The 109,694-nt window shown below is 49.2% G+C and overlaps 13 protein-coding genes and 1 pseudogene across 27 annotated transcripts; 7 read left to right on the forward strand and 7 right to left on the reverse strand.

Annotated features, from left to right (window-relative positions):
• The first annotated feature begins 1,365 nt into the window (after positions 1-1,365).
• LOC112895126 lies at positions 1,366-3,247 on the forward strand. Its single transcript, XM_025963010.1, has 3 exons — positions 1,366-1,987; positions 2,083-2,288; positions 2,392-3,247. Exons 1-3 carry the CDS (start codon positions 1,874-1,876, stop codon positions 2,699-2,701), a joined length of 630 nt encoding a protein of 209 aa, XP_025818795.1. The 5' UTR covers positions 1,366-1,873; the 3' UTR covers positions 2,702-3,247.
• A 13,301-nt stretch (positions 3,248-16,548) lies between these two features.
• On the forward strand, positions 16,549-19,224 carry LOC112901462 (abscisic acid 8'-hydroxylase 1). Its single transcript, XM_025970391.1, has 5 exons — positions 16,549-17,076; positions 17,167-17,550; positions 17,644-17,812; positions 18,009-18,115; positions 18,233-19,224. The coding sequence occupies exons 1-5, from the start codon at positions 16,549-16,551 to the stop codon at positions 18,443-18,445; spliced, it is 1,401 nt and encodes a 466-aa protein (XP_025826176.1). The 3' UTR covers positions 18,446-19,224.
• Positions 19,225-32,531: 13,307 nt separating this feature from the next.
• On the forward strand, positions 32,532-35,322 carry LOC112875289 (annotated as a pseudogene).
• A 554-nt stretch (positions 35,323-35,876) lies between these two features.
• LOC112884212 (WAT1-related protein At5g45370-like) lies at positions 35,877-38,785 on the forward strand. Its single transcript, XM_025949576.1, has 6 exons — positions 35,877-36,230; positions 36,320-36,436; positions 36,517-36,808; positions 37,389-37,544; positions 37,857-38,008; positions 38,236-38,785. The coding sequence occupies exons 1-6, from the start codon at positions 35,959-35,961 to the stop codon at positions 38,426-38,428; spliced, it is 1,182 nt and encodes a 393-aa protein (XP_025805361.1). The 5' UTR covers positions 35,877-35,958; the 3' UTR covers positions 38,429-38,785.
• Positions 38,786-39,044: 259 nt separating this feature from the next.
• Positions 39,045-41,287, reverse strand: LOC112884202 (9-cis-epoxycarotenoid dioxygenase NCED1, chloroplastic). Its single transcript, XM_025949567.1, has one exon. The coding sequence runs from the start codon at positions 41,155-41,157 to the stop codon at positions 39,244-39,246; it is 1,914 nt and encodes a 637-aa protein (XP_025805352.1). The 5' UTR covers positions 41,158-41,287; the 3' UTR covers positions 39,045-39,243.
• A 3,886-nt stretch (positions 41,288-45,173) lies between these two features.
• Positions 45,174-52,599, reverse strand: LOC112881162 (DNA-binding protein SMUBP-2-like). Of its 3 annotated transcripts, none has more exons than XR_003226448.1 (7): positions 51,394-52,599; positions 50,993-51,276; positions 49,420-50,544; positions 47,907-48,075; positions 47,546-47,703; positions 46,626-47,377; positions 45,174-45,698 (listed from the first exon to the last, which is right to left on the reverse strand). XR_003226448.1 is itself a non-coding variant. In XM_025945858.1 (6 exons), exons 1-6 carry the CDS (start codon positions 52,433-52,435, stop codon positions 47,129-47,131), a joined length of 3,027 nt encoding a protein of 1,008 aa, XP_025801643.1. In that variant the 5' UTR covers positions 52,436-52,599; the 3' UTR covers positions 46,453-47,128. The 3 variants fall into 3 exon arrangements, 1 of the variants encoding a protein (XP_025801643.1); XR_003226447.1 differs by having other exon boundaries at positions 45,174-45,883; XM_025945858.1 differs by lacking the exon at positions 45,174-45,698 and having other exon boundaries at positions 46,453-47,377.
• Positions 52,600-56,458: 3,859 nt separating this feature from the next.
• On the forward strand, positions 56,459-58,651 carry LOC112902930 (lipid phosphate phosphatase epsilon 2, chloroplastic-like). The gene is made up of 4 exons (XM_025972129.1): positions 56,459-56,937; positions 57,620-57,842; positions 58,140-58,213; positions 58,329-58,651. Exons 1-4 carry the CDS (start codon positions 56,509-56,511, stop codon positions 58,551-58,553), a joined length of 951 nt encoding a protein of 316 aa, XP_025827914.1. The 5' UTR covers positions 56,459-56,508; the 3' UTR covers positions 58,554-58,651.
• Positions 58,652-59,842: 1,191 nt separating this feature from the next.
• LOC112881772 (lipid phosphate phosphatase epsilon 1, chloroplastic-like) lies at positions 59,843-62,573 on the forward strand. 2 transcript variants are annotated; one of them, XM_025946641.1, is made up of 5 exons: positions 59,843-60,430; positions 61,010-61,235; positions 61,639-61,712; positions 61,891-61,976; positions 62,135-62,573. In XM_025946641.1, exons 1-5 carry the CDS (start codon positions 60,134-60,136, stop codon positions 62,151-62,153), a joined length of 702 nt encoding a protein of 233 aa, XP_025802426.1. In that variant the 5' UTR covers positions 59,843-60,133; the 3' UTR covers positions 62,154-62,573. The 2 variants fall into 2 exon arrangements, with proteins under 2 accessions (XP_025802426.1, XP_025802420.1); XM_025946635.1 differs by having other exon boundaries at positions 59,844-60,430; positions 61,891-62,548.
• Positions 62,574-63,001: 428 nt separating this feature from the next.
• On the reverse strand, positions 63,002-66,797 carry LOC112881761. Of its 2 annotated transcripts, none has more exons than XM_025946618.1 (4): positions 66,490-66,797; positions 65,132-65,949; positions 63,919-64,347; positions 63,002-63,455 (listed from the first exon to the last, which is right to left on the reverse strand). In XM_025946618.1, exons 2-4 carry the CDS (start codon positions 65,883-65,885, stop codon positions 63,292-63,294), a joined length of 1,347 nt encoding a protein of 448 aa, XP_025802403.1. In that variant the 5' UTR covers positions 65,886-65,949; positions 66,490-66,797; the 3' UTR covers positions 63,002-63,291. The 2 variants fall into 2 exon arrangements, with proteins under 2 accessions (XP_025802403.1, XP_025802410.1); XM_025946625.1 differs by lacking the exon at positions 66,490-66,797 and adding an exon at positions 66,038-66,446.
• A 6,674-nt stretch (positions 66,798-73,471) lies between these two features.
• On the forward strand, positions 73,472-76,842 carry LOC112878969 (ornithine carbamoyltransferase, chloroplastic). Its single transcript, XM_025943253.1, has 5 exons — positions 73,472-73,804; positions 74,564-74,898; positions 75,510-75,641; positions 75,746-76,021; positions 76,399-76,842. The coding sequence occupies exons 1-5, from the start codon at positions 73,606-73,608 to the stop codon at positions 76,579-76,581; spliced, it is 1,125 nt and encodes a 374-aa protein (XP_025799038.1). The 5' UTR covers positions 73,472-73,605; the 3' UTR covers positions 76,582-76,842.
• A 407-nt stretch (positions 76,843-77,249) lies between these two features.
• LOC112878971 (soluble inorganic pyrophosphatase) lies at positions 77,250-81,554 on the reverse strand. 9 transcript variants are annotated; one of them, XM_025943257.1, is made up of 9 exons: positions 81,398-81,554; positions 79,685-79,777; positions 79,456-79,484; positions 78,800-78,865; positions 78,368-78,475; positions 78,227-78,292; positions 77,887-78,007; positions 77,694-77,775; positions 77,250-77,551 (listed from the first exon to the last, which is right to left on the reverse strand). In XM_025943257.1, the coding sequence occupies exons 2-9, from the start codon at positions 79,773-79,775 to the stop codon at positions 77,509-77,511; spliced, it is 606 nt and encodes a 201-aa protein (XP_025799042.1). In that variant the 5' UTR covers positions 79,776-79,777; positions 81,398-81,554; the 3' UTR covers positions 77,250-77,508. The 9 variants fall into 9 exon arrangements, with proteins under 9 accessions (XP_025799042.1, XP_025799043.1, XP_025799049.1 ...); XM_025943258.1 differs by having other exon boundaries at positions 81,391-81,539; XM_025943264.1 differs by lacking the exon at positions 81,398-81,554 and adding an exon at positions 81,227-81,247.
• Positions 81,555-82,244: 690 nt separating this feature from the next.
• LOC112878966 (replication factor C subunit 3-like) lies at positions 82,245-88,045 on the reverse strand. 3 transcript variants are annotated; one of them, XM_025943250.1, is made up of 12 exons: positions 87,686-88,045; positions 85,495-86,751; positions 85,099-85,209; positions 84,979-85,011; positions 84,551-84,719; positions 84,278-84,459; positions 83,594-83,730; positions 83,384-83,479; positions 83,108-83,177; positions 82,926-83,000; positions 82,796-82,841; positions 82,245-82,527 (listed from the first exon to the last, which is right to left on the reverse strand). In XM_025943250.1, exons 2-12 carry the CDS (start codon positions 86,728-86,730, stop codon positions 82,469-82,471), a joined length of 2,214 nt encoding a protein of 737 aa, XP_025799035.1. In that variant the 5' UTR covers positions 86,731-86,751; positions 87,686-88,045; the 3' UTR covers positions 82,245-82,468. The 3 variants fall into 3 exon arrangements, with proteins under 3 accessions (XP_025799035.1, XP_025799034.1, XP_025799036.1); XM_025943249.1 differs by lacking the exon at positions 87,686-88,045 and having other exon boundaries at positions 85,495-86,912; XM_025943251.1 differs by lacking the exons at positions 85,495-86,751; positions 87,686-88,045 and having other exon boundaries at positions 85,116-85,209.
• Positions 88,046-88,252: 207 nt separating this feature from the next.
• Positions 88,253-90,582, reverse strand: LOC112878970 (probable pinoresinol-lariciresinol reductase 3). Its single transcript, XM_025943254.1, has 5 exons — positions 90,260-90,582; positions 90,043-90,177; positions 89,211-89,448; positions 88,893-89,096; positions 88,253-88,501 (listed from the first exon to the last, which is right to left on the reverse strand). The coding sequence occupies exons 1-5, from the start codon at positions 90,452-90,454 to the stop codon at positions 88,341-88,343; spliced, it is 933 nt and encodes a 310-aa protein (XP_025799039.1). The 5' UTR covers positions 90,455-90,582; the 3' UTR covers positions 88,253-88,340.
• Positions 90,583-90,937: 355 nt separating this feature from the next.
• On the reverse strand, positions 90,938-92,686 carry LOC112878967 (pheophytinase, chloroplastic). The gene is made up of 6 exons (XM_025943252.1): positions 92,525-92,686; positions 92,312-92,425; positions 92,081-92,219; positions 91,774-91,944; positions 91,422-91,677; positions 90,938-91,318 (listed from the first exon to the last, which is right to left on the reverse strand). The coding sequence occupies exons 1-6, from the start codon at positions 92,610-92,612 to the stop codon at positions 90,938-90,940; spliced, it is 1,149 nt and encodes a 382-aa protein (XP_025799037.1). The 5' UTR covers positions 92,613-92,686.
• Positions 92,687-109,694: the final 17,008 nt, after the last annotated feature.

Raw genomic sequence — 109,694 nt, forward strand, 5'->3', positions numbered from 1 at the left:
CGATAAGCAGCTCGAGGAGTGAGATTGGTTGGGAAGAACACCGAGATGCTGGTGTGGCGAGCCCACCTTGGATGACACGGCAGCAATTAGATTTTTTGGGAATAACTTTTTGGAAGCTATTGGCTTGGGTGGTTTTTTTCCCTCCCAATAATTTTTGGCAAGGTTCCAATGCTATTATTTTAGGACTCTATTTTTTAGACATTTTTGGAGATGCTCGTGCAAGGCAGCCCGCGCGATCAGACACTCAACAATGAATGGCATGTCTTCACGAGCAGCATCGCCTGCAGGGCCCGCGCGGCGGGGTTCGTCTCCCGACATGACCGATCGGTCACCGTCGATGGAGATAATCAGATGGCATCGTCCGTTCGTGGTGCGAGTGCGCGCAATCATCCCGCACCGAATGCGACCCTGGTGCCCCGCCGCCCGCCACTAAGGATCGGTCAAGTCGACGGCACGGCGGAGGGAGGAGGTCGTCGCCACGGAAGGTCGTCGCCACGGAAGGAAGGCGTTGCGCGAGTTCCTTTCGCCGCGCGGCCGGGCCCCCCAAACACGGCCAGGTTCCGACGGATCCTCCGCTCCTAACTTGCCGCTGGGCCACGCGCGCACTTCCGTAATCCGCACAAGGCCAAGTCCAACGAGGAGGCTGGCGGCGTCGGGGCGGGGGATGATGGGAGTGGGAGGGACCGGGAGAGAGGCCCCACCTCGTAGACGGCCGACGGGCAGAGGCTGGAGGACCATGCATGCATCGGCGCCCCCCAAGCCTGCCGGGGGGCCCAGACCGAGCCCAACCGCCGAAAATGGCCGGGAAGAAAAGGCGGCCCCGGCGCGCTGCCTCCCCGCGGACGCAAAGACAGCGGCAAAGAGAGGGTTGAAAGGCGCAAAGGGGGATCGCGCGCCTATTCCTCGCAATCCTGCTTGCTCTCCCGCCCCTGTCGCCCTCCCGGTCTCTCTCAAGTTTCCCTCCGGCTTTCGCCACTCGCTCATGTGTCTCCCGGCCCTTCCGGGCGGCTCGATCGTGACACCACAGGAGTGGCAAAGCGACGCCCGCACAAGGGCAACAACGCCAGGATGACAAACAATTGCCGAATCTGACATCTCGGCAGTTATGGTGTGGTCATTTTGTTCTACTCGTTAACTGCCCGGATGGTTTCTTTCTGGGCGACTCGATCGGTCGTGGCACGTCACGAGTGGCTCGAAGCGACGCTAAACAATTGCATCAGCAAACGCTCGTGGCGCGCAGACGATCGCAGCATCGCTATTAGCGGCTGGTGGCGGGCGGGCGATTAGGATTTAGGATTAGGGAGCCACGAGCCCACGCTGATGCATGATGATTCTTTCCTTGCAGGCTTTTCCTAGCTCTCACCTTCCCCGAACGGGGCCGGACCAAGCTAGCCCGCCAAGCCTACCGGTCCACTCGTCCGTCCACTCAATCAGCGAGCGGGGATCCGAACTCGGAGCCCCTCCTTTTACCAATTCCCTCTTCGTCTTCCTGCTCCGGTCCTCCCCTTCCATTACGCCACCACGAAATAGCTAGACAATTCTCCAAATGGACTCGCCCATGTGATTGTTTAGCAGCGTCCGGGTCCTACCTCCCCTGTCTCTCTCTCTCTCCCTTTCCTGTTCCAATACCTTCCGCAACCCACCAACCCTGCTCGATTCAACGCGCCGCTCCTGTACCCGCCGCCGTCTCGCGGCGACCTGTTCGTCGAAAATTCGGCCGTTTATATATAGAAGAGGCGGACGCGGATGACGCGAACGATTGTCCGCGCTCGTGCTTCCAAGGACAGCGAGGCAGGCTGCCAAGAGCGGAATTGCTGGTCGGCTTAAGTGCGCGAGGACGGAGCGATCCAGCTCGGGGTGAGCGCGCGGCGCGATGGGAAAGGGGAGCAGGGGCGTGTCCTGCCGTTCCGCCATCTGCGGCATCGTCGCGCTCCTCAGCGCCACCGCTTTCGCCTGCTCCGTCGCCGCCGAATTCCGCAAAGTCAAGGTACGCGATGCTCCTCCCTCCTCGCCCTGCGATCCGACGAGACGCCGCGGTTGTCCCGGATCTGACGACGCCCTCGTCTGTCGGTGTGCGCGCAGGACAAGGACGTGAAGCTGGACGGCAGCCTCTGCTCGCTGCCCAGGAGCTCCGCCTTCGAGCTGGGCGTGGCCGCCATCGCGTTCCTCTTCGTGGCGCAGCTCGTGGGCACCAGCGCCGCCGTGACCACCGCGTACGCCGCCAAGCCCAGGAAGAGGGCAGCCGCCAGGGGCCGCGCCGCGTTCGTCGCCCTCCTGGCCCTCTCGTGGTACGTACAACTAATACGACCGTGGCGACGGCACGTGCGCACGAATGCGTAATTCCGGCAACAGGAGTCTGAATCGCGACTGTGATGTTGCGCGCGGATGCAGGCTGAGCTTCGCGGTGGCCGTGATCCTGCTGGCGACCGCGGCGAGCATGAACCACGGGCAGCGGTACGGGCGCGGGTGGATGGACGGCGACTGCTACGCGGCCAGGAACGGTGTGTTCGGCGCCGCCGCGGCGCTGGTCGTCGTCACGGCGCTCACCACCCTCGGCCTCACCTTCGCCACTGAACCGACCGCGGCCATGGCGCCCGCGCCCGCGTCACCCGCCGCGGCACCGGACGCGTGCGCGAGCAGGACGCATCCCGAAGCGGCTGCAGCGGACGCCGAACAACCGGGCGGGCGATCCAAGCAATGACCAGTGAGGCAGGCAGGCTGGCTGGACGGGGGCGGACCAACCGCAGGCGGCGGCTGGTGAGCGGCAACGTTGGCGGCGCAAACGGCCGCGCCGCGTGGGGCAGCGTTGATGGGCTGGCGGGCGGGGCATCGGCAAAGTGGGAGGCCGCCGCCGGACCGGACGGGTGGGGCCACGGGAGCGCATGCATATACGCTGCCGCCGGTTGGTTGGATATTTAGCAGCCGCCAGCCGGGACAGAGGTACATAATTACTGTCCCCATAACTGACACGATTACTGACACGGCAGTGTGCAGCATCTAAATGATGGTAGCAACAACAAGTCGTTTCAAAATGCAAAGACAAATCGTACAGAAATTTCGAGTTTGTTTTTGTTTTTGTGTGTTTATTTCGTGTTTCTGTGCACCAAGCCACCAACTTGGTGCTGGTGGGCATGTTCAGCTAATCAGCTCGGTGCCTCTCTGGCTGAATCTGGACGTTGTACAATGTGTAGACAAACTGGTCACAATAATGTATACATTCGGACGAACATTATCTGATCGAGCTCAACAGCTTCTGAAATGTTCGCTAGGGCAGTGATATTTGGGGGGAAAAAAAGAATTCTTCCATTCTTTACCTGAATCTCAGCAATAATGTTTTTAGGGATGAACTGACAGTAACCGGAGAAGAAAAGAAGAGGAAAAAAGGACAAACGATGATGGCATGACTGACAGTGGGAAAAAAGGAAACGCGCACGCTCGCCTAGACGGATCGTTGAGTGGACAGTCAAATTCTTCTCAGAAAGCTGCATTTTTTTTTCCAAGATGACCGTATGCTCCATTGAAAGGCGACACCGCGACAGTTTTGGAAGCGATACGGCGATCTCCAAGTCAGGATCGGGCGTGCCCGGCGTCCCAGGTCCAAGAAAGCGGGCGACCTATGCGATGCAGAGGGGTCCAAGATGAAACTACCTGTGCGCTTTCGTCCGGTCGTAAAAGCTGCATGCGATGCAACCTTGAAATGGTGACCTGGTAGTGGTTGGCGAAACCGAAGCGATTGCATCTGCAGCATGCAGGGCGTAGCAGAGGTATGGGGCGACTAGTTCAAATGAACAGAACATTCCACGTGATTCTCCGCCTCCGCTGGAGACAGAGTGGATAAACGTGGCGTGTGTCGAGCACATGCGCGTTCGTTGTTCCAGCCATCCAGATTGGCCGCGTCAGGCGTCAGCAGCAGTGTCAAGGTTTGCCAGGCCACGACTCTGCAAATTTTGAGCAGAAGATGCCCGCAGAACGGCAACAGTAGCAGTAGGCCTGAGAATTCAGATAGCCCGAAGCAAGGCAACTCGTTACACCGTGGGCCGCGTGGCCCGTCGCAGAGGCCCGCTCCAATTTCGTGTCCCGGGACGAGAGACCTCCACATGGGCCGCATCAAGTTCTGTCGGCCGCTCGCTAGCGGCCTGCTCCGTGGTTCTCCGATTCGCTATGCATTTCGCGGATTTCACCTGGGGGAAATGCGTGTGGGTCGAAGTCGAACAGAGCGCGAGCAAAAGCAGTGTTCTTATTCCGAACGAAGTACCAAGGGCTGTGCGCCTGTGCCATGTGCCGGAACCTTACAATGATGAACAGGCTGGCACTGCATGCCACGACATGGTATTGGAGCGATTGTTTGAAATGAGCAAAAACGCAGACATAGTTTTGCAGCTCCACTGAAAAAGAAGGATTATGTTTAGTTCCAATCTTCCAGTTTGGTGTCGGGGTGCTAGGAGTCGCAACCGCGACCGGGAGATGAGGCGTCGCAGAAGACCCACGGCGGCCCATGGCGAGATCGCCCCCGCGTTGCGCTGCCTTCATCGTCTCTGGCGGCTCCCACCGCGGGATTTGGATTCCTCCAACCCGCCGCCGCCACCACCGCCCGCCACACCCCATCCAGATCTTAGGCTACTGGTTGTCTCGCTATCACCCCGACCGGCGGCGTCCACGCCTCCGCCGCCAGGCTTCCGTGCCAACCCCTCCCTCCCCTTTCTAGGCCCGAAGGCCATAGGAAATCCGGCAGCCCCTCCCCCGAACTCCGACGGCAGCTGCCGTAGGGTGGAAGATGAACACTGCTAGGGGGCCCACCTGCAGTGACTCCGGATCTCTTTCTGTGATGTGCTGACTCGCGATCACGCGCGCGACCGTGAGTATTTGCGGTCATCACCTGCCAAGGCTGTCACTTGTCAGCAGCAGTCAATGTTTGATGGGTCGTAAGCCTATAGATCCACATTTTTGAGAAAAGACGGAAGAAAAAAAAAGAGCAACACTGGGCCTCAAATTTAAAAGGCTGAAGCACAAGGCAGCAGAGGTTACTGTGTGGGCCGCTATGCATGTCCTCATCTCAGGCCGTGTGCAAGACAAGAGACTACTGGGCTCACCACTCTCCGTCCGCGTGCGTCCTGCAGTGTCCGTCCGTCCAGCAGCAAAGCAAGCCGAAATCTATGGGCTGTGGTCTTGCGCAGGCAGAAGCCGTGCATAGTTCTATATAAAAGGGCACCCAAAGCCGCCTCAGTCCTCACATACGAGCCCCAAATCTAGGCAGAGGCATAGCCGCATAGGGTTCGGGATTCGAACATTTTAACGATCGGGCAGTAGGGAGGCACCATGACCATTGGAGGCCCCGCGTATTGAGCACGCGATGGCGGAGGGCCATTGATGTTGGTCAGCATCCATCGACGACCATGATACCGATATTCTCCTCAGACGATGGCTAATACGCTACCAGCCTACCATACATCAGAAAGATGATGACTGATCTCCTCTCCAGGAGAACAGAAGCTGATGGGTTCTGATATTCCATCCCCTCACAGCTGCGACGGTCAAGACTCATCGAAGAAATGAAAGAGCATCTCAGATTCTCCACGCACCAGAATATTTTCATCACACAGATAAAAAAAAAGCAGTATTTTTTTTTGAAAAATGAGTTGAAAAAGAGTTAAGTCCCCTCAAAAATGTACTACCACCCTCCGCAGGAAGAAGGGAAAAGAGATGCCCTGCCCCGCTACAGATCTGATAGGCCCGCGCAAATACGGGCTCCTTTTCCAGGTGGCCCTATCAGGGCGACGTGATCTCGCACGAATCGCATGTCGAGATCTCCTGACGCTCTTGCGCACCGACCACCCCTGAACTACCAGCTGAAAAGCTGCAGGCCTCTCTCAATCATCGCCCGCTCCGTGATCTGTAAAACGATCTCACTTCCTCCTCCCGCTGCTGCAGCTGCCGGCCGCTGCTCCTGTGCCCGTCGGACAGGCGCGCACCGGGGATGCGCTGTAAAGCAGAACGCGCCACGTACGCCCGGCCTGGATCGGCCCATGATCGTCGCCGATCCATGATCGTCGCTAGTGGAGCGGAACACACTGAAAAGGCACGGTGAGTCCGTCGTGACTGTGATCTCAAAATCTCTCGCGGAGAGGAGGTGCCACCGCCTTTTTTTTTTCCTTTGGTTCCCGAAAGGTACGCGCAGCCAGCTGCGAGGCCGCAACGTCGCGCGGCCCGGCCCGGCCCGGCTCCTTTTCGCCTTTCGAGCGAAAGCAAAAGGCGCGGCAGCAGGCGATCGGCAGGAGAGGCGGTGCGATCATGCGAGTGCGTGAAATGCATTAACAAGTAGGCTGGGAAAATCCCTCCATTCCCCTGCTCCAACCAGCTGACAGAATCGGCACATATCTGTCGCCCCCTGTACTATGTTTCTGACGTGTGGCGACCGCGCCCTGGTAGTGGCCTCTGACGGGGGGAGGCATCAGGATTCAGAAAAATGGAGCAGTGGATGGTGATGGTGGCGCATGGATGGAAGTCCGCCCAACACCTAACTGGATCGGACCAGCACAGCAGCGGCAGCGGCAACCTCTGCTTTCCGATCCTGCTAGATTTAATGAAAGACCCGACTGCTTTACAAGGCGGAGGGTGCTTTTGGGAGACGGGAAACGAAAGGGGATCAGAACAAGGATGATCTGTCACGAGAGTCGCGTCACTGCGTCAGCATCCCGGCGTTTTTTTTTTCTGTTAAAAGCAAAGGGGGCTTGAGACCGGCAGCTGTACCCCAATCTCCCCGGATCGCCCTTCCTTTCGGATGCCATCGAGGAGGAGGGGGGGGTTAGTATATTGCACTAGTACGTGAGGATGATGATGGCCGTGGCGATGGGCGGAGTACGTGCAGATGCGGCCAGAAAGGTGTCTGGCCGGGCGCGGTCGGTCGTCAAGGTCAGGGGGGATCGATCGCTCCGATGCGGCCGGCCGGCGGACAGGGGAGTACAACTGGAGGTTCAGTGCACGGCGACGCGAGTCCACCCGGGCGACAGGGGAGCAACGCCCGAAAAGGCGAGGCAAAACGGGTGGGCCTCGCCGAGGAAAACAAACGGGGGCCGGGTGAGGGCGGAAAGCGAAAGCGACGGAACGGGGGAGGGGGGGCAGCGTCAGATTAGTGGTATTTGGACAGCCGACCAGGTAAACCAACAAGGCGACGCAACGCAACCACCCAGCCAAAACCGCTCCCCGTGCCCGCTCTCGCCTCTCAGGTTTGCGGTTTCTCCCTCCGGCCGGGCGTGGCGAATCAATCCCTCGCTCGCATCACATCTGTCCAAGTCCAGAATCCGCCACCCGGGGCAAGGGGGCTAGGTGCATGCACGCGCGCGCTCACGCGCCGCGCTGGTGGGTTAACGTAACCGGAGCTAGGCGGCAGATCGGGGAGGCCAGGCCTCCCCGTAGTCCAGCGCGGTTGGGGCGCGCGTCGCTGTCCGCCGCAGCAGCCTCGCCGTTGTGCTGCCTTGGCGCATCGCGACGCGTGAAAAGTCAGCCGTCGCGGTCGGTCTCGCGCAGCATGCGCCGCGCGGGGGACGGCGATCGGCGGCGCGCTACCCCGGGGGCAAAAGCGCGTGCGCGTCGTCGACCGGCTCGCCACCGGGGCTCAGAGAAAGAGAGGGAGGACCGAGCCGGCGCGTGCCGCCTCCGTTCGCTGGGCTGGTCTCTTCTGGCGGATCGGCCGGGGAGCGGATGGCGCGCCGTGTGGGCGGCGTCACTTTCGTTCCTCTCGCGATGGTGCCTGCTTGCGGCAGCTGAAAAGGAAAAGAAAAGAAAGGGAAAAAAATAAACCGGCGGATTGGACGTTTGGACCGGATGATGACGGATGGAACCTTCTTGCTTGGTTGCCCATGCCATGCCCGCGCGCTTTACAGCCAGCGGGCGACTATTGGCAGCTTTTTACGTGTGCGTGCGTTGTCCAGGCGCGCGACGGGGCTGGGGAATTGTTAATGCCAAAAACGCGAAGCTGTGCGTTGGCGCGAGAGACCCTCCTAGTGCTAGTGCGTGGTTCCTCGTGATCTCTAGTATTTTTACACGTTCCTCCGTTTCAAACTGTTAGGCCTGCTCTCCATGTGACAACATTTTCTGGTGAACCCAGGATAAGACAGTTTTCACTTTGAGCTTCGACTTTGTAACTCTGGAAATAATTAGATTTGGTTATGCAGGTATACGCAGTACACACCGGCCAGTGGTGAGGTAGTCGGCACGGTGTCTGTACGTGGTGAAGCGAAACCGAGTCGGCTGCGTGCGTGCGGACTACCGGAGAACGCATCGGCACAGTTAGTCAGAAGCGGAGTCGAGTACGACCAAATGGCGGCCATTGTTACGTCGGGAACAGGCCTTTGCACATTATTGGCACATCGACGGGAACACCTGTACACGAGGAGGAGATGGAGATGGAACTCTCTTGAGCGAGGCAGCCAAACAAACGAGGCGAAAATTAAGCGCTAGCTCTCGTCAAGTTTATTCTAGCGGGTCCCGTGCTTGCAGTAGTAGTCGGCTGGTGTGTCGGGGGCCGCGCGCGGCTTGCCGGGTCAACCGCGACCTTGACGTGCACGCGCGAGTCGCGACCTGGCCTCGGCCGGCGACCCGACGACGCTGATTGGAGCGAGCCGGGTCACGCGTGTGGCGCCCGGAGGCCGGAGCAGCCACATGTACCTGTCGCCGCCGTATGTAGTCGGCATTGACCCCGCGCCGCTAGCTAGCTACTACCTCCGTCGCGATCGGTAGGGTAGGGACGACGACGACGAGATGGATCCGGCGCGGTCGTACGTACGGCGCCTGGATGGACGCCTGGCCACCATCTGCATGCAGGGTGCGCGCGCTGCTAACCGGCCGGCGCGATCGGGTCCGCGCCCTGCCGATCTCGACACGTACGGCTCGATCCATCCGATCTGCTGCTGCCGCTGGCTGGCTGCCTTGTACGTACGGCGGCCAATAATGCACGGGTGTGTCAGTGCGCGGTAGATGGCCCATGCTGATGCTAGTGTACGCACGCGTGCCGCCATGTGCGTGAGTGAGTGGTCTGCGCTCTGCAGGCGGCCGGCGTCAGATCGCGCGCGCATAATATCAATCTATCATGCACCGGCCCGCCAGGGGCCAGGCATCTGAAATACGTGGTGACCCGCCACCCGCGTGTGTCCTGCCTGATAGGAGAAGCCGCGAGCGAGCGGGGCAAGGGCAGCGGCATGTATTTCGATCAGATGCGCCGGCGGCCGGCCGGCCCCATACCGCGGATGGGCGCGCGCAGCATGTGTGGCGGGACGCCATGCCGGGTGTCCGCCGGCTGGCGAGCACGGGGAGACGGCCGGACGTGATGAGGGACCAACCGCCGCCCCACCCGGCCACCGTCCCCAATGCAACCAAGGCCCGCCGGCCGGCCGGGGCTCCACATCCATCTGTTCGATTCCATCAGTGCGCGCGCGCGCGCGCGCTTCAGCGCTTGTCCTGTTGCTGCCAACTTATTGCTCCTTGCTACTGCAAGGAGATCGAAGCGGAGATCCTGCGCCTGGGCGCGGCGCGTCCGTACGCGGAGCGTACGCCGCGGTACTGCTGTGCAGGCGCTCACGGGACTGAGCTCCGCGACGACTCGATCTGGCGGCGATCTGTTCTCCGGGCCCGCTCTGTGTCCTACAGCGTGACCGGTGACCTGATGCGTTTGGTTTGGACATCATGCATGTGTCCTGTACCAACAACCTAACCGTATGGGACGTTAGGGCAGGTGCAGAGATGCGGTGCATGAGTGTAGTGTGTGTGGGTGTAGGCCTGCAGCTGGAGCAACCCAGGTCCCCAGGGTACCAGAGCATGGAGTTTGTGGAACAAGTGCAACAAGCTAGCTGCATTACCCTCACAAAAGTGACTTGACCCCAGGACACGCTCGGTCATGCTGCATTGAACTAGCCAGGGTGATAACAAGGAACAGCAAGGCATCCAGAAGCAAGGCTGACTAGCCCCATGCCGACTGCCCAGGACTCCAGGAGTTCCCTGGCTACCTAGAGCTATCTGCGCTGAATATAGCAGCAGGAAAAGTAGACGCGGATACGCTCATACGCATGCATGCATGCATGGAAAAAGTCGTTGCAGTACACAGTATCAATCGAACAAAGATCATGGAAGTCGACGTTTCCATCGTCTCATGCAGAGAAATGCTGCGGCACGAACGGTCACGCGCAACGACTTGATCGAGCATCTGCATGCCTCAACCATCAACGAGCTGAGGGTAGCTTTCCGTGGTATAGATGTTGAGTGCAGAGCTGTCGAAGATTCGGTAGCCGGTGGCTGTGGGCTCACCTGAATGCGGAGTCTAGTGCCGACATTGCAAGTGTGCGTGAACTTTACCAGCACAGTTGCTTGGTCAAAACTCGAAAGAGCTCACCGCTTATCTGAATCTGCTTTCCGATCTCTGATGACCATAGTAAATACTAACACAAACAATAAATATGGTTAAAGGAAACGGGTGGACTTTCATATAAGATTTTTTAATAGGATTTATGTTTTTATTATAAACACGATATGGGCATATTTCCGCGCAAAAGGTTCTCATGATACATGTACATGTGCAAATTGCTATCATGTTTGGGACAAATCGTAATAAATTAAGCTCCTTCAAAAGTTGAAAACTCTTTTAGTTCTGAAGTATATTTAGATAGAATTTCAAAGCTGATCGAATTGCTTTTATTTGATTTCATGTTTGTTACATAGCATAATTTTAATTAGCTTGCGTTGGGAGATCTCTATATACTACCTTCCTGTGGTGACTGAGATCAATTTATGTGGTTTGAAGGGACAATGGATTGGCTAAAGAAAGAAAGTCGAGATAAACCAAACAACATGTAGGGCAGTATAAGGAAATAACGATGCACGCGCAATTTTTGGTAAAATCTTTAAAACATGTTTTTCCACTTGCAAATCTTCAAGTTCCATATTTTAATTCATCAGCATAGAATTTTCATGTTAGCTTATGATAAATAAAGAAACAAACAAACTACTTTTGTGGTGTGGGCGGGAGATGGGGTTGGACTGGGCAGGCTATAGACTTTACCAAGAGGTAATGGAGTAACTTTCAGGGATGGATTGGGTTAAATCTTGTAGTTTTGGAGTATAATATTGTCGTCAAATTTGTTGGTTTTTCTGCCTAATTAAGGCGGACCTGCTAAGACATTGCTCAATTGCAGCATTTGAATTGCTACATTTCTTGGGTGCCACTATATATTCCAAATAAAGTCAATCTCTGGAGTCCGGAACATGAACCACGAGAGCACATACCAACATGCCACGTGTTGCGACCTGCCAATGTTACACCCCTTGCATCTTGCTCTCTGGTTTGACCTGTATCCTGGTTTTCTTCCTCCTACGTGGCTACGTCCCCTCCCTATCTTTCATTCTCCTCTAGCACTAGCTATGAACTAACCTGCAGCTCTCTCCAACTCCTCCACTAATAGGAACATGAGGGAGGGGGCATTGATTGGAGATGAGTGATGTTCGTGGCTCAACGAGAGGATCCTTATGCAGTCACATACCATGTGTCATGCGTGGAGTGATGACCATTGCATTTGTTCACGGAGGTTAGCCACAAAGTAAAGTTTTAGTGTTCTTTTTTTTTTTGCTTAGATATAGACCTATGTTTAGACCCGAGCAAATCCAGCTCAACCAAGGTTGGACAGAGGTAACCGGGACTAGAAAAAATCAGCCCAGGTCGAATTAATCGTTTTCATTATTTTTGAACTAAAAAATGGGTAGGTGGCCCGAGCCCAGCTTGAAAAGGTAGGCTCCATGCTCAATTATGTGCGGGCTTGGGTGCAAAATTTAGGCTCGACACAAATCAAGCTTCCTGCTGTTCCAAAATGGTTCGAAAAATGCTTAGGTCTATGCGAAGCATTGTATTGTTGTGTCCATCTGGCCGGGTCGGGCTTGGACCATTGATGAGTCTACGAACATGTTATTATATGCACGTTCAAGCCCAGTGAACCCATTAGAGTTATTGGGCTAGGGCTATGGGTGAAATATGGGCATTTCTGACCTTTCACTGTTTTCTCCCTACTAATCTTGGACACGCGTGGCAAAGCAGTGCGTTCTCAACTGGCTCTTGAGTGATGTACTTCGTGTCCAGAGGAACTCAAGTGTCGTCGGATATGTCTTCTCAGCAAGCTAAGGGAAGAAAACCATCTTGAATAATGCTCTGTGTATCCGTCACGACTCACAACCCCAGGTGTTGCGTCGTGCTGGAATCCGTAATGATCAGATATCCCACATTCCCGCACAAGCTAAGGTTGGCCCGGCCGCCGCTGCGCGCTGGCTCGCCGGCCACGTCGCGGGCGCCGAGTCGCCGGGCTGATCGGACGGAAAGACGCCATGGCCCATGGCGGCATCACCTCCGCCGCCGGGGTAACCTCGGCGCTGCCACGCACGGCGATCCTCCCTGATTGATCGGGCTAGTTTATTATTCGGCGGCTGGACACGCGCGGCGTCGCGACGGGCTGCCTCCGCGCGCGATCTTTTGGTGCTCCTTCCATGATTACTTTCCCGAACTGGCAACGAGCAAATCCGTTTGATGAGCCCTCGAGCTGCAACGTGCCGAATTGAAGCGGCGAAGGCCAAAATGGACAGCATCACGGCACGGCTCATGCTCTGGCGGCGTGCAATGTATTGGCCCGGCCGGCCGGCCGGGCGTGGACGGCGACCGGAACGAAACTCGCCCGAAGCGTCGGCGCTGGTAGCTGCCGTGCGCCGGCCATTCAAGCGCGAACGCTCATGTGCGCGCGCGAGCAGCGGCTTGCGGCGCGGCCGGCAGACTGGTCAAGGCGCACGTTTGCTCGTCGTAGACATGTGAGGGGGCGGGGCGGGCGTTTCGTCATAAACCTCGCAATCATTCATGACACGTATGGCCTGCGGCCGCTGTAAACGTGGCCGGCCCGCTCGTCCCGGCGCCGCAACGCCTCCCCCGCGGCGGCCGGCCGGTGGGGGTGGGCTACCACCGGGGGGGGGGGGGGGGGGAGGGACGACCGACGCGCGGAGCAATGGCCACGCGGCAGGTGTACAGCTCCGGGGACCGGTGCCTCCGCGCCGATCCAAACTCGACCGTCAGTCGCTCGAGATGGCGGGCAAGGGGCAAGTACCATGCACGAGGGCGCGCATGATGGACTGACTACCCGTAGCTAGCTAGCTCGTCAAAGACAAACGCGCGCCGCAGCGCATGCAGCGCCATCTTTCTCGTATAGCATTCCGCGTCAGAGACAAACGCGGTACACAGGTGTTCGTACGTGGTGGCGAGGAGCCGGCGGGAGGCCGCATTGACCAGTCCGCGGCGGGCCGGCCGGTCATGGCCGGGTGCGGCCGGCAGGCTCGCGGACAGCCGCCGGCGGGTCCATAAGCGAGTGGCGCGGCGTTGATTGGTTTCCCGGGGCGGCTCCTCCGCAGGGCGGGAGGCGACCGCGCGCGCGCGCGCAGCAAGGTCTGGGCTTGACGCCAGATTTCAGATCGCACGTCGCCGCGGGCGCGCGGGGGCGCGCCAGCTCGCGCCACCGGCCGGCGCACGCATGTGGTGTCTTCAGGGGCTTGGGGCTACGTGCAGCCGCCCCTGCACGCGTGCCCCGGCCGGCGGCGTGCCAACGCCTCCGTGAGCTCGGCATGGCGCGCTGCTGCTGCTGCTGTGGTTCGGCCCACAACCCTGCCAGCCTTCTAGCTCCATCTCTTCCGTGCATATCCTCGACTGCAAAATCCAAATGCATCTGCAACTAGGATACCACCATACACGCCTCCCGGGCAGCAGAATCTATCCGAATCAAACTTTCCGTCTTTCCGGCCGATCGGAAATACGGCTGCTGCTGCTGCGTGCTCCCACAACCGTGGGACCTGACTATCTAGCTCCCAGGACACACATATTCCTGACACATATTACTTTTTTTAGGCATGATGATCGAACTAGGATCTCGCAACGAATGATCGAGAGAACACATGCGCGGATTGCTATCTTTTTGCTGCGCAAGAAATATCCTTACCGGATCTCTCGTCAGGACAAAAGAAATGCACACCAAATCAAACTCTGATTACAACAGGCAGTACGCAGTCGTCGTAGCAGATATGGCCTTTCACTGCAATATAAAAACACTATAATAAAAGGCTAGGTCAAGCTTCAGTACTTGTTCTCTTACGTGAAGCTAGCATGCAAGATCATTCCGGTCCCTGCTCTGATATTTTTCGAGGTTGTTCATGCTTGTATCCTGCTGGTAGCTTATGCAGGCCAACCGATCATCATACTACTGTGTCGTCATAATTCTAACAGACATCTTCTTTCTGCGTACCATAAAAAGGATGGTGCTGGTGCATGCATGCATGCATGCAGCATCTGGATTCTAGAAGGTCATGGCCTCATCAGCAATGTCAAAGAAAAACGGAGTTGAGTTTGAGTATACGTTTGGAACGCACGAACGTTACTAGGGAACGAGTGAACGACGATCCATAATACATTAATACCTGTCGCAAAGTCCTCGTGTGTTCCCCGCGAGAAATGATAAAGAAGGCGCGCGCGCGCTCGCTGGCCGCCACTTGTCCCTCGCTCGCATGGGGGCGAGGAAAAGATTAGGGGGCAGGGATGGATCAGCGGGGCACACGTGGCGCGAGCCCGGGGCGCGGAGCGATATTTCAGCTCGTTCCCACTCCCCACACAGTGAGCTTCCTCAGAAACATTCAGAGTATCGCTCAGGAAATCATGGCGGGGGAAAACGATGGCCTAACCATGCCGCGCAGCACAGGCTCTCGCTCGCGGCGCCCTCACAGCTGTCGCCCCCCGCGCGGGCGCGAGGTCAACTCCTCTGACTGGCACATGGTTCGTTCTTGAATCTCCTTTTTTGATCGGGATGGTAACCTACTATCACCCCACTTTCGTTTCTGGGAGCATTCCGAGAGAGAGAAGAAAATGGAGAGAAGGGAGCTAGTTTTGCGTTCAAAAGAACCGAGGAAGGCGAAGGGGCGTGCGTACGACCATTTCCCGCGACGGACGAGCTGCCTCTTCAACACGTGTGTGCTAGTAGTTCAATTCCGTTCAAAATTCAGAGTTCAGCGTTCCTAGTACTCGCATGCTCCGGCGGCTTTTTACCCTTTTTACCGGTCAGGGAGACTGCCAAAGCTGTCGTATTCCCTCCGTCACTGCTATATCATTCACCCTGAGTTATGGGTGATGCAGCTATGCAGTCACCTATTTGGTTATTTTTGTTCTCCGTGGATACAAGTGGTTTGGTGGCTATCAATAAATGACTCTACATGTAAGTAAGATTTATTTTACTCACATACACCTACCAATTGGATCCGAAAGGTTACTCCAACAAGGAGAGGCGAACAATTCACCTGTACTTCAATACTTTTTTCATCCTTATTTGAATTAAATGGTGGAGATCCTACTTTTTTTTTGAAAAAAAATGCAAATATCATTCGTGACGCATATCCCTCGTTAATCTTTCACTTTTCTCATCCCACTACTGCAAATACTGCCGGACATTCTTCTCCATCCACAACCAACATCACTCTATCTCAATGCTGTCAATTTCAAGACTATGGCCGCTTACTTTGTTACTCCCAAACACTTGCTGAAACGCCGAAACCCCGCTATAATGCTAGTGGTAACAATTTCCTTTTATTTGCCTAGCTTCTCATTGTTACGTCAGTTGTCATGTTTTCTTTTTGCGAAGCATAGTACAAATATATGCGCTCACATACATATATGCACACTTACCTATGACCACCTCAGAACGAATGCTCGGCATATTTTAAAATTAACTAAGTCTCTATAGGTGTCTCGCCATCGACGACATGACCTGAAAGGATAAAACCGTTAAGAATCTCTAGAATAAATTTAGAAATATATGAAACACACGTGCCGAGTTAAAACTTGAATCCAGGCGGGCGAATTGAAGTGCACAGCTTAATTTATTTTGTATTCTTTGATGAAAAAACATATACTTCACAAAATCGGACAGCACAATGAGTAGATATGTTTGGGACCGAAGGAATTAATTTGAAAAGGTTTGCCACCAACTAAGCCGAGAGCTACCACTACTAGCAGCCAGGCAACCAGGCGGTGCCTCCTGGCCGCAGCCGGGCACGTTACACGCAGCGGCAGCACGAGAGCGAGCGCGGGGACAGGGGCGGAAAGGGAGAGGTGAGCTGGAGCGAGCGACTCCCCCCCGGCGGGCACTGGTTATTTCCATCAATTGATTAGCTGATCGCTCCACTCTTGTATTTTCTTTTCGAATTAATCGCGCAATAATTCTCTCTCGCCGTCTCGCGCAGCCGCACGGCTCCTGCTGGAGAGCGCGTAGTGGTGGTAGATTTTTGGGGGAGGAGAAAGCCTCACCACCAATCTATAAATAGCTGCCACCTCCCTCGCCTTTCCCTCCACCCAACAGCATCCTCGCCCATCTCCTCCCCTCTTCCTCCTCCTCCTCCGCCTTCCTTCACCCGTGGCAGACTCGCAGTCTCCTTCCTCCTCCGCCCTTTCCTAGCTCCCTCCACCGCGGCTAGCGGAGCAGGAGAAGAAGCAAAAAGGCCATGGGCGCCCTCCTGCTCTTCCTCTGCCTCCTGGCGCCGTTCGTGCTCGCCTGCGCTGCCCGCGGCAGGAGGCGGCGGGCCGCCGCGCCGGCGTGCGGCAAGGCGCTGCCGCTGCCGCCGGGGTCCATGGGGTGGCCGTACGTGGGCGAGACGTTCCAGCTCTACTCCTCCAAGAACCCCAACGTGTTCTTCGCCCGGAAGCAGAACCGGTACGGGCCCATCTTCAAGACGCACATCCTGGGGTGCCCCTGCGTGATGGTGTCCAGCCCGGAGGCGGCGCGCTTCGTGCTCGTCACGCAGGCGCACCTCTTCAAGCCCACCTTCCCGGCCAGCAAGGAGCGCATGCTGGGCCCGCAGGCCATCTTCTTCCAGCAGGGCGACTACCACGCCCACCTCCGCCGCCTCGTCTCCCGGGCCTTTTCCCCGGAGGCCATCCGCGCCTCCGTGCCGGCCATCGAGGCCATCGCGCTGCGCTCGCTCCGCTCCTGGGACGGACAGCTCGTCAACACCTTCCAGGAGATGAAGCTGGTGAGCCTCCTCTGCTCTGCGCCGTGCTCTGTTCCAAAATCGAAATCGAAATCAAATGCTCCGTGCTGACTTGACTGATTGTGTCTGCAGTACGCGCTGAATGTGGCATTGCTGTCCATCTTCGGCGAGGAGGAGATGCGCTACATCGAGGAGCTGAAGCAGTGCTACCTGACCCTGGAGAAGGGGTACAACTCGATGCCGGTGAACCTGCCGGGCACCCTGTTCCACAAGGCCATGAAGGCCCGCAAGCGCCTGGGCGACATCGTGGCCCACATCATCTCGGCGCGGCGCGAGCGGCAGCGCGGGAGCGACCTCCTGGCCTCCTTCCTGGACGACCGCGAGGCGCTCACCGACGCCCAGATCGCCGACAACGTCATCGGCGTCATCTTCGCCGCCCGCGACACCACCGCCAGCGTCCTCACCTGGATGGTCAAGTTCCTCGGCGACCACCCCTCGGTGCTCAAGGCCGTCATCGTAAGTGTCCATCTCCCCGCCGTCCATCCATCCATCCCATCGTTCGAAACCAGCCGTCTGATGCTGAATGAATCCCGAAACCAACCATCGCAGGACGAGCAGGAGGAGATCGCGCGGTCCAAGCGCTCCCCCGACGCGCCCCTGACGTGGGCGGACACCCGGCGGATGCGCATGACGAGCCGTGTGATCCAGGAGACGATGCGGGTGGCGTCCATCCTGTCCTTCACCTTCCGGGAGGCCGTGGAGGACGTGGAGTACCAAGGTGAGGATGCGCCACTCGCTCACTCGTATCCCTCGCTGTCGATCGAGCTCCGAGCAGTTATTAGTCGGCTCGGCTCCCCGTTTCCTCATGTCCCTGTCCCCGTCGTGCGCTGCTGCGGATGAACTGGACGGACGGGACGGCTTCCTAACCGAAATGAATAGACTAACTCACCAGTGCGCTGGCTCTGCCTCTTCAGGGTACCTGATCCCCAAGGGCTGGAAGGTGCTGCCCCTGTTCCGGAACATCCACCACAGCCCCGACCACTTCCCCTGCCCGGAGAAGTTCGACCCCTCCCGATTCGAGGTCAGTATCGCAGTTGGTTACCTTCCCTCTCCTGTGCATCTAGCTGGTATCTGAACTGTGGACGAGCTAGCGAGCATGTCATCTGACGGGAGCACCCTTGTGACTGGATGGATGCAGGTGGCGCCCAAGCCCAATACGTTCATGCCCTTCGGCAACGGGACCCACTCGTGCCCGGGCAACGAGCTTGCCAAGCTGGAGATGCTCGTGCTCTTCCACCACCTCGCCACCAAGTACAGGTGGTCCACCTCCAAGTCCGAGAGCGGCGTGCAGTTCGGCCCCTTCGCGCTGCCGCTCAACGGCCTGCCCATGACCTTCACCCGCAAGGACTGAGCCGGCCGACGCACGCACGGGGCCAGGCCAAAACCGACGGAGATCCGAAAGCGGATGGTGGTATTGGTATTGGTATATACTTCCACTAGCACTAAGCAATACCTAGGCACGGCACGCGGAAACCGCTGCCGGAGCTGGGCGTCGGCCGCGGGCGGCGGTCGCCATCGGACGGGACGGGCGGGCATCGGATCAGGCATGGGATCGGAGAAAGATCACGCAAGATAGCCCGTGTACAGATTCTTCTTCAGCTCTCTCAGCTGGTAGGACCGGACCCCCAACAAGCCGGAAGAGGAGACCAAACACAAAGATTAGGCGTAGCCGTGTAGGTGTCAGTCAGTCAGTCAGTCAGTGTTAAGCTAAGCTAAGCTAAGCTACTCCAGTAGGCATCAGACGCCACAAAGAAGTGGCGCTGAATTGTAAAACCAAACCCATTTTGCTCTTCTTCTTATTTTTCCCCCCCTTAGATTTTTTTTTTAAAAGCCAGCCAGACAACACCCTATATAGGAGAAGAACAAGAAAACAAAAAAGAAGGGAGAAGAGAGGAGGCCCCTGATTGGGATTGTAAGCAAAGCTAGGTTGTCCGCCTGAAAGCAGGCTGGCATCTAGGCCGAATAATCCATGGACGGATGGATGGATGGACGCATCGCCGGAGTCAAAAGGGAACCACGTCGTCGTCCCGCAGCTAAGGCCCGGGACGGAGACACAACCTCTTGTATTGTTTCGTCCAACGCAAGAGACAGTGACCGCTTTCGGAACAGCTACTGCTGGTACTAATTTAATTGCGAAGTGCGTGCGCATGGCGTCGGCTCTGCCGCATCTTCTCTGGCGACTAAGTTGTTAAGCAATATCATCTCTCGATCGCCTCATGTGCTCTGTCCGTGCATGCTTTCAAGGAACAAAGTCTGCACTGCACTGCACCTCTGAAAAACAAAATATTGGTTGGACTTTGGGGGTGTAGTACGGCTCTCCCCGGGTCAAACTGAAGAAACCATAATCCATATTGTGGCTCTGATGGTCTTCAGACCGTTCCTTCTGATTCTTACTCTCGTTTTAGGATGGTTAAATATCTTCTACAAAATTTTCCATACAACTTGTATGTTTTTTTACTCCTCTGCACTGTTATGAAAGAGGAAAACAAATAATTTTTGAGCGGCAATCAGCGGAGCCAACCATGCCCCCCTGAGGCTGATTTCCCTTCTCCTCCTCTCCCTCCCTTTCTTCCTCCTCTCTCCTAGAAAATGGAGGGAGACTCAAGGGAAGCTCTACTATTTTTTTTGGTTTGTGTTTTGTGTGCGCGTGTGACCGTATAGAGCCATTGCGACTCTAGCAATCGGTTTTTCCCTCTACCGTGTGACCGTATAGAGCCATTGCGACTCTAGCTATCGGTTTTTTCCTCTACCACTATTCACGTTCTAGAATGTTTGTCGTATTTTTTTTCACTTCTTCGAACTTCCATGGAAGAGAGACATAAGAGAATTTTCGAGGGGCAATTGGTTATTTCCTCTATTCTAGAAGGCTCAAATGTCTTTTGCAAAAATTGAAACGTAACTTGTAATTTTTCACTGCATTGAACTAATATGGAAGAGAGAAGCAAGAGAATTGTCAAGGGGCAATAGACTATTCCCATTGTACCATTATTCTCATTCTAGAATGCTTAAACTCTTCTACAAAATTGCCCCGAGTCTTTAAATGTTTGTTCAAATGAAATTGTTAAATTTAATTGTACGGGTTCCCCCGGTCAAATGGTGCAAATTCTTTAGGCGGAACAACACTTTAAGATTAGATTTCACCATGTTACGGTCCAGGTTCACTGTATCCTTCAGGTTTATAGAGGGTTAGGGTAATCCATTATCGGTGAGCACTGAGCAACGTGGTCATTTGTTATTTTTGAGCGACTATGGTAATGTTATCATCCATGGGTTGGAGGAAAAGAAGGATGATAGCTTGAGGTTGCAAGGCCAGTGTACATACGAGGACAAGGTTGATGGTGCACAATTGTGCTACCAAAGTTGATCAAGGTAGTGCGATAGGTTACGTTGAAAGATCTCGCTACATAAGACAAAGAGGTGCCCATATGGTTGCAGATAGGTTTACAAAGTTATGACTTATGAGGTGCAGTAGAACGTTTCTAGGCCTTCGGGCACAACTCTAGAGACCTAAAGCATTATTATTTAATCGGTGAGCTTGGCCAAAATTCTTGGCAAAAAAACCTTTCTCTTGCATATTTTTTAGAATTATAATTTGCTTATGTTTTCAGAGTCTCCTATGAAACATCCGGTTCATATTAGTACTGCATAAACGAAGGCATTTCAGTGGTAAAAAAAGAAATTATGGTAAAAAAACTGGTCGCGCGCGTGTGTTAGATATTGGAACATGCAAGGTGGCGGCAGTAGTGAGACATTACCCTGACCCTCTGACATTGGAAGAGCTAGCACTGGCCTACTTCAGACACTGGAAGGGCTAGCTGCCAGTGGCCTAATACCTCTCTTTAATCCTAATCCCCTCATGATGAGACGCCGATTGAAGCTGCATGATTGGACCCGTCCAATTGGATGACTCGTCCATCTCCCTCGGATCTCCCGCCAGATTAAGCTAAACTACTCCCCTGATTTCCCTCGGGATGAACCGAGGAAGTGTCCTCGCACGTACATGCCGCGGATAGGCGCGCGCGATTGACTTTGGAGGCGGAGGCAGTTAAAAATTAGAGACCACGAGCCTGGAGCGGAGCGGCCCGCCGACGGCGCGCGCGCGCTTGCGGCCGGGGGCCGGGACGAAGCGGAGGAAGCTTCCTGGAAGCGGCGGCGGCACGCAGCAGGTCTCCGGCCTAGTGCCCCGCTCCAATGGCGAGACAGATGGAATCCTATCCTCTGTGCCAATTATTCAGCCAGTCGGGCGCGCGGTCACGAGCCGGCCGGCATTACTCGCCACTAGCCAGGGCCCTCGGGCAGCTGCCGGGCCGCCGGACGGATGCGTGGGCAGGCCAATCAGTGCCCCGATTTCTTTACTGCCGCCTCCACCGGCGATCCATCTGGACGCGCCATATACTAATGCTGCCCGTGGCCGTGGCCGGATCGGTGACGACGACCTCGCCGCGGCGGCTCACTGCCATCCCGGTTCCGTACTCGCCTTCTCGCCTGGCCCGTCGCCCGTCCTGCGCTGTGTCCTGTCCGTTTCAGGACCCGCAAGCTGGCTCACTGGTCACGGCTAGCTCACGCAGGCATCCCTTTTGTCCACTCTTGCATATCATCGTCAAAACTCTGTCGTAGCCTCGTATGGTTGGCCTGTAAAGGTTCTTCTCCCATCGGCCTACGGGCCTACCAGCGTGCACGAAACCTCGGGCGTCCACACGACGAAAGGGAGAGAGGACCGGGGGAGAGATCGGGCCGTCCCAGCAAAGAAAGAGAGAACTTCGTGACTGCTTGAGCCACACGTGGCGGGATGTGCGAACCCCTGGATGACGGCTCACCCAAATCTGTCACGTGAAAATTACAGGTCGAAGGAGCATTGTGCCATGAAGTCAGCCCTTTTCGAGGTGTATTTCCCATCTTGCTGACCTACCAAAATCTTCAGACTGAATCTCAATTTGCAGAGAATAAAATTCCAAAAAATAATGTGCTTAAAATGCTAGAAAGTCAGCATGAAAGAAAAAGGAGAGAAGAAAGGTCACTTGGAGAAATTAAAGAGAAAACCCTAGGTCATGACTTCGGAGCTGGTTCGATCGGGACACGTGGCATGGTATCCCTTCGAGATGATGACATGCACACTTTTGTGTCACACGAAAGTTACATGCTATTACCAAAGTCTATTGTTCTTTCGATGAGATGGGACTTATGCAGGTTTGTATCGTGAGTTGTGACTGTTCTCTTTTTTGTTTAAATCACAAAAAGTCAATATCTGTGTCAGCTATATAATTAATAAGTTGAAAAAGACTATCGGAGAGTTGTTTGGTGGCTGCTAGTGTATCCCATTCTCTACCAACAATTAACTTCTAGAAAACATCTGCAAGTTATTTTTCTCAGCTTTAGAGTGTAAATGTTTCAGTTTTGTCGTGGTAAAACTTATCTATTTTTGATCAATTTCATAATATATATATTATAACACCTATAATAATAAATAAATGCATATTCCTTTGTAGTTTTAATGAAACTAATTTGATGCGGCAGATGTTGGTGCATTTTATTTTTTGGGGTAAACTTGGATGAAGGTAGAGAAGTTCGACTGAAGACAAAACTAACAATTTGGAGTGGAGGGATTATGTGTTTTTGAACTTTCCATGTTTACTTATACATTTTATTTGTAGTTCCTTATAATTAACATTTGTATTGTTCTATGTTATTCATGCATTTAACTATGACTGATGAAACAGGGTAAGGAATAAAACTAAGCAAGAACTTTCTGTGGGCTTCCTTAATTAGGATATTGGGATAGATCACACTTTCTTTGGGATTTGCCTGCTTGGAAGAGTGATGTGATACTAAGAGAGAACATCTCCTCTCTAGTTTAATATGAAGTGGTTCTGCAACTGATGACATGGTATTTTGTCGTGTCATCTAGTAGCCGTAGTTGATTTTAGTGGCATTGACACTGCAATGCTCATTAAATAAAAATGCAAAATTCAAGGGGCAGGTCAGTCAACGCGCAAGAGGTTAGGCCTCCATCGAGGACGCATCATCTATATGTAAACAACGTGTTGACCCCAACATAGATAGTTTCTTGCGGGGTTCTTGTTTCTGACGAGACCAGGTGATGAGTTCTCGTTTCTCTGAATGATCGCCGGCTGCGTGCAAGTAACGTGGCCTCTCCAATGCAATTCTCTGACCATATTTAATTCCATTCGATCTACCAGCTAGATCGATTGCTCTTCTTCAGATGCATGCATGTATGCCCATCATCCATGCTGCCGTCATGGATAATACAAGTGTATTATATATGCGTAGATATATATTGGTTGGCTTTCTTGTCTGCATAATTAAATAGCTATAATCTGTACATACCCACGTTTGGTTTTTGATTCAGCAAGAAAAGTCCACAGGATTACATCTATATATATGCACTACAAAAATTGTTCATTATCGTGGCTTCCTTTTCTTAAAAGATATGTGTTGCGTCGTACTTAGAGCATCTCTAGCAGATCACTTAAAACATATCACTATTAGGGATTTAAAAAGGTTGATGAATTATGTGCGATGTTGACGTAATGTTTTGAGTTACTTGAATATCAAATGAATGATTCATAGTGTTGATGTACAAGTTTGGAGAGAAATAAAAAAGAAAGGATTATTAGAGATGAGCTATTGGGTAACTATGAAAACAACTTTTTTTTCCCTAGTTGTGAAACTAGTATTGGGGTAGCTTATTAGCGGTGTATTACTGATTAATCGCTAGAGATGCTCTTACATCTCCTTCGTATTGATATTAGAAAAAATAAATGTCAACGGGTCCTCATGCATGCATGCATGCATGGGCGACTTCTGCAGCGCAGTCCGGCAAGTGCTCGCCTGTGCTTCGCTTTCCGTGACCGTGAGACGAGATTTATTTCCACATGTTTTTATATTTCGCAGGTGGCGGAGAATACGCAAGCATGCTCTCATTATATGGGTCTTTTATGCATGCACCCATCAAGTCAAAAGTCAAACTGTTTTTTCCTGATCTCAACTTAGTTTTCTTTTCGGTGGAGTCTTGAGATGATTGATTTAAATGCAGCTCGCTGGGTCAACTCCAGTGGCGCAACCGTGGCAGCCCGCTGGGTGATGAATGCCAAGGCGCGCCTTTTTCCCTTAGCTTTGAAAATGGTGGCCTTTGAGAAAGTCAGAGGCCATGACTGTACAATGAATCTCTCCTTAGAAAAATGACAAATCTGGAACCAGCGTTTTCTTGCATACGATAAGTACGTACCCTTTATTGTCCACTTATATAAATACGATATCAGTCAACTGCTCCACCGTTCCTTTTTTTTTTCTGGCACGACCTTTGTACAGTGTTCTCAGAAGAGAACTGTCCTGATAGAACATGGCATATGCTAATAATGCAGACTTTTTTAAGCGAGAAATAAGTTGTTTATGACAAGAATAATTGATTGTTAAGAATAATTGACGGGCAGTTTGACTTCAAAATTCGGGAGTGTTCATTCAATGGGATACAGTTAGTTTGACGAGAAGCAGGACAGGTGGCAACTATGATCCATGTGCTTCCATCAGCTTCATAAAACCCCACGACACGCACTGCCCAGCTGAGCCAGCTCAATTATTTGTTTATAATAGTACGGACCCTCAGTTTTAACTACTGTTGCGGTACTATGTATGATAGGAGTATTAAAATTCATCTGGAAAGTCAACCTAGATCGAACCACGGGAAGATCAATTTTTTTACAGAGAAAAATTCCATTTTTTCAGACAGGATAACAACCTTCGTTGGTGACACACTGAAACGCGACCCGGTCACGTTCAGGGACAGCCCAGGCCCAGTCGGGCAGGTCTGCAGAGCCCCAGCCCAGGTCGCTGGGCCTAGGGTTAAATTACGGCCCAAGAACTCTAGTATGTCCTTTTTGCTCGAGCAGCGAAATCCGGCGCGGGCATTCACAATCTCATCGGCGGCGCTCGCATCGCACGTACGAAACACACGGCCAGACTCTGTTACAACTCGCATGCATACTCTGTCAAAAGCATACCATACCGCGTGCGCAAGAGAGATCGACCCTGTTCATAACCGGTTCCCGGAAGCGGTGAGCAACGCGCGGCAAGCGCGCTTAGCCATCCTTCAAAGTTTGATGAAAGATTCGATTCAACGATGTCGCTTCCTACCTGTTGTGTGTGGCTCAGTGGCTGTGTTCTTGGCTTCTTGCTGCTTGGTTCCCTTCAGGTTCCGGCTTACTACTACTACTACTGGTGCCTGGTGTTTCCCTTCTGGTTCTCTGGCTTCCTGTTTGATAACTGCTGGTGCTTGGTTGTGTTGCCCTTAAGGGGGGCTCTCTCTGACTTCACTGTGTTTACTACTCTGGTGCTTTTGGTGCCTTAAGGCTCTCTGGCTTTACCGTGTGTGTTACTACTGGTGCTTGGCTTTCCTGCTACTTGGTTCGGATTCTGATGAAAAAACAAAGCACACGACACGATGTGCTTAGCTTTTTTTTGGTGCTTTGGTCCACGGCGGCACGGACCAGCTCGTATCGGCTCCCCCAGCACAGGAGTGATATTCAGAGTGAGAGCGAGAGAGAGCCCAAGGAAGCAGCCCGACTAGCCCAGCCAACTGAGGATCAACGAAGAAGCCCAGCCCAGCCAACTATACTAAACGCTCTACACTGACTCAACTCAAAATGGACTTTTTTCAAAAAAAGACTAAAAAAATAAAATTCGAAAAAGGGGTGCCGAATCGGAAAATTTGGGAAAATGGGATCCTCCCGCCCGACCTGCCGCCCATCCAATGGGCGGGAGGTTCCAAAACTTTTTGTAGGCCCCTCCCGAGGGCCTCTTCGCGAATAAGAAATTTTGAGATTCCCTCCTTATTTTTGCTTTTTTATTTTGGTTTATTATTTTTGATTTTTTATTTTGGTTTATTTTTGATTTTTTGATTTTGGTTTATTTTTGGTTTTTGATGGTTATGGTTTTTGATGGTTTTTTTAATTTTGGTTTATTTTTGGTCTGTTACAAATATTACAAATACACATAATGGTCTGTTAAAATTACAAATACACATCCAGGTCCAATACAAACTCAACGCGGCAAATATTACACACGAGCAAACAACGTTCAAATAAAATTACAACTAAACGATGCATGATGTCGTAGTAGCACTCGATCGTCGACGTCTCCCACTCCTTGATGCAACCGGAAGTCTTCCATCTGTAGCATCACCTGTAGGACCAGCTTCAGCAGAACTGGGCCCAGCATCATTGTTTGGACAATATTTATACGTGTGTCCACTCTGATTACATGCACTGCAACGCTGTATCCTCGAACGGAGCTCTGACTCATCCATGTCATTACGAATACGCCGTGTCTGACGGCGTCCTCTTTTAACCCGAGCTGTTCTCGGGTCTGGATTATATATCACAGGATTCGCTGTCTCAGTGAACGATCCAACCATACGAAACCCATAGATCTCATACTGCCAGGTGCTGGCAGTTGTCTCCTTTCTAAAGTAATGGGAAACATATATATCGACAGGATGTCGAATATCCGCACAAGCAGCCATTACACGAGAACAAGGTATGTGCAGCAACTTTGGCCTCATGCATGAGCAACAACAAGTTCCATCAAATTTGAGGATGCACTCCTTTACAGGAGTTTGACGTCTCATGCCACGTCGTGCTCTGTCTTTGGGAGCTACCTCAAACTTGAGCTCCTGTTTACCACATTGCCGTACGTGGTGTAGCTGGACGCTAGCTGCCTTCTTGGTCATATATTCTGTCATTATTTTCCCAAAATATCTGTCAGGATCTTGCATATATGCCTGATTTCTAGTGAACCGATCTCTAAAGTAATCGGTACACGTGCGGACGATAAATTCCACAATTGTAACCAGTGGAAGCCCATGAACACCTTGCAGCACCCAATTGTAAATCTCGGCGAAGTTGGTGATCAATATGCCGTACCTTGCACCATTGGTATCGTAAAGCAACGTCCACTTCTGTGACGCCCGGAAAATTTATCAAATCAAACTACGCGCTAAAGTCTTTCGATAAAAACCTAATCGTCGTCAAAGCCCACCCAAACCCTAGCCCTAACCCTCTCCGTCTTCCCCCGCCACCCTGACAACCGACACGAACTTGACCGCCGTCCCGTTCCGCACCGCTCGGTGGCCTGTCGCCCACGCGTGACCAACCGCCGCGATCGGCGCCGACTCGATTTCCCCCCCTCTTTTCTCCTCGCGCAGCGTGCGAACGCCGCGCGCGCGTGGCCGACCGGCCGCGGGCGCCGCCGCGAATGTTGCCGGCACGCGTCGCTTTTCCTTCTCGCTTTCTCTTTTCCTCCTACCATTTCTTCTTTTCTTTTTCTCCTCCTCTTTTCCATTTTTCTCCTATTTTCTTTTCCTCTTCTTTTCCTTTCCTCCCTTTTCTTTTCAACCCTTTTTCCTTCCTTTTCTTTCTTTCTTCTCCCCTTCCTCCCTTCTTTCTCCCTCCTTCCTTTTCTCCTTGCCGCGCGCCTGAGCACCGCTCAGCCGTGCGCCGGCCCTGTGCGCCGCGCGCGAGCCCTGCCCGGCCTTCCCCCCCCCCCCCCGCGACGCGCACGCGCAGCGCGTGGCCGCGCGCCGCGCCGTGCCGGCCGCCGCTCGTGCCCCCGCTCTGGCCCGCGCCTCGCCGCGCCGTGCGCGCACGCGCGCGCCCGATCCCGCGCGTGCCGCGCCGCCCGCCGCTGGCGCTCCGCCCCGCCGCGCGCGCCACCACTGTGCCGGCACAGCGCTCCCCCACATGCGACGCCTCGGCCCTCGCCACCACGTCACGACGGCCGCGAGCGGCCAAGCGCCATTAATGGCCGCCCGCGGAGCCGCCGGCCAAACCCCCCTTCCACCGCCTTCCCCAGCCTATAAATCGGCCCCCGCGCAGCCCGACCCCCCCCCCACGGCCTCCACCACCACACGGCCTTCCCCCCCCCCAAGCCGCAGCGCCGCCGCCGCCCACAGCCCTGCCGCCGCCCGCTGCCCGCCATCGTCCGGCCTCCACACGCCGCCCCGGCCCGAGGTGAGGCCGGGAACCGATTCCCCTCGCTCTCCCCTCCCTTTTCCCCCACCCCCGGGCCGCCACCGAGCCCCGAGCCGCCGGATTTGACCGCCGCCGGCGCCCCCACCCCTCTCTTCTGTTCTGTGCGGGGGAAAGGAAGGAGAAGGGCAATTTTGCCCAAAGACCCCCCCTCTCCCTCTATTTCCTATAAAACCTTTCTCCCCTCCCATTTATTTCCTTTTTGCAGAAGAAACCCTGCTCCTTCTATTAATACCGAACCCCTCCATAAACCTAAATATGACCGACACCCTTTAGCATGCCCTGAGTATTTCTAGGAATCGCAAATAGGTCCTTACTCCTTCCGGATAATCATGAACAAGCCCCTGGACCCCTGTTTAACCCTGAAACCCCCTTTAACTCATCATTTTATGCGCCAAACGATCTCCGATCGACCCGAAACTTTACCACACCCTTTCTAGTATAGTTCTAACCATGCCATTAAGAAACCACCCAAAAATATTACCCCCATCTCCGTAACTAAATTATTTCCGATATAAGCTCAACGATGAAAGCTTTTAATTCTTTCGCTTGATGGCGTGTTTGTTTGTTTGCGTCGTAGGACACGGAGTGAACGAGGAAGGTCCCGACTGTGACCAAGCGAACGAGGACCAGTTCTGCGACCCCGAGCCCGAGGGACAATACTTCGATCAGGACCTCCCGCAAGGGTTTGATGATGGCAAGTTCAATCCCGCCATTTGATGCATGTTTCTGCCCTAGTTTTTTTTATAAACATAACCCAGTGGCCTATTTTATGAAATTGCATGTGTTTTGTTTGCTGAAAGCATGGTAGGATAGCCACCCCTTGATTTGTGATAACCATTCCTCGACCACCTGGTTCTACAAAGAAAATATGTGCGTGTGTGGGAAGGATAAAATGTGGTTTTGAAAAACGAGTTAGACGGGATGGATGGCATTTCTATGTGATTTGCTGTTGGTGTGCTCGTACCTGTGTGGTTGAGCAAGGAAGGGAGATATCCATCCTGTCACCCCTAAGGACCGAGTTGATGTGTCATCTCATCTAGCTTCCTGTCGTGCAAACCACTTGACCGTTGTATGGGCAACGGCTGAGCATAAATCCGACTAGTAGTCTGATAGCCACCAGGAGCGTTGAGAGCAACGGGCGATCAGGGAGAAGAGATAAGCTCTGTGTGACTTATACCCTGGTTAAACCTCGGAGATAGGTCGAATGACCCCTTGATGAATCCCGTGGTGGTTAGTCAGGTCCAGCTAAGGTGGGTAATGGCTTTGTTGGGATCTGCACCGACACTAAGGTGATCGTGCTGTGGTACCCCACCTGTGGGTAAAGTTGCACACCTCTGCAGAGTTAAAATCTATTTGAATAGCCGTGCCCAAGGTATTGGGCAAGTTATGGTGTGGTCATATAACTAGTGTTTCTCTCTGGGAATGATTGGACTGGTGTGGGTTGTTTGGAAAGCGTCCGGCAGTCATGCCGTGTGCTACAGCGGATGGGGAGTCCGGTAGCAGCTTAAAACCTGGATCCTGTGTGGATCAACACCATGTGCTTCTTGATACTTGAAAACTTGTTTGAAAAATTATTTTAAACGAACCTTTGCATGGAACTGAGTTTTCCGTAAATAAACCCTAACCTTGTCCTTGAACTGTCCTGTGCATCGATCTCTGATATACCCTCCCCCCCCGTGGGTGTGGTTGGACTTGCTGAGTACATTTGTACTCACCCCATTCTTACTTCTTATAGCAGAAGATCCGGACTACAACCCAGAAGACGTCGAGTAGGGTTTCGTCCTGCATCCAGTCTTGCCTGTGGTTAGGGCCACCGCCGGAGTTCCGCATGGCGCAAGACTCTGATGACTCACTTTTCGTAGCCAGTGTAGTAGTGTGGGTTTTAGTTGTAATCCTCGCGATAGTGGCGCATCACTGCCCATTACCGCGTAGAGTTGTATGGTAATGTACCATCTGATGTAATAAAAGTGTTATCAGCCTCCTGGGACTGATAAAGTAACACTTTTAAGTCTTCCCTGATGGGGGGACGCTTCAAATTCTCCTTCAGTTCATTCTCAATCCATTCAGAAAAGGTTTTCACCGCTGACCTAAACCTTCTACGAGTACGTGCAGTATCTGTTGGCAAAGGACACAAAGCCTCTGTTTCCAGTTCTGGTTTTTGCTGCGTCCTCGCTTCTTTTCTTCCCGGTCAGTTCATCAAGTTTCTGCCACTGCTTGTTAAATTTTTATTAATTTTTTTCCTTACATAGCCTCTTGAACATATCCATAAGGTGCTTGTTCTTGAATTGCCTGAAAAAGTTTGCACCGATGTGTCTCATGCACCATCTACTGCGAACATCACGCCACTTGGGCGGCTATCCGGTCTCCACACACGCCTAATGCAAATCTAGTATTGCCCTTAGTATGCCAACGCGACGATCATGAATCAGGCAGACATCTTCCCTATCCCAAACGACTGCAAGCTTAACCCGTTCCAGGAACCAGTACCAACTATTTGTGTTCTCACTCTCAATAAAATCAACAGAAAGTAATTGATTGTTTCCATCCATTCCGATAGCTGTCAGAATTTTTAATCTATACTTTCCTATGAGAAATGTCCCATCGATGCACAGGAGAGCCCAGCAGTGTTGGAATACGTTAATGCATGGACCCAAGCTGAAAAAGGCCCGCTGCAATATGAAGGGCGGACCTTCTCCTCTGTCTACACTTTTCAGATCATAATAGCTCTTAGCATTTCTCCGACAAAGGACGGCCAGCAATCGAGAAATATTATCATATGCAGCTTCGAACGTCCCAAACCTCATCTCCAACACCTTCTGTTTTGCACTCCACACCTTGCTGTACGAGATGGTATACTTATACTTTTCTTGAATATGCCTGATAATAGACTTTAATTCAAATGACATGTTTTCTACTATCATCCTGTACATCTCATTTGCGATCTATTGCGATGTAAGGTTGCGATGGGTCTTCTGCACGCCCGGCAAATGATAAGTGTGCTGAGTGACAATTGAGCATTCCCAATAATCTTTCCATTTGCCCTTATAGGCGTGCACCCGCCACGGACAGCGCTTCTTCACACATACCACATCGTACTTACGAGATTTGCACTCGACTGTTTTGAACTCTTGCATAAGAGAGAGACCAACACTTAACAATTTCCTTCACCTCATCAATTGAGTGGTACCTCACACCCTGGACAAATTCGTTCTCCTTGCAATCCGAAGGCACGCTGGATCCCTCATCTACGACAACATGACTGAAGTCGCTGCTTACCCATTCTTCATGCATATCTTCATCATCATCAGACGAATCGACATTTATTACTTCATCCAATTCACGTTCTTCGTCTTGCCGCTGTTCAACAATAAAGGGTATGTTCTCCCCCTCATCAGCCACGCATTGAGGTGCTGCGGTGCCACCTGCCTCAATGTTTGGCTTCTCAACTTCTTCATCAATATTTTCATCCCCCGGAGCAGCTTCAATGTTTATCAAAGGGTTCTGGTGCACACTGACAAGAAGTACCAGTAGCCATTGCCAATAACTTGCATTTTGCAGATAAGTTAGCCAGTCCTCGTTGCTTGCAAGTGGCATCAGCTCCCAGATCAAAGCGTGAGTAGTACGATTTATGACGCACTGAACACTCACAGTGTGTGTCTCCTGATTAATCTTTAATTCCCTCATTAACCAGTTGCATAGTGATTCAAATGTCCTCTCATACGGTCTGGTAATTCCTCTGACCGCACAATTGAATTCACTTAAATCTACCCCATTCGGCCCATAAATCACATTTCCTTTTCCGTAATATATACTGAAAATACCCTTCTCGGAAGACATATCTGTCAATCATTAATAAACTAAACTAGTTATACTACATATTAATACAAACGACCTTAAGTTTTAGCGATTCCCAGATTATATTTTTCGAGATTCTAAGCTATTCAAAATATAATTATACTAAAACTATTCAAAACATAACTACCCTAAAAAATATTTCCTAGATTATAGTTATTTTCAAGTAATTATACGACTAGAATGAGAATATACCTCCAAATTGACGTGTGAACGGGACTTCGCCGCTTCCTCTTTTCTCTTTCTCTTCTCCTTTTTTTTCTGGTTTTTGCTGAATAAAATAAAAATTTAAGGGTAGGTGGGGGCTTATATAGCCGGGGGGCGACCTCCCGCCCGTTGGATGGGCGGGACGTCCCCGCGGCCGCGTCAGGGACCTTTTCGCGAATAAAAGGCCATCGGGTATAAGTTTTGGAACCTTCCGCCCGCTGGTTGTGCGGGAGGTCCCCATCGGCACCCTTTTTCAAATTTTATTTTTTTAAACTCTTTTTTTTAAAAACCTCCTCAAAACGACGAACGGAGGCGTGGGGGAGATCGGCGGGGATGGCGGCCGGGGAGCGGGACGGCGAGGGTAGGCGGGCGCACGCGGCCATGGTGGGCTCGCAGCTCATCAACGCCGGTTACCACGTGGTGGCGAAGTTGGCGCTCAACGTCGGCGTCAACCGCGTCGTCTTCTGCGTCTTCCGCGACCTCCTCGCCCTCGCCGTCCTCGCGCCCCTCGCCTTCTTCCAACACCGCGGCTCGCACGCCAAGGCGCTGCCACCTATCACCTTCAGGCTCCTGGTCTCCTTCTTCGTCCTCGGCCTCACAGGGTAAGCCCACTCATCACTCTGGGCCTGACGCAATGCTCACGGATCTGCGTGGTTGGTCTGCAGCATCTTTGCCAACCGGCTGCTGTTCTTGCTTGGCCTCAGCTACACCAACCCCACCTACGCCGCCGCCATTCAGCCCTCCATTCCTGTCTTCACCTTCATCTTAGCCGTCATCATGGGGTCAGTCTCTCGCTCAGTCATGGCAATTGGCACTGCCGCACCGCACTCAAGTTCATTTTGTTATTAATTCAAAAGAAAAAAAAACATTTTCAGGACTGAAACTGTGAGCTTGGGCTCCATTGAGGGCCGCGCCAAGATTGGTGGCACAGTAGTCTGTGTGCTCGGTGCTGTCCTCATGGTGCTTTACAGAGGACCGGCGCTGTTTGGTAGCGGCGAGCTTGAGCTTGATAGTCAGGGTGTCATGCCTGCTGTGTCACAGCTTGAGCCAGCCGGTTCATTCGGGCTGCAAAAGTGGCATATTGGAGTGCTGTGCTTGATAGGGAACTGTCTCTGTATGGCTACTTACTTCGCTTTGCAGGTATTCATTATTTGTTGGCTGTCAACCCACTGTTTCCTTATGCACTTTTGTGGTGTATTTCGATTGATACACTTGCTTGCTTATATAAAGAAAAAATAAAAAAGGAGATAGATACGTTTGGAAGCACGCAAAGCTTCTGTAAACTATTTCATTTCAGTAACTTGAGAGAACGCATGCCTATAAGTGATGTTGGCAACATTTTGGTTCGATCAACATTCTATTCCCTGTTTGGATGAGAGGGTTCTATCTTGGAAATTTTAGGATTCAGTTCAAATCTGAATTAAATGCTAAGGATCTACTAGATCCAAAAAGCAAGCTCCCCTACCCACACAGCCTACAGTCTCTAAGCCTCTTTTAAATAGCACATAATAAAACATGGCTTGGCTTTACTTGTCTCATACAAAGGTCTATATGTTGCTCGGTCAACTGCCATCACAACATTTAGATTGGATTTTGTCTGAGCATCAGAGAACAGTCAGAGATTCATTGTTATGGGCTCTGCTGTAAAGATGAAGATTAGTCTTTATACAGGAAATAATCTGTTCGACATTCTTCGATTAACATTGTATGTTGTATGATTGTATCTGAATTCAAGTTTGAAATGTTGCCTTTTAGTGTACTGAAACCTATGCTAATATGTAAATGTGCTAGAATTCCTTCTGCAGAATGTTTCCGTATCTTTTATAATTACCCTATTCACTTTTGTACTGATGCTATTTCAGGCCCCGATTTTGGTGAAGTATCCTTCGAGTTTGTCACTGACAGCATACTCATAACTTTTTGGAGCTATCCCGATGGTCATTTCTGGAGCTCTTGCAACAAATGATAAAGATGACTGGTCTTTGACCCAATCGGAGTTTGCTGCTGTGGTATACGCTGTAAGATCTGCATTAAATTTACTGTTACCATATGTGTTTACCATTTTCTCGTATTTCTGCAATTGGCATGGCCACACTCTTACATCATTACATGCATGGCATCATATGCATTCAGGGAAAAAAATGCATACGAGAACTTTCTGTTACTGCTGATGCAGTGCATTGAATTGCATCCATAATGGGACCATCGACCAAGATTCTGCATCCTAGTTGTGAAACAAAGACACTGATTGCCCTTTGCACTAATCTTTGTTGGACAAGAACAAAAGTTGATAGATATAATGTTTCCTGCAGACACTCATTTTTCTCTCCCTTGTTCTAGGGTGTTATTTCGTCTGCTCTCAACAATTGCCTATTAACATGGTCCAACAAACTTCTGGGCCCTGCTATGGTGGCACTGTATATCCCTCTTCAACCAGTTCTGTTGGCCTTACTGTCGATGCTTTTACTGGGAAGCTCAATTTACCTGGGAAGGTGTGAATAAGTTTGCTAGTCATTCCACTACTTATTAATTAACCTTTTCTTTTATTATATATATCTTCTCTAGCAATTATTGTGTTAAGTCTCTGAATTCTGAATTATAATCTGCCACGTCTGTTTTCAGTATTATTGGCGGGTTTCTTATCATCTCTGGTTTATATCTTGTCACCTGGGCCCGACATAGAGAAAACCTAACCGTCATTGGACCATCTTATACAAAATGCACATTGCGTGACAGTGATTTTCAAGCTGCAAGGAGTGGAAACTTGGTCTCCAAGTCCTTTATATCTCTTTCTAGGCCTTGGAATGTACCATCTTGAGAAGTTGGTGGTCTCTGGTCTGAATCTATCCTGCATCTTCTTCCTTCTGGTTGGTATCCCTCTTACCGATAATAGATAGATACAGAAATATGCATTACAAAGAGTGAACTGTTGAAGAGTATTTGTAGGGTTGTCTAAATGATGTTGTCTGTCTTCCGTTACAAGAGACCTGACAAGCGTTTATGTCCATTGTTTTTTCTGAGACTGACAACAGTGGTTGTTGGATGGATCATGGATGATCCTTGCACCAGATGCAAAGTCGGCTCCACCGGCTAAGTGAAAGCAATAGTATGTATCTGTTAAATTCTTAACATATAGGAGATTTTGTGCGCTATCTGCAAATTTTCTAATTAAGAACATGTGTGCTATGCATAAAAGAAATTCTTGGACCAATTATTGGCAATTACAAAATGGGAGGCAGATTACTTTGTGGGATATCCTTCTATTTGTAAGCAGGACACTTGACGGGAATGACAGCCTTTTTTTTTTTGGACCGAACTGGCACAAGAGCTGCCAATTAGGAATAACAGCTATGATCTGATTGTATAAAAATATATATTTCAAGTTCTAGCTACTAATTTAAATGGGCGTTATGTGTTACACAAAAATTCGTTGAAGTAGACGCAGAAATTCAGCAAGTTTTCTCACAAAAAAAAAGTTCATGAGATGACCTGACCCTTGTCCGTGCGAAAAAGCATACGCCCACACAGTAGCGCAGCCCAACGGACAGGCGTCAGCCCGAAAATTTAGAAAGTCAACGGCCCGCTCCGATATATTCTTTTTTTTTGAGATTCGCTCCGATATATTCTTAGCCCACTGGACCAACGAAAAAGAGCAGCCCAACAGGAGCCAGGCACACCTACACACTAGAAAGAAAGTGAACGGCAACGGCGACCGGCCGACCGCCCACCCGAGGCGGAGGGAGATCGGGATCGGCGGGGGATGGCGGCGCGGGAGCGGGACGGCGAGGGGAGGCGGGCGCACGCGACCATGGTGGGCGTGCAGCTCGTCTATGCCGGGTACCACGTCATCGCCAAGCAGGCGCTCAACGTCGGGGTCAATCGCGTCGTCTTCTGCGTCTTCCGGGACCTCCTCGCGCTCTCGGTCCTCGCGCCGCTCGCCTTCTTCCAACACCGCGGCTCGCCCGCGCAGGCGCGGCCGCCGCCTCTCACCTGGCGCCTCGTCGGCTCCTGCTTCCTTCTCGGGCTCACTGGGTAATCCCTCAACTAACTGAATGTCGGATACAGCAAATGGGTACTAATCAGCAATGCTGACTGCTTTGCCTCCTGTGTTTGGTCTGCAGCGTCTTTGGCAACCAGCTGCTGTTCTTGCTTGGCCTCAGCTACACCAACCCCACCTACGCCGCCGCCATTCAGCCGTCCATTCCCGTCTTCACCTTCATCTTGGCCCTCATCATGGGGTTGGTCTCTCAGCAGCGACACTCCACGCAAATTCACATTCCTACTTGCTATTGAACTTAAAACATCCCTCGTGTTTCAGGACTGAAACGGTGAGCTTGGTCTCGAATGAGGGCCGAGCCAAGATCGGTGGCACAATCGTTTGTGTGCTGGGTGCGGTTCTCATGGTGCTGTACCGAGGCCCAGCTGTGTTCGGTAGCAGCGAGCTTGAGCTTGATGTTCATAGTCATGGTGTCCTAGCTGACATGTCACAGCCTGAGCCTGCGGGATCGCTAGCGTCTGTGTTCATGACATTTGGGCTGGAAAAGTGGCACATTGGAGTTTTGTGCCTGATAGGGAACTGTCTCTGTATGGCTACTTATCTTGCTTTGCAGGTATTTGTGATTTTCAGGCTGCTGAGATACCTGCTTGCTAACAATTGAGATGCTTGGTACTTTAAATCTTTAATTTCCGATCGAACATTGGTGCAGTGCTGGTTCTGCATGCCTCTGAGTTATATCAGTAATTGAAGAGGAAGAATTATATGGTATCAAGTCTACTGAGTACTGAGAGCATTATAGTTCAATATACGTTTTAGTCTTAATAGCTTGCTGCTACCTTTCCCTGCTTCTGACACTCTTGCAGTAGCACTGATTCAGAGATTCACAGTACACCCTACATGCTGTATAGTCCGGTCATCAGAGATTTATAACATTCAATATTGAATTTGGTCTGAGATTTAGATAGCTATAGATGATTGTCATGGGCAGAGCAAATCATACCTTACTGTAGCGATTCGATTTAGTCTTTACACAAGGATATAATCTATCTGACATTCTTGGATTAAGCCACATACTTGCATTTGGCATCGCCTTTTGTATCTTGCCTTTCACTTTTTCAGTACATTTAGATTTGTTTCATAGAAAGCTCTCTTATTTATTATTCTTATACCACATTCATGTGTTGACATTTCAGGCTCCAATTTTGGTGAAGTATCCTTCAAGTCTGTCACTGACTGCATACTCGTACTTTTTTGGAGCTGTTTTAATGGTCATGTCAGGAGTTTTTGCAACAAATGACAAAGGCGATTGGAGTTTGACTCAATCTGAGTTTGCTGCTGTTGTATATGCTGTAAGCCTTCAATTATTTAATGTCCTTATATGTTCCTAGTGTGTCATTTTGCATGTCACACTCTTACACCATTACATAGATAAGCTATCATATTCATGTGATGACTTATATGCTAGTACTTGGTACTGATGCAGTGAAATAGGATCCTGTGTATGTGACAGAGAATTTGAGATTCTGCATCCATGCTGCTTGTTTGTATGGAGGAGACTGTGGTTGCAGTTTGAATTAGTCTATATGTAGGCCATAAATTAAGCAGTTGATGCATTCCAACACTTCTGCTACTCATTCTCCACATTTCTTCCCTTATTCTAGGGAGTCATGGCATCTGCTCTTAATTATGTTCTATTGACATGGTCCAACAAAATTCTGGGCCCTTCTATGGTGGCACTTTATAACCCTCTTCAGCCAGTGGTCTCTGCTATATTGTCTATGATTTTCCTGGGAAGCCCAATTTACCTTGGAAGGTAACACTGACGTTATCACTTGCTGTACTTTTTCCTTGCTTTACCTTTCCTTTCTTTTGTGTGTGAATAATACTGTTCCAGAGTATCAGCTTATGTAGTACCATAATTCTCTTGCATATTGTTGTCCTACTCACAACCTAACATCACTGAACTGTCTACTAGCAATTCATATTTCTCATTTCTTTTGATCTGAACTCTGATGTATGATCTGCACTGTTTGTTTGCAGTATTATTGGAGGGCTTCTAATCATCTCTGGCTTATACCTTGTGACATGGGCACGGCACAGAGAAAAGTTGAGTGGCATTGGAGTATCTTATGTAAAATGTGCATCAGAGTTGCTCGACGGTCCTTCTCATGTTACAAAGAATGTGCCGTCTATATCTCTTTCTAGGCTGTGGGATGTGCCACATGAATCTTGAGAATCTGGAGGTCGAGCTTGATCTAACTTCTTTTAGGTACCCCCTCCTTACTGAAACTCTGGGTACAGAAAGTACACATAAGAAATTGTGAAATGCTGCAGAAAATAATCTTGATGACAGTTAGATTTATCTTGTAAAACTGTAGTGTGCCCTTCCGGGAGCTGTTAGGTTAGTCGCAAGAGAGATATAATAGGTTAGGTTTATGTTCAATGGTTTCGTGAGACTTTAACTCTGATGTTGTTGAATGAATGATCCTGTTAATCTCTACATACATCTACATTTGTAGCTACACTCTCTGCATATATGCAAAGAGCAGAAATTGCACTGTGTATCTGCAAGTGCCTGCAGTTCGTCTGATCATATCGTTCACAATTTGCGCCATGTGTCGCGCTAAACTCTCAGTTATGGAAATGGCATTTTTTTTGGCTGTCTCGGGCTCTTGGCACGTTTTACATGTGCGTGAGCTTCGATTCAGCAATTTCCCCGCCAATATCATGACGGCGCAATTTCCCCTTGAGAGCCGGACGCGTCGGTTGAGTCGCCCTTGGTCCCACCCAACTGATGGGGACGCGTGCAGTGTTGACAATATCATTCGTGATGGATCCAATGAACATTGTACACCAGTAAAACTCGTTAAAATCTTTGCGTTTCCATATCAACTCTAAACCCTTGTATGGGTTCTGCTACATTTACAATACAACAATTCGTACACTCGAATGCTATACGAGACCTACAGTTTTGTTCATACTATGACCTAGTATTCAGTATTCAGTTTGTGCGTACTCTCTTGGAATCCTGCTCGCATGGTGCTCTGATCATTGCTGCTGCGCCTGGAGCTCGGCCTTCGTGACAAAGAGGCCGTGGAAGCCGTAGGGGACGCGGGCGGGCAGCTGCACCTCGGCGACGATGTCCAGCTGCGGCGACCGCGCGTCCATCACCACGAACCGGTTCTCGCCGGTGTGCTCGTTGTGGACGTAGCACACCACGTACCCGTCGTCCTCGTTGCCGTCCCCCTCCACGTCGTCGGGGACGAAGAAGGGCTCCCCGGCGAAGCAGCCGGCCCCGAAGTCCCGCCGCGCCACGGTGCAGTCGCCCGTGCCGGCGCGGTCGAAGTCCAGCTTGGCCACGCCGCCGATCTTGGGCATGGGGTCGCCGATGCCGAGGTACCCGTACCGGTTGCGCCGGCCGAGGTAGCCCGGGTGGATCACGCCGAAGTCGAGGTTCCCCGCCGAGAGCGGGGCGCGAGACACCGCGCCGGTGTGGAGGTTGACGCGCACCTTCTCGACGCAGGCGTGCGCGAGCTCCATGCGCTCCAGCGCGTGCTCCACGGACAGGATGTTGGGCGCCACCAGCACCAGCTCCTCGCCGTCGGCCTCCTCCCACGCGTTCAGCGTGTGGATGATGTTGAACCCCGGCACCTCAAACCAGCGCATCTCCGACTCGTCCGTGGCGTACTTGGGGAGCACGCCGATCCGGGGCACCTTGCCGGAGTCGGCCCCGACGGGCGCGCCGCCGGCTACCATGCCCATGGGCTGCATCACGATCTGGATATCCGGGAAGATGGCGTACCGCTCGGTGACGGCGAAGTCGTGCAGGAACGACGGCTGCTGCACGGAGAAGATGGGCACGTCGGGGCCCTTGTTCCCGGCCGGGTCGAACCGGAAGTAGGTGACGAACGGCGGCACGGGGCCGTAGCGGAACGCGAAGACCTCGCCGGTGACGGGGTCTTTCTTGGGGTGCGCGGTCATGCCCATGAAGAGGCGGCCGCCGAAGTCGCACCGGCCGTGCGTGGTCACCTCGCCGGTGGCCGGGTCGACGCGCACGGTGTACGGCAGGTCGGACTCGCCGAGCGCGTAGAGGCGCCCGCCGAAGAAGGCGAGGCTGGTGTTGGCGAGCCCCACGCCCTCGGCCGGGTTCATCTGCCCCGTTAGCACCCTGGCCGCCACGACGGCGCCGCGCGCCAGCCCGCCCAAGCCGTGGAAGCCGGAGAAGACGTTCGGCATGACGGGCGCGCCGGCGTCGCGCTCCACGAGGTACTTGTACGTCTGCACGTACCGCGAGCACAGGATGGGGTCGGACAACGGCGACTCCGCCGTCGGGAGGAGCAGCGAGTGTAGCATGCCGTCGCCGTCGAAGAGGTGGTGCGGGCCGCGCGGGAGGTGCTGCGGGTTGGGCCCGTTGCGGATGTAGGCCCCTCCGGCGAGGCAGCGCGGGATGGCGCCGCGCACGACGGGGCAGGGCGTGGGCGGCAGCTCGTCCACGGGTGCGAAGTTGGCCGACAGCACGTTCCGCGGGTCCACCGACGGCCGCAGCGCCGGCGGGTCGACGAACGTGTTGATCGCCTCCTCCAGCGCGCTGCAGAACGCCATCGGCAGGGACGCGGCCGCCGGGGCAGGTCGGCGGCGAGGCTGAGCTCGAGCCTGGCTCGGCGCCCTTGTTCGTGTACTTGCAGTGCCAATTCTTGATGTGTTAGTCTTGGCCGCCGCCACGCGCTCTCCCTTGTCCTGTTGCTCGGCCTGCTTCGGAGCATTGGAGTGAACATTGTCGGTGGCCGGAGGGGAGGTGACGACGGTGGCGGTTGCGGCGGCCGACGGGGTGCTCTTCTTCTTCCTGTAGCTGGAGTTTTGTGCAGCAGCAGAGGCGGCAGGGGAGATGTAGCCAACTCTTCTGGATGATCTTGAAGGATGAGCAGTCATGGAGAGGTTAGAGGTGATCAGTGTTCTCTCCATTCTGTACCCTGCAGATCAAAGTGTGCAAACACGGATCACAGCCAAGGCCTAGTAGGTGGTTGGGTTGCTGTCTAATTAAGGAGAGTAGGGATCTCCTTCCCAAATTTGCGAGCTAGTAGTGGTTTTGCCACTGGCATATAATGTTGCTATTTATAGGCCTAGCACCTGAGGATCCAAGAAGATACGAATCCTAGAACAGGTGGCTGATCCTTGTCATAAAAAATGGCCCTGCAATGAGAACATATTTTTACAGAGATTTTGGAGTATATTTTATCTTTGAAGAGGACATATCACTTTCGTAGGCATGCATGTATTCTGTAATAAAAAATGTAGTTGGCAGATTCAAAATTTTCGTTTTAACTTTGTTACAAGTAGTATCCAAGTAGTATCTCAACATAGCATCCCAGTGTATGATGGATCTATATTAAAACTTTGTGTTGGAGTTATGGGCTCGGTCCATTCATTCTGATCAATGCATTAAAATAATTTAAAGCCCACTATTAAATGCTAGGGAATCAATAGCTTAATTCCGTACCGGGAATTGAGGAGGATCTCAACCGACTTAAAGGTTGGACCTCGTATACACCACTTGTGAAGCCGGTAAGAGGAGGATGGTGAACCCCGCGCGCACGCTCGCTCGCCTCGCCGGTCGCGGCGCGGCGGACGTTTTGCTGTAAAGAGTAGTAAAGGGCATTAAAACAGAGAGTTAATGTTGACAGTGTTCGTTGAACCTGAGGCATAATGAGACCTCTCCCTTCTCCCTCAGCGGTCCTGCACGGGACGCGTGCAATCAGGTTGGGAACGACTACTTCATCTACTTCCCGGCGTGACCGTTCATGGGACTGCACTGCGAACTTCTTCCTGCATCGACATTTGATTAGCATAAAATAATATCTAATAAATAGAAAATCGAATAGTGGATAATCCACGGCGCAACCGGTGCCCCCGGCACTGGTCCCGCCTTGGGGTACTTACTAAACCTATTCTAGTTTAACTCTTTGTTCATGCTTATCAGTAAGAATAACATGAACACATGCACATATCTGTTTCACACATTATCACTCATTTATATCATAAAATTGCTAGTAATATTTGAAATTAAAATATACCGAAAATTACCTAGTTATCTAACACTTTGTAAATTTGATTCTTTCCATAAACAGCTAAGAGACTAGGCGCGCTTCATTCTTTTTATTCAGTTTATCAAAGACTTCAGTCTGGTCATCCTGGAAAAGGGCACATCTGAATTCAGAACCTCCGTGAATTTCCAGGCACAAATCAGCCATAGTACCAAAACAGTTCCGCGATCATGTGTCATTTGCCCAAATGCCAATTTTTGCAATTTGGATGTGGATCGAGGGGGCCCGCTGTCCATATCGGCCCTTGATTGCGTGCACTCCAACGCGGTAGCCCTCCTCGGCCCGATGCCCCACAGCCCAGCCACCACTCATCGCCTTCCTCTGATGCTCCCTGTTTCGTCGCCATCGTCCTCCCGTAGTCCCGTTCCCCTCCATGGATGATGGCCGCCCGCCCTATCTTCTCTCGCCGGATACCAAACATGAAGCACGAGCTCAATACTGTTCCTTCAATTATTGGTTTCCTCTTCACTCTCGCTTGCTGCTTGGATTGTGCCACTAATGTCTCTGTAATTTTTTCCACCGACACGAGACGGAGCCTCACAGTCACAGGCCACAGGAAAAAGTACTAGCCGTTAAGCTGCCGGCAATTCAGAAGCACCTGCTCGGCATCAGCCTCAGTTCGTTCAGATTTTTGTTGGTAGGAATCGTTGCCAATGGACCATGGATGCGTGCAAGCAACACCACCAGTATCGGTAAGAATCCGATGATCCATGCAGCGGCGATCCGGGAAGCAGGAGCCCACACGGCACAACCAAACAAACATGGCGCCGGTAATATCTGTCGCGAACAACTGGCTCCCGCACGAGCGTTGCAGCGCGCAGCGGAGCGAGGCCGGACGGAGGACCACAGGCGCAGCGGTGACGCGACGGGTGGAGCGCACGGCAGCGCCGGGCGACGTCGCCGTCGCCATCCCGTCAAATTCACGCGCCAAACGGATAACTATAACCTACAGCTCGCCCGTGCACCGATCGCCGTTGCGTCCACTCCACCCGATCGGCGCCGCCGTTTACGCGCGCAGATCGACGCAACTTGCAAGCATATCCGGATAATTGGTGGACGCGGTGAAAAAAAGGTAATTTGTGGGTGCGGTGAAAATTAAATCGGTGACCATAAAAAAAAATTGGCGGGGGGAGCCGCAATGGCGTCGGATCTTCACGGCCAGAGGGAGACGAGGGCGGCGGCATCATGGGGTCGACGAGACAGCAACCGCGGCGACGGCGATGCGACAATATCCGTCGCCCTGTGTTGGTGGGTGGGGCGATCGGGATCACCTCACCTGCGCGCCATGAGCGCCGCTCGTTTGCTCGGCTCAAAAATCCCCATGCCACGGTCCCTGTTCACAAATAACCCGCAGGCTTACACTTTCCACAGGCTCGACTTTGCAGGTGGGTGATCACATGAAAAATTGAAAAAAATGCGAGCTCCACCGGTTGGCGTTGCGTGCAGTGGACAGTGGAGCTCCGGATCGGGCCGAGAATTTATTGGTGAACCGTGAGCGGTCAGTCAGCCTCGGCGATGATGATATTTCGGAAGGCAGAAGCAGAATCTGCCGGGAGATGTTTGCTGCTACGAGTTTGGGTTTCAGCAGAATCTTGAGCTGTTTCACATGAAACGGCGACTGTTCGGAAATTTGGAGGAGCGAGCATTCTTCAAAGAATGTCTCACCTTGCTGTGATCTGACACATCTCTTGTACTGATCGATCCAGAGCCTGCTTGAAACACATGAGATTCACAAGAATCAGACAGAGTATCACCTTCAGAAAATGCCCTTACAGAGTAAAGGTTGGCTTGGCTAGTGTCCCGCGTAACATTAGAAGTGATGGGCCCAGAGGCCATGGGAGAAAGATCTGAGCTTGGAGGGGACAGTCCACTCCCCCTGGACCACTAGAAATGCAGGTGAAAATAGAGACCGCAGATTTTCTGGCTGGCGATTCTGCGTTCCTGAGAATTGCTCACAAACTATAATACAAATCGACAAAATTGTGAGGTTCTGATCGCAAGAAAACGAAAGTTACTCGTTCAAGGCTCACTCTACCGGCACTCGTTCGTTCCATAAAAAGTACTGTCTCATCTGCATATCGTAGAATAGATAAACCACCATCGATCAGAAGTGGTACCACTCCATTTATCTGACCATCATCCCTCGCTCCTTTTACGAGGATCGCTAACATGTCAGCAACAATGTTAAAAAAGTAATGGAGATAAAGAATCCTCTTGTCAAAGGCTTTTTTTTTCATTTGGAAAAAAGACCCGACATCATCATTAAACATTAACTGCAATGCTTCCGTCCGAAATCATGAATTCAACCCAAGATATCCACTTAGGTGAAAATTCTTTCATTTGTAGTGTCTACATTAGGAATGGCCATCTTACTTTATCATAAGCTTACTCAAAATCAATCTTCAATGTAACCCCACTTTGCTTCTTCCTATGTAATTCATGCACAGTTTCATGTAAGATAACGACACCCTCTAGGATGTTAGGTCCTCGCATAAAGGTTGTCTAAGTTGGACTTATTAAATGATCCGCTATGAAGTTAATTCTTATGGTGGCCACTTTAGTAAAGATTTTGAAGCTGATATTTAGAAGCAAATTGGTCTATACTGGACTATACTGTTGAATGCGGTTTGCATCTTGGACTTTTGGAAGTAAGATTATGACACCAAAATTCAGGCTAAAGAGTGGTAATATTCCAGCATGAAGATCGTGGAACATTTGCATCAGATCCACTTTGATGACTTTCCAAATTTTTTTTTGATAAAACTCACCAGGGAAGCCATCCGCCCTAGGCGCTTTGTTGTGTTCCATACAAAAACTGCGTTTCAAACTTTCTCTTCTGCATAAGGGGCTATTAGGAATTCATTCTCCAGAGTTATGACTTGAGAAATATCATCCCGATCTTTATAAAAACATGTTATGTATGCTTTGATATTCTCTTGACCCTCAATTTTTTGGTTATCATGGTCAAGGGAAAAAAATTCTATTTTTCCTATGTTTGCCATTGGCAATCGTTTGGAAATATCTTGTGTTATTGTCTCCTAGCATAATATCTCCTGCTGATAATACTTCTCCTCTTCATGTAGTAGCTTGGTCAGCTGATCACGGGCCTACGCTAGCTGATCACGCTCAGCTACAGATAGGTCCCGTACTTCAGCAGCGATATCCAAATCATTGACAATAGATTGTAGGGAGTTTTTCTGCTGCTTGTATACCCCATTTGTGTGAGATGCCCAACCACGAAGGTATCTGCGCAGCGCACTCATCTTCTTATTCCACCTTTGAACCGAATTTTATCCTGAGACTTATTCTAAATTTCCGCAACACGATCATGGAAATCCTCCCGGGAGAACCAGCATAATTCCATTTTGAACTGACGTCCTTTCCAGGTGTAAGCCGGAGATCCTGTATCCAGTAATAGAGGCGTGTGATCAGATACACCTCTATCTACGATTTATGAGAGAACGAACATGAAGTGCAGTTTGGTTTTCCGTAGAATCTTGAGCTGTTTCACATGAAGCGGCGGCTGTTCGGAAATTTGGAGCAGCAAGCATTCTTCAAAGAATGTTTCACCTTGCTGTCATCTGACACTGCACATGAGATTCACAAGAATCAGATAGACAATCACCTTCACAAAATGCCCTTACAGAGTAAAGGTTGGCTCGGCTAGTGTCCCTCGGTAACATCAGAAGTGACGAGCCAAGAGAGGCCATGGGAGAAAGATCTCATGCTTGGAGGGGAGACAGTCCCCACTCCTGGACCGCTAGAAATGCAGGTGAAAATAAAGACCGCAGATTTTCTGGCTGGCGATTCTGCGTTCCTGATAATTGCTCACAAACTAATACAAATCGACAAAATTGTGAGGCTCTGGTCGCAAGAAAACGAAGGTTACTGGCTCACTCTACCAAATGAGAGTTTGTCTTTCAGTACACATGGCTGGTTGCAGCTTCAGCGCCCAACTTTGAAAGCTCTCATACACGATGCTCCGTGTGCAAAAAGAAAAAAAAATGCACATGATATTACACAAGGGCACAAGCGGCATGCGGAATCGTGTTGTGGATATTTCATGTGAAAAAATGCACTTCGCTTCTGTTGATAGAACTTCAATCGTGTGAGATTGCATAGCATAGCAGCACAAAATTGGAAAATTGCAGCGGGATACAAAAGGATAATATGAGGGAAGTTCATTGCGTGGGGGGAGCTGGATCCCTCCATGATTTCCCAAGATGGAGAGCGAGGGCTACACGCACATGATGCAGAGGAGCAGCAGGAAATTCAACAGCCATGACAGGGAAAAGACTGGAGTTGGAAGATAGGACAGTTCAGAGATACCTTTCAAATGTCGACAGCGTGACATGTTGCTCCAAGTCTGTAGCTTCCAAATGAAAAGCACAGGATGAAAAGCCTGGAACTCAATTATGAAACTGTCAATGTGCTGTACATGTCTGTAATCTGCACTGGGTCCGTATCCTTGTTGACAGTAATTTATTTACAGCAATAGGAGCATCGTGTCAGGCAAGCAAGAGGTTAGTGATACTCAGGATTCCCTCTTCCTGAATACTCATCCTCCTGTCCATCAGTTCAAAAATTAAATGGAAGACTGACTCGCCCCATACCCCCAGTTAAGTTGAACAGCAGATTGCCCGTGCATCATCACCTTGTGACGGTCTTGGCTGTCTATCCATGAATCACTGTTTGAATCCTCTTCATGGATATATCTAGAACAGGCCGGCCATATGATGACCTCTCAGCTTCCAATTCTGTGTGTATGTACAAAGCCTTCAGCTGTTTGCATATATACATGCTCAAACAGAGTGTTTGTAATTTGCCGTGTGTCAACTGATAGAGGGGAGAGTAGGTTGACTGAAGCCGAGGCCAGAAACCCCGTCCAAGGAACCAGGGGCAACGTGTTTTACTTGCCCATACCGCCTGATATGGCGAAGGAGCCTGGCCAGGAAGGTGCTGTGACAAATAGTGGAGGTATCGCAAACCACAGTGACGTGCTTGCGTGCCCTCGTAATAGCCACATTGATGCGCCTGCTGTCGCCCAGAAACCCTACGGCTCCCAGTGGATTCGACCGAACCTAGAATAGATACACAGATACATATTGATCAGTAGATGTTGCAGCCTCAAGGAGTTTCAAATGGAAAACGAAATGAATTGTTATTGGATTGGCACAGCCACTGTGAATCTCGTTCATACTTGTATGATGCAGGAATCAGAAAGAGAGCAGATATGCTACTATGCTTACCATTGATATGATCACTGCATCTGCCTCCCTCCCCTGAAAGCTATCTATGGTTGAAACCTCAATAGCAGAAAGTTCTGGATATTTTTCTAGCTTCTCTCTTAACAATTGCACTTGAGCAATGTAGGGTGACTGAACAACAATTGCAGTTGGAGACACTCCTGCAATCATTATTTTTAGGCGCTTGTCAGTTCCATAGTCCAAGCATAAAAAGATTAGGGACAACTGAGTCTGCTGATCAATGCTGACTAGTGACTGATAATCCTTATGTATGATCAGTCAGGGCTGAAAAAAGGACTGCAAAGAAAAGCATGATAAAATATCGCGCAGTTTTCAAGCAAATAAGTAAAAGATGTGTATATACCACAGTGTACAAGATTAAGAACTTGCTGTGTGACTATATCTGCTTCCCCTTCATTATAAAATGAGCCTGTGCCAGCAGGATCTAAATGCTCCTTGCAACCGATGTTTAAGGATCCATATGGCATTCGGGTGTCAAGTAAGAGCAGCGGGCACCGTGTTATCCAAGTTGCCTGAAATAAAAAACAAAATCAGATCCAATTGGCAGGTCTGCATTTGTTAAAGGATTCAGGATAGGTAGCAACACAAAGTGCATTCAAGGAAAAAAATCCTAAATAAAAACGTTCAAATAAATAGGCAAAATAACAATAATTAAGGCATTTTGGGTTTGGTCCAGAGGCAGTTAGGATCAAACTGTTTATTTCACACATAAAATTCCATGTGAACAATTACCTCCTACATCTAGATATGATATATAACTAAATGTTCTTGGAAGTTCAGCACAAAATGAACCCAAATACATGCCCATGCCAACCTACATTTTAACAACATGAGCTAAATAATCCAAGTTGAGTAAAACAATTAGGATCAGTAAAGATGTTATATTGAGGGCTTTTACAATCTCCAACAATAGGTTATATCCTGAATATCTTAGTGTTTTCTTTGTTGGAATTTTCATATAATTGCCAACCAGCTTGAACCAAAATGTAAAACAAACAATCTGTGAACATGTGTAACCATGTAAGAACTAAACATCTAAACAGAACTGACTGGGTAAAAACAACACCATCCAGTCACGTGTCATTTTGGATGGCTACACAGTCTGAGACATTACTCTGAACACTAATTTCTATCCTAATGTATCTACAAAATACAGAAATACTTATAATATTATGAAATTACTTTTCAAGAGTAATTTGACCATATTGTTTTCAAATGTTTAATTCTGAATATTCAAATACATTTAGCTCAAACAGTTTGACTACACAAAACATTTTTAGGACATCCTAAAGGTAGATTAGCTCATGAAATGCATGATTAAAAAAAGAAGCTAAGACGCCCATCTAAAAGTACGCCAGAAATGAAACAAGCATATTCAGGAAGGCCATCAAGAAACTGCTGTAAAACCAATGCAAGGTAGTGTTCATGGTTGCTTATGCAGTGTTTGTTCAATGTCAAAAAAATGGATGCTCCTAACAGCTTTATTGCTAGAAGCATAGCATATCAAGTTGCGAAACCTACTTTTTAAAGCTCAATAAATCCCTAAATTTAGCCTAAGTGACCTACAACAGCCAAATAGGAAAAGGATTCGGAGGAAGTTATAGGATGGATGAATTAAGAAAGGTTATTAGAGATCAAATGGTGTCGGCTTGAGATTCAATTGAACAAGGGGATGAATTCATTGGCCATTCTGAAACTTTTCCATCTTTTTCATCCAGTGCTCAACATTTTTTTTAAAAAAATTTACCTACAAGGGAATTTGATCATGGCCCTTGAGCATTGACCTTGAATCAGAGAGTGGTAGGCAAGATCACCCACATTTTACACCTGAAACTTAAAAGTGCAAATGTGTATACCTTGACAACCGGAGAGTCAGCAAGAAGATGTGAAGCAACTGAACGAGAGGATTTGAGCAACTCATTGTACATCTCCTTAGATGCCCACATGGCTATTGAATCATGCATCCTGTACTGGACTGTCAGTCTTGTCGTCAGTAAATCATCATGCAAGGATGAAGCTCTTTCCAACAAAGATTTACCAAGCCCACCATCCAAGGCCTTCGTTGACAATATTGTCGTCAGTAAATCATCATGCAAGGATGAAGCTCTTTCCAACAAAGATTTACCAAGCCCACCATCTAAGGCCTTCCTTGACAATATAACGGGTGCAAGTTGGCAGTGATCCCCAGCAACAATACAGCGCTTTCCCTGCAATATAGGTATCCAGCAGGCAGGCTCAGTTGCTTGCCCTGCTTCATCAATAATTACTAAGTCAAAGCACCCAGTTCTCCTGATGAGTGGATCAGCTGCCCCTGTGTTAGTTGATAGCACAATCTGTGCATTGGAGAGCACTTCTCTAATTGTTTCCTTTTCTTTATTTTCCAGATCCCTTCCAAGTTGCTTCAGCAGTTGGCGAATGCCGGCAGCTAAAGAATCATCTTCTATGCACTGCCTCAGGTCCTTTCTTAAGTCTGTTCTCTTTCTCTCAAGCTCCTTTCTGAATTGTCGAAGTCTGCCATTCACAACCTCTCCTAAGGACTTCGAAGCAACAGAGGGTGATAGTCGAACGGGGTTTCCAACTCGCACAATGTTCAATCCACTACTCGACAAACTTTCAACCATGTTATCGACTGCCGCATTACTTGGAGCAGTCACAAGTACACGCTCACCCTGCTTGACAGCACGCACAATGAGCTCAGTGAGCAAGACTGTCTTTCCCGTGCCAGGAGGCCCTTGGATTATTAGAACAGGCCTCTTTTTGTTCAAGCCTAATTTGAGAGCCCTTAACTGGGAGGCATCATATGCATGCCTCTCTGGTAGACTCAGATCAGGTCCACTTGATTCATCCCAATCAGTCAGGTTATTCTTCGCCATCTTCACCACGTCTTTACTGTCCCCAAACAGTGTTGCCACAATGCCAATGGAAACATTATCTTTATGTAAACCGTTCCTTTGGAGAAGCAATAACGCTTCAAGGTTGCGCTGCCAAATCAAATGCTTTGGAGGATAAGACAGACTTCTCAATTATGTAATAAGATAAGAATAACATTGTGTTGGAAATACACAAGCCAGCCTTTTGGAACAAGCACTGTGAAAGAATAAGATTTATTTACTTCATATATCCATTTAACATTGGGATTCCCTACTTCTGGTTTGCTTATCTCTTACCAATTTAATGCAGGATATATCGCGATGTATACTAAAAGTAGAACAAGATTTCAGTTCAGGAAATGGAAAGATGGTCAAATGATTCTTTAATGCAGAGTGGCTTGGAGAAGCCACAGTTGCAACAGGCAAAGTTGCAGAGCACAATAGACTACAAACATTTACATAAGATTGTTATCATACCACTGACAAGTTTCAAAGCGGTCTTAAATACTGAACATGATGAAATTATAGAAATTTGTGTCCTGTGACAGAATTTCATTACCTCATATGTAAGGGCATCAGCCAATCCCTGAATCCGGTCAATTCGCACACTTTTTCCAAATAGCCTAGAGAATGTGGCATCACCGTGGCGTGATTCCAGAGCTACTGTTATGCTGCAACCATCTTCCCCAAAATTATAAACAAAGCCTTGCTTGCAAGAAGTGGCACCCTCACCACGGCTATTGCATGTTCTCACACAAACCATGTCTCCAGGAGATAATGTAGTTGGAGGCAGCTTATGCCCACCTTCAACTCTGAAAAGAACCAAATGCAGGCCTCCCAACCCTGAGGAAGTGGTGATTTGAGACAACAGGAAACATTTTTCTCATTCAATATGTCAAAGCAACCGAAGATAGAATTTGAACATACAACAAAAAGAAGTAACCAAAATTATTTCCTCACCAGTGGAGCTGCTGATCACATTCAAGTTGCAAATGGTGTCGCACTGCTCCTGCTGAGCCTGCCCATGGCTCACCAGGTACTCGACCGGCTTGGGTGGCTCGGAATCATCATCTAGAATGGGAGTTGCATTCAGCTCCTCCTGTGTAAACTCCAGCTCCACATCTCGCTCAATCTGAAGAAGATCTGACATATGCCTAACGAATTCTTCAATTCTGGCCTGCATCAGCCTCACCTTTTTAAGGCTTATACCAATGCTGCTGTGGATGGCTTTAGGCCGTGGAGATGTCCTGCGCACAGCAGCCCGATGCTGCGAAGAATTGGCCATTTCTTTCAAAATCCTCCATGACTGCGTGTCTCGCCAGTCGGAGATGAGCCCCTGGTTCTGGTAACCCAGCAGAACATCACGGAGCTCACGCTGGAAATGGTCGAACAGGGTGGGGTAGTGCGTGCAGGCCTTGAGGCAGAGCGCCTCCAGGCCCTGAGGCATGGGGATGGCGGAGAGGTAAGGCTGCGCTTGGATCACGAACCCAAGCCTGCCTTCCGCCGACCCCCACTCCAGAGCCAATGCCGCGCCGGCGAGGTCGCCCTCCAGTTCGGCCGCAGCGAGCTTGGACGCCATGGATCCCATGCCCTGCCTGAGCCACTCCACTCCGCAGCGGCCGAGCTCCTTCCGCCCGAGCGGGTCGCCATTCTGGTACAGCGTTCCCACGCTGATAGACGCCTCCTCCGTCGACGGCACGCACTCACCCCCTTTTTCTCCTCCCCCTACGCCTTGCTCTTCCTCGACCTTGCTCCTCCGCCCTCGTCTCTTCACGGTGCCGCTGGAGCTGCGGACGGCAGGCTGCGGCGCCTGCTTGGTGGGACTCGATGGCACGGTTCGTATGCGCCGTGGGCGGAGAGAAGAGGAATTCGATGACCTCGACCTTGACGGCGTCGACGGCGAAGCACCGGTAGCAAGAACCTTGATCACTTTCTTTCTCGGGGGCTTCGCCGCGGCGCAGGACGAGAATAGCAACTTGCCAGAGAGGATATCAAACGACATGCTGCTGCTCCTGCCGGACCGGCCCCCAGGCCCCAGCCGCTGCCGCCGCCGGACGCGCTCGCACAGTAGCGCGGCCGGGACAGCGTGGGGAGGAGGCAGCCGCGCGCGGGAACGAGCGAGCCAACTGACCGAATCACCGACCAGCGGCTCAGCGCGGCAGGTGAATGAATCCTCCGTGGCAAGCTGATATTTCTCGGCGATCACGTGGCACGCCGAGCGCGCCGCGGCGACTGGTGGCGCAGGGCGCGGCTACGTCCCCCTCCATACGCGCGCGAGGGCGCGGCGAGGCAGCGGTCAAGTAAAGTGCCGTCTCCTGGTTTGATTTCGCGGCGGCCGTGCCCCGGGTGCGCCCACGTCGCCCGGGCGAGGTTTCCGTGGTCCCGAAAGGCCCCCGCCGATCCAGCGCGCTTGCGCGCCAATCGCAGCGCCCGACCGCGCGCGCCACGCAGACGCCGGCGCGTCCAGGTGATGCGGAGATGCAGATTCACCGGCCCGGTCGGCGGATGCCTGGACGGGAAGGAAGCTTCTAGATGCAGGGGCAAGTCGTTCGGAGGAAGGGCGCCCGTGGGTGGATACATGACGGCCACGATGGATGGGAGGCGCGGAGTGGTAGCTAGTAGATTTCTCGCAAACGCTGGCATTTCGACGAACATCTTGCGGGCGCCAGACATTGTCGGGGTGGGTAGAAACAACAAGCGGAACTCGGGTCCAAACTCGCGTCAGCCGTGGGCGGGTTTGGCGGTGGCTGGTGGGTGCCGCCGACCCAAGTACGGCGAGCGATCGGGTGGGGCGGTTGCTTGCCGGAGGAGAGGAAGAGACAGGAGCGTGGCAGCGCGAGGGAAGATACTCCCTCCGTCCGACGAACAAAGCAACTTCCCGACGAGTTTAATTAAATTTATACAAAATAATATTGATATTAATATTATAAAATAAATCTTATTAGATTAATTATATAATATATTTTTATACTAAATCTGTCTAGAGATATAAATAATATTAGTAAATTTTTTATATAAATTGATCAAATTTAAAATTGTATAACTTCTGGGAGGCGAGAGTTGCATTTTTTTTAGACAAAGACAATACAATATTTCTCTATTTCTGTTGAGGTTTTGCGAAAGAGTAAGAGTCTCGGTAGCACCTTAAGTCCCGGGTTTGACTTCCGTGAGAGTGAATTTTTATAATTTAACAGCTCGTGCTTTTAGTGGTAGATGACGTTTCCGTCGATAACGAGATGAGACGTCTGTGGTGACTTTATCAATCTCGAGAATTTGTCGGTTTAGCTTTTAAAGATACTTATAGAAGTAGGGTTTACGTATATATATTTATAAAAGTATATATGCGTTGTGAGTGTTTGAGTTGCAGTGTATAATTAAAAAATTACATACATATCATGGGCTTAGGGACGGAGGACCAGAGGGGGATTGTCTTCGGCTCCTGGCCATGGCTTTCGTCCACGAGGACTGAAGGAATAGAGAGAGAGAGAGATGGTGTGGCGAAACACAAGTTTGGGTCCACTTCATCAGGTCAGAGTACTTTTATTATTTTTTTTGTTAGAAAACGAGCCTCGCGGCGGCGGTGGGGAGAGAACGAGCTGTGATTTCTTGACTCCGGGGAGGGGTCGTCGTGTACCAGGTGAGCAACCCGGGAGAAAGAGGAATGCCAACATAATCCCTCAAGAAGCCGTGGATGTGGTGTGAATAGAGATATAAGTTACATTTATTTTAGATTATTAGATCATCTAAAAATTTGATAAAATAAATTAGGATGGTATTATGCATGATTAATTTAGAAGAAAAAATAAACTAGGATGGTATACCATCGTAATTATTTAGTTGATCCATAAAATATAAAATATCATTAGATACCACTTGCATTTCTAAGCGTGGACAATCAATGATTTTAATACCTCGCTAGCTCTGAAAGCTAGTATGCTTTAGCAGCTTAACATGCAAAAGGTTCTTCGGTAAATCGGTCTCCACACAAGATCTGTATAGGAGTTTGTAAGTGCAGTGACCAAAGAGATTGCGTTGCATGAATATCAGTTTTGATAGGTTTGAAGAATTTTATAGCATTAAATTTCATGCCATATCATCAATTTTATTGACATAGGGAGGAAAGAGAAGGAGGAAGTTTCATGGGATGAGAGAGAAATCGGCACAGTTACCTAGTTCTCAGTTTTGATAACTATGCTATGAAATTGTGCACTAAGACTAGCCTAATACTCCTCAGTTTTAAATTACCTGTCACTTTAGATTTGTTCTAATTCAAACATCTCTAATTTTAACCAACCTTTTTACAATAACAAATAAATATACTACCAATATATATTTTACTGTGGATCTAACAAAACTTTTTTGATGTTGTAGATGCTGATACTTATTTCTATAAATTTGGTCGAAATTAAATAAATTTGACTCACAATAAAACCAAAATAACAAGTAGTTTCAATAGAAGGAGCAGTAATCATTGATATCCCCACACACATTCACATTAACGCTTCTATGAGACCAAAGTTTGGAAATCCTAACCTTACGCACCCAGTCTCTATGAAGCGATAGAAGTTCTTGTTCATGATTGGCGAGTGCTGATTCTCATTTGCCACTGCTCGTTAAAATAATGATTTTAATTGTCATTTTCCTCTTCTCTACCCTCATTTTGAACGCATGCAGTTTTCTTCCTTCACGTGGCATGGAACAAACAGCCCTCAGAAGTCAAAACATAGGCGACACGAGATGAAAAGTCTACGCTGCTATGCTGTCAGTGCAGATCTTCGAAATTGACCGCTGAGAAGTTGCCGCGAAGTGGGAGAACATGAAGCCACACGTGCAACCTTGCCAACAAATTGCGTACTCGCAACACAGCTACACACTGAGACAGGATCAAGCATTAGAGGTTACCTTTGGATCCGGGTGACTAAACTAAATTTTAGTTCAATCATATCGGATGTTTGATACTAATTAGAAGTATTAAATATAGACTAATTATAAACTAATTGTATAAATAGAGACTAATTCGCGAGATGAATCTATTAAGTCTAATTAATCTATCATTAGCGTATATTTACTGTAGCACACCATTATCAAACCATGGACTAATTAGATTTAATAAATTCGTCTCGCGAATTAGTCTCCATTTATGCAATTGGTTTTATAATTAATTTATATTTAATACTTCTAATTAATGTTTAAACATCCAATATGGCAATAACGTTTAGTTTGGGGTATTCAAACACTCCCCGAGACTTCGCCCACACCCACCAAATATCAGAGCATGAATGATGCTCATCTTTCACATTTTCACTTCTCTCCACTCCGACTTTAAGGTTGCTTGCTCCTTACATATTTCTTTTGAACGAACGCTCGTTACATATTTGTAGCAAGCCAACATTTGATGGATTTGAGACATAAACTATTGTGATTTGCAAGTTCTATGAGTATTGCTTTATAGATGCCAAATTTGGTCTTCAACGCTGAGCACATCCAGCCTCTGGTCACAATGCGTGCGATTTCGGCTCATGTTCAACTTTGGTCTCACAGATCCCATGCTGTGTCGGACAAAGCTTTTCTGTACCCGTGGAGTTTCTAGCCTTGATGTAACATAATTTCTTGCTGGAAAACCCTCAATCACTCCCCATGATGCAAATTTAAATATGTACAACTTTTCATATTAGTACAAATGTTCAGACCGGCTTCTTGCCTGGAGACCCTCTCAAAAAAGATGCAAACTAGGTAGAAACCATTTGAGATGAATTTTGTTTTCTCTACATAATTTTAATGTGACAAATATTTTCTTTGCACAATATCAACTGATTGGTGCTTTGCTATTTATATTAGTGCACGACGCCCTTCATTTTTAGTTTCGTCTTGGATACGAAAATAATAGGACTGACCGTGTACTCAACTGATATGTGCTCAAGCTCAACGGTCAGCGCCTCAACCAATCCAAGAATCACCGGTGCACTTTATTATTCTTCCATCTGTCTTCTCGGTCGTCCCTGCCTCTCCCCAGTCCATCCACGGCCATTGCCGTCAAACACGTGGGGTGACCCTCAAAATAAAAAAAATAACCACATGGGGCGAAGCTGCCAAACATTCAAACCTCATAGATGCCCCTCTCCCGGAGGCCCCCAAGATGCTCTCTCTTCCTCCATTAGATTAGATCAGCTCCCTCCTCGCTGTCCCGTGTCCTCCTCTCCAAGAACCATGTCCTCCTTGTTGCTTCAATCTCCGAGGGCTCGCCTCCTCCTGACCGCCCCGTCGAGCCGACGCCACCTGCAATGCAAAGAACATCTCTTGTTGCCGCGGAGGATGCCAAGGGTGCGGCTCGGCGTGCGCATGGCCGATACGGCCTGGGTCGAGAGCGGCGGCGGGGCGTCGCCGGAGGTCGGGGTCTCCGCCGAGGGAGGCGCGGTGCAGGACCTGGGAAGAGATGACGAACTGCGAGGCCCGTCGCCGGAAGCGAACGGGTGGGCGACCGTGGAGGCGGCGCTGAACTGGGTGGTTAGTGCTTCTTGGCATGGAACTTATATATAGACACACACACACACACACGATGTTCATGTTCTTGATGAATACCAGTTTGTACAAAATGATCTTGAGTTTCACTTTTGCTTTACAAAAGTTTTGTTAGTGTCATCGAAATGATCTTTCATTTTAGTCCCTCCCTCCATGGGGACTGGCCTTTGGCAACTCTGGAAAATTGACATGATAAAATGTATTAGAATTAGTCTTACACAAGATCCAACTTTGGCAGGATATCTTTTGTTTGGGTAGAAAATGTAACATGTTGGGTTTTCATAGACACAATCCCGCTACACCACGCTAATTGATTTTTTTTAAGCACGGAATTTTGTGATAATCCCTACATCTCAAAGCAAGTTGATTGTAGAAATTTTTTTGTCTCACAATAATCTACTGCCACCAAACAGATGCCACAAATCAGAATGGCTTTAGAAACAGGAGCACATGATTAACGGAGGACAATGAAGTCTTTTTTCTCCAAGATGCTAATCTTTCTGATTTTTTTTTAAACAACTTATTTCGAGATGCAGCGAGTATCAAGTGGTGCCTCTACATTTAATAATATTTTTTATAACATGGCACTTTTGGACAACATAATAAACTTTATAATGTTCACTTGGAATTTTAGGCTCTGTACTGAAATCATAAAGCTGCGTGCCAGAGCAAATGGCTGGTGGCGGCTTCTTATGTTTTTGCAGGTCTTTGGAAGCATGATGTGGAATTTATGTGGGTTTTGCTGGGTGCGGCTGCCAGCTACCTGCTTTCACTGTTTCTTAAAAGGGTGCTAAACCATGAAAGACCGTCAGATTTACGGTCTGATCCTGGGATGCCATCCTCCCATGCACAATCCATCTGCTATGCTGCGACGTTCCTAGTTCTTTCATGTAAGAACTTCAGAAAGACTCCAGCGTTCGAACTTACTCTAACCATGATGATACGGCGCTCTCCTGCCAACACTATAAAATCAAAGAGCTACTAAGTGTGTTGATAATAGCATTGTTTTCTTTTAGCAACTTTTTGTTGTTTCGCTATGTGGCTCTGCATGCTGATAAATAAACGATGAGTAAAACTATAAAAAAATTAATATGATATGCTTAATTTTGGCTCAAGTTTTTTTATTTCAAGATTAAGAAAAACAACTTTTGAAATGTGCAAGTCATCCGTTTTGTTTCGAAATGCAGTGTACCACTACCTTGGGACAAACTATCTGACGATGATCCTTGGACCAGCAACTCTGTCAACGGCCTTCTATCTGGTAAGAACCATGTCCAGTCATATCCCTGAATGTTGACATCCTCGCATCATCATCAGGCTGTAATTAATTTAAGGCGTCCTCTGCAATCTCTAACTCCGATCCTATCCGTGTGCAGTCATGGCTACGGGTGTCGCGGCGCCTTCACACGCTGAACCAGGTCATGGCGGGCGCTGCCGTAGGATCTGCCTTCGGTGCCCTGTGGTTTGTGCTCTGGCGCTCGCTCGTGCAGGAGGCAATTGCTTCGTCGCCGTCGGCGAAGATTGCGGCCATCCTCGTATCAGCAGCATCCTGTGTCGGTGTCATCGTTTACATGATGGGCCATTGGGTCAAGACTGAGTGATTGTACCTCACAGCTGCAGTTGGTAACAAACGTTCTTGCTGGACAAATTAGAAATTATTATGAGTAAATATTCATGAAACATGACAGTTCAAAGCCCACTGAACAAAAAAGATCAGTTTTGGCCAAAAAAAAAACAGAGAGAGACCCTGCTGATCAACAAGATCGCAATGAGGACGGGTAGCTCCAGGGACTCAACAATATGCTTACTTAGGTTCTGTTTGGTTAGCTATTACAAGTAGCCACAAAATTTTGCCATACTTTATTTAAGATTTGACTAAAATAATGAGCGTACGACTTGTAAAGTCTATGGCTAAAAAGCTGCGGCACGCCAAAACTTATAGCGTGAACCAAACACCTAAAAAGAAGTACGGCAAACTATACGTAATAGTTAACTAAACATGCTTTTCGTCTCATTATAGAACCAATGCTGGTATCACGTTGCTCCGTGATGTCTACGCGCGCGTACCGTCCCCCAATGCCCTGTCGATGGTACGGGCTGCTTCGTACGGAATGGGGCTTAGTTTTTATTCACAACCATGCGTCAACCACCATCGTGCCACTGCCATCAACCCCCACCCAAAAAGGCATTTGAACATTTGGGCCTGTTTAGATCGGCGCATAAAGGTAAATTTTTTTTTGCGTTTACAGCGTTTTTGTCTTTACGCATCTAAACGGACCGGCGCATTTTTTTTTTTTTGCATTTGGGCCCTGTAAACGCAAAAAAATTTTGCAACGGAATCTTGCCAATTTGAATTACTAAATGAAGTCTATTTACAAAACTTTTTGCACAGATGGGCTGTAAATCGCGAGACGAATCTAATGATGCTAATTAATCCATGATTAAGCAATAATTAGCGGATGTTTACTGTAGCATCAGTGTCGCAACATGGATTAAGTAGGCTCATTGGATTCGTCTCGCGATTTACAGCCCATCCATGTAAAAAGTTTTATAAATAGACTTCATTTAGTACTTCAAATTGGTAAGATTCCTTCGAAAATTTTGCGTTTACGGTTTTTTTGCGTTTACAGCCGCCATTTTGCGTTTACACGTTTTTGCGTTTACATGGGATCTAAACAGGCCCTTTTGTATCACGCCCGGATGGAATAAATCTCCCCGCGTGATAAACTCCTAGCTCCTCTTACAAAAAAAAAGAAAAAAAACCCTCCTAGTCCTAGCTCCTGTTCACTTTAAACCTCACGAACTCTCCTGGCTTCCCGGCTGATAATCAATCTCATGACTTTTTTTTTTCAACAAAAAAATCTCATGACAACATAAATAGGAGCATAGGAGCTTCTTTTCGCAAGAGCACAGCCACCAAAGTTCAACCGCACCAAACAGGCAAAACACCCCAAGCTTGCTTGTCTTGCCCTCCGTCCTCCTCCCAGCCTCTCCTCCAATCGTCCCAGGGCCAAACAAGGCGTCAACCACAGCAGGGGCAACCTGCCAAACACCACAATCCATCCAAACCCCGGCAAGCTCCCTAATCCCCTCCCCCCGGAGCCGTCGAGATGCTCCCTTCCTCCATTGGCTCAGCTCCCGCCGCGCCGTCTCGCGCCCGCTGGTCGCCGCTCCAGGAGCCATGCCCTGCTTGTTGCTTCCAGCTCCGTCGCCTCGCCCCTGTCTAATCGCTTCGCTGCGTCGACCGCCGCGCTCCTGCAAAGATCGGTTCTTGCTGCCCGGGACCCGGAGGCGGCCAAGGCTGCGGCGGCTGGGCTTGCGCATGGCCGAGATGGCCAGGGTTGGGAGCGGCGGGGAGCCGTTGCCGGAGGTCGGGGTTTCCGTGGAGAGTGACCCGATGCTGGGAGGGGAGGAGTCGCCCGGCCAGAGAAGGGAGGCGAGCCGGTGGGCGCCCGTCGAGGCGGCGCTGAACCGGATGGTTAGTTTTTTCTTGGCGTTGAGCTATCAGCTAGGGATGTTCTTGATAAAGACTAGTCTGACTTCATGGGTACAAATGTGCAACCCGAAAGATTCTGAGATTCACATTCGTCTTACAGCACTTTTAGGACATGCAGAAGAGCTTAGTAGACTCTGAAACTTGCTAGCCAAGCTGAAAAGAAGGTTGCACAGAACCAAACAGCTTACCAAAAGGCACTAAAGCTCCAGCATATTCTGATTCCTCAATCTATAGGGAATGTGCAATGCCCTAGCGTTACAATCTGTTTATCTTTGTAGATGTCTAGTTGCAGCTTGTAATGATCTCTACTTTCATGAGCTAGACTGTTTTCATATGGTATTTCAAAACTGAAATGTAGAATCTTCGAATCTGAATTTAAATGCCCTAATTTTTAAAATTGCATCTGGAAAGTTTCAGTGATGAATTTAGGATGTTCTGGCTTCGTGTCGAGTTGCTGACAAACATTATACTATTTGAAATGACCTTTTTCACTAGAACTTAAGCTTAGCTTTGTGATATCTGCTTATGGGCCTGTGCTGAAATATAAATACTGTGCGCCAGAGTAAGTGGCTGGTGGCCGGTTGTTTTACTTTAGCAGTTCTTTGGAAGCATGATGCTGAAATTATCTGGATTTCGCTGGGTGCGGTTGCCAACTCTCTGCTTTCAATGATTCTGAAAAAGATGCTAAACCATGAAAGACCTTCATCAGCTTTGCGGTCTGATCCTGGGATGCCATCATCCCATGCACAATCCATTTTCTATGCTGCGACCGTCCTAATTCTTTCATGTAAGTACTTAAGAATTTATCCAGTGTTTGGATATGATTTAATCATGATATGACATTTCAATATACTCTCCTGCGCCAACGCTAGAAGCATAAGGCTGGTTATGCAACATAGATGGCTTAAGTGTGTTGATAATAATATATATATTTCTATTAGTAAATTTTTTTGCTTTGCTTTGTGGCTCTTCCTTGCCAACCAATAAAATGAGTAAGACTAAATTAGATATGACATACTTATTTTGTTCTCTGGATTTTTATGACAGTAAACAAAGATAAGCAAACTTTTCACTCTAAATCCTTGAGACTAGCACATACCTACTGTTCCTCCATGATTAATACGTATCAAATACCCTTTTTCTCCAGTATAACAAAATGTGTGATTCATCTATTTTCTTTTGAAATGTAGTGTACTGCTGGATTGGGACAAATTATCTGACCGTGATTCTTGGGCCTGCAACTTTGTCAGTGGCCGCCTATCTGGTAAGAATAATGCCCAACTAAGTTATACCATGTCTCCGTCCCTCGGTTTGGTCTAGTGAAGTGTTCCTTGGAGGCTCCTGCATGTTCAATCATATCATGAATGCTTCCATTCTCATAACATCAGGCTGTAGTTTTATGTCATTGGCTGCAAGCTAACTCTGGTCCTATTCATGTGCAGTCATGGTTACGGGTGTCCCAGCGCCTTCATACACTAAACCAGGTCATGGTGGGAGCTGCTGTAGGATCTGCCTTCGGTGCTCTATGGTTTGTGCTCTGGCATTCACTTGTGCAGGAGGCATTCGCTGCTTCACTGTTGGTCCGGATTGTAGTCATCCTTGGATCATCAGTATTTTGTGTTGGCTTTGGCATCTACATGATACGTTATTGGCTCAAGGATGAGTGATTGTACTTCCTAGCTGCAGGCCTGCAATGGGAGATTGATTGATAGGCAATGGGAGATTGATTGGTAGCAGACTGTTTTGCCTGGACTTTGGATTATCACATTGGAGACTGTTCTGAAGGGAAGCTTACAAGTCATCATGGTTCCAAAGCCCACGGGAGCAAAAAATTCAGTTCCAATCTATAATTCATTTTTATTTACTAATGCGGGAAAGCTCCTCCACGTGTAATAGCAAATAATTGATCTTATGGTTTACTTTCCTTTTTACTCGTTTTTTGCTTGGATTTTAGTTTTGGCTGAATATTAATACTTCGTTGCTTCCATTCTGTTCTGGAAAAAAAAAATAGAGCACGTGAGAAACCATTCATTATGTTTATGAAGATATGGAGAAATTGTAAATTGTAAATGGCTGTAAAAGAAACATTTAATTGGCGAATATGGTTCCAGGCTCGTTTCCCCAATGATGCTGAGGAAAACAAGTATCCTTCGCGGTGATCCACAAAGCTGTGAATTGTAGTATATCTCTATTGACACTATGTTCCAAGATCAAAGTAGCATGATGTACAAGAGCTAACATTATCCGGGTACTATTTGCGCCCAGCAACGTTACTCGAAATACTGCCAGTGGCTATCCAGCACGAGATTAGAGGAATGCAAACTAGATGTGGCATCTGGCAGGACCTTTGTAATTGCCGAGCATAGCCATGAAGGGTGACGGCACTGTATTCAGCCTACAAAACTCCACTAGGGTAAACAAGAATCACCCAAACAGAGAGCATAACCATGCTAGATGCAATTACAATCGGAAAATCTGAGTCTAAATCAATTCGGAAACAGCAAAACTTCCATGATCCATCTCTTAGTTTGAGAACAGGAACAAAACTGTAGATGACAAAATCAACTCCACTTGAGTTGGGCACGGATTACTAACCATGTCGACATTCCTCATATTATTTGCTCAACCAGCTATGCAAAGAGATTTACGGTGATTGGAATGAAGCCAATCCTGAACGGAGATGGCCCATCCAACATTTTTTACAGAGGAAGCGACAAATGAGGATTGTAGCGATCACAGCCGATCGCCAAAAGAGAAAACTTATACAACCTTTTTTTCCTCTAGGAGTATAGTTAGAGCTTTGTTAGGCTTCTGAAAGGATGAGATACGTCTTCGTCCTAGCTCTATTCGCTGGAGGGGCTATTTGAATCTGCACTTGCTTGGGGCTGCGATGAAGGGAGGTAGGACCAGGCGATGGCTGTGGCACCAAGGGTGACTGCAAGCCCCACTGAACCCCAGAACCACTTCTGTCGCTTCTTACGTTCCTTCCGTTGTTGCCTTGACATCTCTGCAAACCATAAGAAAAAATAATTCAAGCATCAATCTATTACAGCACTAAAATCATGCGACATAAAGCAACGGGAGAAACAATCTATGCATGGTGGTCATATGCAATCTTCCATTCAATACTTCTGGAACAAAGCAGCCAACAATAAGATGACTTAATCAAGACAACTGAACATATTTTGTGTTAGTTCAGACCTAGAAAACAGATATGATATAATCTGGACATGTAACATAGAATGCATGTAGCTTTTGTATCCAGTTTCCACAAATATTTCATCTCTTACCTAATTTATCAAAGATCAGGAAATACTATGCAATATGCAGTGTTCTAAAGACCACTAGGAGTTACACAGAAGGATAAAGCCAATGCCTAGGTGCCAACTAGAATGCTGCTAAGTAGTCAGCTTTTGAGCAGTGATAAGCATGACAATAAATATACTAATTGCAATGACAAAAGTACTTACCAATGGCTTCTTGATTTCTTTGAGACATCTCCCTGTTTGCCGCTTCATAGTACTGGACCCTATCTGACAGCCTTGCAATCTCAAAGTTCTTTGCTGCAATCACAGTTTCCATCTCTGATTCCACTTCAGCACGAGATAAACCCCGTGCGATAGCAGCGGCTACAAGTTGTGAAACAGTTATTTGTTGGCACAACTCAGCTCCAGGATCCATGCTTGAATCATCAGTATTCTCAGCTATACTTGGAGATGGAAGTGATAAGGCAACAAGAGATAGGTGGTGACTCAGCTTCCTCCATTCTGTTTGCCAGTTCTCAAGTGCTTCTTCTGCCTGCTTCCTCCTCTCTATTTCCATTAACAGACTCAACCTCATTTCACGGAGATCATCATCCATGGCTCGAGAAGATCGAGTTCCACCATCACTGGATATTTCTAAATTTTAGACAGATAAAAAGGTTGGAGTTAGCACAAAAGCAACATAGTGATCGCTAGTTCTGAATAAACAAAGAGGCATCCAGCAATTCCAGTAGAACGAAGAGATTAACTGAAACTGTGCCCATGCAATATTTAGCCTACCCTAAACATTCCCAGCACTGGGGGTTCAAGAGATAGCTCATGCTATCAGTCATTACAATGCAATAGATGACTGAGGCAAATCAAAACTATTACTCCTGAAAAAAACTAAAACCCTAAAGGGAACTAAAGACTTTGTATAAGTGTTGAAGTTTCAAACCACACATACTCCGTGTAGAAACCCTGAAACTAACACATACCATGGGAAAATCATATGTAGGATGAAATTTGTGTATCTCAACAATAAGTTGTGTGCATAAATTGCTCCACAACAAAAAGTATCAGGTGGGGAAAATTGGTCCATTGAACTTTAGAACTGGAGAAATTGTTAATGTCAAAGAATTAACTCGTACAATCAATCATACTTTTAAAATACACTGCAACTAAACTAGTATAACCCAGAGATAATGCGATTAATCATACATCTAAGGGTGAAACCATAGAAGGATATTTCTCCAACTAAGCTGCTACTGTTTTTGATATATGAGCTATTGCTATAGTGAACCAGGAATTTAGAGTATCTGCTAAAGAATATTGCACTCGCTAACAAGATAATTTTCAACATTGTTTTAACAGTAATACCATCATACCTGGCATACATATAGATATGAAAGAAAAATAAGTTTAGTAAACTGATTGGTACCTTCAAAGGCATCATAGAATTCTGCACCAGGTGTGCCAACAGACGTCCCAAGAGGAGAACTGGGCTTCCACCACCGCTCATGCATGCCAACATCATCAACCTCATTATTGCTAGCCACACTCATGGAATCCTGAAGTTCAAAGAAGGCATCAGTCTCAGCATTCTTTGGTGCCCCACCATTTGAAGGCCTTCCAACATTGACAGGCCTCACGAATGCTTCAAGACTTCCACGCTGAAACTCAAACTCAGGCTGATCCTGCAGGATTTTAGCTGCCACAGATCCCTCGACCTTCTGGAGCAATTCATCCTGCCCATTCAAAGGCTCTTCCAGACCACTGTCACCTTCAGCTTGACCATTGCCCACTTGCTGAAACGCAAACTCAGGCTCATGCACTACAATGGGTTCATCACTTTTGGGCAAACCAGGCAGTATCGCAGGGAGCTTCAGCTGGCTGCCCTCACTCACAGCATCACCCTGGGAGAGGGTCTTGGCAAGGGAGGCACCTCGCCTCTTATGGTTGATGATGTACGGTGACCAGGTTCCTGGGAATGAGGAAGGCGAGTCCGGTAGGGTCGTGCTCTCCGGCGTGGCATAGAGAGATGCCGGCGATGTCTGCGTCCTAACAGGAACCACCGGCACAGGTGTGGCCTTGTCTGGAGGAGGAGGCGGCGGCTTGGACGGCGCCTTCTGGACCTGCGCTGGCGACCCTGTCTCAAGGAAGGGGTCCAGCACGTAGTGCGTGATGGTAGGCATGGGTACGCGGCTGCAGCTCGAGGGTAATCACCGACAACTGCACCTCATTGGCATCAACGAGGTCCTGAATCCAAATCGACAAGAAAAAAATCGCCGTTAGAATAAATCAAACCCTCCTTGGAGAGAAAAAAATAACCCAGGATTGGGGATTCCGATCCAAAATATTCGGAAACATCTCCAGCGGAACACGTTTGCACCCTATCCTTCGGAAAAAGCGGCCGCATGTGATGCCGATAGGCAGCACAAATCACTCACCGCAAAAAAAAGGATAAACGCTAAATATTCCCCAGCCTGTGATTACTCCTACAAAACAAAACGAAATCGCGCGAACGAACGAACGAACCATACGAGTGCCAAATCCAACAGTCCTATTTCAAAATTTGACCGAAACCCGCGACCGATTCCACCACGCGGGAGAGGAACTCCCAAATCCGCCTCACCGACGACCCGCGCCCCGTCCAGATCAGGCGCGACCGTCCCCCACCGTCGCCCCCAACCCGCCGCGCCGCAGGTTAGCAGCCGAACGAATTGAACCTCCCCGAAGGCGCGAGATCCCCCCTACCCCGAACACGACCTCGGTGGAGCTGGAGGCGGCGGTACTCACCTGACCTCGTCGGGGTCCCGCGCGCGCGGCGGCGGCGGCGGCGGCGCGTCCACCGAGAACAAGGGGGGAAACCCTAGCGAGCCGGCTGCGTGCGCCCAGCCTCCTCTCCTGGAGGAGGAAGGAAGGGAAGACGGCGTTGGCCTTTCTCTCTGCGTTGGCCTTTCCCACGGCCGCAGCAGCGCCGGTCGCGTTTTGGATTCGAATTTATGGGGCCGGGGGGCGAAATAGGAGCAGCGGCGCGGGGCGGGGGAGGAGGCAGGAGGCGAGACAAAGCCTGGCGCGGCCAGCCGCGCAAGGCAGCAGGCGGGGGTGGGGGGGCGGGGGGGGGGGTAGGGCGCGCCGTAGGAGAAGGGAAGGTGCGCGATTTTGCGGCGGGATTTTTATTTATTTATCCGCCTCCCTTTTTATTCTTACTGCACGGAGGGGGAGGAGGCCACGAGCCCACGAGGGGAGTGGAGAACACGAAAGAAAACGGGAAAGCTGCCGCACCCAATCCCTTGCGTACCTTCCACGGCGCGGCCGCGGGGCCCGGGCGTCAGCGGCGGGCGGGCGCGGCGGTTCCCCTCCCCTGTTCTTGGAGGGAAAGAAAGGGAAGGGCCGAGGGCGGGACCGCGGGAGGAGCCCAGGGGAGGCGTCGGGCATGTGGGCCTGGTGGGGTGGGTCACTGGATTAGCTGGGGTACGCGGCGCGAGGGATTTGTGTTCGGTTGGCGCGGCGTTTGGCTGGGACGGACGGCCAGGACGGACCGGTCGGGGACGGGCGGCGCGTGGGCAACAGGCGAGCTGCAGGCTGCAGCCTGCAGGCGGCAGGGGGTTGTTGGGACTTGGGGTGTTGGGTTCGGCTCCCGCGCCGCACCGCTTGGGGCGCTGGCGGTGTGGGGCCCGAGGCTCGGTCAGTTGACCACGTGACGCGCGCGCTGGCGCACGCGGTGGGCACTGGGCTGTCTGGGCAGGGGCAGGCGTGGCCGTGTGGATGGTTGGTTCGGGTCCTTTCTCGTGCGCGGGAGGAAACGGATGTCTTTCTCGACACGTCGTGCGCCGCCCGGTTGGTGTTTTCTGTTGATCACCAAGGGCTCAAGGTCAAGGCTGCGGATGATGACGCAACGGACGACGCGATCGGCGAGTTGAACCGGGAAGCGGTCAGGCACGAGGCGAGACTCTTCCTTCCGAAAACTCGATTTTATATCCGGAACACTGAATCCTGTTCACGAATCATTTACCGAAATCTATACTATTTTATTCCATATAAATGTATTTTCTTATATTTTTATTTTTATTATCGTTGCATTTCTCCATCTGTTAGCAGTCCGCCTGCTGCGATTTGATAGAAAATTGGCAGGTGATGGATATAAAATTCTTGTTGACCGTGGAAAGTTCGTTGGCCGTGTACTGTTCAACCTTTTTGAACCGCTGGTGAGAATATGCATAGACTAATTCCATATTAGATAATACAACTTTTATAGAACAGTCTGCTTTTTACGCTCGGCCTAGGGTGTGTTTGAGCTTTCTGAACCCGAAAGCAGAAGAGTGTTTGGTTCAGCTTTTCTGCAGCTATTTTGAAAAAGCTGTTTTTCTGTAGTACAAATTTGAAAGCAGGTTGTACCCTGCTTTTGCAGCTTTTCCGAATTTGTAAAAACTACACACCTACTATTGGTCATATATATACCCTTTCAATTCTCTTTTATATATAAGAAAATAAAAATTTTCATATATAGGAAAATAAAAATAAAAAAGAATAGAAAAAGTTAACTCCAAATATTTTCATATATATAAAAATAAAGATTTAAAGGAAAAAGAATTTGGTCATCACAAAGAAATATTGTATACTGTCAATTTGCATAAAGATAATATATAGCTTTTTAACAGTCGACAACTCACAGTAGTTTGAACCAAACGACTTTCAGCTTTTTCACAGCAGCCATCTCACAGCAGATTTTTCACAACATACATCTGACAACAGCTTTTTCACAGCTCACAGTTGAACCAAAGGCACCTACGATCTTTTGAATTTTGAGTTCAAGTAGTGGACCCTGGAGAGGATTAAAGTGTAACTAAAATATATCCATACCGGTACATGGTACCGCTACATGATGGTACCGATACATGATGGTACCTTGCCTATAAATACTCACTTATAGGGTTATATTTATACTTATTTTCTAACTTCATGTGCGAGCTGGTGCCGGAATACACTAAGTACCATTTGTACATGTACTCATTTGTAATGCCATATATATATATATATATAAAAATATCAATAAATTTACTCTCCGTTGAGCATCATCTCTAGCACATATGTCCAGGCTATTTACGTAACGTGATGTATACGCTGCACATTAACCAATTTATCTGGAACCAACCAGTACCCGAGCCTAAGCACATTGATATATATGGATGATAGAGATACAAAATTGCTAGGAATTTTCGAAACATGGTCAAAGAATATCAGAGTGCCACACGTGTACCTGTACATATTGTATTTCAACAACTAGATTTAAAATAATATAAAAGATCATATGCAAATTTATTTGAGAATCAAAGCCTCATCCAAACAAAAATGTACATGGTCCTACATAGATCGCGAGGCCAGTGTCTATCTTAGAGAAGCAAGACCCTAATCAAAACATTGCTAAAAGCACATATTCTTGTGATTTGAACTTAGATATGGAATTATACTTCATCTACCAGCTCCTTCGTTTGCAATGGTGCTGCTAGATCAAGAATCTAAGGAACCACCAGAGATCAAAAAAGTGAGAACGGCGTGAGGCGGAGCAGAGAGTGTTCCCAGTTGCACACATATCAGAACAAAAATTAGAATCTCTCCACTCAATAAAATCAATTGGCAAGAAAAATGGATCAGCATATTGCACAAGCAAAAAACATCATACAAGGTGCAGTCTTGACATCAGCTTATACCAAGTATTAATTTAGCTAGTAATATACCCTATAAAATAAAAGGAAAAATCACTACCCGAGCTAAGCAAGAAAATCTCTCACAATAATTACACATCCATCATTGCTAGTAGCAGCTAAGCAAGCATATCTCTAACAATAAAAGATATTACAAGTTTGAACAGTTGGAATGAAATCAAGAAGAAAAATCATACGTAATGTAGCACACAGAAATTATAGTCCATGCATGATATACCAAAATACATTGACCGATCTGCATCAACATGGAAATGGAGAAGTGCAGGGGATCGTACCTTCTGTGGATCTCTGTTCTTCACCAGCAAAGCACAACAGGAAGCTGTTAAGAGTCGTGGATCGACTACCGCGTGAAAAGATCGGAAGAAGTCGAGTGGATCTAAAAAATCGAGTGTGTGAGAGAGAGAGGAGAAGGGGCATGGGATCTATACCGTCGTGGCCATGCATCGAAGGAGCAGCAGAAGGGGCGGTGATGCTTGAGGTAGTCAAGCTTCGGGTCGCAACCGAGGAGTGCGGGGACGCGGTGGCAGTGTTGACGACGGCCGTGGGTGAGTCTTCCCGCCGCTGCTGCGCTTCCCCTAGATTGGCTAGGGTTTAGACTGTCGGTGGGGTGGCGGTGGCGGTGAACCTCGTGTCTTGTGCCGCTGGCCCCCACCTTCCTTTTATAGCACAGTGCGACGGGGGCCTACTAACTACGAACGAGCTGGAGCGCTCCCGATCAGGGCGCAAGTGAGAGGAGGCCCATTGGGCCCGTTAGGTTTCGAGGGTCTCTGGGAGATCAATCCAACAGAAGCAGCTCTATCTGCTTCTCATTTTCCAAATCTGCAAGCAGCACGAAAGTCTTCTCCCTTTCTCTCCGCAATTTCTTATCCAAGAATAGAGTAGCATCAGGCAAGCAGTAGCGCTTCTCGCTCTGCTCTCTGTTTTCCCCAAATCTTCTCCCAACTGAATCGGCGGCTGCGGCTCCTACCCAAGTGGGGGCACAGGCGGTTGGGCCATTCGACGAGGCAGACGACGGCGAGCAAGTGCGGCGGCCGGGAGGCCTGCCTGCCGGGTGTGCAGGTGCGGCTGCTGGGCCATCCGACGATGCTGGCGACGAACAAGCGTGTGCGGCGGCCCTGTATGCCGGCGGCACGTAGAGCCTCGAGGCCAGCACGCCGGCGCGGGTGCGACGGCGCTGGAGACCAAGTAGGTTGTGTTGCTCGTCGCCAGATCTGCCACATGCTGCCGAATGAAGACCATATGAGATGGGCGAGAGGTGTGGCAAGCAGCTCTAGCTGTGATGCCGAAGTGAGACTCACCTCGTACGCCTCACCGCCGCCCCTGGGTCGTCGCGAAGCGCCCTACGCCCCGTGCGTCGGCGACGAGCCATCGAAGGCACAACTTCGCACCCTCGTCATCATCGTCGGACAAGTCGATTAGCCATGGACTGGGGGCTGCAACGGCGAGCTTGTGGATGTCTCACCCCTAATACTGGATCTGGCCTTGGCGGGGCTCGCCGTCGTTGCTCCGATGAGCAGAGTCGGTGAGTCGCCGCCGCCGAGGCGGATCTGTACCATCGGTGGGGGAGGGGAGAGGCGAGACAGGAGAGCTGGTTCAAATGATTTTGAAACGGTGAGAGAGGGAGCCGGCTATTTTATTACGTACAGATCATGAACAGCTATTACCGTATATATACGTTGGTACACAATAGAAGGTACGTGATAAGATATAAATCAAAGTAGGGTACAGATCTTGAGAATATAAAAGTACTACTATGGATGGATAGGATAACCCCTGCCGGGCTATACTGGAACTAGAAATCTTGGTTCCTCTTCTTTCACTCTTCTTGCGCAACAAGCCCTCCTGACGTCATCATGTTATTATAAAGAAGAAAACATGGTCTTCCTGACCTCGTCACGTTATCGTGTCTCCTACTGCCTTCGGGAGAAAGAAAGGGAACAAAAATCATATGGTCTTGCGTACGGTTTTACGGTGTCAGTTTATCTACCTTCGGACCTGGACAACGATATTTCACTTCTGCTGTTTTTTTCCCTTTACCCCAAGCTAGATTGTGTCAACGCATATTTCTTTGCATTGGGATACACACACGAACGCTCATACAAACTCACATGGGTGCCCATACAATCCAAATACGGTATTGCTTCCTACCTATCGCCCGAGTGTTTTTCTTTTAGGGTCCATTTGGATGTCAATACTGAAGATCTTGACATTGAATTGGATCAAATACCAAATCAAACTAGCTTTGCAAATGGAGAATAATACCAAAACTATTGTTAGGATGTAGATAAAATTGATAAATGGAATTCAACTAGGAGGCAAATATCGATTCACGTTTGGATGTACATACATGAAATTGGAATCGACCCATCTTGATCTTCTTCTCTCCACAGTTCTCCATGCGCAAGAATCCTCCAGGCTCCGGTGCGGCAGAGGAGGGCCACGGCGGCACGGCATCCGGCCGGACGAGGTTGGGGGTCAACGTGGAGGAGGGGGCAGCGCGGATGGCGCTACGGAGGGGGCTCGACGACACGGGGGTGGGGGGAAGCGGGGGCGGCGGGGTGGCGCAGGTGCATGGCAGGCGGAGGGGGAAGGCAGGGCGGCGCAGGTGTGTCGCGATCGCGGCCCGAGTGGAGGGGGAAGACGAATGCAGATGAATACGAAGGTGGACGGGTTGGAATTAAGGGAGGAGGCAAGGTAGTATGCTGAATACCGCTTGGTATTGGAGATAGATTCCAATACTAATATCTAAAACATCCAAACAACTAATATTAGATATAATCAATATTAATTCCGAATTGTAAGGCTCAATATTTACATCCAACCGGCGTTAACGTCATCGATCGATTCTCTTGTCTCGCAGGCGTTTGTTTCGGGCTCCAGTTTTGTTTGTTTGTCTATTGTTTTCGGAATACATCCCGGCCCATGATGTTTTTTTTGCAGCGGTAGTCCTTGTCGTCTCCCTACAAAATATAGTTCGCGGGCTGAAAGGACTTTCTCCTCTCCTAAATGGACCTGGTAGATAAAATTACTAACGGGCTAACCAGGACAGGCGGCGCATCTGCCTCCTTTCCCTTCTTCTGAGCCATGTACACTTGGGCCGCCCCTCGGGGATTTCACCTGAACTTTGGGCCCTTGATTCTCTAAAAAAACGGTGTGTTCGTTTGCCATTAGAGCCCTCTAAAATCTTTAGAGTGCTCCTCCTCTTTAAAGAATCGCAGTCTTATTAGAGGCCGAATTAGAGCGCTGTTCGGTGTCGGACCTCTAAAGTTTAGATGTTTCAGGTTTTAGAGGGGTAAAACGAACACACCCTGAGTGAACCTTTTTAGGCACAAAATGCATCGCTTTATTTCCGCCACGTTCGCTGCAATCTGCAAATATGAAATGGGAGAAGCTGCAGAGAAAAGAGAGGGACTTTTTTTTTGTCTTAAACTGTGTTTGGTTTCGGAAAATTTTATTTAGTAGTATTAAATAAAGTCTAATTATAAAACTATTTGTACAACCTCTGAGCTAATTCGCGAGACGAATCTAATGAGATATATTAATTCATAATTAGCGAATGGTTATTGTAGCATCACGGTTGCAAATTATAGATAAATTAGGCTAATTAGATTCGTCTCACGAATTAGCATACATCTGTGAAAAATTTTATAAATAAATTTTATTTAATACTTTAAATGGTAAGATTCTTATACTACTCGTGTATGATGTGAACGGTTCAGAAAATATCTAAGCACCTTCGATACGGTATACTGTACTTGTATCAGACCTGAACATTTTAAGATGGGATGTTCTGATGATGTGCTCGAACAGGTCAACTGGAAGGTACCTGTTGAAGCACTCGATGCTTTGAACTACTAGTATAAAAGTGGCTTTCATTTAGGCTGGTGGAAACAGTGACGCAAAAGGCAGCTGATCACCCAAGCAGAATCCTGACCGTCCGTTGGGCTAGTCTACTGTGCCCGTCAACAGACTCAACAGTCAACAGTCAACAGCCGCCTAACCCTAGACTAGTAGTAGCCCCGAACCGGCCCAACAAGTCCGTATCCCGACGCCGGCGACGGCCAGACGCCAGTATCCGAGTCCCCACACTCTCCCACTCCCCACCCATCCATCACACACCTGTCCTCCCATCCGCTTCGCCCCGCCGCGCCGCCTCGTCACCCCAATCACTCGCGCACCACCCGCGATGGCGATGACGCCGGCGGCGGCGGCGATCTCCGGCTCCAGCGGCCACCTCGTCCTCTCCTCCCCCCGCCTCCGGCAGCCGCTCACCCTCCCCCCGCGCGCGGCGCGCCCAATCGCCGCCGCGTCGCCCATGGCCCGCCGCGGGGTCGCGGCCGCCGCCGTGTCCACTCCCGCCGCGTCCGCCGCCGCGGGGAAAGATGGTTAGGGACTATGATGCCGCATTGAAGTGTTTTATGATTACTTGATGGGTTGGGGGCTCGCTGGCCTCTTAGGGTTCTGCTGGGTGATACGCCCTCTGGTCTGTCCTCGGTGCGGTTGCGCGATTCAATGAGTTTGAAGTAGCCATGCTTTAAGATGTGATAAACTGTCAGCTGCGAAGCTTGGTTGATTTCGTTGGTTTGGGTCACTATAATTTGATCAAGTCCTTACGTTTGTATAAGCTAGCTTTTGTTCCTCACTCAAAACTCTACACCAGGTTTATTTTTCCCTTTTATACTAGAAAAATATAGAATGGACACTACGCTGCCACATTGCCTGTGCCAAAATTTCAGGCTTGTTTCTGTTCTGGTGTAGTCACTTGATTGATGACTAGTATGTGAATTGCTAAACCTTGCATTTTCCTTGAATTTCTCAGCAGTTTTGCATTGTGATTGGTGCATTGTGTAATTTGATTTTACTTTGCATCACATTGAGATAATTCTACTGAAGATTTTAGTTTTGCTGTTTGATGCAGTGTAAAATGTACAGGTACAACTAATTTAACTTTGATTTAATTCCGAGTAAAGATTTTAGTTTTGCTGTTTGATGCGGTGTAAAATGTACAGGTACAACTAATGTAACTTTAATTTTCATACCAATATATGCACTCAAATGTTTTAGGCATTGAAGGGAGCTTTCAGTATATAGGAAATGCTATTTCATGCTTACACCTTCCTTCTAACTGTAACACTTTCTTGCAGCCAAACAGACTCCTAAGGATTTCCTTCATATCAATGATTTTGACATGGATACGATCATGAATATCCTTAATCGGGCGATTGAGGTTAAGACAGCGATAAAATCTGGAGACAGGAGCTTCCAACCGTTCAAAGGGAAATCAATGGCGATGATTTTTGCCAAGCCATCAATGAGGACTCGTGTTTCATTTGAGACAGGATTCTTCTTACTTGGTGGGCATGCTATCTATTTGGGTCCTGATGATATCCAAATGGGCAAGCGTGAGGAGACTCGTGATGTTGCTCGAGTACTCTCTGGCTATAATGACATCATTATGGCTAGGGTTTTCGGTCACCAGGTACGAGCTTGGTTTCATGATTACGAATTTTCTGGTTGACCTGTTTACCAACATAATCTGCTAATACGCATATTCTGGATCATTTTCTTGCATATTTGATCTGTCTTCCCTATGTTGCTTGAGCACCTCAAAACTATGAGCATTAGAGTAGGCAACTAAAGTAAGATCTTCCCAATCTGAAATAGATTAATAGGAAATACCAACTTTGATTTAGCGTAGGTTTTACACTTTTACCGAAACAGTATGTTAATCTAATAATCTAGAAGCCAATTTAGTATGTGTTTGGTATATCGATGCATGATGTTTTTTGAACTGATGTCATTATCTTAGCAGGTATCTTATGTGTTTTTTCTTGGTTTGAATATGTTCATTTATAGTATATCAAAAATACTTTACCTAATGCATCAAGCGGATTATTGATGTTCTGGGTTGACCTTTTGCTTTGGGATCATCTTGTTTTGTCGACATGTACCGAGATACTTGATCTTCCTAATTTACTGCTACCATTCTGCTTGCATGCATTAACCTTAAATTTGCATTCAGTGTTGGTTACTATATATATATTTTGCATCTACGCATTATCTCCCTAACTTCCGATATGGTATTGGCAGGATATTCTGGACTTGGCGAAATATGCATCTGTACCTGTCATAAATGGTCTCACTGACTATAACCATCCATGCCAGATAATGGCTGATGCACTTACTATGCTTGAGCACATTGGTCGTATTGAAAACACCAAGGTAGATCATTATATGTACCATTGAAGTGACCAATTTTGTGCTCTTTTTCTTTATATTTCAATTTTGTGGATGTGACCAATTCTCCCCTTTCAATCGCTATGTAGGTTGTCTATGTTGGAGATGGGAACAATATTGTGCACTCATGGCTTCTATTGGCTGCTGTGCTTCCTTTCCACTTTGTATGCGCTTGTCCTAAGGGATTTGAGCCAGATGCAAAGACAGTGGAGATCGCCAGGAGTGCTGGAGTCAGTAAGATTGAAATAACAAATGATCCCAGGGAAGCAGTTAAGGGAGCAGATGTTGTTTACACAGATGTCTGGGCCAGCATGGGCCAAAAGGAAGAAGCTGATTATAGAAAACAGAAGTTCCAAGGATTCACGGTTTGTCTATTTTTCTCATTTACACCCTAAGTCTTTGCTCATGTCAGCTACCCTGATTGGAAGATATGTGCTCATTAGAATTCATTCTTGTCTTACTGGACACCAACTACATTTACTGGTACTGGTCCATATGGTGATTTACGAAAAACTGGACAAGTAATCATTTATGTTCTTACCATCAGATGCTTCAAGGATAATAATAATAATAATAATAATAATACTAGCCTTTATCTCATACAAATAATTATGATGCTTTAGTGATGGTGCACTGTACAAGCAACACTTATGCAGATGTCTTCTTTTGGTCTTCGTCAGTAATGCTAGTTGCTTATGTGGTGGCCCTCAGCTAAAACACCTACTTTTACCCTTTCCTGCAGGTGGATGAAGCCATGATGGAGATTGCTGGTCCACAGGCCTACCTCATGCATTGTTTACCTGCAGAGAGAGGGGTGGAGGTAACAGACGGTGTCATCGAGGCTCCCAACTCAATCGTATTCCCTCAGGCTGAAAACCGGATGCATGCTCAGAATGCCATCATGCTTCATGTCCTTGGCGCTTAATACCCCTTCCACACACCACTAGTACACCTTTATTAAATTCTAGGGCATTACTGAGGGATAAAAGCTGTTTCAGCTTTAGCGCTGAAGCTCTAGAGTTTCTTTGGAGGCATGAGGGTAGCGTTTTTGAAACATGTCAGTGTATTACGATGAATTGGATTGTCCAGCAACGTGATATTTTGCCTGTCTGGGTGGTAGCTTGTACTGTAAAAGGGTGGCAATCTTGAATAAAAATACAAACTTCTGTGGTGCCAAATTTGCAAATCGTGTAAAAATTGGCGTTTTGTAAGAGGTCCACAAGCCTTAAACATCATCTGGAATATCAGATCGCTAGGCATGTGTGCTATGTGCCTATGTTTAATTGCTTATAGCTTAGGGGCTGAAATACTCAAGTCTTGTAGGGTACCGGGAAGTTGGAAGCAACTCACCATGTTTGCCAACTGCTGTTTCTCCAAAGAGGCTGAATTCTGCGATGGCCTGTAAGCAGAAGCTGCTAGTGAAACTGAGCAGCAGATACTGGCACCCAGTAATTAGATTCTGTGCAAGCAGAAGATATGCCAAAACATTGGCTCGTAATAGCGAGCTTTCAGCTAACAACAGCAAATCCTAAGCATCACTAAAACACACAACGAATGACAATATAAAAAAAAAACTCACGGTACATGGCAATACACAGTGAAGATAAGCAAATGACATTTATGCATCAGTGATTTTCTATCAGGCAATCGTTCTGTCAAATGTTGGTTTGACGACAGATTTCAGCAAGGCCAAGTGCTTGGACTTGACACGGTATATATAATGGAAACAAAAGGCACTGCAGCTTGTCTCAACATGAACAGAAGGTAATATCCCTTTGTCATGATTTCAGTTCGTGCATGTTAACAGGTACTCTCGAGCTGCTGAGTAAATCATGAAGCATCTGCAATCTTGCTACTTCCTCAGTCCTTCGATGATGTACGAGCCATACAGGTCCCTGCAGTATAACATTTGAAATAGCTTTGTGAAATGGCTCGTTTTTGACAACATGCAAAATTTTGTCTTATATAAAATTGTATCAAAGCAAGTTAGTATAGAATAGTATCATATCACGCCTGAGTACGAAAAAGAAAACTTACATAGAGTATCTGATTGCGTCGATGGCATCTTTTGCTGGGAGGAACTCATTCACCGCCACCTCTTTGTTTTCATTCTTCTTGTCTGTCAGCCACAGCAGAAATATAACAATTACACTCTAGTTAGTAGTTACTGCAGTTGATGATCTGTAATTTAACAGTTGGGATGAGCTATGGATATAATCTTAGAGCATACAATCTTCAAAGAAGCGGCGGATCTCTTGAAGGCGATGTGGAGGAAGGTCCTTGATGTCCGTGTAGTGACGGTATTCAGGGTCATCAGCGCAAACTGCTATGATCTTATCATCTTTCTCTCCCTAGCGATAGTGATCAATGAGGTAGAATTGAAACGTTACATAAGATGTAAGAACTCAGCCTTGAGGTAGAATTAATTTACAAGGAAAAATGTTATTCCATAGAGAAGCCTTATGCTGGCTTGGTCAAAGCTCATTCATCAAATGATCCCAAATTACATGCAAGAATATGATGCACAAAGGTGAAACAAAGTATGCAATCAGGTGATGGACAAACTAGACCTGATCAATCATAGGCATGAGCCCAATAGCACGAGCTCGCAGGAAACACCCAGGGACAACTTGTTCCTGCCAGACAAGAGAACACAATGTTAGAGTAAAAGATGATAATGGAAGTTCTTTAAACGTTACATACATTAGTACCTGCATCAGGATGAGGACGTCCATGGGGTCGCTATCCTCACAGAGTGTGCGTGGAATGAAACCATAGTTGTGTGGGTAAACAACAGAGGAGTAAAGGACACGATCAACCTGTAACAAATAATCTCCGATTATCTATTGTGGATGTGAAAAAACAAATGTTGTAGGAAGCAAGCCCGCCATAATCCTAAGTGTTCCTAATCGACATACTGTTAATGGCACATTATTAAGACCTGTTCTTTTCTTTATTCCTTTGAAAGAAAGACTACATTTGTCTGGAGCAATGCTAATTGACAGAGGTCTTAAACTCTTGGCACGGCAACTATATTTACTTTTCTAATAGGGAGCGGAGCTATGATGCACAAACACCAAGTGATTTTAAATTAACAAACATGGTTAAACAACATTAACGTACTGCATGACGTAGGACCTCACCTTGATCAGACCAGATGCCTTGTCCAACTCATACTTAACCTTGCTGCCTCTAGGAATCTCAACCACCTGAAATTGAAAAAGAAAAACATGTGCATAAACTTAATAGAAATAGAACAAGTACAGGTAAAGATAGGTTTGAGACATGCTGAATTTCAGCACGCCAGCTGAAGGCAGGTAAATAAAGGAGCCCAGGCTGGAACAAATGCTATCTACTAGTATGTAGGCGTAGCTGGTTTATATAAAACCGTTAATTGGTGAGTATAAGTACACCACAGTAACACAACTTGAGACATGGTTGAACTGGTTCAACATATATTCATACTGCATGACAGTGCGACAAATGTTGAACCAGTAGGTCATATATTCATATCACAGCCAAAATGATGTACATATTTAAATATCATGAAAATGATTTGGCACAATGTAATTAAGCTCTGTTGTCCCAGTAAGTATTAGTAGACCTAATATTTGTAGGGAGGTTACAGATTGTGGAGTCCAAGACTGCTAACCAAGAGGCCACGAATATCAGTTGCTATGCTGTCATATGGGGCTTAATGTAAGTATGAAGATAAAGCTTCAAATTCTTGCCCATCAGTACGATTGGAATCCAGAACACCAACCATATTTGTAAATTTAGTAGTAGAAGGTAAACTTACACAGTTGAAAACTTCAGGAGCCCCTGGTCCTGCATTTGAAGGCGCATTCAATTAGGCAAAGACAAAACAACAAATCACTTGATTAGAGATATTTTCCATTATCACATAACACTAGTGCATTTTGGTATTTTATATATCATGAGGGAATGAAAATGTGACAATATCATAGTCTTAAGAAAACATAGCGAAATGATGTGTCCTTGTTTAGAGATTTAAGAGTATTAAGTACCTATCTCCAAATCATGCCATGGGTGAGCAGCAACATGTTTCTGGGACATGGAAGAAAGGATGCGCTCGTTGAGAACAGCAGTTCCAGCCATGGCTACATGATTTAAAACAATTTCATTAATTCAACAATTTTTCTGAATCAAGGGCAGTAGGAATTGGAAGCAAATTAAATAGTATAAAAAAGTAAGGTTAAGCATGAGCTCCATGAATAAGCAAGTCAGATTATGTGCATCACTACTACAAAAGCCAACGTTGTTATCCTGTGTATATGCAACTTTGCCATCTCAATGATCCTGTTTAAGTGTTTAGCCCACTGTCTGATCTCAGTGGACTTGTATCCAAGAGTAGACAATTTTCAAATTTCCAGAACAAGCATCGCTCCTATCTCTATTGCCTGAAGATCAACACGCGATGCTAGGCAGACTTAGCAAAGAACAGATGCAATTTTACGCTAAAAATTACTACCACCACATACAAGACCCCAATGACCAAGTAACTAACTGAAGATAGACGTTCTTGGTTTCTTGCTCTGTTACCAGCAGACATGAAACAATTTACAAACACATTGAAAATAGTCCAGAAAAAAGCAGAAAGAAAAACTAGAGGTCTAAAACAGAAACTGAGTGCTTAACTTTAAGCATGGACAGTCAACAAATTGGGAATCCAGAAAAGCTCTTTCTCCTGAGTAACTTCAAAGCCAAACAGATACAAAAAAAGGTAAATGGAAAGTGGCCTTCTAAGTAACTTCAAACAGCACAAAGAAAGAGGCCAATAAACAATGCCAAGTGAAACTATTTTATGCGATTGCCAAAGGGTGCGGTCAGATTAGTACATCTATTCTATGAAAGCCGTAAGCAGCAGTCAGAAGGATCGCAATAAATTAATCGAAACTAGCATGATCTTAGTCAAGAGTTATGACCAATACGAGGAGATGACATCAGTATCCTAAACACTTGCCCTGAACAACTGCAGCACCACATTTTTGCAAATATAGGAACCATACACAAGTATAATCGGTACAGAGAAATACATGCTCACAACTAGAACTATATCCCAGACGGGAAACAAATAGCAGATGGGGGAAGCCCACGAGGTTGCAGCGCTTCTACCCGTTTGTAGCGAACTCAACAAAACAAGAAAGGGACGCTCGAAAAAGCGAGCGAAGGAACACCACACAGAGGAAACGACCCAATCCAAAACAAATCGAAGCAGATCCGAACCAAGATACCTCGATCGCAAAACGTTTTCGCATAATACGGTAACATGGTGTTGTCCTTGTTAACACCAAAGCGTACGCAAAACAATGGGAAAAAAAAAGAGGAACAAAGCGAGAAAAAGAACACATATCAATCCTTCAAAACTTCATGAAAACGGAGAAAAAGGGGAGAGAGAGAAATGGTCGCAACAAAATCGCCAGCATCTGATCACTAACTACACGTCTACACCGCCATCAGATCAAACACAGGAAGGAATAGCAAAGAAGCACAAAACGCCAAGCAAACGGCCCCAACGGTCGCATCGGACGGCAAGGCAAGGCAAGCACCAGGCAAGAAGCAGCGCCCGAGCACGCACAGGGCGGGCGACAAAACAAGAAATGCCGTCGCACAGCACAGCGCCCCCAAGAAACCAGCGCCATCAGAACCACGAGCGCGCGACCAGCGATCTACTACCGGGCCGGATCGAGGGAAAGAGGAGGGGGGCCCTCGCCACTCACCGGAGCCGATCGGAGGGTCGCCCTCCCTCCCCGGTGGCGAAAGCGAGGAGATGCGTCAGGCAGGCGGAGCGCGAGGTGGCGGAGGGAGGGAGCGGCCTCGAGTTCGCTGCGGCTGCTGCTGCTGTCCAGCGAGCGCCACGGGCTCGAATCGATGTGATATATTTCAGCGGCTCAGCCTTTTGCTTTTCGGTGACGCGAGGGGAGGACGGGTGGGCCCGGGGCGTCCCCACGGCTGGCCGGCCCCCTCTTCCGGGACCGTCCGATGGACGCGCGAGGGGGACGTGGGCGGCGCGGATCGCGCCACGCGGGGATAACGCTCTAAGTGGAGGCAGCTGGGAGTAGTGGGAAGCTGGGGTGGGGGGAGGCGCGCACCCGCATCTGGTTCCCGGGGAATATACGGGGAATCGGGCGAACGGCGTGGGTAGACCTCGTCCACCGCGGGCGTGGACCGGGGGGACGCCGACGCCCGTCCGTACAGTCGCGGGTTCCATTCCATTCCGGGGCTGCGGCTTCGGAGGTGGGACCACCGGCACAGGGAGAGAACAGAGAGCCCACCCGGACGCGCGTCGCGACACGACAATATCAACCAAGGCCGTCAGCGGGCCCTCACAGACTGGGCCGCCGATGCTCCGCGCAGCCCATGTGGGGTCGTAATTCGTCGTCACCTGCTCGTGGCCGCCGCCGGCCCTACCGAAGCGCCTGGGCCCACACATGGCACGCGCTCGTTACCGGCTGGTGTACGTATTCACATGTAGCAAATGCTTCCATATGTTTGCAACAAGCATTGCCCATACAGAAGGTATAGGCACTTATTCGCTGTACATATTTATATTTATAGTCTGATGCACAGGGCTATGCGGAGGCAAAAAGAAAAAAAAAAGAATGCAAATACATCAACTGCACAATACAGACAGGGAGTACTACCATGGAACGAGAAAAGGATGCACCATGAGTCCATGACCAATAATAAGTGATAGCACACACAGGATTTTCAACACATCTGAACGGCATGCATGCACCCGCGCTGGTTGTGCCGCCGATTTTCACCGCGCCATCTCAGGAATCTTGGGCTCATTGTGAGCCGACTGACAAGCTCTTGCGGTGGATGCTCATGAACTTGGCAACAAACTCTGCCCAAGCAAAGACAAGAGGGATTAGATAGCCGTTAACTTTACAGGGATCGCAGCAACAATCTGCAAAGCCCGTGGATCATACAGAAATACACTGACAAGTGGCAATGCGCCTTCTCCCATGTCAATTCAAATGCAGCGATGATCGAGGGCCAAGTCTAATCATTTACTAACTAGATCCATAATCCCGTAGCACTTTGGGGGTATGGATTAATTGTGTATTGGAATATGCAATCATTTGAATACAAGGGAAAAAATGGCGGCTTACCTTCCAATTTCAGCAGAGCACTTGCACCGACGGGCAACCGCTTATCCTGGAATTCATTATTCTCAATATATCATTAACATAGCTCGTCATGTAAAGTGCATGTAAATTGGAAGTATGAGAGCAAACTCACATAGTAGGCATGCCAATAGTAGACCTCCCTCTTCACACTAGTATGAATGCCCTTCAGGAAGAGTTCTACAAGCTTCTGCAAGAGATTCAGGAATGATGTTCATACGCATGGTTGTTGTTCTGTTGACACAATAACGTCCCTGAAGCACAGAGAAACTTTCATCTCTGGTCCGCATAGTTTACCTGGAGTATTAGTTTAGGAGGTACAAATTCCACCAGGAGCTTTTGGAGCTTGCCTCGTGCCAAGAATAACCTACACAATATTTGTTTTTATCTGTTATGCAAATGGAACTGTAAGATGCAATCACACGGTTCAATGTCGTTACTCTGTGCCATGCAGACACAAACTGATGTACATAATGACTGATCAAAGTTACCATAAAGCTATAATGTGAAAGTTGGTGGTGGGAACAACTATGTTCCAACACAAGAAAGTTTCTTCTAATTCTAGTGTCACACCTTTTGGGAGCAGGATCATCCAAAATTTCTGCCGAAAGTTCCTCCAGGACCTCCTCCCACCCTAGTGGTATAGCTTGTCCATCAATGAAGGGGTAACTGGTAGATTGAAAGGGAAACGTTTAAAAAATCAGAGAATTGTGCAATATGATATAAAACGAGATGAATCAAGAACTTTCACATTACAAAAAGAGAGAGATACTACGATCGTACTTCTTGGTTTTACATGCCTCCAAAGCCAATATAGCCTCCCTCAAGTTCTGCCTGGATTGACTAGCAATGGTAGTAGCAAAAGTTGCAGGAAGATCAAAACTTTCTCTTTTTGATATATAAGTGAGGATATCCACAATCTGAAAAAAATTAATTGTCAGTAAGTGGTTCTAAACAGTTAACGAAATACTGATGTTCATGTGCTACTCTCTCCAATCCAAATTATAGTTCACTTTAGCTTTGTCCTAAGTCAAACCTTTTGTAACTTCGACCAATTTTAGAGAAAAATATGTAACATCTATAATAGCATCTATAATAACGAATAAATTGACTATCAAGATATATTACATGGTGGATTCAATGAAACTAATTTGATGTTGTAGATAATGGTGCTTTTTTTTCTATACACTTGGTCAAAGTTGGACATGTTTGACTTAGGATAAAGCTCAAGTGAACTATAATTTTGAATTGAAGATTTGAAGGAGTACTTAGAAAGAGTGGATGTTTTCCCATGTCTCATAATATGAAGCGAGATCATCAATACATCACATATAAACATCATGTCAAGCAAAAATAACATGCTAGAGTTGAATAGTTATCTCATGTGTCCTGGATTTGGGACTTAGGTAGTTCATGAAAACTAACATGTAAATGTTGGCTTATAAGTTATAGCTAAAGTAAACTCACCTCACGTGTACTGGGAACACCAATTGTAATAAGCTTGCACCGACTCTTTATAGAATCTACGAGATTTGATTCATCCTGGCAAGTCATTATTATCTTGCATGCATCAGAGGAGGAATCAAGTATCCATTTTATCAAACGCTGATTATTCTCGCTGACTTTATCAACACCATAGAGCAAAATTACTGGAAAGAACAATTAATCATGTTATGAATAGTTCAAATGGAATGACATTTAAAGGAACAATGTTAAAGAATTCCAGAGCAGGAATTATACCTTTAAAGTTCTTTCTCACAACTGGTTCAGTGATTTTACGCTTATCTGACATTTCATTCGCAAGAGTCATCAAAGCATATCTAGCATTCTTGGATTGAGACCTCATGTTGAGTTCCACATGATGATTGCTTGATGACACTGGCACAAGAATGGGCGCAGATGCAGATCCCTGCAAAATTACGGAAGCCTTAGCTCTCTCAATCTCATAAAACACAACTACTTTATGCAGTGCTCTTTTTAAAACACTAGGGATGCAAACAGTTGGAGTTCTATGGAACTGGTTTCAGAAGATGTATTTCCTGGGTAGTTTGGTGCAAGCAGTTGTACTCTTGTGAAATTAACTCAAAATTAAAAGGTAATGGCATCACATGGTATACTGTAAGGACAGGTTCAAATGTTGACTGATAAGCATTTACGACAGAACAAACCTGCCCATTGCAACTCTTCAAATAGTGAGAGACCTGGAAAACCCGCAAAAAGTACTCGATGAAATCTTTACAGAGTATAATATTAACAGAATTTTTCATATTCAGTATTTAAGGTTGTACATTCAGAGAGGAATCACCAAATATCTCAGTGAGGACAGCTCTGCACAAAGACCTCTTTCCTGATCCCGGAGGTCCTTTGAAAATTATATGTGGGCAAATCTCCGCGGAGACCTGTCACAACAGGATACTGACATTTATAAGACAATAGCACCAGCTTTAAATTACTCGAACCACAACTTGCAGAACAGTATGGCCATGCAAATGCCAATTAGGCACACTCATTAATAAATTCTAAGTCGATCTAATAAAAATAGCAGGCAGGACGAACTGAAACAACCGAACTCTTTTGGCTGTGAAAATTCAGAAGCAAACCACAAATACTTTGTTAAAGAAAAAACTATAAATTTATAGTAGATAAAAACATATTTAGCTAGGAAATAACTCAAAAGCAGTTACCAATTGTTTAAGCTGATGAACTTGCTCTCTGTGGCAAGTAAATCCATTTAAATTTCGTGGACGATATTTATCAGCCCACAAAAGTCTAATCTTCTCAACAACGAGTGCCTTCTGAATGAAACTTGATTCAGATTCATCATTCGTTTTATTAATTGGTGTTCTTGATTTCCGGCATGCCTTGCCAGTCACACATGGAAGCCAAGCATCATTTTGCACTTTGCTGGATGTGAATTTCATGACACCTCCGACTAGTTTCCCGGTAAAATCACTAAACTTTCCACTCTCTCCACTTAATCTACCACCATTATATGGGCTACTCAAAGTGTTGGTGCTGCTTATTTGGGAATGGCGGCCAGTAGCATAACTGGATTTTGTAGTTGTACGTGATAGACCTGTCCGGGCTGAAACAAACTGTGACAGCTGGCCTAAATTACTGTTGTTATCTTGAGTAGCGCCTCCATCATTCTCAGCAAGGGCATTTGAAGGCATGGTAAGTGATTCATCAATATTGTTGTGTTTTGTTGATGTTTTCTCTAGTGGCGCCCTGCAATCACGGGAGAAGAAGATGTCACCTGTAGGTATTGATTCTGTGCTTGTAAATGCATACTCATTATATCTGTAATTAGGCAACTTGCCATTTCCAATCAACTCACTGATCTCCTGGGAACAATTTTCTGCATGCGAATCTTCTTCTATATTGTCAGCAGCTTCTCTTTCTGGACGTGCTGGGACAGGATTAGTGCCAGGAAATGCAGGAGCTCTAGAAGGATGTTCCTTCTCTTGTGGCCGTAGTTTCGGTGTAGAAATTGATCGGTTGCGCGAAAACCTCGCCTTGATTGATGATTTACTAAAGCTTTCCATAGAAGAACGAAATCTGGGAGGCGTCCGGCTGTTCTTCTTACGTGATTCATTCTTTCCAGCCACGTGTGGAGAAGGTTGGCGCTTTTGTTCTGTTACTCTGGGAGGTGTACGACTGTACCTCAAGTTTGAAGTTTTCTCAACATGATAATCTCTTGTGCGGTTAGGAGATATGTTGGGCCTCCTAATACCAACTTGGCCATTCCTACCAGGATCTTTAGGAAAACGAGTCCTCTCTGATGTCAATACTCCATCGTTCCAAGGGCTTTCATGCCACTCAGTCTCTGTGTCTGAAGGTTCATAGCCACTTTTTTGCTTTATGGAAGAATCATTGCGAGAATGCCTATTATGCCCTGAGTTGCTCTGTGCAGCTAACATGATTGATTGAATTTGAAATTCCTGTGGTTCACAAGATTTAAAATTACAATCTTGTAGTATCAACAAAATAAAATAGAGTATGAGCATAACTCAAAATCAAAATGTCAGCATAGTTAAATCACTCAAGCAAGCAAGATCCATCATGGGCTTCACTGCTAGGAGTTTATAACAAATCTAAAAGATTCACCTTTTAGTTAATCTTCAGTTGGATGATAATATTTTTAATAATTCTTTTTTATATCGCTGAAAATGTCACCAATCCAGGATCTGCCATTCAAAAGGATTAATCCGAAATATGACATCCGTGTTGTAAACCTTACATGTGCGCTTCATGGTATTCGTGAATGATACATAAATAGCAATATGTGACTTCTTTTATTGATCAATCAAACAAATTAGAAGTCCCAGAGAAAATCTGTATGGAAATAAAGAAAGAACGAAAGCTGCAAGTCATCATGACCTTTATGTGAACTAGCTAAAAATTCTGAAACTTTGTTTGGAACAAAAACCAGGCTCCCATATAGGGGATACTCCAGAAACAAATGAAACATGCCCAAACAAATTGACTCGCAAAAACACAGATTGTGGGATCCGAATGCTGAACCATGCTATTCACCAGGAGGGTGTCTTACTAATGGAGCACAGATGATGGCATAAAGCTAAAAGCTAGAACATGCTTATACTTTCTGTCTGGATTTGAAGTAACCAACCTGCTAATTTCTAGGTTTGGATGCATATTATGTATAAACATAGGTAGGATTATTGATGGATAATGGATTATCAGTTTAGCGCATATCTTAGTTACTGAGACTAAACTGTACGGAAAATGACTTGTAAAGAACCAAATCATCATTCACTTTTATTCTTAAGATGTTGCAGTGCACAGGGGAAGGAAACACGTGATGCAAATCTATGTCAAATAAGTGAAACAAAGATGAATCAGGAAAGTAGTTACCTCAAGGATCAAGAACAGAATCACGTTGTTCAACCACCCACAGTTGGAGGTCCAAATGAAGGACAAAAGCAAGAGTTATAAGGAGACAACTACGAGGGAAAGACAAGAAAAACAAATCCTTTTTGTTTTGCTGTGTTGGCATTCTTGTCCTCTACTTCTACTCCACCAAGGATAGAAGAAACCAAAGAAAAGGAAGCAGCCATTCTTCCACATTACCTAGGCTGCTTATTCCAAAATATATCATTTATTCCTAGGAACACAAAATATAGCTTTAAAAGGAGCCAGCTTATGTAGGACCCAGCAGCTGTAAAATATTGCATTCTGACTTCCTAGCACCGATCTCTATCCTATCCTTTCTCACTATTTTTTCATTCTGTGAAACTTACAGATTTCGGTAAACAAAGTTCAAGATGTCTGCTAAATCATCAGAGTTTTTGTCTGTTTGATTTGTCTGTTGCTTGGATATGGCCCCGTTACTGATTCAACATGCCCAAGGACCATGTCATGTATGCAAGATCAAAATTTGTCAGATCATCACCACATTCACTTTCAGAGCAAATAAAGATGGATAGATATTCATCACGCTCCACTTCTTTCAATATTCCATTTGAAACATGTTTATGAATTACAAGAAAGATATAGATATATCAATGTTCTAAACTAGTGTGTCTAAGTACTTGCCCACTGTTGTATATTTTACATGGGGATACAGTTGAGTTCCTTCACTCAACAAGTCAATTTCAAAATATATGTGGTCACCCTTAACAAATGCTGAATAGATAAAAATTAAATCCATCTTCAAGGGAAATGGTGCATCTGCAATGAGAAGGGAAAAAAAAAAGAATGAGAATATATGACAAATACAAGAAACAAAACCTTTTAGGATATGATTTGCAAATTGCAATCAGAAAAGGAGAGGCTTCATAGTTTCTTCATATTTTCATCAACTCTATTCTTCTCTGTAGACATAGCTGCAAACTTCTACTCCATGATCAATATAAGTTGATATTTGCAACTATTCATGTAAAGGTATAAAAAAACTGAAATGTATTGATCAAATTATAAAACATCACAGATCAGGACAGTGCATCAGATACCTCCTCAAACTTGGATTAAATTAAATTTGACGTCAGTAACTACAAATATTGATTATATTTGAAGAAAATATGTGGACACACAGGGGTTTTAATGCTACCACCTAACTTACCAAGTATTTCTTTTAGGAGTTGCTCTTCTGTTATATATACCCTTTTCAGGGATTTATTGATTTTCATCTCCCAGAGGTCAGCCAGCTCATTCATTGAGCAGGCGTTTCCTGGAGGTCTCAGATACAGCGTCTGGTTTAATGTCCTGGGATCCTCTATGGTACATATTGTAAATTGAGCAACATCACCCTCCTTAACAAACACGCCTGCAGAGAATGTTCTTCCTTGAGGTAACAAATATACATGTAGAATGACCTTTTACTTTTCCCAAATTCAGACAGCAGACCAAAAAGAAGAAAAGTGCAGTAATAGTATCAGACCTTTAGTGTTTCCTTCACCAAATATCTTAATTTCGTCTCTGGGAGGAGCATTTAGGCCTGGCTGCACCAGTGAAGGAAGCAAATAGCGCATAAACAAGTTGCAGCATATGTAGGTATGAGGAATGCCTTCAGTCTCTATCAAATGGCGGATTTCAATTTTCTTCTCATAGAAGCCATAAGCCATGTCACCAATTTGAACCTTTGTAGGATCAAGTCCAAATTCAGCCGGAATAAATCGCTACAATAAATCACTGCAAAGTCAGAAGCAACACCTCGTGTTTCCTAATGCAACAATGGTCACTATAAATTTTCTGGTGTAAACAGTCACAAAAAAGGGTTCCAAAAATCCAGAATGAACCTCCTACAACATGTCGTGAGAAACTAACATGCGACCAGTGATATCGCCACAGAGGCCTCCTATCTAGTAACACCACTTAAGTAGTGTAAGTTTTGCAGGTAACATGCCTGGAGCACTGGAGCTAGGCACAGATAAGGTCGGAACTGATAAAGCAAACAGATAGGTGGATTTTTTTTTTCAAAATACACTTTTAAAAATTATCTTATTTTCAGTCTCCATTTCTCTGTAGAACATATGCTCTGGGTTATTTTCATTTCCAGTTTCCCACCATGATTAATCAGACCACCATAGTGCCAAAATCAATTTCTTCCCTTTAACACTAGTGCCATCTATTTTTCTGCACGTTCCCATATTGATTTTTTTTTCTTTTAGTGCTAAAACATTTCGATATGGCATGACGCAGCCAGCAGGTTCACAGGAAATCTAGCAAAGTGATCGAGTTAAATGGAAATGCATTATGGCTTGCAAGCTCACCTTCACGCATCCAGCTTCCTTTATCGCCCGGATCAGGGGCTTCTGCTCGAGCGCCTGCTTCGTGGGCACCGCGCAGATGACAACGTCCACCTGCCGTACTGCCTTGAGCAGGCTCTGATAATCCTCCAGCGACCCCTGAACCACATCGAACCGAAGCCTTATAGCGGACTGAGCCGCGCTCCAGTGGAGCAGGAGGGTAGGGATGCCGCGCATTTACCTCGAGCAGCGTGGCGCCGGCGGCTACGAGCGGCCCCAGCGAGGGGGAGTCCGGGCGGGCGAGGTGGTGGGGCCGGACGAGGGCGAAGGTGGGGTGGCCAGCGGCGAGGCTGGCCCGCGCGAGGCTGCCGCCGAGGCGGCCGGTGGCGCCCACCACCAGGACCCGGCTCCTCGTCCCCGCCGCCGCCTCCGACATACCCGCCCCGCTCGGTTCGATGAGATCCCCGGCGCGATTGGCAACGGCTGGCAAAGTGACGGGAGCTTGGACTGGATGGGGGTTGCTCGCTGGCGTATCATCAAGCGATGACCTCACGATCAAATCCGATCGCGAACCGTTGGTTCAACACCCCTCGCTGATCGGACGGCTTTAAGCGAAGCTTAGGAGCAAGGGGCTAACGTTGGAGTGTTGGTGACCGTCTGACCGAAATGATTAGCCAGGGTGTTGATACAACCTAAGCCCGTTTAACCGAGGATTTTCGTTACCAATCTCGAAGTAAATTGTTTTGTGTGAAATTCATTTTTCGCACGAATTTTGATCGATCACTTATCATTCATTCAAGAACCCAACTCTCCAATTGCTACATGGAATACTACTACTGGAATACTGTTACTACAAGACATGCTAGCATGCTACTCGGGCCACCAAATCGTGTTCTTTGACTGCCCCGAGCCCCCCTGATCAGACGGTCTGGAGGCTGGGCTCGGCCGGCGTGGCGCGGGCGTCGAGGGCGGCGAGCCACTCGAGCAGCGCCCGGTTCGCCTGCTCCGGCGCCTCGTCGTGCGGGCAGTGGCCGGCCTGCAGGTGCACGACGGCGGTGTCGGCGTAGAACTCCTGGATCCGCGCGGCCTTGGCCGGGCCGACCCACGGGTCCAGGTCCCCCCACAGCAGCAGCAGCGGGCACGCCAGCTTCCCCAGCAGCCGGTCCAGCGTGTACCGGCTCTGGTTCGACATGAACCGCGACATCAGCCGGTAGTACACCTCGCCGGCGTTCGGGTCCGCCGTCGGCGCCGTGATCGACCCCACCAGGTACTCATCGACGTTGCTCGAGTCGATGTAGACCTGCAGGGTTTTTTGGCAGCGAAGGAGCTCGGTCAGAGAACCTCTACCGGCATGGCAACTGATGAACTGAACGGAAGAGCTAGCTCGTGTTCTGGTGACTTACGCTTTTCAAGACTTTCTCCACCCTGGCCGGCTGCTTCGACTGCCAGAAGAGGAACCCCAGCACCACCCGCTGGAAGGCCTCCTTGAGCGGCTTCACGACGAACCTGGACAGCGGGCTGCCCTCCCCCTCCTCCTCGGCCGGCGCGGCGGCCGGCTTGTTGGGATCGGCGAACTGGCCGGCGGAGTTGAGCAGCACGACGCCCCGGACCAGCTCAGGCACCTCGGTCGCCGTGAACAGCGTCGTGAAGCCTCCTAGACTGATGATCGCGCGCGCGTCCATCGGATTTTTTTTTCCTTTCGGTCAGGTCTGAACTCCGAAACTGAATTGCGTTCAGATAAACTTGTAGTAGTACCTGTTGCCTACGAGGACGGCTGGCTCCTTGACGATCTCCCTGAGGAAGTCGGAGACCTGCTCCATCCAGATGGTGGCCTCGTAGTCCACCAGCGCCTTCTCGCTCCAGCCGAACCCCAGCAGGTCGATGGCGTACACCTTGTACTTCTTCGCCAGCTCCGGGATGTTGTACCTGAATTCATTCATTCAGAGCAGCTCAAACTCAAACGCTTCACGCTTTGCCCCAACAGAACATTCAGATGACTGAACTCGTTTCATTCAGTGCAAGGAAGGGGCTTCGTTTTCCCCGGCCCATAAGCTAACCAAACCTCCAATGGAAGGCGGAAGCGCCGAAGCCGTGGATGAGCACGATGGGTTGCCCGGCGCCTTGCTCGACGTAGTGAATCCGGCGGCCGCGCCACGTCCAGAAGTTGTACCCGTCCGGTTTGAACGGCAGAATCTCCAGCCCTGCACGCACGACAGGAGGAACCGAACCTCTGACGATCCTGAATTGCTGTCATCTGATAGAACTCGAGAATCGCACAGCTCAGGCTCCAGACCTTGCGCGGAGCCAGCGGCGGAGGCGGGGGAGGTGGCCATCGAGCAGGAGACGGCGAGCGCGATCCCGGCCTTGGTCACCAGCTCCCTCCTCTGCATCATCAGGAACCTGCCCCCTGCCAATGGCCGGGCCACAAGGATCGATCAGCCTCGGGATAACCACAACGGAACAGAGTCACGAGTTGCGTGGGCTTGGCAGAGACGAGGGCACGCACCGTTGAGGCCGACCTGCGGCGAACCCGCGCCGCGGCGGCGGCCGGAACCGCCGGCGGTCCGGAGGGCGGCCACGGACGCGACGGACATCGGCGGAGGAGCTGGACGGCGGGCAAGGCTTCTGGAGACGGTAGCCCTGGAGCGGGGGACGGGCCCGCGGGAAGCAAAGGTTTTTGTAGGTTTGCGCTCGGGGGGATCGTGTGGTGCGCCGTGACGCGGCGCGCGATCGGGTAGCCGTGGCCGCGCCCGGGCCAAAAGAGTTTGCCAAGGAGGCGACTCGCCAACGGTGCGGTTCGGCCAGGTTTTCTTGGCCTGGGCTGTTGAATCCGCGAATATCCTGTCGGTCTCCTCCTCGTGGTTGGCTGGGCGGCGGGGGCCGAACGGGCCTCGTTCGCCGGCCGCAGCTGGGCCACGCATGGTCGTCGAGTGAAGAAGGTTGTTGCGTCGCGCCACACCTGCCAAAACAAAATACATGTGTGAACAGCCAAACCGTTTCGTTCAACACGTGAATATGCAAGTATGCAAGACGTAAAAGGAATGAATTAGAATTTTTTTTTTGTCACGCTTAAAAGATTACAAAAATGCTCAAGAGAGACCAAAAAAAATGAGGCCAGAATCTCAGCTAGATCTTCAGTGTCAACGCTGCTCTGAACTGAACATTTCCATGGCAATCCTCCTTGCTAACAATCGTTTCAGACCCCTAGAATATTTCGCACAACAAAAAGGAGCCTTAAACCTTCAACCGATGAAGGATTGTTCGTTGGTGCGCACGTGACCGCGCTGCCTGCGAGCTTGCACGACTCAGCTCTGAAGAAAACAGTACTAAAGTAATTTCAAAACCCTAACTAAATCTCACTTTTTATATTTCTATTTATCTAATTATTTAGATAAGATTCCTTCTTTATATCTAAATACACTCTAACAGACTAGCCAAATCTCACTCTTCGCCCACACGAACTCCCTCTCCACGCACGGCAGGAGCAGTAACTCATCTTCTACCTCCCCTTACATGGCCGGTGCCCCTCTCCTCTGCCTCCTCCACCACCACCAGCCGGCGCCCTCCCCCTCTCTACTCCCCTCGCCAGCAGGGGCCGCATCTGGCTGGTGGATGTTAGGCCTTCCAAGTGGGTTTTGATGTTGATGACATACAAAATTAAGGAGCTAATGAATTTATCGAGTTATGGGTAGGTTAAAACTCAATGAAACGAAAAAGAGAAAAAAGATGTCAAATTTGCTTAAAGGATGGTGTTGGACTTAAAATAAGATCTTTACTTATTTTATATTTTGAATTTGAGTTAAGAAACACCGTACTATTAAGAGGGATGCGAATGGATAGTATTAAGGTGTCAAAGTGCTTATTTGAGATGCTAACCATCAAGGAGAGACACAAAATCATATATTTATGCATTTAGTTTTCTGACTGTTTCAGGGTGTGTCGGAAGTTCCGACACCTATCGGAAGAAACTGGATTCTTCCGACAAGGGGTCCTCACCCAGCTATCCTTAAATGGTCGCATGTTCCAACAATCATTTAACCAGTGCACTAACGGCTAATTTTTGGGGCTTACGTATTTATACCCCCTCAGCCCCCCTTCACTTGCTACTGATCTAATCCGGGATAAACACTTTCAAAAATATTTACTACTCCTTCCTAATTCCTTCTCGAGCTAATCCTTTAGTTGATTTGAGTTAGAGGTTGGGTGAGAGCAAGATTGAGATGTGAGAATCAACCTTTTAAATGAAAGGGCAGCCAAGTTCATCTCAAGAGCACTTGAAGCATCTGTCAGACCCGGGGCCACCGGGCTGGGCATGTTACGAAGTTTAAGAGATTAAGCCCGTCTTATCTCTTATTTATTTTGTTTATCTCTTGTTTATCCCGTTTAAATAGGAGATAGAGCTAACCAACACGGAGAGGATCACTCGAGATCAGTTCTGGTGTGATCCCTTGGAGGGGGTTGGTTAGCATCTTGGTAACTCTGACCTCTCGGATATATAAGGGAGGTCAGGGACCCCTCTCAAAACAGAAGATCATTAGGTCATTCTACATCAAAGGCAATACAAACCATACAGGACGTAGGGTGTTACGCTCCGTGCAGCCCGAACCTGTTTAAGTCTTGTGTGTCTTGCACCTTTGAGTTCCTGATCTCGGCGTCTCCTCACCCAAAACTTACCACCTTGGGCATATCCCTCGGTGGGCAGCCGGTTAAACACCGACAGCTGGCGCGCCAGGTAGGGGAGCGCGTCGAAGATCCATCGGCGAGCTCGATGGCATCGTTCAAATTCATCAGGTCAGTTCCCTCACAGGGCACGACATTCGTTTTTGGTTCATGGGTCTGCGTCGCAGATGGTGCGGGCAGTTTCCGGCGATTCCTCGTCGACATGAAGCCAAAAACCCCCGTTGCGGATCTCCGTAGCGACCTCGACAAGTTCGTCGACGGGCTCGACAACTTACCGCTCCACACTTCCGTAGCACAGATCGAGATGGAGTCCGCTCCAGCCTCGACTTCTTCTGGTGTTGCGGCAATTCCCCCTGGTTTGGACGCGTTCCAATCTAGGGATCTGCATAACCGATCTCAACTCGGCTTGTGCGAATCGGCCACTGACCCTCAGGAGGCCAACGCTTCTGGGTCCCTCTCCATGTTAGCGGAGGACCTGGACTTGCTACTCCAGGTCGGAAAGCTTGAAGCCACCGCGTGTCGGGGGGTTTCGGGTTGTTCCGGTACCGGTGATTTGGAGGTCACCTCTCTGTCGGAAGGGCACGTGGTGCACTGGAGGGGCATGCCGCTCCCCAATCTACTCGAGGCAGAGGGTCGACTCGTGGCCCACCTTGAGCCCTTGCCTTTTCAAGAGGGCAGGCCTTTAGCCACCGTGGCGGAGGGGTCGACTGAACTAGTTGACGAAAGTTCTCATGAGCTCTCCTCCCGCCAGGTGCTGATGGCCGAAGAAAGCGAGGGCGATGAGGACCTCCTCATCGTCAACTTTGAAGCGATCTCTGAGGATGAGATCACAGCCGATGCCGTTGACGAGAACGACGCCGATCGCGAAGCGCCAGGAACAGGGCCCGCGCGATCCGGCGGAGGAGGGCCAACGAGCGAAGGCGATCTATGCATCGCGAGCTCGACCCTGAGTTTGCCACCGTAAGCGAGCGGGGTTTCCGGACTCCGGTGGCCAACATCGCCAGGGTAACGGCCATCCTCGAGCGCAGCCATGATCCGGAGGTGCGTCAAGCGCTCCTTTATGCACAGAGGGCCTGGATCCAGTTGGATCAGCACAACCCGGCGCCCACCATCAGGGAGGAGCGCATGGGTGAGAGCCGGAGCCAGGCTCACAGCCGAACGGCTGGCGGCCGTCCTCGACACCAGCCCAGCAACGACAACGCTCGCGGGAGCTAGACCCCTGGCGGGAGGCAGCAGCCACCGCAAGGGGGTCAGCCACGACAAGCCAATCATCGACTTCCTCCGGAGGATTTGCGCCAGCACATCAATGAAGGCCGCGATGCGCGGACCATGATTTCTTCCAGACGCAAGACCCGCGAAGAAGTCGAAAATGAAGGTACTGACTGTAGTGATCGATTTCCTGCTTTCTCTGCACGTTTCAGCAGCTACAAGTACCCGGAGGGTTTCAAATCCATTGGCATCACCAAGTACGACGGCAAGCAAGCTCCTCAGCAGTGGCTCCGTTGTTACTCCACGGCTATCGAGGTAGCAGGGGCCTCTAACATTACCAAAGTCGTCTACTTCCCGATGGCTTTGGATTCTGCGCCGCTCACTTGGCTGGAGAGCCTTGGCAGCAACTCCATCGACTCCTGGGAACGACTTAAGAAGGTCTTCATCGACAATTTCCAGGGAGCGATTGCTCATGCAGGTACTCGACATGATCTTGCCCAGTGCAAGCAAGAACACAACGAGCTCCTGCGGTCCTACACGCGCCGCTTCTTCGACGTCCGCGCCACCATCGCGAACATCTCGGAGGAGGACATCATCGACTGTTTCTACAACGGCATCACCGACCCGAGTATATACAGAGACTTCGGGCGGAACAAGCCGAAAACTGTTGCGGGCCTTCATGATATGATGCATGATTGGTCCGAGCAGGAGGAGAAGATGCGGGAGCGGTTCCCGCAGCGCCACGATAGCAGTCTGCGGCGCCCAAACGACAACCGCAGCGACAAAGGCCAGCGGGACTTTTTCCAGGCCACCCCGGAAACGAAAGCCAGATGATGTCATCGCGGCTATTGATCGTCCTTCGCGGGGCAAGAAGTCGACAACTCAGGAGGAGTTCGAGAAGCTCCTGCAGAAGAAGTGCCCGTGGCACCCGGGCGCCAGTCACGCCGCCATCGACTGCTACCACCTTCGGAGGACGTTCAGCAACTCTGGTGGTGGCAAGAAGAATAAGAAGCCTGCCGACAAAGAACCCGAGGATGATGATCAAGAGGATCACGGGCGCAACCCGAAATTTCAGGATGCGTCCAAGGTGGTCAACGTCATCTTCGGGGGGGGGGGGGGACGAGGATTTCTGTTCCAGGCGGGATCAGAAGCTGCTCCTCCGAGAGATTTTGTCCATCGAGCCGGCGGTACCACGACCACTCCGTTGGTCGGAGGTCCCCATCTCGTTCTCTCGTGATGACCAGTGGACGAGCTTTTCCGAGCCTGGCAAGTTCCCCTTGGTCCTGGACCCTGTGGTGGTGGAGGTCAAGCTTACCAAGGTCCTCATCGATGGCGGGAGCGGGCTCAATCTCATCTTCGTCAACACTTTGAAGAAGATGGGCCTGGAGTTCAAGGAGATGCTGGTTCCCAGCAAGTCTCCCTTCTACGGCATCGTCCCAGGTAATGCGGCGCACCCGCTTGGTACGGTGGTCCTCCCAGTCACCTTCGGCACGCGGGAGAATTATCGTACTGAATTCATCAAGTTCGAAAGTGGCTACTTTTGATTCTTCTTACCATGCAATACTGGGTCGTCCGGCGCTTGCCAAGTTCATGGCAGTGCCGCATTATGTCTACTTGCTTCTTAAGATGCCAGGACTCGGTGGAGTGCTCACCCTCCGCGGCGACTTGAAGAAGTCGTATGACTGCAATCAGGAGACGATCCAGTACGCTTCGACTACTCGCGTGCCAGATGCTTCGGGAGAAGTACTCGCGGCCGCGCAGCAGCTCTCCCAGACCGGGCTGGAGATCGCTTCCAAGAAGGCCAACAAGTCGAGCATCCAGTCGACTGATGATGTGGCCCTCAAGACGATCCAGCTCCAGGAGGGAGATTCATCCAAGACTGCCATCATCGGTGCGGGCTTGGGTGACAAATAGAAACTTGCGCTCGTCAGCTTTCTTCGGGCCAACCGAGACATATTCGCATGGAAACCAGCGGATATGCCAGGGGTGCCCCGGGAGTTGATCGAGCATGCTTTGAATGTACACCCGAAGGCTACGCCTAAGAAGCAACGCCTGCGGAGGTTTGCCCACGACAAGCGTGAGGCCATTAAACGGGAGATCGCTAAACTTCTCGCGACTGGATTCATTAAAGAAGTAATCCATCCAGAGTGGGTAGCGAATCCTGTCCTTGTAAAGAAAAAGAACAATGAATGGAGAATGTGTGTCGACTACACCGATCTCAACAAGCATTGCCCAAAGGATCATTTTGGGCTGCCGCGCATTGACCAAGGCGTCGATTCGACGGCTGGATGTGTCCTTCTTTGTTTTCTTGATTGTTACTCAGGGTATCATCAGATTGCGCTCAAGAAGGAGGACCAAATCAAGACTGCATTCATCACCCTGTACGGGACTTACGCCTACAAGACAATATCCTTCGGGTTGAAGAACGCAGGAGCAACATATCAGCGTGCGATCCAGATGTGTTTCGCGGATCAACTGCATCGGAATGTCGAGGCCTATGTGGATGACGTGGTCGTCAAGACCAGGGACTCCGATAACTTGATCGTAGATTTGGAGGAAACATTTAGTAGTCTACATAGATATCGGTGGAAACTCAATCCCACCAAGTGCGTTTTTGGAGTACCTTCAGGGAAATTGCTCGGGTTCATCGTCAGCAACCGGGGCATCGAAGCCAACCCTGTAAAGATCACTGCCATTACTGATATGGAGGCTCCGGCCACAATCAAGGATGTGCAGAAGCTGACAGGTTGTATGGCGGCCCTGAACAGGTTCATCTCCTGACTCGGGGAGAGAGGACTACCTTTCTTCAAGCTCCTAAAACGCCAAGACAAGTTTCAATGGACGGAGGAGGCCGAGCGGGCTCTACAAGACTTGAAAATTCACCTCCAGTCGCCTCCGATCCTTACAGCTCCGCTACCGGACGAGGATCTACTACTCTACATCGCGGCGACAACCCACGTTGTCAGCAGTGCTATTGTAGTCGAGCGAGGCGAAGAAGGCCATGCGTTTGGAGTGCAGAGGCCTGTCTACTTCGTCAGCGAGGTCCTCTCCGAATCAAAGGTACGGTACCCAGCTGTTCAAAAGCTCTTATACGCAATTCTAATTACATCAAGAAAGTTGCGCCATTACTTCGATGAGTACAAGATCACTGTGATTACGGATTTCCCGCTGGCGGATATTCTCCATAATCAAGATGCCACGGGACGCATATCTAAGTGGACAGTGGAACTGGGGGCTTTGTCAATCGACTTCAAGCCACGCACTGCAATCAAGTCACAGGCTCTAGTCGACTTCATGGCTGAATGGAGGGAGAATCAAGTCCCAACCCCAGTGGACAAGCCAGAGCACTGGACCATGTATTTTGATGGGTCCCTCAAGCTCGACAGTGGGGGCGCTGGTATTTTGCTTATCTCCCCACGTGGCGAACAACTGAAGTATATCCTTCAGATCCTATGGAAGGTATCCAATAATGAAGCCGAGTATGAAGCCTTACTTCACGGGTTTCGTTTGGCGATATCACTAGGGATCAAGCGACTACTCGTATATGGTGATTCTTTTCTTGTTGTTCAGCAGTTCAATAAGGAATGGGACTGCAACAAGGAGACAATGGATGCATACGTACAGGAAGTGCGCAAGCTGGAAAGCAAGTTTTCCGGCTTGGAGGTCCACCATGTGTTACGGGAGCACAATGTTGGTGCAGATATCCTGTCCAAATTGGGGTCAACGCGCGCTCAAGTCCCGCCGGGGGTTTTCGTCCAGGAGCTCGATCAGCCATCCATCAAGCCTTCTCCGCAGGTAACCATCAACTCGGGTTCCCAACAACCCGATCGAGAGGTTATGGTGCTGGGGGAGGACTGGCGAGCGGCCTTTATCGACTTCATTCAAGACCAACGGCTACCAGCGGGAATTGATGCCAAGAGTGCAGAAGCGGTACGTGTCTTGCGGAGAAGCAAGGGCTTCGCCCTGGTCAACGGCAAGCTCTACCGGCGTGGCGCTCGGTCAGAAGTTCTCATGAAGTGCGTCACGAAGGAAGATGGTTATGACATACTGCGAGAGATCCACGAAGGCGTTTGCGGCAACCATGCGGCTTCAAGAACGCTGGTTGGGAAAGCATACAGGGCCGGCTTCTGGTGGCCCACTGCAGTCACCGACGCGGAGGATCTCGTGCGCAGGTGCCAAAATTGTCAATTCTTCGGCAAACAGACGCATGTCCCAGCTCATAGCCTCATCACCATACCGCCATCCTGGCCTTTCGCCTGTTGGAGCCTTGACATGATCGGGCCCTTCACGACGGCACCAGGCGGCTTCACCCATGTTCTGGTGGCTATCGACAAGTTCACTAAGTGGATCGAGTACAAGCCAATAGCCAAGCTCACGCCAGACCGGGTCGTCGACTTCATCTCAGATATTATGCATCGCTTCGGCTTCCCCAACTCCATCATCACGGACTTGGGGTCAAACTTCACGGTGAACAAGTTCACTTGCATTGAAGTTAAATATGTCTCGGTTGCACAACCCAGGGCTAACGAACAAGTCGAAAGGGCGAACGGCTTGATCATTGACGGCCTCAAGAAGAGACTTTATGATGAAAGCAGCAAGAAGGGAGGCAAATGGGTGCATGAGTTGCCACATGTCGTCTGGGGGCTTCGGACTCAGCCGTCCAAAGCCACAGGACAAACACCCTTTTTCCTCGTGTATGGATCCGAAGCTATTCTACCAGCCGATATCATGTGGAAGTCTCCAAGGGTCGAAATGTACAGTGAAGGCGAGGCGGACGAGGCGCGGCAGCTAGAGCTCGATTCTGTGGAAGAAGCTCGCTGTACCGCCCTTGTTCAGTCAGCCCGGTACCTGCAGGGGATCCGGCGATACCATGATCGCAACATCAGGGAGCGGTCATTCAGCGTCGGTGATTTGGTCTTGCGCCGTATTCAGGACGAGTCCGGCCTCCACAAGCTCAATTCAAGGTGGGAGGGCCCGTTCGTCGTCAAGCAGGTCACAAGGCCAGGGTCTTATCGACTACAATTCCCCGAGGGTCGCGAAGTTCCGAACTCCTGGAATGTTCAGAAACTGCGCAAGTTCTACCCTTAAGTCGAGGCCCGGTGATCGCTAATTCCCCGGGGGTCAGAAGATCTCCTTCCCCCGAATCACTTCGGGGGCCATGAGCCACACGACTCGGGTTGTACATGCCTTCTTACTTCCACGACGACCAGTGTCACGTGCAAACATATATATATCGACTTCTTGTCACGCATGACGCGGGGGCTACGGCCACGGTCATCCCCTTTTGACTTCCGTTTCTGCCGGAGCCCTCGGCTCCGGCTAACTTCTTGGCATATCAAGTTCCGCTGCGACCTTCGAGGGTCGCACGCGACAGCGGTCGCACTTTTTCCAACACAGTCGATCCGCTCGACTGGCTTACACCTAGTATGTTGGAAAGGCTCGCATAAAGAACCACATCGACTACATCCTGAGTGGCTGCACTCAGAACAGTCTTGTTTTTGCCAAAAAGGAATGGCAAGCTCGCGGCGCTGCCCGCACTCGCTCCTTGCAAGCTTGATCCGTCCGTCCGGGTCTTCTCCAGCTTACGGAGCACGCTCACAGCAGGAGCGACCTTCGACTACACCCCGGCCGCCGCACTCGGGACAGTCTTATTTTTAAGCCCTACGCACGGCAAACCCGCGACGATGCTCGCATTCTTTCCTAACAAGTTTAGACCCGCTCGATCGAGTTGTGGCTATTCTGTTAGACGAGTACTAGCTGCCCTTCGGGTCGTTGCACCCAGGGAGGCGTCTACTACTTGAGTCTCGTAAGCCTGGATCCCAATCCAGCTAAGACACGCAAACAAGTAGAGACGTTGAGTAAAGCATTTACATAAGAGAATGATTAATTGTTTCATACACCCTAATCCTGTAGTACATTGTGTACAATTTGTTCTACTACAGGTTGGGCCTCTAGTAAGTACTCTTCGAACCGCTCGTCTGTGCAGTCCGCTGCCATCCCTTGCGCGAAGATGCTCAGCTGCGCGTTCGGCACGAAGGACTTGACATAGGCGAGTGCATTGCTCACGCACGCGACCGGAGCCTCGGATAGGAACTTGAGCACCTTCTTCGGGGCTTCGCGGAGTCGCTCCAGCAGGGGCCGTGGGCCTGCATCGCCTTCTTCTGGCAGATCCACCATGTCCACCAGCTCCTGGGCGGCCCCCGGAGGTCCTCCAGCTCCTTGCGCTGCTGCTCGTCCTTCTCGCCCAGCGTCTTGACTTGCTGAAGGCAGTCGACGAACTGACGTTCAGTGTCGCCGATCACCTTCTGCAGCCTTTCGACGTCATCTGTACGACGATACAGCATATTTTTCACGTCAGTAAGCAGCTCCTCTTTGTGTTTCGTTATTTTTCTAAGCTCTGTGGTAAGGGTACTTCAGCATCTAGGGGAAGTAACTAAGGAAAAGTACTCGAAGGGAGCGAGGGCCTACCTTGGTGCGCCTTTTTCTCTGCCTTGAGCTGCTCCTGGTACTCTGCTTGTTGCTCCTTGAGCTGTTGTTGGAGCTCGGAGTTGGCCTTCTCCATGTTTTTCAGGTCATTCTTGAGCAACCAGGTCTCTCGAGTCCTTTCTTGCTTCAGTATATCAAGCTCTCGCTGCAGATAGCAACTCTTCGTGATTTCCTCGGAGATGCGCTTGTCCAGGGCAGCTAGCTCTCGCGCGTCACTCACGACCGCGCGGAGTTTCTCCGACTTCTTCTGGATTTGGTGATCACATGCTGCGCAAATGGGGATTACAACTCTCTAACGTGCACATCTGGAACATTACCCGAGTATTACCATGGAGAAGTCGTATAGCTCCTTGAAGGTGCTCTTGAAGGTCTTCAGGTTCTCCGCTGACAGCAGGAGGTCATCCACCGGGTCGGTGGTGATGACGTTCTGGTGCCCTGACCCGGCCCTCAACACCTCACGGGGACTCCCCGAGGGCCCGGCGGCATCCCCGGGCGGCGGCGGTTGGACACCTGCAAGCACACAACGTGGTCAACACATTATGCCCAAACCTCGGCAACCAGCCGCGGGCGGGTAAGCGCGTACCTATGCCATCAGTATGAGAGGCATCAGTGATCTCGACTTGTTCCCCGCCACTGGGTCCGGCTCCCTCTTGTCGGGGCTCGGGAGGCGGCAAGTCGGGGAGCGCCGCATCCGCTTCAGGGGCCACCTCTGCGGGTACCGGCCCCTCAGGCGCTGGGTGTCGGTGTTTAACCGGCTGCCCACCGAGAGATATACCCAAGGTGGTAAGTTTTGGGTGAGGGAGCGCCGAGATCAGGAACTCGAAGGTGCAAAGAACACAAGACTTTAGACAGGTTCGGGCCGCACGGAGCGTAACACCCTACGTCCTGTATGGTGGTTTGTATTCTCTTTGGTGTAGAATGACCTAATGATCTTCTATTTTGAGGGGGGTCTCTGACCTCCCTTATATATCTGAGAGGCCAGAGTTACAAAGATGCTAACCAACCCCCACCGAGGGATCACACCAGAACTAATCTCGAGTAGATCCTCTCCGTGTTGGTTAGACCTATCTCCTATTTAAACGGGATAAACAAGAGATAAACAGAATGAATAAGAGATAAGACGGGCTTAATCTCTTAGACTACATAACATGCCCAGCCCGGTGGCCCCAGGTCTGACAAGCCCCCGAGCTCTTCGTAGCTAAGTACTGCAGGCTTATCGAGTACTTTCGAAGCAGTCTTCGACTTCTTTCTGATGATTCGTCTTGAAGTCCTTCTTCGAGTACTTGCTTGGCTGCATCGAAGCTAGGAGGTGCTCATGCCCCGAATTTTATTTCCGATATGGCGTGCGATTGCAAAATCGCACTCCATATGGAGTAGCCCCCGAGCCTTAGGTTGAATCGGAGGATCAGGCTGAGGGTCCCACTTGTCTGTAGTCTTCCTTACCCTTCAAAGAAATTTGAAAAATAAGTAGTCGATGCCACGTACCCCGCAGCCCCCGAGCCTTGAATCCAAATCCCACAAAGTTGGAGATAAGGGTCCAAAAATCGTGGCATACAGGCTAAACAATGACACGTTACGGGGAGACCGAAGCGATGGTACAAATGATGTAATTAGACCAAAGATTCGAAAAACCCCTTTTTTCGGGCTAATTAGCCCTGAAAAAATGATTAATCAAAGGTGCAATCTAATCAGATCACCAAATGACCCCTCATCTTAGAAAATATTCCACGAAACGACTCTTGAACTTCAGAACAATATCTTTCCCCCACTCCGCTGGTTATTTAACCCCGCGATAACTGTAGGAAAAAACCACGCTTTCAATCTGCATTCCATCAAGAGCCACCAAATTCCCCAGTCCAAACCAAGCGCCGCCGCCTTCCCCTAAGAAAAACTCCCACCCCGACCTCCCCGCCCCTCTCCCCGCAGCCCCCGAGCATCTCGTGGCCGGCGCATCGGAGATGATGTCCAAGAAGTCAGAGATCGAGGGAATGAAGAAGGATGCGGAACCAACAACCGCGGAGTGGACACACAGTAAGTGCTCCCTCAACAATCTGAAAAAACTTGTTTCTGAGGGGTTGCTGCAAGAGAAAAATCTCGTCAACTGGCGCCCCTCTTTCCGTGAACCTTTCCCCATGGAGAATGTCGACGAAATCGTCACATTCTACCATTTTGCCGAACGGGGATTGGCCCTCCCCACTTGTTCTTTCTTCCGCGGCCTTCTTTACTACTACGGGCTTGAGCTCCATCACCTCAACCCGAATTCCATCTGCCACATCTCCATTTTCATCCACTTTTGTGAAGCATTTCTCGGAATTGAACCCCACTGGGATCTATTCCGCTTCCTCTTCCGCGTGAAACCCCAGCCAACCACGAAAAAACTCGCCGTGGTAGGGGGCGCCGGCATCCAACTGCGACAGCAGGCCGGCGAAAAATACCTTGCATATAGATTCCCCTCCAACCTTCCTGAGTGGAAAAACCTCTGGTTTTACATCGAGAACCATGCTCCCCCCTGCCGACGAAGTCGAGCAAACCGCCCGTGGTGAGGGGGGAATGGAACCTTGAACCCTCCGGCATGGAAATGATTCAAGTCAAGGAGCTGCTGGAGGCCATCGATGCACTGAAGAAGGAGGGGGTGACCGGCGCCTCCGTCATGTTCTCCTTTTACAAGCGCCGCGTCCAGCCCATCCAACAGAGGTGTTGCCTGGGCTTCGAGTACACCGGCCCTGCTGATCCTTCTCGCATGTGCACAGAGGAGGTGCCAGATGAAGTCGCGCTCCAGCGGGTTCAGCGGGTGCTGCTGGACGTGAACACCATGCCGTACGTACCCACCTTGTACTCCGCGCAACATCCGCCCCCGCCGGTAAGTGCTCGACTTCTTTTGCTGAAGAAATCGACTACTGCGCCGGTACTGAACTGAAGGACTTTCCGCAGGGACATTCGGAACTGTACTGCAGCTACCCGCCGCAGCCGGACCTCCCCCGAGCGTATCACCTCCTTCCTTCTGCAGTCACGGCGGCCAAGAAGGCTCGCCTTGCTGCGACCCAAAGCCGCAACGAGGCCGCCGAACGCGTGGACTTGCCAGCGGGGGAAGAAGCCGAGGGAGGTCCGCCCTGTTGCCGCCGTTGCCACCAAGGCGGCACGCCATACTGCGGTTCAAGGCAGCAGCGAGTCCACGGAGTGCGTGGGCTCGCAGGCGAGCGGAGGGACCGTGGGGGAGCCGCGGGAACAACTCCTCCGATCAGAGCGTGGAGTTGGCCGCGCTCTGCCACCGGTGCCGAAGGGCCAGCGCCAGGTGCGCAAGCGCAAGGCTCAAGAAGTCGAGTCCTCCAGGTACGGAATTGCTGTTTTGGCCAGTTCCAAAGTTTCCATGGTGCTGAGTACTGACAGCACCCCTTGCAGTCTTCCTGCTCTGCCATCCGGATCTGAACCCGAAAGGGTGGAGACAGGCTCCTCTGACGCCGCGGCAGTGACAATTGCCGTGGCGGGAACCCCTCCATCAGCCGGCCAGGCCTCGCCATCAGCGACGAGCGTTCCTCGGCGGGCCTGGCGGGTGAAGAAGGCTGCCAAGAAGAAGTCGACACTGTAAGTTTTACTTCAATCGCTTGAAGATCTTGACCGTGCCCGCGTGGATAACCATGTTGTCGATGTCACCAGGGCTGCAAGTGCGGTGCAACTCCAGCTGGAGCCGAGCAGGGCTGCGGCGCCTGCCTCAGCTGCAGCAGCCCCCGAGCCCTCGGCGCCTGGGGGGCCCGTACCCGCAAAGGTGGCCCCTGAAGCAGATGCGGGGCTCCCCGACTTGCCGCCTCCCGAGTCCCGACGAGAGGGAGCCGGACCCGGTGGCGATGAACAAGTCGTGGCCCCAGAAGCAGATCGGGGCTCCCCGACTTGCCGCCTCCCGAGTCCCGACAAGAGGGAGCCGGGCCCAGTGGCGAGAACAAGTCGTGGCCCCTGGTGCCGCTCCCCACCGGTGGCGCAGGTACGTGCTTACCCGCCCGCGGCTTGATGCCAGGGGTCCGGGCATAATGTGGTGACCACTTCGCATGCTCGCAGGTGTCCGGGCCGCCGCCGTCCGGAGAAGCCGCCGGGCCCTCGGGGGAGTCCTCGTGAGGTGCTGAGGACCGGGCCAGGGCACCAGGACATCATCACCACCGACCTGGTGGATGATCTCCTGCTGACGGCCCGAAAATGTGAAGACTTTCAAAGAGCACCTTCAAGGAGTTATACGACTTCTCCATGGTAATACTCGGGTAATGGTCCGGGTGCGCGCGTTGATGGGTTGTTTAGGACTCATTCTCCTCCTTTGGCGCAGCATATGATCACCAAATCCCAGAAGAAGTCGGATAAACTCCGCGCGGTTGTGAGTGACGCGCGGGAGTTAGGTGCCCTGCACAAGCGCATCTCCGAGGAGAAGACGAAGAATTGCTATAATGCAGCGCGAGCTTGATATACTGAAGAAAGAAAGGACTCGAGAGACCTGGCTGCTCAAGAATGACCTGAAAAAACATGGAGAAGGCCAACTCCGAGCTCCAGCAACAGCTCAAGGAGCAACAAGCGGAGTACCAGGAGCAGCTCAAGGCAGAGAAAAAAGGCGCACCAAGGTAAGCTCTCGCTTTCCTCGAGTACTTTTTCCTTAGTGAGTCTCCTTAGATGATGAAGTACCCTTGCCGCAGAGCTTAGGAAAATAACGAAATACAAAGAGGAGCTGATTACTGACGTGAAAATATGTTGTATCGTCGTACAGATGAAGTCGAAAAGCTGCAGAAAGATGATCGGCGACACTGAGCGTCAGTTCGTCGACTGCCTTCAGCAAGTCAAGGCGCTGGGCGAGAAGGACGAGCAGATGCGCAAGGAGTTGGAGGACCTCCGGGGGGCCCGCCCAGGAGCTGGTGGACATGGTGGATCCCCCAGAAGAAGGCGAGGCAGGCCCGCGGCCCCTGCTGGAGCGACTCCGTGAAGCCCCGAAGAAAATGCTCAAGTTCCTATCCGAAGCTCCAGTCGCTTGCGTGAGCAACGCCCTCGCATATGTAAAGTCCTTCGTGCCGAATGCGCAGCTAGGCATTTTTGCGCAGGGGATGGCGGCGGACTGCTCGGACGAGCGTTTTTGAAGAGTACCTGCGAGAAGCCCAACCTGTAGCAGAACAAATTGTACACAGTGTGCTGCAGGATTAGGGTATGAGAAACAAGTAATCATTCTCTTGTATATATGGTTATTTTGATGTCTCTACTTGTGTGTGTGTGCCTATGCTGCGCGGGTGTCCAGGCTTACAAGGCGCAAGTAGTAAGACACTACCCCGGGGCGCAACGACCCTGAAGGTAGCCATAGCTCCGTGTAGGAACTCGTCTAACAAGGTATCCACAACCCGATCTTGTAGGTCTAGACTCGTTAGGAAAGAACGCGAACATCGTCGTGGGGCTGCCGTGCGTAGGGCAAAAGGTTAGGACTAGCTCGAGTGCGGCGACTCTGAGTGTAGTCGAAAATCGCTCCTGGCTTGTGAGCGTGCTCCGTAAGCTGAGTGAGACCCGGGCGGACGGATTGAGCCTGTTAGGAGCAGGTGCGGTCGTTGCCGCGTTTTGGCCATTCTTCTGGCAAAAACATGACTGTTCTGAGTGCAGCCACTCAGGATGTAGTCGAGGTGGCTCTTTATGCGAGCCTTTCCAACGCGCTGTTTTTTAGCCAGTCGAGCGGATCAACTGAGTTGGACAAAGTGCGACATCGGTCGCGTGCGACCACCTAAGGTCGTGGCGGAACTCGATATATCGAGGAGTTTTAGCCGAAGCGGATGGTTCGACCAAAAATAAAGTCGATAAGTTGTGAATGTAGTCATAACTTTATTCACGACGAGTAGCCAGCTTACACGAGAGTTTCGCCCGTGGCCGTGGCTGTCGTGCGCCGGAGAGGGAATGTGCGACCCGAATATTGTGGCTCGTAGCCTCCAATATGAATCGGGGAAAGGAGATCTTCCAAGCCCCCGGGGAATTCGGATATCACCGGGCATTTGCTTATGGGTAGAACTTGCGCAGGTGTTGGACGTTCCAGGAATTTGGGACGTCCTGGCCTTCGGGGCACTGTAGTCGATACGACCCTGGCCATGTGACCTGCTTGACGACGAACGGGCCCTCCCACCTTGAGTTGAGTTTTGTGTAGGCCAGATTCATCCTGGATACGACGCAAGACCAATTCGCCAACACTAAACGACCGCTCCTTGACGTTGCGATCATGGTATCGGCGGATCCCCTGCAGGTACCGAGCTGACTGGACAAGAGCGGTGCAACGAGCTTCTTCCACAGAATCGAGCTCTAACTGCCGCGCCTCGTCCGCCTCGCCTTCATTGTACATTTCGACCCTTGGGGACTTCCACATGATATCGGCTGGTAAAATGGCTTCGGATCCATATACAAGGAAAAAGGGTGTTTGGCCTGTGGCTTTGGACGGCTGAGTCCAAAGCCCCCAGACTACATGCGGCAGCTCGTGTACCCATTTGCCTCCCTTCTTGCTGTTTTCATCATATAGTCGCTTTTTGAGACCGTTGATTATCAAGCCGTTCGCCCGCTCGACTTGTCCATTGGCTCGCGGGTGTGCGACTGAGACAAATTTAACTTCGATGCAAGCATTCTCGCAGAACTCCCAGAACTGGTTCACCGTGAAGTTTGATCCCAAGTCCGTGATAATGGAGTTGGGGAAGCCGAAACGATGCAGAATATCTGAGATGAAGTCGACGACCCGATCTGGTGTGAGCTTGGCTATCGGCTTGTACTCGATCCACTTGGTAAACTTGTCGATAGCCACCAGAACATGGGTGAAACCGCCTGGTGCTGTCGTGAAGGGCCCAATCATGTCAAGACTCCAACAGGTGAAGGCCAGGACGGCGGTATGGTGATGAGGCTGTGAGCTGGAACGTGCGTCTGTTTGCCGAAGAATTGACAGTTTTGGCACCTGCGCACGAGATCCTCCGCGTCGGTCACCGCGGTGGGCCACCAGAAGCCGGCTCGGTAGGCTTTCCCCACCAGCGTTCTTGAAGCCGCATGATTACCGCAGACGCCGTCGTGGATCTCCCGCAGTATGGCGTAACCATCTTCCTTGGTGACGCACTTCATGAGAACCCCTGACCGGGCGCCTCGCCGATAGAGCTTGTCGTTGACCAGGACGAAACCCTTGCTTCGTCGCAAGATGCGAGCTGCGTGAGCGCTCCTGGCGTCGACTCCCGCTGGCAACCGTTGATCTCGTATGAAGTCGATAAAAGCCCCTCGCCAATCTTCCTCCAGCACCATAACCTCTCGATCGGGTTGTTGGGGACCCACGT

The sequence above is a fragment of the Panicum hallii genome, chromosome 1 (genome assembly GCF_002211085.1).
Source record: "Panicum hallii strain FIL2 chromosome 1, PHallii_v3.1, whole genome shotgun sequence".
Lineage (NCBI taxonomy): Eukaryota > Viridiplantae > Streptophyta > Magnoliopsida > Poales > Poaceae > Panicum > Panicum hallii.

What these genes read in the sequence shown, in the direction of transcription:
- LOC112878971 (XM_025943255.1), bottom strand. Translation starts at nt 80,684, where the DNA reads ATGGTTCCTATATTTGCAAAAATGTGGTGCTGCAGTTGTTCAGGGCAA. An exon ending in ATGGCATGATTTGGAGATAG is followed by an intron (nt 79,485 to 79,684) that starts GTACTTAATACT and finishes CTTCAAATGCAG; the next exon opens with GACCAGGGGCTCCTGAAGTT. An exon ending in AGGCATCTGGTCTGATCAAG is followed by an intron (nt 78,476 to 78,799) that starts GTGAGGTCCTAC and finishes TATTTGTTACAG; the next exon opens with GTTGATCGTGTCCTTTACTC.
- LOC112878969 (XM_025943253.1), top strand. Translation starts at nt 73,606, where the DNA reads ATGGCGATGACGCCGGCGGCGGCGGCGATCTCCGGCTCCAGCGGCCAC. An exon ending in CGCCGCCGCGGGGAAAGATG is followed by an intron (nt 73,805 to 74,563) that starts GTTAGGGACTAT and finishes ACTTTCTTGCAG; the next exon opens with CCAAACAGACTCCTAAGGAT. An exon ending in CTAGGGTTTTCGGTCACCAG is followed by an intron (nt 74,899 to 75,509) that starts GTACGAGCTTGG and finishes TGGTATTGGCAG; the next exon opens with GATATTCTGGACTTGGCGAA.
- LOC112878966 (XM_025943249.1), bottom strand. Translation starts at nt 86,817, where the DNA reads ATGCTCATACTCTATTTTATTTTGTTGATACTACAAGATTGTAATTTT. An exon ending in TTGGTGATTCCTCTCTGAAT is followed by an intron (nt 85,012 to 85,098) that starts GTACAACCTTAA and finishes CGGGTTTTCCAG; the next exon opens with GTCTCTCACTATTTGAAGAG. An exon ending in GAGGCATGTAAAACCAAGAA is followed by an intron (nt 83,480 to 83,593) that starts GTACGATCGTAG and finishes TCAATCTACCAG; the next exon opens with TTACCCCTTCATTGATGGAC.
- LOC112878970 (XM_025943254.1), bottom strand. Translation starts at nt 90,454, where the DNA reads ATGTCGGAGGCGGCGGCGGGGACGAGGAGCCGGGTCCTGGTGGTGGGC. An exon ending in TGGTGAAGGAAACACTAAAG is followed by an intron (nt 89,097 to 89,210) that starts GTCTGATACTAT and finishes CATTCTCTGCAG; the next exon opens with GCGTGTTTGTTAAGGAGGGT. An exon ending in ACTCCTAAAAGAAATACTTG is followed by an intron (nt 88,502 to 88,892) that starts GTAAGTTAGGTG and finishes TTCTCATTGCAG; the next exon opens with ATGCACCATTTCCCTTGAAG.
- LOC112881162 (XM_025945858.1), bottom strand. Translation starts at nt 52,435, where the DNA reads ATGTCGTTTGATATCCTCTCTGGCAAGTTGCTATTCTCGTCCTGCGCC. An exon ending in TCTTAATCTTGTACACTGTG is followed by an intron (nt 47,704 to 47,906) that starts GTATATACACAT and finishes TAATGATTGCAG; the next exon opens with GAGTGTCTCCAACTGCAATT. An exon ending in ATGCAGTGATCATATCAATG is followed by an intron (nt 47,378 to 47,545) that starts GTAAGCATAGTA and finishes TATCTATTCTAG; the next exon opens with GTTCGGTCGAATCCACTGGG.
- LOC112902930 (XM_025972129.1), top strand. Translation starts at nt 56,509, where the DNA reads ATGGGGCGAAGCTGCCAAACATTCAAACCTCATAGATGCCCCTCTCCC. An exon ending in GACGTTCCTAGTTCTTTCAT is followed by an intron (nt 57,843 to 58,139) that starts GTAAGAACTTCA and finishes TTCGAAATGCAG; the next exon opens with TGTACCACTACCTTGGGACA. An exon ending in TGTCAACGGCCTTCTATCTG is followed by an intron (nt 58,214 to 58,328) that starts GTAAGAACCATG and finishes ATCCGTGTGCAG; the next exon opens with TCATGGCTACGGGTGTCGCG.
- LOC112878967 (XM_025943252.1), bottom strand. Translation starts at nt 92,612, where the DNA reads ATGTCCGTCGCGTCCGTGGCCGCCCTCCGGACCGCCGGCGGTTCCGGC. An exon ending in GCCGCAGGTCGGCCTCAACG is followed by an intron (nt 92,426 to 92,524) that starts GTGCGTGCCCTC and finishes GGCCATTGGCAG; the next exon opens with GGGGCAGGTTCCTGATGATG. An exon ending in TGGAGAAAGTCTTGAAAAGC is followed by an intron (nt 91,319 to 91,421) that starts GTAAGTCACCAG and finishes AAAACCCTGCAG; the next exon opens with GTCTACATCGACTCGAGCAA.
- LOC112881761 (XM_025946618.1), bottom strand. Translation starts at nt 65,885, where the DNA reads ATGCCTACCATCACGCACTACGTGCTGGACCCCTTCCTTGAGACAGGG. An exon ending in ATTCTATGATGCCTTTGAAG is followed by an intron (nt 64,348 to 65,131) that starts GTACCAATCAGT and finishes TCTAAAATTTAG; the next exon opens with AAATATCCAGTGATGGTGGA. An exon ending in AAGAAATCAAGAAGCCATTG is followed by an intron (nt 63,456 to 63,918) that starts GTAAGTACTTTT and finishes TATGGTTTGCAG; the next exon opens with AGATGTCAAGGCAACAACGG.
- LOC112881772 (XM_025946635.1), top strand. Translation starts at nt 60,134, where the DNA reads ATGCCCTGCTTGTTGCTTCCAGCTCCGTCGCCTCGCCCCTGTCTAATC. An exon ending in GACCGTCCTAATTCTTTCAT is followed by an intron (nt 61,236 to 61,638) that starts GTAAGTACTTAA and finishes TTTGAAATGTAG; the next exon opens with TGTACTGCTGGATTGGGACA. An exon ending in TGTCAGTGGCCGCCTATCTG is followed by an intron (nt 61,713 to 61,890) that starts GTAAGAATAATG and finishes ATTCATGTGCAG; the next exon opens with TCATGGTTACGGGTGTCCCA.
- LOC112901462 (XM_025970391.1), top strand. Translation starts at nt 16,549, where the DNA reads ATGGGCGCCCTCCTGCTCTTCCTCTGCCTCCTGGCGCCGTTCGTGCTC. An exon ending in CCTTCCAGGAGATGAAGCTG is followed by an intron (nt 17,077 to 17,166) that starts GTGAGCCTCCTC and finishes TTGTGTCTGCAG; the next exon opens with TACGCGCTGAATGTGGCATT. An exon ending in GGAGGACGTGGAGTACCAAG is followed by an intron (nt 17,813 to 18,008) that starts GTGAGGATGCGC and finishes CTGCCTCTTCAG; the next exon opens with GGTACCTGATCCCCAAGGGC.
- LOC112884202 (XM_025949567.1), bottom strand. Translation starts at nt 41,157, where the DNA reads ATGGAGAGAACACTGATCACCTCTAACCTCTCCATGACTGCTCATCCT.
- LOC112895126 (XM_025963010.1), top strand. Translation starts at nt 1,874, where the DNA reads ATGGGAAAGGGGAGCAGGGGCGTGTCCTGCCGTTCCGCCATCTGCGGC. An exon ending in CCGAATTCCGCAAAGTCAAG is followed by an intron (nt 1,988 to 2,082) that starts GTACGCGATGCT and finishes GTGTGCGCGCAG; the next exon opens with GACAAGGACGTGAAGCTGGA. An exon ending in GCCCTCCTGGCCCTCTCGTG is followed by an intron (nt 2,289 to 2,391) that starts GTACGTACAACT and finishes GCGCGGATGCAG; the next exon opens with GCTGAGCTTCGCGGTGGCCG.
- LOC112884212 (XM_025949576.1), top strand. Translation starts at nt 35,959, where the DNA reads ATGGCGGCGCGGGAGCGGGACGGCGAGGGGAGGCGGGCGCACGCGACC. An exon ending in TTCCTTCTCGGGCTCACTGG is followed by an intron (nt 36,231 to 36,319) that starts GTAATCCCTCAA and finishes TTTGGTCTGCAG; the next exon opens with CGTCTTTGGCAACCAGCTGC. An exon ending in CTACTTATCTTGCTTTGCAG is followed by an intron (nt 36,809 to 37,388) that starts GTATTTGTGATT and finishes TTGACATTTCAG; the next exon opens with GCTCCAATTTTGGTGAAGTA.